The 144179-nt window shown below is 43.3% G+C and overlaps 1 protein-coding gene across 1 annotated transcript; it reads left to right on the plus strand.

The window, feature by feature from the left end:
- The first annotated feature begins 97375 nt into the window (after positions 1 to 97375).
- On the plus strand, positions 97376 to 98944 carry Foxi2 (forkhead box I2). The gene is made up of 2 exons (XM_036184591.1): positions 97376 to 97877; positions 98511 to 98944. The coding sequence occupies exons 1-2, from the start codon at positions 97376 to 97378 to the stop codon at positions 98942 to 98944; spliced, it is 936 nt and encodes a 311-aa protein (XP_036040484.1).
- The last annotated feature ends 45235 nt before the right edge of the window (positions 98945 to 144179 follow it).

Consider the following 144179-nt stretch of genomic DNA (forward strand, 5'->3'; position numbering starts at 1 on the left):
GTGCTGCCTGCCAGTAAGCCTGTCATAGAAGCTATGTCTGGGCCTCTAAGCCTGTCATGGTGGCTGTGTGGTCAAGCTGTTTTAGGCTTCCCACAGTGTGAAGATGCATGCTTATTTAGTTTTTGCAGCTGCTGTTTCGTCAGACAATTTGAGAGTGCCACACCAACCTTCTCAGCATGAGAATCTCCAGTGGAGGCTGTTCTGATGCAACTTTCACTGATGGGAAGACTGGGCCCAGCAAGAGCATGGAGAATCCACTGCTGTGGGGAGGATTGTTTTGAGCCTGTGCCTGATGCTTTCTGGTTGGCTATAGAAGTGAAGTCTCTTCCCGATCTATAATTGCATCTTCCTGTCCCTCTCATTCCCTGAAGACACCAGCAGCTCCCCATTACTAAGCTTCTGTCATTCTACCTTCCTTCCTGGATGATCAAAACCCTGCCTATCCTTCAGGGCCTTGCTGATGATGCTCCTCCATGGAGCTTCCCAGGTCTCTGCCTATAGGGGCACCTTCATCCTCCTGTTCCATGACAATCTGAACAGTTAGAAGAGCTGTTTCCCATCAGAGCCTCTCAGTGGGTAGCACACCTCTTCCTTCACCCCAGAAGCCTCCCTAGCACATTACATAAAGAATGGCGTATAGTACATGCTTAAAAGTGCTCACTGAGTTAGATTGTTGAAGATAGCCACACACTGCTCTGCAATCACTGCCAAGTTTAGATACTAGAAACTGTTCTTTGTGATTATTGGAAAGAAAAGTAATCTAACTAATTCACAGGTACAGCAGAGCACATCCGCAGCACTGGAATGGCATCTGCATATCAGGTAGACACTTAAAGACACAAGTTTTCATTTCTCCCAAATAGCATTGGCATGAAAGAGCTCATCTAGAACAAGGCCAGGAGACTTTTCAGTATCAGCAGGTACAAAGGGTCCATTTCTACTGCAGACCCTAAGCCACAGCGAGAAGAGGCTGTTACAAAGGAATATGTGATAGACTAAGGTAGGGAAGGAGGGCAAGGGGACTTTCTCTACAAGTGCCCAGAGCCTGAACAGAACTTAGGAAAAGGGACACTGCTAGCAACAGGTTTTCTGGAGAACAGAAATCTGAGCTACAGTTCAACAGTCATGGTATTATGTCCACCTACCAAAACTGTGGGAAAAGGCAGTAAATGAAGCAGTTGAGGCAGGCAGAGCCCATCTAGAAGAAGGAAAGCCACATAGTATTTCTACATTTCTGTAAGTATAGCTGTTGGGGGGTGGGGCGCAAACAGCTTGACCACGCAGCTGCTGTGACAGGCTTAGAGACCCAGACACAGCTTCTGTGACAGGCTACACCCAGACCCAGGAAAAGCCATAAGCTGACCCTACCCAGGGAGGGCCTACATCTAAAGGAAAATACCTGACACTCCCAACATTCCCTATACCCCTAGACAAATGTCAGCCAATCAGGAGCCTGAACCCTGAAAATCCCCTTACCTTAATCTCTGCTATGATAAAAAATCTACCCTGCTTGGGCTTGGGTCTCTCTGTTCTCATTGCTGCATCAGACAGAGAAACCAGGCTCAGAGCTTGAAAAATAAAGGCTCTTTGGTTTTACTTATAGAATTCGGTCTCCATAGTGGTCTTTTGGGGGTCCCCGAAATCTGGGCACAATATAGCAAAATCTTGTTTAAATTACAGTGTTGTTGTTTGTATGTATATGGCTTTAGGGCTGACCATATGTCTGTCTGTCTATCTATCTATCTATCTATCTATCTATCTATCTATCTAACTATCTATCTATCTGTCTATCTATCTATATCATCTATCTCTATCTATCTATCCCTATCTATCTCTATCTAGATCATCTCTCTATCTCTATGTATCTATGTATTTATGCATCTATCTATCTATACCTATTTAGATATAGGGCTGACCTACTTTGAGCAGATAGAGTAGGGCAGTCAACCCATAAGTGTCCATAGCTTGGGCAGAGCCCTGGCAGCAGGCAAGGCATGGGGCAGTTTTTCCCAGTGGTTAGTGTTACCACAATTCAGATGGAGTCCTCATGTCCCATCTATCTTCTTTGGAGACCTTAGGCTTCCTGGTAGGAGCTGGCATATCTATTACAAGAAGCTTTCTTATTAAACATTCTGAATGCCTTATTCAGTAGATCTCTGAAGAGTTTGAGGGCCATCTATTAAGTATACCTGAATTTAGCCTTAACCTTGAAAATACATAACTTGTATGTCTTAATTATCCTTTTTTTTTTCCTTTGAGACAAGGTTTCTTTGTGTAGCTTTGGAGCCAGTCCTGGAACTCACTCTGTATCCCAGGCTGTCCTCAAACTCACAGAGATCTGCCTGACTCTGCCTCCTGAGTGCTGGGATTAAAAGTGCACCATCACTGCCCAGCAGTTTTAATTGTCTTTAATAGTTTAAATTGATAGCTTTTGTAAGACTAAGATTTTACAGCTTTATTCCTGTTAAGTTTGAGCTTTAAAAATTTGAGTTGGAGTTTTAATTGAATTACCTTTAGCATCAAAATAAAACTTTAAACCATAAATACAGTCCATAGAGAGACTGGGAACTTTTCTGATTCTTTATAGTGTACCATTATAGAATATCAGGGTTATTTGGTTTTTTTTTTTTTACTTCATTATCAAAATAGCTAAAGCTTATGAAGTGAGCAAAGACAAAGAAGCAAGACAAATATTACTGTGAACCTGAGTAGATCTTAAGAATATTTAAATCTTATTTATCAAATATACCTAGAAGCCTGGTGTTGAGCAGTTACCAAAGACATAAGTAGTTAGACATACATCCCTAAATTAGGTTCTGTTAACCTGAGTATACCTTTATAACCTTAGGAATTTTTTATTGTACAAAAAGCCATATCAATCCAAAGTATTTTGGAGATCTGCTGCTGTTTCCTCAGTCTAGAAAGAGAATCAGAGGGCTCAGTGGGACTGAAAAGTTACATAGGTGTTGCCTTAGTTGGTTTAAACTATGTGGTCATAATAAGATGCTTAAGTCATAGGGTGTGCACCCTGTAATCTTAGTAAAGATGGCTGCCAGTCATGTAGCTGCTTCCATTTTGATGAAGTCATTAGCTAAGATGAAGAAGAGCCACATGGTTGTTATTTAAAAACATCTATTTTCCTAAACAAGAAATGAATTTAAGTGACGTATACAATATATTCTAAATAAGAGCTGAATCACATATATAGTATGTTGTAGCAAATTAAGACTACTAACATGTTGTGGAATATTAGTTTAAGATGTGTTACATTTGTTTATGCTATGGAATATTTAATGTTTAATGATGCAAAGATATGTTGTATTCTTTTATGTTGCATTTGCTTAATTCTGTGTTACTTTGCCTGTCTAAAACACCTGATTGGTCTAATAAAGAGCTGAACAGCCAATAACTAGGCAGGAGAGAGAAATAGGTGGTGCTACCAGGCAGAGAGAGTAAATAGGAGGAGAAATCTAGGGAAGAAGAGGGAGGAATGAGAAAAGGAGAAGGAGAGGAGGACACCAGGGGCCAGCCACCTAGCCACACAGCTAGCTATGGAGTGAGAAGTAAAGAAAGACATATAAAATTAAGAAAGGTAAAAAGCCCAGAGGCAAAACATAGAAGAAGAGAAACAGGTTAATTTAAGTAATGAAAGCTGGCTAGAAAAAAGCCAAGCTAAGGAGGGGCATTCATAAGTAAGAATAAGTCTCTATGTATTTATTTGGGAGCTGGGTGGTGGGCCCCCAGAGAGTAAAAACAAACAATTACACCCATCATATAGATTTTTAAATTATAAGCCTTTAGTTACAAATTTAACTCCAGATTTTATAGATTTTTAAAACCATATCCATTGAACTTACAAATCCTGAGACAGAGTCTACATCATAGTCCTGAGAGATGTTTTTGAGAGCAGAACACAGAGAAATTGTAGAGATGAAAGATTTTTAAGAATGGGAAGCAGAGGAAATGCAGAGCAGGAAATTTTGAGATCAATTTTTTTTTTTTCCAGTGGCAGTCGTTACGATTCGTGAGAATTTGGAAGTCAAGTGAGCCAATTTTTGTTCATTGAACTATACTGAGCCCAAGCTGTTTGTAGTCCAAGGAGGAGAGAGAGAGGGGGTCATAGAACGAAACTGTGCTAGAGGGAATTTCTATAAGCTCCTAGAGGGAGTGAGAAAGAGCACATTGTATCTCAGAGGGGCCCCAGGCTCAGAGGGGCTTTGGTAGGATGTCAGCCTGAGAGAGGAGAGGCCTAGGAAGGCTTAAGAAAAGAGACAGAGCAGGTAGCTCTGAGAAGGGAGAGGAAACTTCAGGAGGGAGCTCAGAGAAGAAGCTGTAGACCACAGGTGGAAGCCAAGAGATAGCACAGTAGTGCTGTGGGATGTCTTTCCGTATGCTGTGAGTATGGTTTGCTCTTATTGGGTGATAAATAAAGCTGTTTGGCCAGTAGTGAGGCAGAATAAGGTTAGGTGGTACATTCAAACTGAAGACAGAGATAAAGAAGGGTGGAATCAGGCTGAAGCTATGAGTCACTACCAGGAGAAGCAAGATGTGAGAGAACAAGTATTGCCATGAAGCCACGTGGCAAAACATAGTTTAATAGGAATGGGTTGAGTTAAGTTATAAACAATGGCCTGAGCCATAGGCCATACAGTTTGTAATTAATATAAGCTTCTGTGTGTTTACTTAGGACCAAGCAGCCACAGGACCAGATGGGACACTGGAAAACTTCTAGCTACATAATGGGACTGAAGGTGGGATTGCATTTCCTAGGGGAAGGTGAGAGAAAGCTAGAGCAAAAGGGAAAGGAAGCTAGTAAGTGTCTGTAGTAGAGACACCCAGGTGGCTAGCAGGCCAGAGGCCAGAGATGCCCAGGCGGTTTCTTAGGTGGGTATAGAAGGCTCTAGGATCCTGAGTGATTCTTATGGCATAGACAAGGAGAGGAATGGTTAGAGCCCGGACAGGGAGAAGTAGCTGAGAAGGCAGACTCTAGAATTTAGGGTTAAATTTGTGAATGGCAGAAGCCAGAAAAAACAACCTGTACATACCCTAGAAGAGTCAGACCAGCAGCTTGGTTTGGAGAGGCTATGTTCTTTGGAAGGGAACTTACATATGCCAATACCAGGTTTCAGCCCCAGATAAATGAATAAAAGAAATAGAAAAGGACATGACTACTCCTAGGTACAGTGGAGGAGGTTTATTATAGATAAAAGGGAAAGCATAGCCAGAGGCAGAGACATATGGGAGAATCTACAGTGAATATAACCCTGAGTCAGGCCATGTGAGGAGAGGGAGCCAGGAGACCAGGAGAGTAAAGGGTGGACGGACAAAAAGGCCGTGTAACCACCATAGCTGGTTTAGATAGGGAAGGGCAGCTTAGGGGACAGAAAGAGTGGAGAGAAGAGTCGGAGCAGAGGAAAGAAAAAGCTTGGATGTAGGGAAGCTCTTCTATTTTCCAAAACACTCACAGTAGTTGTAAAGGTCCCACATAATATTGGGAACTAAGATGCCATTAGGTAGCAGTTTGGAGATTATCTAAGGGCTACTGAGGCCAGATTTGACTGCAAGATGGATAAGTTTAGAGGCTCTTAAGTAGGGTGGAGGGGTCAGAGGTTCTTAAGAGGCATCCTAAAGAGAGCCAGAAGGTATGAACAAAGCCATTCCCATGGATGAGAGAGAGAGAGAGAGAGAGAGAGAGAGAGAGAGAGAGAGAGAGAGGAAGGTCCTAAGTCTGTAGTAGAGGGCATCCCCAGGACTCAGGGGGGACCAAGAGAAGACCAGGATACTCGATGTATTTTGTCACCACACTCAACAGGGGTTGGGGCAAATAGCCCAAAGAGACTCAGTGCCTGGTACCAGACCTTAAAACGAGCTCAGGGACGAAGTCTCACCCAAGGGAAAGGGTTGGGAACAGGGCCAGTGAAGAGGGCCAACCACAGCCTTAAAGATTATGGTTGGAGTACCTCTACCTCCAAGAGTACAAGAGTATTAGGGGGTGCCAGACTCACAACAATCATTTCCTCGAACTTAGGAATGCTTGTAAACCAACTGAGAGGGATCACTTACCAATTGCCAGCAATGGTAGGAGGGTTGAGCAATCGGTGGACTGAAAGGTGAGTTGGTTGGTGGTGAAGAGGACTGGGAGGGTCCCAGCATGGCTCAGATCCAGAGGGGAGCATGATGGCAGGCTTATGGGTGTGGGAGGTATGGAGGAAGTGTGTAGGGAAACATAGTGACTGTGAAAACATGTTGCATTGGCTGTTAGTGATGGCCAGGCTGTCAGAGCTGAATCATTGAAGGTGGGAGAAACCTGGTACCAGAATGTGGGCAAGGGACTTTTGGCAGTTCTTAGTATGCACAACAAAAACCCTATGAAATTCAGGATGTGTTTTTCATGGTATATTCCATTAACCTGACAAAAATGTTGGATGACTAGATGCAGCTTAAAAATGTTTTTATTTTATTTTGGGAGATTAATATAATTTGCAATGCTGTTTCCCACTTTACTTTACCCTCTCTAATCCTTCCCATATACCCCTCCTTGGTTCATGATCTCTATTGTCATTAATTATATATAATATATCAATTATTATAAATATTATACATTTTATATACTATATATAATTATATATTTTTTACATATATAAGTACAACCTGCTCAGTCTGTATAATCTTACTTGTATGTGTACTTTCAAGGCTGACCACTTGGTATGGGATAACCAATTGCTGTGCTCATCCCTGGAGAAGACTATTTCCCCCACACTCAATATTCTTCAGTTGCCTGTAGTTCTTTGTCTGGGATTGAGGCCTCCTGGTCTTTCCCCTATCTGCTTAAGCATATCTGTTGTTATTGTCCTTCTTCAGCTCATGTTTAGGCTGTCATGTTCCTAAGAGACACAACTTACAGCAACTCTAAATTTTGATTGGTTTTGTTTTTCTTCTTTGGTCTCTGTCTGTCTCAAAGAGAAGTTTCCTCAGTGTGGGATACGGCCTACAGTTTTTATTTAGGTAACCATTGGACTAGTGTTTAACTTTCATCCTGCTCTCAAGTGGCCCCAGCAAGAGGATAAACTGTAAAATAAATAAAGACAGAATTATGGAAGATCCAAGACAAGACATCTCTCAGGAGTAGAAGAAACTTCCAGAACATTCCTAGACAGGTGAGAGATCTGTACTTCAGGCTGGGGAGATTCAGAGGGCTGAGACAACTGAGACGGACATGAGGATGCTGGAGAGTAATCCAGGATTACTGCAAAGTCGAGTCAATATTTTATTGAAATCAGTAAATATTTAAACACAGTGCAACCAAATCATTTTTGGAGAAGTTCCCTCAAATATCATCTGTTATGCTTTTCTGTGTTGTGTATAATGTGTAAGTTCAGCTCTGAGGGGAAAACACTGCAATTGCTGTTTTCTGCTGACGAAGCCATTGGCATGGGCCTGGCACAGAGAGATACACAGAGTGTGGAAACTGGAGAGCCTGCCAGGTGCCAGGGGAACATCGAACCAACTCTTCTCCTTAAGAAGCCTTGAAGTGCAAAGTCTAAAAGCAAGATATGGGAAGGCCTCATTAATTCAGGTATTTCTAGTCTCAGTTTGTGACCACTTGAATTTTATCTGGGTAATGAAAAATTTGCAAAGCAAATTAAGAATGTAAATAAGATTAGACAGGGAATGCTTAAGCTACTCAGGAGAACAAAGTGTTTTCCATGCATTCATTTGCATGCAGAATTGATAGACTAATTAAAATACATCCTCATTATTAAAGTCACCTCCTGCATATTTAGCCTAATAAAGTAAGTTTACTTGAAAACAAGTAAATTTCATTTTTCACAAAATAGTGACTCTGGCATAAGTTAAAACATGTTGGCACTACCTACCCATTCAATATTAGAATTAATTTCCAAAGGACTCTAATGTTTTCTAGCTGATATTTTTATTAAGCTTTCTTGAACAAATTTGCAACAAAGTGTTTGGGGCTTTGTTTTTAGGTCAGTTTTGTTACCTTTGGACTACTGTGACAGGTGTCTCAGAGCTTTTCCACTAACAGCCTTGGGGAATCTTTTCTTTTCTTTTCTCACTAAACACACACCTAAGGGTGGCTTATCTTATTTTTAATAAAACTCCATCAAAGTGTTTTCTCCAGTTTTTGCACTACTTCATACCTTTGAGCAAAGCATAGCTTTTCATACCTTTGAGCAAAGCATAGCTTTTCATACCTTTGAGCAAAGCATAGCTTTCCGGTTGCTCCTCATCCTCACAAACACTTCTGTGCCTTCAGGCTCAGGAAGCTGATGTTACTCATCTAGACGTGTGGTCTCATCACTTCTGACTGTAGTCTGCATCCCTAAGTAACCAATGATGCAGGGTCTCTTTCTGTACTACCCCACACTTTGGACACCTTTCTCGCTGGTGTCCAAATTTTTGTGTGTTTGTTGAGGTTATGTATCCTTTTTATTTGTTTGTTTTCATCCACTTGTAAGGATTTCCTCCCAATCTAAAGCTTGGCCTTTTATCTCATTAAAGTGACCTTTGGAGAGCAAGTCATTTAAATTCCAGTCCAAAGTAGTAATTTTTTTTAACAGTAGGTTATTTCTGCATTAAACTTGTTAGAAATTTTTTTTAAAAAATGTTATAATTTACAGCACTTGAGCCTATTGTTCTTACTTTTGCAATGTATTATGAGATATGCCCTCCTTTGCATATTATGCAATCACTCTAGCAGCATATGTTCAAAACAAACTTTTCATTATTGATTGTTTTTTACATATTATATGTGTGTTTATTTTTTAGCTCTCGATTCTGTCCCTCCAGTTAATATGTCTGTCTGTATACTCTCCATACTGAACGAAAAATAAATAAATAAAAGGAGGAGGATAGGCCTACCCCTAAAGCATAGAGAAGATTTTGATTGTGGTATAAGGGAGAAAGCAGGCAGAGGGAAGAGTCCAGTCTTGAGTAGACTAAACCAGACTGTGAGAGGAGAGAGAGGGAAGCCAAAGAGGAGGCAAGGGGAGCAGCCTGGCCAAGAGGCCAGAAGACTGTCGTAGCCAAAATGGTAGTTATATAGGGATCAGGCTGAGGGAAAGGGAAGCCCAGTCCCTCAGAGGGAGAGGGTTAGGGTGGGGGCCCAGGGTGAGGAATGCTGGGAGGAGGCACAGGTACTGAGTGATGCTGGGAGATGCTGGGAGGAGGCACAGGTACTGAGTGATGCTGGGAGATGCTGGGAGGAGGCACAGGTACTGAGTGATGCTGGGAGATGCTGGGAGGAGGCACAGGTACTGAGTGAGATCTGTCTTGGGCTTGAGACTTAAGAAATATCAGAGTCTCAGTCACTGAAGTTTTAAAACAATTCTCAATATTGGAAATAGTAAATCTGTCAGTTTTGTTCATTTTTTACAAAGTCTGTTTTGGATATTCTTGGTGTCCACATTCTCAGTCTGTTTTAAGATGTTGCTTACGTTTTAGTTGGTAATGCATGGCATTGTACTTATAGGTCAACTTGAGAAGTATTGACAATATCGAGTCTTCTTGTCCATCAGCATGGGATACTGTTAATCCCACCAAAGAGATGAATAAAGACAGTTACCCAGCTTCTTTGGTCAAGTTACACAAGCTTTATTTTCTGTCAGACAGACATCTCCCTAAAGTGGTGTTTCAGAAAACACCAGCAAACAGAGGAGACAGTGGGATTTACATAGCCCTCAAAACTGTTAGAGTAAGAGGTTTTCAAGGGTTGGGGATTTCCTGAGGAATTTTGGTTACATAGAAACGTGGCTGACCATTTCAAAATTATTTGGCAGAACATCTTGTCAGGGTAGAGGTCAAGGTATAGGGTGTGGAACATGTCAAATTCCAAAAAATGGGTCAAGACCTAGTCAAATCTAAGTTTTACAGAAAACGGGAATGAACTTACTTTGACCTTGTAGTAAGATGGCTTCTTATCTTAAGAGGAAGTCAGGCTCCTCCATTATTCCTCCCTTGTCTTCTGTGTCCCTTTCAAATCCTTGATAGGGAACAGTCATTTTTATCTCTTGTATGGGCTGATAGCATTTTTTATTTTGCAAGAGACAAAATTCGTATCATGCCTGGGGGCTCTCTAATTCTGTCTGATTGACTAGAATAAAGTCTTCTAAAGCCATCCTCTTTGTTCTGGATAGAGCAGATTGAATGCCTTATTATATTGTAGAACTATTTTAGCTAATGAATGTACCTGTTGATCTTGGTCTGTTTGGTTTTAACAGGTACCTTTTGACAATGAGAGAGACTGATATGCCAATAAGCATTATATACAGCCATTTTGTTCCCTCTGCCAAGGAGTTTCCTTGGGATCAAACATTCCAGCCTTTGTTGAGGATAAGGGGTAATAGATTCTCTTCTATGACTGCTTCTCAGCTGAAATTAGGATGTGTTGTTAGGGCCTAGGAAGGCTAGAATGTTATTTAAAGGCAGGGAGGGGATTCAGGCAATGGGACATTCATCAGAAGCACCTGGTTAACTCACCCAGCTAAAGAGACAGGGAGCAATCATGTCAGCTAGACTGGTTCACATCAGCTTTTAGCAAGTCCACGGCTCATAACAATTTGGAGCAGTTTGTAGTCCACAACTGATTCCTGGATGGTATCTACCAGCTGAGTGGAAATCTGCAGAGACAGATCTAGACTAGGGACAGAAGTTAAAGTTAAGGAACTTAAAGGAAAAATCTTATACTTGGAACAGCTCCCTCAGGAATAGGCAGGGAAGCTTAGGTTGTTGATTGACATAACAGGCGTACTTATCTGGAGTCCATTTGACCTGTAATAGGTGGATTCAAGTTTCGATTTCCTGAAGTTTATATGAATCTTTAAGTTTACAAAAAGATTAAAGTTTTAGATACATAAGCATTACTGTTGTTTGTAATCTGTATTGAAATCCATATTGTAGGAAAAGCATCTAAAGGTGTCTGTCTGTAAAACAGCTAGAGTAGACATGCCTTTGAGTCATAGCAAAAGCTATGGCTTTGGATTAAAAAGCATGAATATTCTTTTCTCTATCCAGAGGACTGGATATATAGATTGGAAAGATATTTTTAGCATGATGAGAAGCACTTTTAAGTCTACTTTTAGAAGACAAGTAAAGGAAATGTCAAGTCTTTAGCTTGTGACTGATGATACTAGTCAGCATTTTACAGTTTATCAGAACTCCATTGATCAATGTTAAAACTCTGAACTTTTGAAATCTTATTATAACAAAAGCAAAGAAGGGCAAGGAATTCTGAAACAGTTTTTTCATTTTAAATCACTTTTAGACCCTTATAACTTATTTAAGTTTTCATATGCCCAGATGTTTATAACTTGCATCTACATATTTTAAATTACTTTTAGACTTTTAAACTCATAAACCACAGTTTTTTTAAATCCAATTATTTATTATTAGACACAAGTGGTTGGTTACTGAGAGCAGTCATTGCAAAGTAAGTTCTTTTAAATAAAGGAATAGTAAAAATTTGCATTTGAAACCTGTTTATCCTTTAATGTGAAGACTGTCAGTAAGGCAAACCTGTCTCTGAGTTTGCCTTTTTCATCCGAAGACCTACCTGATAGTTCTAGAAAAACAAGTGCTGATTTTTCATATGTGAAATCCATTAACCTGGCAGCTGTTGTTAAGTTGATAAAGCTACAGCTGGCCCATGGGATCCCCTTGTTCACTGTAGTCCATTGGCCACCAGTCCATAAGGACAAAGGGGTGGAAGTGACAACAGAGAGCCTCGGATGACCTGTGAACGTGGTGGAAATAGCTGTCCAGGATATGACTTCAGTAAGACAGCTCTACTTTATTCCAGAGTTCAGGGGACATTTAGGATCGGGGTGGTGGCTGGGGCAAACCCTAATCTTCATTAGATGGCATGCTTCTATCATATAGCTAGATTAGTGATAGCATGGCCCTATGAAAATAGCTAGAACATGTTACTTAATTACCACATGGACAGCAGGGGAAGAGTGTTTGCAGAGAAGTGTGTCAAGGGTCATCCTTGAGGTAACTCAGGCACCCAGGCCTAGATACATTCTCCAGAAAAGCGTAGGTAGAGAGCAGGAAGCCCCCACTAGGGTGGAGGAGGGAGTCCTCCATATTGTGCGGAGCTTAGGGAGGGCAGCTAAGCTATGGTAGATTGAAACATCTGACCTGTGGGGCCTCCCAACATTAGCCATCAAAATCATCAGAGATCTGAGAAGGATAAATTATAGCAGGAAATATAATCCAAATGGCCTCTATATCAATTAAAATGGCAGATTAATGTCCGCCATTACCTGGACAGTCACCCTAGACTCCAGTGGCAGTTTCACTGGGGGCAGAGGTCAGTTTTCAACTGCCACACAGGACAGCATTGCATCTTTGGCTGCTGCACAGAATAATATGGGCCTTTAGCTGAAGGTCCAGAAGGTCTGAGAGATTTTCCTGTGGAGGAGGAACTTGAGAAAATTGGCCTACCTTGACTTAAGCAGGGTAGGGGAGTCAATCCCAAAGTGTCCACAGTTTGTGCAGGGCCTTGGCAGCAGGTGAGGCATTGGACAGTTTTGCCCAGTAGTTATTGTCGTCACAATCCAAGTCTGTATCTTCTTTGAAGACCTTAGGGTCACTGTTAGGAAAAGGAATTTCTGTCTATCACGGGAAGCTTTTTCTCATTAAAGATTTTAAATATCCAGAAGATCTCTGAACAGTTTTGAGGGACAGCTATTAAGAATACCTGATTTTGTTGACTACCATGGGAGGCCTTATCCACTCTGAGGAGTGGATGGGGGTAGAGTGTGAGGGAGGTGAGGAGGCAGGAGAAGGGGAGGGAAGGGAACTGGGGTTGGTATGTAAAATGAAAAAACAGATACAGGAGGCTAAGTAAAGCTTATTCCTGTAAATAAATTCCATTTGTGTTTAACATGGTGACAGGCATATTTTTGAATATATTAAAAATTTGATCATTTATAAGATGACTAACTATTAACTTGCATGTCTTAATTTTTTATAACAAGTTAGTGGCTTTAATAAGATCAGGATTCAAATTTAGTTCTAAACTGATTAGCATTTTTATTTTTTATTTTTTATTTTGTTAGCATTTTTATTTAACACTAGCCCTTAGGAATATTGAACTTGTAGCGGAAGTTTTAGACAAGGTGTGCTGTAGGCCTAGAAAAGAATCTAACAGGACACACAGTCACCATTGATGCTCCAACTCCATCCAGCAAGTTAGAGCCAGTCCTTAGCTTTTGCATAACTGGCCACTAACCAGCAACCAAAAAGTAGCCAGATAGTATGTATGTGTACTTACAAGGAAAATGGTTTGAAGAGTTCTCCCCACCCTGGCTTTTCTTGTTTGGATATAATGGTAATTGTGATTCCATGGAATTTCATAGAGGCTTTTTCCTTCTTTAATGCTGGGTAGAAACCACCATGGCACTATGATGTGTGCCACAGAGCTACTTAGGATATCTAGTTTTCTTGAGAAAGTTCCATGTCTTTTAAAGACTCCCTCCATTTTACCTAAGTTACGTTGACTGATCTAAAATGGTTCACAGTATTCCCACTTTATGTTGGGAAGTCTGTAAGAGCTGTAGAAATGTCCTCTCATTTCTGATAATGGTATTCTGCACCGTTTTCATTTTTATTTCCATGCTCAATATATGTAGACTCTCACTGAGCTTCCCAAGCAACTGACTTATTTTTCCGTTATTGATCTCTGCTCTTGTATTTATTATTCCCTTTCCATGGATTATTCTTGTTCATTTTCTCTATTTTAATTTGGAAGACTGGGCTAGCAATTTCAGCCATCCGCATTTCCTGGTATTAAGTTCTGCATTCTGTAATATTAGTTATACTAAGTTGGTTTGACAGTGTTTTCAAATCTTTCTATCTTCTACTGATTGTTACACCTAACTCATTCCATTGATTGCTGAGAGATGGCTGCTGAGTTCTCCAGCTGCAAATGTATACTTTTTTCATCCTTCTCTACTCCTGCTAGTGTTTAACTCTGCTAATTTCAATCCTAGTTATTAAGTTTGTATACTCTTAGACTTATTCTGCTTCCTAAATGCTGCTATTTAAAGCTAGCGGCAAACAGATCAAATTAGTTTCATGCAAATTAACAGCCACCCCCAAAATGATACCCAAAGATATGTAAAAGGAATACAGCAAAACAATCTCCAATAATACAAACTCCTTAACGACTAGCAGCATCTAAGCAAACATTGCCATACATGCAAAGACTAAAGAAAGTGCAATCTATAAACTAAAAATAAAGACTTAATGAATGGCAACAAAGACAGAGTGATAGAGATGATGAAATTAGCAAACACAGATGCCAGTGTCTATTAAAAACTTGCTCTAATCATTCAGAAGGTAAGGTGAACATGTACATGATGGGAATTGAAGAAAATGGGGGAAAAAATAGACAAATAAAACAGAAAAAGACCCTAACTAAATTCTGGCAATTGAGCAACCATAACAAACATATGGGTTGAAAGCTGAGCTGAGTGAGATCACTGGCTTAGACAGCACTGGAGGAGAAAAAAATGAGTTCATGGACTCGAAGGTCAGTCAGGAAGCCAGGCTCCCCTTCAGCAGTTGACCCCCTAATCCATCACTCCAGCAGAGGGGATCTGTCCATCCAGCCCTTCCAGGAAGCAGCTCTCTGGGCTCCGGCACAGGGCTCTCCACAATTTCATTTGCCAGTTAGTCTCTTTCTTCAATATTCATTTTTCCTTCTTAATTATGGGTGGGTGGGATGCACATGTTAAGTGCATGTGCCTTCCAAGTCCAGGAGAGGATGGATGACCTGGAGTGAAGTTACAGGTGGTTGTGAGCCACGCAAAGTTGGTGCTTGGAACTGAACTCTGGTCCTCTGGAAGAGCAATATGTCCATTTGGTCATTGAACATCTCTAGCCCCCAGATGAGCTTTCTAATGTTTACTATTTGGTTTTGAACTATCATGCAAAGCAACAGCTTTCACCGAACATTTCCATACGCACACATTGTCATTGGGTCTTCTGTCTGCCCTCCCCCAGCCCCAGACCAGTGATTCCTCCTGCTCATCTTTCTTGTTCCCAGGTACCCCTTTCTGCTTTCATCACATGTTTTTTCCAGTACCCTCTTCGCTCTGCTGCCCTCTTCATGTTCTGCTTTCTGGGTTTATAGCCTATACCTCCATACACACACATAAAAATTAAAAACTAGAACTTGCATCTCATCCATTTCCCTTCTTAGCAAGGTGGACAGATTGCTCACTGTGTCGGCACCTCTCTCCGGTCCCTTCAGAGATACTGATCACATGATTGCAAGGGTCAGGTACTATGGTTGCATTCTGCCTTGTGTCCTAGGATCTCCTGACTGCCTGACCGGTGATTTCCAAATGCTCGTACATCATGCTATAAAATCCTATGGATTTTGACAGGTACATTATATCATGGCAAAGACCCCATGATACAGAACAGCTCCACTCCCCTGAAAACAAAAACAAACAAACAATAAACAACAACAACAATCCTTTCACTTCCATTCACATTCTGTTCCGGTCTCCTCAGTAAACCACTGGTCCTTTTTATTACTGCTGTACTTCTCATATTAGACACTGTCCTATAATCTAAACCACTCTTAGCCTTTGTGGGCTGGCTTCTTTCACTAAGTAAAATGCATTGTAAGATGCAAGCGTGGCAGCGAGGTCCTGTTATCCTAGCACTCAGAAGGAGGAGGCTGTGAGTCTGAAGCCAGCCTGAGCTACAGTGTGAGACTGTCTCAAAGCAGCAAAAAGAAAGTGAAATGATGCTGGGAAGACTCTCTGTTTTCTGATCTACATGCTAGATAGATAGTGGTGCTGTTTTATGAGACTGTAAGTTCAAAACCAGCCTGATGTACAGTGTAAGACTGTCTCAAAACAATGAAAGGAAGACAAAAAGGGAAAGAAAAATGCAAGGAAGAGAGGAAGGGAGGGAGGGAAGGAGAAAGGGAGGGAGGAAAGGAGGAAGAAAGGGAGGGAGGGAGGGAGAAAGGGAGGGAGGGAGGGAGAAAGGGAGGGAGGGAAGGAGGAAGAAAGGGAGGGAGGGAGGGAGGAAGAAAGGGAGGGAGGGAGGAAGAAAGGGAGGGAGGGAGGGAAAAAGGGAGGGAGGGAGGGAGGGAGGGAGGGAAAGAAAAGGTGTCCCTTTTCCAGAGTCCTCGGGATTGAAGAGGTGGCTCAGGGGTTAAGAGTGCTTGCTGCCCACATGGGATAGCCCACAACAACTTGCCCATGCATGTACAAATGAAAACTCTCACATACACACGTGGACACACACACAAACACAGACAATATTTTTTAAAGAGTCATCCACCTCATTCTGCTGTTTGTAACCTCATTTGTTTTTCTCTGTATCTTAAAAATACTACGTAATGGTTCTTTGCTCAGAAAACCACACCACCCTTCACTACCTACACAGAGCAGACAGCGAAGAGCCCTTCCTCATCACAGTGGACCCGGAGCTCCTTCCCCTGGGTCCCCTTTCCACACTCAGCTGGGAGTCCTTCAAGTCCCTCCATTCTTTTCCAAAGCCCCTTGCAGCCACCGTCCCACTGCATGAGAGGCTCTCCAACTGTCCTTCCTTCTTCCTTCCAACCATTTCTCTAGGCAGCAGTCCAAGGCATAAATTAGATGACGTTAAACCCTTGATCAATATCCTCTGAGATATTCCTAATTGCTTGAAATAAAATTTGAGCAAGCTAATACAGTTTTAGGCTCTCTCAAGCCTTGATCCATCTACACTCAGGGCTGCCTCCTTCCCTCTTGCCCGCAAACTCCCGATGAGGTGACTATTCAGTTGCCGGAGAAACCTGCTCAGAGGCCTCCACACAGGCCGCCCCTGGCAGGGTGCTCCTTTCCCACGGCTGCATGTCGGTTCTTCACTGCTCCCCAGAACTCACGGGGCATCCCCCTGGACTTCTTTTTGCTTTTAGTCTTCTCACAAATCGTGTGTGTGTGTGTGTGTGTGTGTGTGTGTGTGTGTGTGTGTGTGTGTAAATGTACACATATACATATATCTGTGTATATGTGTAAGTATGTATTGTACACGCACGCACGCACGCACGCACGCGCGCGCATTGCTCACAGCCAGTTGTCTTTCCCACTGTCTGTGTGAGCTGCTTAGCCAGTCCAGGTCAATCTTGTTTCCATAGCCCCCCAGCATCAAGAACTGTTGCTAGCTGTTACAGACACTGAAGAGCTATAGTTGGAACAAACAGAAGGATGAGCTACAGAAGCAGAAAAGGCCTGGGTCAGCTCTGCCAGCTTTGAGTTCTCAACCATTTTCACCGTGTTACTGAGCAAATTTTGAAGCACCCATACACATTGACATTTCATATATTGATTGTAATAATACTGTTTATCTGAAAAGGACAGGTGGAACAACAAACATAACGCAGATATCCTAACTACTGTACACAAACTCAAGTGTGCCGACACGGGGTATCTTTCTAGTAATTTATCTTTTAATGGCAAATGATGATGTAAGCTTTAATTTTGACATCTAAGACTTTATTTAATTTATTCATCTTACTATATAGTATCTGTTCCTAACATTTATAAATGTTTCCTAAATTATGATACAAATGACAAAGAGAGGAAGAAGGAAAGAGAGAGAGAGAAGTAAGGGGTGCTTACCAAAATCATTGGTAATTTCTTGAATGTATTTTTATTTGCATTAATATGGTTTATAAATTTTCCCTTGTGAATAACACCATTCGTCAATATTAAATTGCCCTTTCTCCTCCTTAATGGATTTTACAGCATTTTAGATGAATATGGCCACCCCTTCCTTTCATGGCACATACATTTCCTACCCTTAGGTTTTTAGCAGCTCACTGCAGTTGTTTACAGGTTGTTCCTTGAGGCAGCATGTCACAGGGTTTTCTTACATGAAGCCCCAAACTGGAAGATACACACTGCAAGGTCTCAGGCAGACATCATGGGGGGATTGGAGCTACACCAGCTCCTTATTCCACTCTTGAGGATCTTTCCTCTTCATAGGCACCAGGGGACCCAGGAGTCCTCACTGTCACTGAACCCAGCTTCTGGAATGCCCAAGGGCTCGCGGAACACTGGCATTGCTCACAGATCTTACCCTTTGACATGACTGGTAAGTTCCACTTTGTCTCTCTCGTCTTGCCTTACACACGGCCTCACTTTATGCTTGTTGGCTTTATTTTCTTTTACTACATGGGCTGTGTAATTAATTTTTTTTCTGTCTGATGTTTCTAAGTCCCACTGGAGTATGCCTTGAAGCATTTTAAAACTTGCACGTCTTTAATTATAAAAGTCAAGAAGGAGTTTATTTCTTCTCCTTCCTTGTTGTCCCAGATATATGAAGAATTGGGCATATTCTTGATTTAAGATCACTGTTTTTTATCAACATAGGAACTTTTTACAGTGTAACTCTCTGGCCTCAAGAACATCTACCTGTCTTTGCAACTTGCTGCACACCATGATCCTTCATGTGCCTAGGGGGCTCTCTCTTGATTAGTTAGCTTACCCTACGCACTGTCTGTAACAACGTCCCCACACAGAGAATTCAATGAAATCACAGATGTCTAATTGTGTGTCGCCTACATGTGGATCTCCTCCCACCCGCCCCGTGTGTGTGTGTGTGTGTGTGTGTGTGTGTGTGTGTGTGTGTGTGGCACACGCATATGTGTTCATATGTGCAGGTGTGTGTAGAGGCTAAAAGCTCACTTTCCACTTTTTTGAGATGGGGCAGCATTTCTCAACCTGTGCATCTAAACCATTTGGGAGTTGAAGGACCCTTTCACAGGGGTCACCAAAGATCATCAAAAATACCATATTATGATCCATAAAGATAGCAAAATTACAGTTATAAAGTAACAGCAAAATAATTTTATGGTTGGGGTCACCACAACATAAGGAACTGTATTAAAGGGTCACAGCATTAGGAAGGTTGAGAACCACTGAGATAGTCTACCCTGAACCTGATGTGCACCAATTCACCTATACTGCCTGTCCAGTGAGGCCCATGTATGCGTCTGTCTCTGCACTAGGATTACAGGCACTTGCCTCCACTCCCAGCTTTTTCCCAGGTGTTGAGAATCTGAACTTAGCCCCCCATGCATGCTTGCACAGAAAGACAGAAGCCATGTTCCCTGCTGAGCATCGCTACAGTGCCCCAGCCGGTGCATTAATTCTAACAAGGATCCCTTGGTCCTTCGATATTCAATGCATCTTTTACACATGGTCAGAATCTGACTGGGTGTAAAATCAGTCCTTAGTTCCCTATACACACTTTCCCTTGAGAATTCATGATAGGTCACACTCTCTTTTCTGGCCTGTGGCTTTTCAATGGAGTCTGAGGTCCACTGAGGTTTCTGTCCTTCTTGGCAACATCTTGTCTATATGTTTAGATATCATATAGATGAGTTTAGGATTTTTAAGAAATTAATATTCTCTTTAAAAGTCTAAACCAGGTGCAGGGGCATTCCCTCTCATCTCAGCACTCCAGAGACAGAGGCAGGGAAGACTGTGAGTTTGAGGCCAAGCTTGGGCTACACAGCAAAACCCTGTCCCAAAGGAGAACAACTGTGATTGTTTCCCTATCATTTCATTTGAAACACAGCCAGGCATTTCCCACTTACAAATACCTGGATTATTTTTGCTGTGCGTCTCCCAGTGTGCTTGCCTTTAACCAGAATTCTTTTCCAAACATGTGTCTCCCTCATTAGATACATTTCTAACCCGTAGACCTGTCCCCTTCCCGCTCACCACACATAGAGTTCTTCAGCTGAACAGCTAGTACAGAACCTCTAGTCAGATGCCCAGGGTTGACCCCACTCTCCCCAAAAGCACAGAAGCAGCCCAGCCCACACTGCCTCAAGCCTGCCATTCCCAAGTACAAAGGACAAGAAGGAAAGTTCCCTGTTAGCAGGAGACTGAGAACAGATTATGGAGGAGGATGGATTGAAGCTCCTGTAGAGACTTTGAAAGACAACTACCTTCTTTGTACATGTTATGCTGCTTTCTAATTTTAAAAATTGTGTTTACATATTTGGAAAGAAAATATCTCAAGAACCACAGCAGTAGCATTAAAAATGTCTTCTCTATTCACATGTATCTCAAGGGACCAAAGTGCTGTGTGATGATTGTGGAAGCCCATCACTCACTTGAAAATACTTTCGTAGTTTGACTCTAACATCTACTCTTCCCTGAATTGCTGTTGTTTCTCCCTTTCTGTCCAAACAGACTCTTATAAATGGAGAGTGGTTGCTCACCTCATTCTTTACAGTAAAAGAATATCTGAATTGAAATGTTTTAATGTTGTTGTTTTGTTCTGAAACCACGGGCTCTAGAGTTCTCTTCTGTCTCCATGTACAGTCACAAGCGGCGTTCATGCCTACATTTCCAAACACTTGTGCCTGTTTCAAACAGGTTTGAACTTGATTTACATAATTATTAAAGTGAAAGACATGATGTTGTTGGAAAAGTGTGTCCCAATTAAATCATGGCCTCTTTATCAAATTGCTTCAGATGTGAGTGACTTGAAACCAGACGAAGACAGAAAAAACTATGTCAAGTTTTTATACTCATGGGCACCAAGGGCACTTCTATGAGTATCTACTGATCCTAAACAGTGCTAAAATTCAAGCAATAACTAATTAATTATATGCTATACATCACAATGGATCAGCACAAAACACACTTTTAATAATAAATCAGTGATCATGTGCTTTAGATTTTCTCAGTTTTGTTGAAAACAAAGAAAACATTTGGGTGATCATAATTTGCCAAAAGATTGACTACTTCCTGAAGACTTGGAGAATACAGCCAAAATATGTAATAAAAACCTAGTCACTCCTGAACATCCCTTCCATCCCTTTGCTGAGAGGCAGCTTGCTTAACAAGATAAATCCAGAAGACAGGGAAAATTAAAACTCATTAATATGCCTTTGCCAGGATAACATTTTGGATAAAACATTACATTTCCTTCCCCATGTGTAAAGTATCCATAATCAAATGCAAGCTGCTGATTAAGCTCATTAAATTTTATAATGCAGCCCTCCACTCAGCCTAAGCAGCAAAGTCAACCCTCGCTGTCAAATAACTCGGCCAACTCAGGTTTACTTCCCATCATAAATAACTTGCTTCGTGGGTTAAATCGGTAGGATATTTCACACTTGTTTGTTTTCTTAGGCTGTCACAGCAAAGAGCCACAAATGAGTGGTTCTTAATGTATTGTTTACCCATGTTTTTATTACATCACTAATTAATTGTGTGTGTGTGTGCTACATGTGTGCATGCCATGACACTCAGAGACCAGGAGATAACCTGTGGAACCGGGTTCTCTCCTTCCATCACGTGGGTCCAGGGAACTGAACTCTGGTCATCAATCTCATTGCTGAGTGTCTTTACCCACTTAGCCAGCTCCCCCCCCCCATTATTGTTTAAAGCAGTCTAATTTATTGTTATTAGTTTTGGAGTCAGCACACTTTGGGGTATGGGTCAGGCTCCTTCTAGGCTCTGTAATGCATCTTTGACTCTTCCCAGTTTTGAGTGGTTGCCTGAGGGTCCTTGGAATTCCATAGCATTCACCTGCACAGCTAGTCTCTGTCCTCACAATGCTGTCCTAGGTTCCCCCTTACATAGCTTCCTGTAACGGGCAGCCGGTCCTCTCACTCATTTCTCTCCAGTGAAAACTCATCTTGGCCAATTACTCTGTAAGGACCACAGTTGTAAACACCACCATACTCTGGAATAATGGGGAGTTAACCTTCAACATATCACAATTCAACTCCAAATTGTGTATTAACTATTGCTTTATTTTACGTGTATGAGTATTTGTCTGCATGTATGGGTGTGCATCGAGTACATGAAGTACCCTCAGAAGCCAGAAGAGAGCATCTTATTCCCTTGAACTGGAGTGGTTTTGGACTGCATGTGGGTGCTGGAAACTGAACCCTAGTCTTCTGCAAGAATGGACCTATGTACCACTCCTGGTACCAACTTCTATCTTAGGGTTTTTATTGCTGTGAAGAGACACCATAATTGTGGCAACTCTTAAAAACATTTAATTTGGATGGCTCACTAACAGTGTCAGGGGTTCAGTCCATTATCATCATGATGGGGGGCATGGTGGCATGCAGGCAGATGTGGTGCTGGAGCTGAGAGTCCTACATCTTCCAGGCAACAGGAGGTTGACTGGGACATTGGTGGTATCCTAAGCATAGGAAACCTTAAAACCTGCTCCCACAGTAGCATACTTCCTCCAACAAGGCCACACCCACTCCAACACAGCCACACCTCCTAACAGTGCCACTCCCTTATTTTGGGGACTAATTACAAACTGCCACATGTAGTAAGTAAGTGCAGTTTGTTGGTTTGTTTGTTTTGGTTTTTGACGCAGGGTTTCTTTGTGTAGCCTTGGCTGTCCTGGAACTAGCTCCATAGATCAAGCTGGCCTCAAACTCACAGAGATCTGCCTGCCCTTGCCCTCCACATGCTGGGATTAAAGGCTTGCACCACCACTGTCTGCCAGAGTAAGTCCTTTTAACCTCTGAGGCACCTCTTTATCCCAATATTAAGTGTCTTTAAAATCACCACAAAATAAATTATAAATTGTATCTTACAGAATAGACAACTCTTGTTAAGTTTAAATGACACAGATCTGAAGACATTAACCCACATATTAATTTTAAAATAAAACAAACCAGCATGTCATGTCGTATCACTTAATTTTTATTAACACGATGATATGCAGCTAAAATGATAAGTAATTATAGTAATAATTAACTGGCATGTAACTGTAATTACACGTCAGATCCAGTTGAAGAGTAAAAGGCATGGCATCCTTCAGCAAATGTTTATGGACGTCTGAGTCTCCTTTCCTGTTGCTGTGACTGACATCCTGACAGAAGCGAATGGGGGAGAAAGGGATTATTTTAGCTCACAATTCCAGGTTACCACCTGTCATTGCTGGAAAGTCATAGCAGTGGGGACATGAAGCAACTGTCACATTCATCATCAAGGACAGGCAGAGAGAAAGAACCTTTGTGCTTTTAGCTTGCTTTCTCCTTTGCATGCAGTCAGGACCCATTCCATGAAATGGTTCAGGTCATATCCAGGGTGGGCTTCCCACTCAATTAATCCAATTAAGAGAATTCCTCACAGTGGGGGAAAGACGGCTTAGCAGTTAGAAAGCTTTCTGCTCTTGCAGAAGATTCAAGTTTCCTTCCCAGCACCCACATGGCAGCTCCTAATTATCTGTCACTCCAGTTCCAGGAGCACTGACACCCTCTTCTGGCCTCTGTGGGTACCACACGTACATGTGGCACACATATCAATATGCAGGTAAACACTCATACACAAATATAAAATAAATAAATCTTTAAAAAAGAAGAAAGAAAACTTTCAAAGGCATGTCCCAAGAGAGCCTGACCTACATGATTTATTTCATTGAGATTCTCACAGGGGATTCCAGACTGTGTCAACCATCAAAACTGACTGTCACAGATGCCTGTGTGCTCATTGTTTGCATTTGGCTTAAGAATATAATTAAGTAAAAATTATATACAAAATTAGCAATAGCACCATTAATCTCAGCATTATTTATAATTAAACTTTTCCTACATATTCTTGGTGAAAGTGATGAATTGCCCACACCTAATTTGCTCAATCACTAGCTTGTTGTGTTCTGTTTGTTGTTGTTGTCAAGAGATTGAAAATATAAAATATTTTGGGTTTCTAATGAGAATGTTTGAAAAAACAAAAAAAGCCATATACTTTGAATATTTGTGGAGGGCAGGGCTTACCTATCTGCCATCTGTGGTCAAAACAATGGTATTCCTTCCAAAACCCAAGCTGGAACAGGAGTGAGATATGGGCCTTTCACAAGCAAATTGAAGGTTTTGCACCTTTGTAAAAGGGCTGAAGGCTGGAGATAGTGTTCTCTGGTTCTTCCAACACAGCCTTCCTTTTCTTTAGAAGACCTTGCCCTGGAGCAGTAACCTGGCACCCATCTTCTGGGTGCTCAGAGTTTGGTTTTCCAGTCTCCAGATCCATGGGACCTAAATCTATTACTTATAAATCACCCAGCCTTGGGTATTTTGTTAAAGTAGCACATATAATCTAGGACACTGCCTTACTGACTGGAACCTACCAGCAAGTGAAATTTATTCTATGTTCTGAGAAACTGTAGCGGTCTAGGAGAATATTTTATTATCCAAAAGAATCATTATGCTCATTAGTGTAGCTCTGGGTGCAAGGGAGGCGCTGTTCCACATAGTTCTGATGGCATAAAATTGTAGAAAGCCTGTTAATAGGGACATTAGGCAATATCTCATAAAATCAGATATGTATTTACCTTTATGCCAACAATCTTTCTTCTGGAAGTTTACCTTGAAGACTTATGCCTGTAAGAATGAGACAACATATGCTAAACTTATCTGTCATGGCTCGGCTTGTAATAACAACAGACTCAAGTGTCTCTCAGCAAAAGACCACCACAGTACACACACCAAATGAAGCGCAAATCTAATTGGTCTTATCAATAAAAACCCAGAATCAGATATTGGGATAAAAGTTACCTCTTGCCTCTCTGACTCCTCAGACTGAAAAGAGCCAAGCTCTTGTCTCCTCTCACCTTATATTTCTCTCTCTACCCAATCACATCACTTCCTGTCTCCTGTCTGCACAGACCTCTATGGTTAACTAGTGGCTAGCTCCACCCTCTGATCTTCAGGCAAGCTTTATTTGTCAGAACACAAACAAAATATCACAACAACCAAAGAAGTACTATACAGCCATGCACATGCAAGAGAATGTCACCTGAGTACTCGTATAAAGCAGTCTCCAGGATCTTTGACTCGCAAGAATCAACCAGAGGGCTGTGTTTCATGCTAAATTTGTGAAAGAAAGGAGGGAGCTGAAAAGAATCTATAATGACAAAAAGAAAACCCCAAAGGACAATAAAGTTAAAGCTAATAAACTCATCACAAAATGGAGATGATGGAGGCCAAGAGGAAGCAAGATGCCTTTGAATTCATGAATATCCTGCATTCAAATACTAGAATTAAATCAACAGAGGCAAACCCTGAAGTTAGAAACAAGTGAGATCACATAAACCCAGCTGTGTATGAAATGAGTAACAATGAAGAGAGAATGTATTCTTTGAACTGATTTTACAGTTACGTCACTAGTCGACTGAGTTCCAAAGACCAAATACTGCTCTCCAGTAAAGAAAAACTAGTGTGACTGGATTGGAGGTTGAATCAGGAGTCTTTTCAGACTGGGGCAGGAAAATACAACTTGTCGCTGTGTCAACAAGTGAGCTGACATCTAAGCTGTGGTGGTGAGAGGGATACTCACAAAACACAGAAAAGAACAAAAATGATTTAAACACCATCCCATTTATGATGCCAGAAGTATTTGTCTTAGGGTAACTATTGCTGTGATGAAACACCATGACCAAAAAGCAAATTGGGGAGGGAAGGGTTTATTTGGCTTATATATCCCAAGTCACAGTCTCCTAAAGGAAGCCAAGGCTTTGAAGTAAGAAGGAACCTGGAGGCAACAGCTAATGCAAAGGCCATGGAGGAGTGCTGCTTACTGGCTTGCTCCCCAGGGCTTGTTCAGCCTGCTTTCTGGTAGAACCCAGGATCACCACACACAATGCACTGGACTTTTCCCCATGGATCACTGACTAAGAAAATGCCTTTCAGGTTTGCCTACAGACCAGTCTTATGAAGGCATTTTCTCAATTACAGCTCCCTCCTCTCAGATGACTCTGCCTTGTGTCAAGTTAACATAAAACTAGCCAGTACAGTATCAATTGGCTTAGTAGTCAATTAAACAGAATAGATGCAAGTCTGTATGTTAGAATATTCTGAATGCTGCTAAGAAACAGGAATGAATGAAGAGATGTATCTGGCCAGATTGGTAGATATAGAATTGGACAAAATTTTAAAAAAAGACAGGAAGGAAAGAAGGAAAGGAGAGAAAGATGGGAGGGAGGGAGCGAGGGAGGAAAGAAAGAGAGAAAGAGAGAGAGAGAGAAACCTTTTGAATTATAAAGGGAAAAGATTATATAAATTGCCATTTGTAAAAGTTTTTAAATGTTAACATTCAAAAGATATTTGTAAGAAAATAATTAGGCAAATCCCCTGGAGGAAAATATGATATACTGAACACTATAAAGTGAAGCAAGGGTGAGACTATGACCCCTTTGACATATATGCATTATTATATGCATTATGTGTAATAATGAAAGGCAAACAACTCAAATAAAATAAAAATGTGTTGACCAGATGCTTCATGGAAGAACAGAAGCAGCTGAAGTGATGGCCAGCTGATGTGGTCGCAAGGGAGGCCATTCCAGTGCACACCCTTCAGATGGTTGAAAGAAAATGAAAGAAAGGATGCTGCTTGTGGGAGTGGGAAACAGTGCTGCCACTTTGGATGGTTTCTGGGCAATGTCTTTCAAAGTTGTACGTATACTTACTGTATAATACAGCCATGTGAGAAGTGGGCATTTATCCAAGAGAAACAAAAAAAGAGAAAGAGATAGAAACAGAAAAATGGACAGATAAATTATTAATAGACAGATAAATGAGAATTAAAAGAGAACTGATTTATTTGTTGCTATGTACTGACATGTGTACATATGCACATATACATATATATGGTGTGTGTGTGTGTGTACTGTGGTATAGGTATATGTTTGATCACTTGTGTGTGCATGTGTAGAAGCCAGAAGCTGTCCTTGGGTATCTTTGTCTAATGCTTTCCAATGTATGCTTGGGACAAGTTCTCGATCTGAACCTGAGCTTGCTCTTTGAGCCAGGCTGGCTGCCCAGAGAAGCTCTGGGATTGACTTGGTCTGTACTCCCAGCAATGGGGTTGCTGGTGTGTGTTCACTGAGCCCAGCTTTGTGTGTGAGCACTGCAGATCCAAACTCAGGTCCTCAGGCTTGCACAGTGAGCACTTTATCCACAGAACCATCTCCTCAGCTCCTGTTAATCCTGATTTAAAATAAAAACCCTAAAATTTGTGGCAGGAAAGATGGCTCAATAGTTAACAGCACTGTCTGCTTTTCCAAAGGACCCAGGTTTGGCTCCCAGCACCTACAGTGATGCCTCTCAACTGTCTGTAACTTCAGTCCCAGGGGTTCAGACACCTTCTTCTGACCTCTGAGTGTGCACACAGGGTGCACAGACAAAACAAAACAAAACAAAATACACATAAGATAAAATGAAAAAAAATACTCTAACTTAAAATAATTTCAACAATGCAGCAATTTACAGTCTGGACATTTGCTATTAAAGATGCACTGGATTGTAAAGTGTTTGTTAAACATACTTTAACTTTTAAAGATAGGTACTATATTAGTTCCTCTTCTGTGAGTGTAGTAAAATACCTGGACAAAAGCAGCTCAAGTGAGACAGGGTTTATGTCAGCCTACAGTTCAGTAGTCCATTATCAGGGCAGGGAGGTCAAGAAGACAGGAGCCTGGGGCAGATTACCACATCATATCCACAATCTGGAAGCCGAGGGTGATGGATGCTTGCCACTGCTCAGTCCTCTTTCTCCATTTAAATAAACAGTGCAAGATCCCAGCCCAGGATGGACAGGTCTTCCCGCTCAGTTAACACAATCAAAATAATGAATGCCCTGTGGCATGTCCAGCAGCCCAGCCCTCGGGTGAGGTGAGTGATACTTACCATATATGCACCAAAGTGTTTATAAATAAATTACTTGTCTAAGATTTGTTCCATATGGGGTGTGTGTGTGTGTGTGTGTGTGTGTGTGTGTGTGTGTGTGTGTGTTGTGGTATATGCAGGTGGAAGTATAGTTTTATCAGTGCTGAACAGACAGTTACACATACCTGACCTCACTAATTCCTTACAGCACTTGGGAGGTGGCTATGACAGTTACTCCCTCTTACAGACTGGAAGCCTGAAAGAGGTTAAAGAACTGACCTGTGATCACCCACTGACTCCACTCTGACCATGACATGGAGATCCTGCCACAGTAAGGCATGCCCATTATGGTGATGCATTCCTCTTGAATGGAGAAACAGGTACAGAATAGTTTGAAGACCCACTGGCCTCCTACAAGATGGACCTGCACAACCACTTGACCTCCATAACCCTATTCTGGTGGATTGTCATCATACTGCATGTCTCCTGGGATGAAGAGCATTTCACAGCTCTTTTCCAGCAGTCCCCAAGAAGTCTTTACTTCTAGTTTCTCAGTGTACAGCTACCTTGGTGGAATTCTGTAGGTCCCTTTGAAGAGTCTGGGATGAAGATGAGCACAGTAAGTATCTGGCAACAGTGACTGGGCTCCTTGAGAGGGACTCAACCTCTTCTTCATTCAAGAGTTATGGATCACCTCAATGGGGCTCAAGATCTTCCTCATTTAAGATTTGTAGGTTCCCGTCTATAGGGATCCAGTGCCTCCTCACCCACAGGTTCTGGTCCCATCTCAAGGAGACCTAGTCTCTTCTTCATCCAAGGTTTATGGCTCTTCTCTGGTCCAGTCTTGGAATGATGGAAGATGCTGACTTTAAGTGACTCAGATCAGACTGTTTTCTCTTGACCTAGACCTTTTCTGCTCTATAGCAGAGAAGTATGAACGCAGTGCATTCCCATTTTCACTCTTAGAGAACCACATGCCATTTGGCTGTGGTAGTATAGTGTTCTCCAAAATATTGTGCACCCTAATAAACTTATCTGGGGTCAGAGACAGAACAATCACAATATTAAACATAGAGGTTAGGCAGTGGTAGCACACACCTTTAATCCTAGCATTCAAGAGGCAGAAATCCACCTGTTCAAGGATACAGCCAAGCATGGTGACTCACACCTTTAATCTCAGAAATCGAGCCTTTAATCCCAGGGAGTGATGGTAGAAAGCAGAAAGGTATGTAAGGCGTGAGAACTAGAAACTAGAAGCATTTGGCTGGTTAAGCATTTGGCTGGTTAAGCTTTTAGGCTTCTAGCAGCAGTTCAGCTGAGACCCATTCTGGATGAGGACTCAGAGGCTTCTAGTCTGAGGAAACAGAATCAGCTGAGGAACTGGCAAGGTGAGGAAGCTGTATCTTGTTCTGCTTCACCGATCTTCCAGCATTCACCCAAATACATGGCTCCAGGTTTGTTTTCATTATTAAGAACTTTTAAGATTCCTGCTACAATTGGCTGACACAAGTGCTCTGTGCAGGCCAGAGAGCTCCCACAGCACCGTTAGCTCTGTTGTGCATTCTGGTCACTACCCCTGGTTTCAATCCTTCCTCCCAGGATCCAGTCTCCCCCTTTGCATGTAAGCTTCCTGAAGAGAAATCACAGATCCCTTTGAAGATGCCAGGAGTCCTTCACTACTTATTTTCTTCACACTCATGGTTAAAAAGGTGTATTCCCTGGACCTTCCCAGTGTACATGAGGTCTTCCATGACAAACTCACTTGCCAAGCCTTTTACTCCTTCCTCTATAGTAAACTTGGACAGGTCTCATCATTCGGCTCCATGTATCAGCCATCCAATCAAAGAAACAAGCCCTTTTCTACCTCCTCAAATATCAACGTTAAGTGTGGAACCTCTACTTAGTGGGGCTGAATTGAATTTATATCAGTAAATTCAGCCTGGTCCAGCATCACATTCCTCCCATGTTTTTGCAACACTTTTCTCACCTTCTTTGACCAGGTCGACTGTGGGAAAACCTGGGAAAGAGCAAACTGTCCTCTAGGACCATGGGACTAGAGAAGGGAAGCAGGATCCTTCTACTCATGTCTGTGTGAGGTTACACTCGAACATGGCTTGGAGGGGGCTGCATCTGCTCACAGGTGGTCTTCATGTGACCAGCCAACTGCACTGTGGAGAACCCTTGTCTTCTCTTTTAAAAATATTCTTAGCCGGGCAGTGGTGGCACACGCCTTTAATCCCAGCACTTGGGAGGCAGAGGCAGGTGGATTTCTGTGAGTTCGAGGCCAGCCTGGTCTACAGAGTGAGTTCCAGGAAAGGTGCAAAGCTACTTGGAGAAACCCTATCTCGAAAAACAAACAAACAAAAATTCTTATGTGTATGTATGAGTGCCCATATGTGCATCACATGCATACCTGGTACCCATGGAGGCTAGAAGAGGGCATCAGATCCTCTGAAAGTGAATTTACAGCTGGCTGTGAACTGCCATCTTGGTGCTAGAAACCAAACCTAGGTCCTCTGCAAAAGTAGCAAGTACTCTCAACCTCTGAGTTAACTCCCCATCCTCCTCAAATGCCTTCTCTTTTACCATGGGTGTCCATACCCTTTCTCCCTCCTCCAAGGATGACGCTGCCCATTCTAGCAACTTTGGAGCAGAGGCAGCCTTGGGAGGGAAACTGAGTCAGGGCTCTCACTTGGAACTGGGATGGTGCTCAACAGGCTGTTTCAGGGAGAAGAGAGGCTGGATGTCAGGTAACATGCCCTGTACTCCAGAGACTTCCTGTCTCTACCACTAGCTAGCCCATCCCTCAAGAAGAACTGTGGGTCTTTCTCACTGTCTCCAGAAGTCAATGAACAAAAACAGGTACTAAATGAATGGCCTCATTACAGTAAAAGGCCATTTTAATTTTACTCTGCTGGTGAGAGTGAGTTGCCATGGACAGATCACACACAGTAGGTTGCAGCGTATAAGGGTTATTGCCTTTGGAATCAGTTGGGCAATGTATTAAGACTCTAACCTGTTTGTAGTCTTTGGTTTAATAATTAATTTCCCCCCTGGGATTTAGCCCAAGATAGCAATTCTAAATATGGATGGGAGCATGAAGAAGACCTGTCTTCATAAAGACACACAATACAGTGTTATTTACGACTTAGAAAAACTAAAACCAGTTTAAATGTTGACTAGATTTGGAAGGTTTGAATGAATGCTTATCCTATCTTAGAAATTTACAGTTGTGTGTGTGTGTGTGTGTGTGTGTGTGTGTGTGTGTGTGTGTGTATGTGTGTGTGTCTCTGTGTCTCTGTGTGTATGTGTGTGTGTGTGTGTGTGTGTGTGTGTGTGTGAGATGAAACAAGGGGAAGAAGTGAAGAAGTGAGAGATAAATGTCCTAAAGGGGATTGAGTATTGGGTTTTCTGTGTGGATCATGGGATTTGGGGTAGTTTTGTTTTTTATTTGCTACTCTAGTTGCTTATATTAAATTATACATATTTGGGCTGGGGAGATGACTCTGTGGTAAAAAGAACTGGATGCTCCTCCAGAGACCCCAAGTTGATTCCCAGCACCCATATAGCAGCAGCTCACACCATCTATAATTTCAGTTTTAGAGGATCTAATGCCTTCTTCTGGCTTCCACCAGTACTATGCATGCATGTAGAGCACACACACACACACACACACACACACACACACACACACACACACACGAAGGCAAAACACCCATACACATAAAATAAAAGTAAACTTAAAAATTGAAATGTATATAGTCTATTTAGGAATATTCATGGAAGGAGGAAGAGAAGGAAGGAGAGAAAGAAAAAGAGAGGAAGATGGAGGGAGGGAGAGAGAGAGAATTTACATTAAGCCAAAACCTATCACTTACTGTGGTATTTCAGAACACTGCAGGACACAATGTCAAATAAGAGGAAGGGGCCAGATGCATGGTCTACATGTCACATACTGAGAGGCACTTGTTTTACAGAACCTTTCCTCGGGGCAGAGAATGCTCATTCTATCAGAAAATGTCCCACTTCTTCCCAGGCCATTTTATTTATTGCCCACTGAACTGTGCCCAGTATTAAATGTTCACAAGACTGTAGTTTAGGACCCACTTAAAGGACTTTAACTAATCCTGTGTTTATTTCTCTTCCTTCCTCAAGTGCTATTTTATAATGTGTTTGAATTACGAGGTTGGGGGGCTTTGCGTATGAGAAACAATTATAACAGCCTGGGAAGTCTTGTGCAGGAAGCAGGGGCTGCAGCTGCCCCCTCAGTGGACATCCTGGGGTCCTCTTTATGAGCTGAGCACTAGGGCCCCGAAGAGATACTCCCCAATGCTTTGCCCATTCAAGGCCCAGAAACTGGAAGCCGAGAGTTCATGCTCTTGACATGAACATCCATGAATGTGACTAAATAATGTGTCCTTACTCAATGATACCCTTGGCACGAACATCCATGGATGTGACCAACAAACCAATGTACTCTTACACAGTTATGCTATTGGCATGAATGTCCATGGATGTGACTAACAACCCAATGTGCCCTTACACAATGTTTGCTGTGTTGATTTTGTTAGAAATAATTGGTGCTGTGTGTCATTTACAAATACACAAGATAAACATGTCCAGAATTTACTAGATAAAATGAAATTTATGGTCAGCTGTCAGACTCAAATTTTGATAAGCTGCTATTCATCTGAATTTTTACATACCTGGACAGTGAAGCTTAAATGCATAGTTCATCAGTTTTTAGCTTCCCAGCCTTCCCACTGTTACCACTTCCTTTGTTCATTGGTAGTATAGTGCTGGACTTCATCTTGGTATGTTTCTACAGCTGGTGGGGTTTGGTGCTGTTCTATTATAGTAGTTTGTCTTTCCTTTGTGTGGTCCTACAGATTGAATTTGAAAGGACTTTTTTGGGGGGACCAGTAAGGTAGCTCAGAGGGTAAAGACACTTATTGTTACCAAGCCTGATGACCTGGGCTTGATTCCTGGAACCCACATGAGCCGTGACACACATCCATCCATCACTGTCTGCTTCCTGATTATGGACATTGTGCAGCCAGCTGCTCCAAGCTCCTACCATTTGACCTCACTGCCATGATAATGGACTATTATTGAACTGTGGGCTGAAATAAACCCTCTCTCACTTAAGTTGCCTTTGCCAGGGTATTGTACCACACATTGCTTATGTGTTTTTAAAAACATGAGCATGTGGTACATGCACACCTGCACATGCACGTGTGCACACACATACTATAATATGTAAAATAATAAAAATAATTTAAAAATAAACTTCATCTTTAAACTATACCTTAAATAAATGAACTTGACAGACATCTAGAGAGTATTCATCAACATTGTCAATATCAACAGCTGTGGAATAGACACATTCTTAACAGGGAATGGAACTTTCTCTAAAATAGATCATATTATAGGCCATAAAGCAAATTCTTAACAAACATAAAAAGTGACTTCTTTTATCTTATTAGATCATGATGAAATAAAACTAGAAATCAATAGCAACAGAAACTACATCAATACATAGGAATTGAAGAATACACTCTTGAATGATTGGTGGTTCATCGACTAAATCAGGAAAAATATTCAAAAATTCCTAGAATTCTCACCTCATACGTGATGACCAGTTTGGTCTATACAGTGAGTTCCAGATAGAACATCCAGAGCAATGTGATGAGACCCTGTCTCAAGAAAAAATTACTATACAATAAAATAAAGCCAGGGAGGAGCCCACCCATCCCTGCCTGGCCTTGGGAACAACACACTGGTACACAGTCGACCAGTGCAGGAAGAGAAGCCCACTGATACAGCATCAGCAAGTATCATCGAACCCTGACAGACTTCCTGAGATGCCTCTCAACAAGGAAGGATTTGGATTTAATGAGTGGGAGGAGTTGGGGGAGGGTGTGTATGGGGAGTGTATTTGGGAGGAGTTGGGGGAGGGTGTGTATGGGGAGTGTATTTGGGAGGAGCTGGGGGAGGGTGGGTATGGGGGGAGTGTATTTGGGAGGAGTTGGGGGAGGTGTGTATGGGGGGAGTGTATTTGGGAGGAGTTGGGGGAGGTGTGTATGGTGGGAGTGTATTTGGGAGGAGTTGGGGGGAGGGTGGGGAGGGAGGGGAGTGTATTTGGGAGGAGTTGGGGAGGGTGTGTATGGGGGGAGTGTATTTGGGAGGAGTTGGGGGAAGGTGTGGGGGAGGGGAGTATATTTGGGAGGAGTTAGAGAAGAATGAATATGACCAAAACACACTGTACAAAATTCTCAAAGATCTAATTTTTAAAAAGAACTTTAAAAAGAGATCAGACTTGGATTAAGGGCAAGAAGATACTATTTTTTGTGAACAATTCTGAAAACCAATCATCTGACATTCATGTATACTAATCGTTGTAAAATCAAATCTCAACTCAGCCGAAGTGTTTTTGAAGTTTTTATCCTTTGGATTTTTGGTTCAGAAGGGTTTGCATATTCTCTTCTCATCCTTCATTCCTCTGTCCCAACTTTCTTTGGGGCTTCTTGGTTTGGAGGACTCTATTTTAATCAATTGACTTATCTACCAGCTAATTCATCTTGGTTTGAGTTACTTGTTGTGACATTTTAACCCCCTTGTGGGGAATATCCTCCAGTGGGGTTTTTGGAGATCTTTGTGAAACACGATTCTTGAGCCTCACGTCTGCACTGGCGGGTATTGCTTCCACATTGGTCTCATCCTGGAGCTAGCTGTGAATCATGTTCTAATTCCCTGACTGTTCTTAGGAGTGCAGAACACACTGATCCTCATTACCCTGTGAGTGGTCAGTCTTTCCTACTCCAAAGCACGCAGCATTCTATCTTTGTCTTTTAATCAAATTACAGGTGGTAGAGGTCTTTTCTTATTCACATAGTTAGGAGCCTATGAGATTTTGCAACCAGATGCTTAAATATTTTAGCTTCTTGGAAATTGCTTCTCTTTTTAAAGTGTGTAGGGTTTTTTTTTGGTTTTTGTTTTGTTTTGTAGTTTTGGTTTTGGAACATATACTATCCTTTACATTTATATGTTCTCGCATGTCCCTTGGGCTCTGGCATGTTCTCACACACATTATCCTTTACATCTCAACTTTTCCATTACAATTTTCATCTTTTTTTATCCCTTCCTGCTGCTGGAGGGGTTTCCCAATCTGAATTTCTGGGTCACTGATGCATTTTTGGCCTCACCTACTCTCTGCTTTATTCCTTCTGCTCTGCCCTTTGTTTGAAAACTTCAGGGCTTTGCAGGAAACATTTCCACTTGGCCATGTTTACTCTCCTTTGCATCCCATGCTCCCTGGGACTCTGCTGATCAGAGCCTTGCCCACTCTGTCCCAGTTCTTCCTGCTGGTCCAGGACAGTATTCTATTTAGCCTTCTCCACCTTTCATCCCTTTTCCTTTCACGTTGGATGTTCTGTTCTATTTAGTAGATGGATAACTTTTTTTTCTCTTTATATATTATTATTATTATTAATTATTATTATTGTGTTTTAATTTTACACATCAGCCATAGGTTCCCCTGTCCTCCCCCCTCGCACACCCAACCCCAACTTTCCCCCATCCCCTCTCCTCCATTCCCATCTCCTCCAGGGCCAAGACTCCCCTGGGGATTCATTTCAACCTGGTGGATTCAGTACAGGCAGGTCCAGTACCCTCCTTCCAGGCTGAGCAAAGTGTCCCTGTGTAAGCCCAAGGTTCCAAACAGCCAGCTCATGCACTAAGGACAGGCCCTGGTCCCAGAGCCTGGATGCCTCCCAAACAGTTCAAGCTATTCAATTGTCTCTCACTTATCCAGAGGGCCTGATCCAGCTGGGGGCTCCACAGCCTTTGGTTCATAATTCATATGCTTCCATTCGTTTGGCTATTTGTCCCTGTGCTTTTTGCAATCTTGGTCTCAACAATTCACACGCTTACAGTCCCTCCTATTTCTCAACAATTGGACTCCTGGAGCTCTGCCTGGGGCCTGGCTAAGGATCTCTGCATCCACTTCCATCAGTTATTGGATGAGAGTTCCAGCTTGACTGTTAGGGTGTTTGGCCATCTGATCACCAGACTAGGTCAGATCAGGCTTTCTCTCAACCATTGCCAGCAGTCTACAGAGGATTTATCATTGTAGATTTCTGGGGACCTCTCCAGCACTCTGCCTATTCCTGTTCTCATGTGGTCTTCATTAATCATGGTCTTTTATTCCTTGTCCTTTCTTTTCTTGATCCAGCTGGGATCTCCTGCTCCCCTAAGCTTTCTTTCCCTCAAATCTTGCCCTTCATTACACCCACTGTCATCCAGGTTGTTCATGTAGATCTCATCCATTTCTCTGCAATTGGGTGATCCCTGTGTCTTTCCTAGGGTCCTGTTTTCTAGGTAGCCTCCCTGGAGTTGTGTAGCAGTCTAGTCATCTTTGTTTTACATCTAGTATCCTACTATGAGTGAGTACATACCATGTTTGTCCTTCTGAGTCTGGGTTACCTCACTCAGGATGATTTTTTCTAGATCCATCCATTTGCCTGCAAACCTCATGATGTGATTGTTTTTCTCTGCTGAGTAGTACTTCATTGTGTATATGTACCATATTTTCTTTATCCATTCTTCAGTTGAAGGGCCTCTAGGTTGTTTCCAGGTTCTGGCTATTACAAACAATGCTGATATGAACATAGCTGAGCAAATGCCCTTGTGGTACGATTGAGCATTCCTTGGGTATATGCCCAAGAGTGCTACAGCTGGGTCTTGGGGGAGATGGATTCCCAATTTTCTAAGGAAGTGCCATATTGATTTCCAAAGTGGCTGTACAAGCTTGCATTCCCACCAGCAGTGGAGGAGAGTTTCCCTTGCTCCACATCCTCTCCAACATAAGCTGTCTTCTGTGTTTTTGATCTTAGCCACTCAGACAGGTGTAAGGTGGTATCTCAGAGTCATTTTGATTTGCATTTCCTGGATAATTAGGGATGTTGAGCAATTCCTTAAATGTCTTTCAGCCATTTGAACTTCCTCTGCTGAGAATTCTCTGTTTAGTTCTACAGCCCATTTCTTAATTGGACTGTTGGGCATTTTGATGTCTAATTTCTTGAGTTCTTTATATATTCTGGACATCAGCCCTCTGTCAGATGTGGGGTTTGTGAAGACCTTTTCCCATTCTGTACGCTGTCGCTTTGTCTTGTTGACCGTGCCCTTTGCTCTACAAAAGCTTCTCAGTTTCAAGAGGTCTCATTGATTGATTGTTTCTCTCAGTGTCTGTGCTACTGGTGTTATATTTAGAAAGTGATCTCTGGTGCCAATGCGTTCAAGAGTACTTCCTACTTTCTCTTCTATCAGGTTCAGAGTAACTGGATTTATGTTGAGGTCTTTGATCCACTTGGACCTAAGTTTTGTGCATGGTGACAGATATGGATCTATTTGCAGCCTTCTACACATTGACATCCAGTGATGCCAGCACCATTTGTTGAAGATGCTTTCTTTTTTCCATTGTACATTTTTGGCTTCTTTGTCAAAAATTATATGTTCATAGGTGTGCAGGTTAATGTCAGGGTCTTCAATTCGATTCCATTGGTCCACATGTTGGTTTTTATGCCAGTACCAAGCTGTTTTTATTATGGTAGCTCTGTAGTAGAGTTTGAGGTTGGGGATTGTGATGCCTCCAGAGGTTGTTTTATTGTACAGGATTCTTTTGGCTATCCTGGGTTTTTTGTTTTTCCATATGAAGTTGAGTATTATTCTTTCCAGATCTGTGAAGAATTGTGTCGGTAATTTGATGGGGATTGCACTGAATCTGTAGATTGCTTTTGGTAAGATCGCCATTTTTACTGTGTTAATCCTGCCTATCCATGAGCATGGGAGATCTTTCCATTTTCTGACATCTTCTTCAATTTCTTTTTTCAGGGACTTAAAGTTCTTGTCATATAGGCCCTTCACATGCTTAGTTAGAGTAACCCCAAGGTATTTTATATCATTTGTGGCTATTGAAAAGGGTGATGTATCTCTGATTTCCTTCTTAGACTGTGTATTGTATATAGGAGGGCTACTGATTTTTTTGAGTTGATCTTGTATACTGATATGTTGCTGAAGGTTTTTATTAACTGTATCAGTTCCTTGGTTGAATTTTTGGGGTCACTCATGTATACTATCATGTCATCTGCAAATAGGGAAAGCTTGACTTCTTTCTTTCCAATTTGTATCCCCTTAATCTCCTTATGTTGTCTTATAGCTCTGGCTAGAATTTCAAGTACTATATTGAATAAGTATGGGGAGAGGGGATAGCCTTGCCTTGTTCCTGATTTTAGTGGTATTGCTTTGAGTTTCTCTCCATTTAATTTGATGTTGGCTGTTGGCTTGCTGTAGATTTCCTTTATTATGTTTAGGTATGTTCCCTATATTCCTGATCACTCCAAAACCTTTATCATGAAGGGGTGTTGGATTTTGTCAAATGCCTTTTCTGCATCTAGTGAGATGATCATGTGGTTTTTTTCTTTGAGTTTGTTTATATGGTGTATTACATTGACGGACTTTCATATGTTGAACCACCCTTGCATCCCTGGGATGAAGCCTACTTGATCATGATGGATAATTGTTTTGATGTGTTCTTGGAGTCTGTTTGCCAGTATTTTATTGAGTATTTTTGCATCAATGTTCATGAGGGAGATCGGTCTGTAGTTCTCTTTCTTTGTTGCATCTTTGTTTGGTTTAGAAATCAGGGTAATTGTAGCCTCATAGAAGGAGTTTGGTAATATTCCGTTTGCTTCTATTGTGTGGAGCAATTTAAAGAGTATTGGTATTAAGTCTTCTTTGAAGATCTGGTAGAATTCTGCACTGAAACTGTCTGGTCCTGGGCTTTTTTTGTTTGGGAGACTTTAAATGACTGATTCTATTTCCTTAGGGGTTATACAGGATCAAGAGTAATTGAGGAAGATACCTGTCTCAGGGTTTCTATTGCTGTGAAGAGACACTATGGCCACAGTGACTCTTACAAAGGATATTGTTTAATTGTGGCGGCTAGCATACAGTTCAGAGGTATAGTCTATTATTATCATGGCAGGAAGCAAGGCAGCATGCAGGCAGACATAGTGCTAGAGAGGTAGCTGAGAGTTCTTATATCTTGACTCACAGGCAATAGGAAGTGGTCTGAGACACTGGGTGGTATCTTGAGCATATATGAGACCTCAAAGCCTGACTGCACAGTGACACACCTTGTCCATCAAGACCACACCTACTCCAATAGGGCCACTACCACAATGCCAACATCAACTTCTGGCTTCCGTGTGTGTGTGTGTGTGTGTGTGTGTGTGTGTGTGTGTGTGTGTGTGTTTGCATGCACATGGACATATGTTTGTGTGTGAGTGCTGACCACGGTCACATGCCTGTGCTAGGCTGTTATTTTCTCCTGACATTGGGCCACATCATCACCTGCAGTTCCCTGTTATCTCATCTCTACAGCCATACAATGCCTTCCTCCTTCCTCAGCATCTTCAGTTCTAGACTGGGAAGGGAGCCAGCAGCCTGTGCTATCCCTCTGTCTGTTCCTGCAAGGGAATAGTCATAGAATAATATTGGCCGAGTTTGTCTTTAAACTTTTATTCTTAAGACAAGCTATTAATTCAGGTGAAGCTTCCTGCATCGATTGTGCTTCCAGCCACTGAAAATCCTAATGTGCTTATTGGAAGTCGGCCCTGTTTCACTCGTTAAGGAATGGGCAGAACCGTTCACAGTTTATTCGCTCATTCAGCAAATATTTATTGAGTGCCTACTAAGTGTCCAGCTCTGTTTCATTGTCTGGGACATGTTAACAAACCCCACATTCAAAGTCTCCTGAATGTGTGGAACTTAATAAAATGTGAATTAATATACAAATTAATTGAGGCATATTAATATACCAACTGCTGCTTTAAAAAAAAAAAGCTAGAAAAGAAGGCAACTCTGGAGTGGTAGGAGGTCAGGACTCTGAACTTGAACTGGGATGAGGGGTCAGTGAGGTGACACTCGAGCTGGGAATAGATGTTTTTAGACATTAGGTCCAAGCATGAGGTCCTAGGTTCTGGAAAGTAAGAAATGAAGGAGGAAGGGAAGAAGGGAAAGAGAAAGGGAGGGAGGGAAGGAGGGAGAGAGGGAGGGAAGGAGGGAGGGAGGGAGGGAAGGGGAAGGAAGAAAGGAAGGAAGGAAGAAGAAATACTGACCTGGAGTTACTATTGAGATTCATTTCAACCTCAGACTTAAACTTATCCTTAATATCTGGGGTTGTGTGGATTGGTTTCAGGATTTTAAAAAATCCACAGATGTTCCCATCTCACCTGTAAAATGGCACAGTATTGCAAGCAACCTTTTTCATTGCCTGTACACTTCCAACCATCTCTAAATGATCGTAAGTAGGTAACACAATGTAAACACGCGGGCACTGTTGTGCTGGATTGTTTGGGGGTTGACAGCAGAACATCTGCACTTGATCCTGCAGACATGGCTGTGATAATGCTGAGAGCAGTTTCCCCCAACACTTCCTGTCTGGGCTTGGTGGATTCTACAAGCAGAGACCGTGGATCTGGTTAATGCAGAGAAAGAGAAAAGATAAACAAGTCAGAACAACTTGCAGCCATGGGAGGTGATGGTGGCCATGAAGGCCCCACACTGCTCTCGCTCCGTAGAGAGGAAGGCTCTTCAGAGTGGTAAGAGTGGATGGAAGTTGTCCCGTGGAAAGCAGAAGTCACCAGGGAAACAGAGCCTTTTGAAAAGTGAACACTGAGCAGCCACAGAAACGGACCCATACATCAACTGAGCGGAGTAGAGGACCAGATGTGAGTCTCTGTAGCTAGAGCGGCCTGATTTTTTGACAAAAGATGCCAAAAACACACTCTGGAGAAAAAACACTTTCTTCAGTAAGTGGGAAACCAAGTGTTCACACCCAGAGGATGAAGTGGCATCCCCATCTTTCTCTCTGTACAAAAATCAACTTCCAGGGGAACAAGGATATAAAACCCTGCAGCCCTGAGAGGAAAGAGTGAGAGGCTCCAAGACACGGGCACAGGCAAAGATTTCAACTGCCCTGGAAATAATGCCAGCTGCCAGCCTGGATTTCATGAAATCAAGAGCAGAGACTAACAGAAAAAGCTCAGCTACCTACGCATCCAACACGGATGTATAAAAACCTTAAAAACCAAATGCCTGGAAATCAAACAACCCAGTCTATAAATGAGACAATAAAATAAACAGTCCTCAAAAGGTGAAGAACAAACATCCTGCAGTTGGTTTTTGTTGTCGACATGACATGAGCCAGAGACATTTGGGAAGAGGGGACCTCAGTGAAGAAAATGTCTCCATCAGATTGGCCTAAAGGTCAATCTGTGGGGCATTTTCTTGATCAATGATTGATAAGGGAGACTCCTGTGAGCAGTGTCACCAAAAAAAAAAAAAAAAAAAAAAAAAAAAAACCTAAACAACTCACAAAACTAAAACCAGGTCCAGTTATACCCCCATGGAACTCCTCTGTCTCTTGGTTTATGTTAACAAGCTGTATATACAGAGCTTCACTGTTTTGGAATGAACTGTATCACATTTTTCCTGTGTCATGTCCATCCGCAGTCATGCATGGGCATATAAACAACTGTAGAAGTACTCATCCATTTTGAAAAAAAAAAAAAAAATTCCTCAATGAAATTTTATGTGAATTCAAGATTACTAATTAGAATTTATGTTAAGGCTGTATTGATCCACTGTATATTAGCAATGCTTTTTTTTTTTTTTTTTTTTTTTTTTTGGTTTTTCAAGACAGGGTTTCTCTGTAGCTTTGGAGCCTGTCCTGGACTAGCTCTGTAGACCAGGCTGGCCTCAAACTCACAGAGATCCACCTGCCTCGCCTCCCGAGTGCTGGGATTACAAGCATGCGCCACCACCGCCCAGCTTAGCAATGCTTTTTAAAATAAGCCTAACAGAGCCTTCTGACCACAGTCATTTGAAAACTGTTTGAAATGGTGGAGAAGTAAAGACTGCCGCATCCTCTCAATAACAGAATAAACGGCACAGAGACAATTCTAAGCCGCTGTGAAAACACGAGTTCTGTTGAGGAGAAACAGGGTTTGTAACGGCTCAAGAGCACTTTTTGTGTTTCTTTCATCTTGCTTTGTTGGCGTGTTAGCTGCATGTCTGTTTGCTTGAGATAAGGTCTCACCCTGTAGCTCAGATTGACCTTGAACCCTAGTAACTCAAGATGGCCACCAAATCCCAATGCTCCTGTCTCTGGCTTCCCAAGTGCTGGGGTGGCAGGTGTGTAACAGCACATCTAGTCTTACTTTGAGTAGGTTTAAATGGGTAATGGTGGCTCTCAAATTACTACAGTATCAGATACCATTACATACAGCAAGAATACTGTCGCTCTAGGATGTAAATATGTATAATAATACCTGGAAGTCTAGAGGTTGTACCTGTTTTGGTCTTTCACACATATAATCAAAGCATTTGGATGTTGAATTTAAAATGTTGGAGGGTTGATTGTTTTTCTAGTAATTATTCACATTATTATTATTCAGGGTAAAGTCAAACCAGTAGGATGGCAGTGTCCCAGGGTCTAGAACATCCACAGACTAAGGGACTTAGAGAACTCCCTTAATGATGCACAGCTAGGGGTGCTATATTAGGAAGCTGAAGGTGAACTCTCTAACTTCTGCTGGATGATGAATTCAGGAAGGATGAAAAAGGGTCCCAGAAAACAAACAAACAAAAAACAGGAAGCTTGAAGTCTTCAACTTAGAGTGCAAAGACAGGAACCAAGTTATATCAAACACAAAACTTCAAAGTTAGTATTATCTCAATGGAATTATGATAGTGTGCAAAGGAGATCAAGGAAAGAGTGAGTAGCTCACCTTGCATCAAAGACAGAAACAAACCAACACTGTACCATGTTTCGTTGAAATGAAGCAAACACGTTCTCATCAGGTTGTAGAAGAGGTTATCGTTAGACAAAAGGAAAACACGGATGTACTCTGAACGGCTCTAGCAGGCCTGAGCATGGCAAACATGGCACCCATAGGTTTTGCCTTTTACCCTTCTCTCCCTTGCCAAATTAGTATATTACCTTCCTGAAGCTAGCCACCAAGGTCTAGTCCCTTATTTGGCCACTGATTCATTCCTGAGACTGATCACCAAGGTCCAACTATCAAAACATCAAGGTCTGGCAATCAAAAACCCATTATTTTGACTAACCTAATTAAAATACCCAATCAGAACTTATTTACACATCCAAGTTCATTGTAACACAGATCTCTCCTTTATCCTTTTTAAAATAAACACTTGCCAAGCCGTTTGCTGCTGTTTCTGCCCAATACCCGTCAGCCACCTGTCTCTTTGTCTTACTTAATAAAGGATCTCTTGGCATTTGGTTGTACTTGGAAATTGATGCTTTGGTGTGGTCTGTGCCTAATCTAGGGTCCAGAGGGAAGCACCCCAGAGTACACAGGTACCTTCACATTCCTCTCTTCTTCCTTTTCCAGCCACTTCAGGTTATCTTTATATTGAAATGCCAAGGTCTAGATCTCGGGAAATGAGTTTTCTTGATTAAAAGAAATTTTTACCACAATTCCAAACTTTCAGTGATTTGTTTCTAACATAAGCAGCCAGTGAGAACGCTGTGGGAGCCATTTTATGACCTGTGTATAAATGGAAAGTGTGGCTATTCCAGAAGCGTCTACTTAATGCATATCAAACAGCAGTTACAGGTCTGGTGAGATGGGCGAGCTGCATGCAGAGGGCGGCTGTGTTTCTGTACCTGGATCCAACTTCACTCCTAGCCCAGCCAAGGAGACGTGATTTACTTACCTACAAACTTAGACAGCAGATGATCCAAAGCATCTGAGAGGTACATGTTTAAAAATATTAACTATACCTGCCATCACCAAATAGCTGACGTTCCTGCCCCTGATTTTTCAACTCATTGCTGTTTCCAAAAATTCATAAAGTGGATTCCAGTCAATCAATGCTTATAGTAGAAATCAAATATCTGTCTGAAATATATTCCTCTCGGTAAACTATGAATCCAGAAATTGGATGTTAACTTCCAGTACGCAGCTCCCAGGGGGGCATAAAAAGAGTAGTACCAAGTAACTCTCCCTGTCTGAATTTTATCTCAGAAATACTGGTGTTAGAACCAAATAACAGTTTAAGTCAGAGTAAAAATGGACAAGGACTGCCGAATCTGTCTTATGCTCTAAAACTCTTTGAATTCTCCTGGGTGTATTGTGTGTGCACATTTGTGTGTGTTTGCATGCATGCATGTGTGCATTGCATCTGTGTGCACATGTTTGTGCATGTATGTGTGTGTGCATGCATGCATGCATGCTTGTGGCGTGTGTCCACATGTCTGTGTGTCTATAAGCACATGCCCATTTGTAGTGGGTTTCAGAACAGATCTGTAAGCATTGACCTTACTTGACAAAACCTGACTGGGGATTTGAGATTCATAAAGTTCTTATCACTGACCCTTCCTTGACAGAAATCAAATCTGACTATTCTGTGGGTAAAATAATAAGTGTTTATTACATATGACAAAAAAATATAGTTTTCTGTGTGCACTATTTCAACGCAGGAAAATATACTTTGCTCCTGTTTTAAAGATAGATTTTTTTTTAACCCCAAAGTGGAAAGAAAAAGTAAAATGGTTTAGCTGAAAGTGTCAGAAAGTGTGAGCACTGGTCTCATATTGACCTGATCAAGACGTATGAGCAGAGGTGAAACTCAGTCCAGAAAACTGTTGGAGAAGAAATGCTCTCAGTTATTTCAGCCTTCCTTGGAAGTCATCACAGTCTCTGCTGACTGAAACCCGCTCTGGCATCATCTCAGAGGCTCCAGATTTCAAGGACTTTTGCTTCTTTGATGGAGCATCCAGATCTGAATGGCATCAGAAAAATGAAGTGAACTCACACCAGTCATGCTGGATTTGTGCAAAGACAAAGAGTCTTGTCCACCGTTGGGTGTTAATTGCTGGTTCCATTTATTCACTTGTGATTTCTTCTCTTGATATGTTTCCCAGCTCTGTCTGTGGAGTCTGGGCGATCTAGACTGAGTCAGTTAGCGTTCTGTGGCTGGAAGACTTCAGTGCTGACTTCCTAAGCACATTTTAAGTAGACAATGCTAGGTGGGTTTGCAAGTACAGAAGTCAGAGGAGTCAGCTGAGAGATGACTGATGAGACAAGGTATTTTAGTCAGCTTTCAGACCTGTGGCAGACACCTGAGAGAAGCAGTTTAGTTTTATGTTAGCTGAAGGTTTCAGTCCATGATAAGCTACTTCTACTGCCATGGGCCTGAGAGGAGGCTGACCATCACAGGGTGGAAGGTGATAGGCAAGAAGTGGGAGAAGGCAGCCTGAAAAGAGCTGGTGACAAGATATCCTATTTCCTTTCCTTTCTGCCAGTTCCCAAATGACTGACATGAAGACTCAATGTTAATTATAAATGTTTGGTCAGTAGCTCAGGCTTATCACTAACTAGCTCTTACAACTTAAATTAACCCATTTCTATTAATCTATGTGCTGCCATGGGGCTCATGGTTTTACCTGTCCTCTAGCATCCCCTGGTAACTCTTCTGATTCCACCCTTCTTCTTCCCCAAATCCTCCTAGTCTGGCTCTTCTGCCCAATGTCTCCTACTCGGCTATAGGCCAATCAGCTCTTTATTAACCAATGAGAGTAATACGTATTTACAGTGTCCAAAGAATGTTCCACAGCAATACCATTTGTGGATGTTTGAATGAGACTATCCTCCACAGACTCGGGCATCTGAACACTTGTCCCCCAATTGGTGGTGCTGTTTGGGGAAGTTCAACAGGTGTGGCCTTGGAGAAAGTGTGTCTTTGGAGGCAGGTTTTTGTGGGGCATTTACCCACCAATCCCACAACTCCCCAGAGTTTTCTTGAGTGTGAACAGCAGATGGAAGGAGTTGTAGTGTGCAGATAAACAGATAAAAGTAAAGGATAGCCTCAAGAGGGCCTGGAACCTTTACCAATACCCTGTCTCTGCCCAGGGTATTTATAGAGACGCCAAGGGGTGGAGCAAAAGATCTCCTCCCCCAGCACAGCCAAGTGCAGACTATTTCAGACACCTGCACTCAGGCCCGTGGCCCTAATCATCCTCTATGCAGATCTGCTGGGTAAAGCCACAAAGAACCCAAAAATGAGCTCCCACAGGTTTTTTAAGAGTTTAAAGGCTCATGACCTTTTCAATTGCTTCATGTTGGCTGTTCAAGATGTGAGTTCCCAACTTCCTGTTCCCACTGCCATGCCTGCTACCTGCCTTCATGCTTGCCACCTGCTGCCACACCTGCCACCTGCCACCTGCCACTATGCCTGCCACCTGCTGCCACACCTGCCACCTGCCTTCATGCCTGCCACCTGCTACCATGATGTTCCTGTCATTATGGACTCTTCCTCTGGAACCATAAGCTGAAATAAACTCTTTCTTCTGTATGTTGCTTTAATCATGATATCTTATCTCACCAGAAGAAAAGTAACTAATATAAAAGGTATTAGTTAAACAAAAGATGGTTTAGGGCTAGATGCTACTCTCTGTAGCCAGGCCAAGAGTAGCTCAGCAGGAATGCAGCCACAGGATTACCCAACAAAAATTGTCACCAGCTGGAGGACTAAACAATTAACACATGGCTCTGTCCAGGACATCTCATATGCAAACTATTCTGAAAGGCTGGCCAAATGTCTTTTTTTCTTTAATTATTATTCTCTCTTACATTCTTACATTACATCCCAACCACAGTCTCCCTCCCTCCTCTCCTTGCAGTCTCCTGATTTTTCTCTCTTCCCCATATCTACTACTCCTCCATTTCCCTTCCAAAAAAAAAGAGCAGGCCTCCCAGGAATATCAACTGAATATTAGCCAAGTGTTCTTAATAACTTGCTTTAACTACAGGTCCTTACTTATCAAACAGAGGTGGTAACCCCAATTCTGCATAAGTCAAAGGATTCCAGTGCCTCATTTGATAATATCTATAAATGTATATGTGTGTTGGATGTATGTGTCATATGGTCATGCACATATGTGCATGTGGATGATGTCAGTTGCCTGTCTTGATTGCTCTTCAACTTACATTTAAGGTAGGCTCTTATTGAACCCAGAGCTCACTATATTCCTGTCTTTGTCCTCCCCCAATGGTGGGGTTATAGTGGTATACCACCAGTGCTGAGGATCCAAACTCAGGTCATCAGGCTGGCATAGCAAACGCTTTACCATTTGAACCATCTCTCCTGACCCATAAAAGAACTTTAACTTTTAAAAGTGTAAAACACAGGCTGAAGAGATAAGAGTATTTGCTGCTCTTGCAGAGGACCTGGATTCAGTTCCCAGCAGCCACATGGAGTTTCACAGTTGCCTGTAACCCAGTTCCTTGTACCCTCTCTGAGCACTGTATGCATATGGTGCACATAACATATACCCAGGCAAAACGCTCATATACATTAAAAGTAAGTAAAATATTTTTAAAAATAAGCTCTAAAACATCACAGAAATGGCAGCTGTCAACATTTCCTTTTGGCCCCTTTATTTGTATGTTTCCATTTGGGAGAAGGTATGATTGAACATCAGGCAAATTGATCCTATAGTCAGCCCCTGGCTATTCATGGTTAAAGAACAAATGCCCCATACTGACTCTACCTCTCAGTCAATAAATTGCACCTGCCTCCTCCAGTGGCATCAAACTAATTGGAATCATGTATTTCATGAGGGATTACAAAGTTCCAGGAGGAAGAAGTGTTTAACCAAGACTTCTCTATGGCTGGAAACACTTCAGGAATCTGCAGGCTGTCGGGTGTCGTTCAAAAGCCTTTTTTTATTTATTTGTTTCTTCGTTCATTCATTAATTCATTCATTCATTCATTTTTGGTTTTTCGAGACAGGTTTTCTCTGTGTAGTTTTAGTGTCTATCCTGGATTTTTCTCTCTGTAGACCAGGCTGTCCTCAAACTCATTGAAATCCACCCGGCTCTGTCTTGAGTGCTGGAATTAAAGGCATGCACCACCACCACCCGGCTTCAAAATCCTTTTAATCTGAATTCCTTTTAAGTTCAAAGATTCACACAAAAAAATATGACCCCACCTTCCCGTCATTTATTTCATGTGTACAAGGGCTCCCTCCAAGCTGAGCTTTCCTGATTCATACATTCTTTGAAAAGCCACAAAAAAGTTTTTATTTTTATTTCTTTATTTTATATGTACAAGCATTGTGCCTGCATATATATACTATGTGCCATGTGCACACATTGCTGACAGAGGTCAGAAGAGGGCATTGGATTCCCTGAAACTAGAGCTACAGATAGTTGTGAGATGCCATGTGGGTGCTGAGAACCAAAACCAGATCCTCTGCAAGAGCATTAAGTGCTCTTAACTACTGAACCATATTTCCCAATTCATACTTTGAACATACAGCTAGAAACTAGCCTACTGAACTGCTAGAAATGTGTCTATCACCTTGAATCTTAGTCTTCCTACTGTATTCTGTCAACGCCAATCTCTCCTCTTGGGAGGATCCTGCTTGTGTGCAAATGCTTGTATGTGGGAGAGGCAGGGGGAATGTGTGTCTGCTTAAAACAAATGTTATGCCGTGGGAAGAAGTCAGGGGGAGATTAATAGGGTATAAAATTTCTAATAACAATAGGATATTAGAAGAAAATAGGAGAATAATTACTTGAGTACATAAATAATATGCTTCACACTTATTTCACATTGGCTGGGTTCATAATTTATTTCTTTAATAAACTTCAGCATTTTCTACAAGTGTATCCCAGTTGTCTTTATCATCTACATAATGGGGAGACTCATTATGAAATGTAATTTTATCATATAAACACATTTCTAATCACTGTTAAGAAATTATTTATGAGCATGGAACACTGAGTAGTTCCCATGAAGGTTAAGACCTGCGGATCATACAGCCTTATCCTTGTTCAGTCCTGTTTGATTCCATTTTTGTATGGAGCTTTGAAAAACACAACAAACAAAATGTTTTTTAATATGTTACTAAAATCTTGATAAATTTCAACATAGAGGATTAACCTTTTGTTCAAAATTTCAAATCCCATAGAGCACTGAAATTTTAACTAAGCATGTGATGATGACACTATCTGAGGTTATGGTTTTATTGGAAATTGAACAGATTTTTGTTCCTAAAGGTTCATTAAACATGTTCTGGATATTACTGCCAGGTGGTTTTAGTTTCATACAAGTCCAGTGTTGTAGCTGCAGCTCCTCTTCTCCTACACATGCAACTTCTTTATGGCTGTGAGAACAGGAAAAGCTAAAGGAGAAAGGTGTGCGGAGCAAGGCCGCAAGAAGGAGCGCTCCCAGCCATGAAGAAAGTGGAGATGCCTTAAAAGCAAATCTCTCCATACACCCTCCATGAACTTCACCCCACAGCAGGAAGAGAAAACAGACCCACAAGGCCCCAGGCATTCATTCTACAAAATTAAAATGGGCATTGAACACTCCAGGTTAGTAGGAAAGGTAAATGTCAAGATCCCACAGACTATCGCCTAAATCTCTCCCATCAACCTTCCCGTGAAGGATCAGCAGACGCTCTGGAAAGAACAGAAGGAACAGGTTAGGAAACAGGAAGTCAAGGTTAGGAAACAGGAAGTCGGGCTGGAGGGATAGCTCAGCTGTTAAAGGCTAGGCTAACAACCAAAAATATAGGACACAGGAAGTCATTGTGAGAAGTGACAAAGGCTCCCTGTAGACAGGGGCTATATATAACCTGAGGGAAGTAAGTGAAGACCAAGCCCGACCTGGAGAGAGACAGTGAGGTACAAAGAGGCCAGGAGAGCTGGGGATGGGGAGGAAGAAATACAGCAGTGGTTCTCAACACGACCCTTTAATACAGTTCCTCATGTTGTGGTGACCCCCAACCATAGAACTATTTCGTTGCTACTTTATAACTGTAACTTTGCTACTGTTATGAATCATAATGTAATATCTGGTATATAGGATATATGATATGTGATCCCCCAACCTTAAAGTTAAAGCATACAAGTTTCTCTTCCCCCAAATAACCATAAAGCAGAAAAGTAAGAAAAAGTCCTAGAAGCTGGAAAGAAGACTCAGCAGTTAAGAGCAATTACTGCTCTTTTGGAGGGCCAGAGTTTGGTTCCTAGCACCCACAATAGTTAACTCACAGCCTCCTATAACTCCAGCTTCAGGAGATTGCTTGACCTCCAAAGGTACCTGCACTCAGATGTGTGAATGCTCTCTCTCTCTCTCTCTCTCTCTCTCTCTCTCTCTCTCTCTCTCTCACACACACACACACACACACATACACAAATAAAGTCAATCTTTTAAAAAGAGAAAAGAAAAACCCTAAACTAAATTAAATGCAATTAATTAAGTATTTGGGAACTAAAAAACAAAAAACTATATTTTAATTAAAGGAATAAATAAAACAATGGTTACATTTAGAAAAACAAAAATAATTGAAAGAGAAATAAAGAAATTTCATAACAGAAATAACTGGTAGTGATCAGGCATGGTGGCCCACACCTGCAATCCAGCATTTGGGAGATCACATACCGAGTACTGGGCCCACCTGGACTGTACTGTGGACAGTCTGAAAAAAAGAAAAAGAAAAGAAATTATAGTGGCTAAGAAAAAAAATGGTGAAAATCAAACAGAGGCATATAGGAAAATAAAAGAAGAAGATCCAAAGGGAAAAATAAGACATACAGAGAGGAAAGAGGGTAGGAGAAATGCTCACCAGGAAAGTAGTTGGCAGGCAGATAAGTAGGATCCAACACAGATATAAATGGAATCCTTGCAGTTGGAAATCAAATAACGAAAGAAAACTACAATTTATATTTAGAATCCAGTTTAGACTTTTAGAAAGAAATATTGACTCAGCACAATGGGAATACCTCTCCCCAGCACCTTATAGAACAGACACAAAATGATTAATTCTGAGACATACATAAGAAAAGGAATTAGGCTGCAAAGGTGAAAAAAAAAAACACTCAGAGAGTGTTAAAATATAAAGATCTAATTATTTATAAGGAGGACAGAGTCCAGCTAAGGTCAGGTTTCTAAGAGCAGTATAGAAACCACAACAGTGAAAAAACAGAGCAATATTGCTGTGTGTAGACAGTGGCAGGATGCCTGCCTGGGGTGGGCACGTCCCTGGGTTTGAGTTTCACAGAAATAATAACTAATTAACTAACTGTCAATAAGTGATCGAGATTGCATTAAAAGAAAAAAATCAATTCAAAGGAAATAATAAGCCCAAGACTTGATTTTTCAGTCCAGCTGATCTTTGAATACTAAGCCACAAAGAACAATGGGAATTCTGTGCTCAACATTCTTGGAAAACTTTACTAGAAAATGAGTCTTTTCCTTGTATGGCTGCTCCTCTTATCAACAGGATTGGGTCAAGAAATGCCCAGGAGATTAGTGAAACACACCTCTGGATGGGGACACACACACACTCACACACACACACTCATCTCCTATGATCAGGTTCCACCTCCTACCATTCTACCATCTCCCAATAGTCTATTCAAAATTTGATCCATCCACTGATTCAGCCACAGATGAATCCTTGTGATCTGTCTTTAGAAACTGTGTGTGTGTGTGTGTGTGTCTGTGTGTGTGTGTCTTGCCCTCCTCATGATGGACTAAAACCTTTGAAATTGTGATGACATGAATCTAATGCAGTCCTAGCCAGTAAATATTGCAAAAACAACAGAAGGAATTAATTGTATTTAACTATAGATGAAAATTAAAACAAAGAGAGGAAATCACCATCCAGATGGCGTATCATCTGATGGAGTAGAAATAACCCCACTGAAATAAGGGCTCTGAGAAGAATGACAGATAAGAGGGTTCGCTCATCTGACTGTATGGATATGAAGCAGAAGTCAGGGACACCAAAGGGAATATCCATCCAATGACAAACACATGACCAGGCACAGGATTGAATCTATAACACAAGTACTCAAACCAAAAGCTAGATTTTCTTAAATACCAAGAACACACCACATACAGATCACAACAGAGACAGATGTTTACATACACAATGTGGATAGATAGAAGTCTCACATGACACATTAGAGACCAAAGGCATCAGTTATAAACATACACAACGTGCATGGATAGAAGTCTCACATGACACATTAGAGACCAAAGCCCTTTGGTCGTCAGTTATGTTGGTGAATGTGAATGAGTTGAACCCACTGCCCCAAACAAAAGGTTTCCTAATTTTATTCACAAAGCAAGTCCCAGTTAGACTGTTTATATAAAGGACCTATTTACAAGCACACCCAGGGCCCATGATTTAGGAGGGTTAAAATGAAGGGGCAGACAAAAACAAACAAACAAACAAAAACACTAAACAAATGAAAGAAATGAGGAACTGGGGATAATTGCTCATAATTGAAAAAAAAAGCCAAAAACAATAAAAGTTCATTGTTGCAAAGAAGAATAGTGTTAAAACCCACAATTAATGATAAAAACATTGAAACGTCAATACCTGAGCCACAATCACTTCATCTTTTATACAGTGTAAATTGTGAAAGTTGTTAAGACATGCAGAAAGAGACAGACCAACAACAGGAGAATTCAAAATACTATTCACAGTATAAGTCAGAGCAAGGGGGTAACGTTGAATAAATAAGGACATAAAAAATAAGCAACGAGAGCATGTGAGGTGCATCCTATTAACATGTGTGTGTGGGGGTATATTTTATGTAATGAAATAGAAAATACCTCAGTGGAGAACCTGTGTATTGTAGACTGTTTGCACCTCCTACCACCATACACCTGCTCACCCCATGAGCTCCAAGAGATTACTGACTGGCTGTCTCTGGAGCTACAGACCTTGTGGGTGTAGTATGAAAGGAGATCTTAAGGCTGAGTTCCAAGCCCTGTATTTAGTGTCCCCTTAAGAAGTGACACTGAAACTGAGGATGAAGCCCAGGGATGAGGCACTCACCTAGCACATCCACGACCCTGGATTGTATTCCAGGCACTGTAAACGGACAGACAAACACTAAAGCCAAGCATGAGGATTCACGCCTACATAGCCACCACTCACATGGCTGAGGACATAGCCAGAAGATCTGAAAAGCCTGACAGCTTGACCCAACTGGCCTTCACAGATTCTAGAGGAATTATTACCACAAAAGAAGCTGACCAAACACTCACCATGGAAACAGCCACAGAAGCTTCCAGAACTAGAAATTCAGCAGTGGCCTTCTTGGATACCCAATGATCATGGCTAAGTTATCAGGATAATTAAGGATATTTTTAACTTAATTACACCCCAAACACAACAGATTGAAAGTGGAAGGGATAAAGCTGAAACTACTGAGTGGAAAATGTGCCACTGTAAATTCACACGGCAGAAAAGGAAAAGATGAAAGACCAAGCAGAGAGCCTTCCTCCTAAGGATCTGGACAAAGAACAGTGGGCAGAGCCCAAGTGAGGCGGGCGGGAAGGAGATTGGGAAATAAATCAATGAAATGGAGATCAAATACAAGTGGAGATCATTGACGGAGCTGAGCTGGATTTTTTTAAAAGATTCATAAAATGTATTAATGAAGGTCAAAAAAAGAGAAAACCTCATTTTTCAATATCAGAATTGAAAGAGATGTCCCTGCAGATGCCAAATGCATTTAAGTGATAATAAGAAGGTATTATAAATAATCTCATGCCAACAAATTTTGTGGGCTTATGAAATATGCTAATGTAATTTTAAAAATATTAAAACTGACAAAAGTTAACTGAGATCCGAGCAACCCTACATACAATAAAGAAATTGGATTCACATTTTGAAATCTTCACCAGAAAAAAACATTTGAGGCTGGATAGCTTTCACCCACAGACTTACAGAGAAAAAGATTAATTTCACAGAAATCCTTTTAACATACTGTAGATTCAAACCCTCAAATGGCATTTTGAGGGTCGTGTTGGCACAGGAACTGCCTGAACAGAGTCGAGAGACAGAACTACACCCCTGGGCTTACATGTCCCACACAAGGAAGGTCTCTTGGTAATTCTGCAGGGGAAGCAGTCCTCTCAATAAATGGTGTTTTGTCAACTGAGTAGCCATTACTTTAGTTCATCTGTGCCACTGTAACAAAATGCTTGAGACAGGGCAATGTGTAAAAGAAGAATTTTTTTTTCTTCATAGTTCTTGACATAGAGGACTCCAAGATTAAGGTGCCAGCACTGTAGTCTGCTGAGGGCTGCCTTCTGCTGAGGTGATGGCACCCTGGTGCTGGATGAATCCTCTTAGAGAAAAGGGTTGATGATCTCATTCACTAGAGCTTGGTCTTCATGACTTTAGTACATTCTGTCAGCCCAGCCTCTTAATACCATCACATGGGCAACTGTGAACACACAGATTTGGGAAGGGACCTAAGCAGTAAAGCCATGGTATCCTCACCGACAATGAGATGTGTCTCATGCTACATGTAAAGAGCATTAGAGGTGAGTCACAAGACTGGGAATGTAGCTGTGGTAGAGCATTTGACACACAGCATATGCAAGGCCTTAGGTTTTAGTCCCCAGTCCTGTGAGCACACTGTGCCAGGAACATGGACACATGTGTCTTTCCACAGAGCCAGAATTTACTGAATAACAATTAGTTCGTAAGCTATATAGTTCCCATTGGCTGCATCTTGGCAAGTGTCCCAATTTGTTTTGATATCTGACTTTTGGCAAACATGAATTCTTTTATCCCAATCTTAACTGCAAATATTAACTCACAGATCACACATTACACATCACCTGGCAATAACATCCATATGTATGTGTGTAAGTTACAGAAAGTCTGGCTATAAAGGGTTAAAGGATCTGCAGGGTTCAGAAGCCATACTGGAGGCAGAGAGTTAATTCCAGTGTTAAGAGTCACTGCAGGTGGTCCGATATCTACAAACCCAGCTGGACAGCTGCTGGAGGCAGAGCTGAGCCTTGAGGTCCCAGAGTCTCACTGAACTGCAGAAACATGGGACTGTGGATGTGAGGCACAGAACATACAAGCAAAGGGCAGGACCAGGTCCAGATGAACAAATTCAACAGGAGGGCAGATGGGTAGAAGTTCAAGAGTACCACCTCTAGCATTGGGAACTCTGCTGAGCTGAAGCTCTGGGGACAATTGGGATTTCTCTGCCTGCTGATCCTTTGATAACACACACTAGACAGTCAGATTGTGGGGGTTCAGAGTCCTTCTCTCTTTGGGGTCCAAAATGAGGGTGTGTGGTGTGTCTGATAAGCTCTCAGGTCTGTTTTATGATGTGCCCATAGGTTCCCAATCTATTTTGCTGTTACCGGTCTGTACCTCCTGCAAGCTGGGCAGGTGGTGCACACACAAGATATCAAGTCATTCTGTTTCTACATAAATTCTCGATACGAAGCCAAATTGTAGTTATTTTTAAATAATCACCCTTTGATCTTGTGAATTTCTGAAACTTGATAAGCCAATGTCATTATAGTCTCTGCAATTAACAGGTAAAGAATGTTCTGATCTCCACAGGCTTTGCTTCTGTGTAACTCTAGGTATGTTAAGGACTGGTTGGCATTTCTCTTGGCTGGCTTCTCTGGGCCTGATTCTGCCTGGAGTCTCACTCTCTGGCACACCCAGGAATGCAGGTTGTGCTAGCTCATGCCAGCATTCAAGGGAATTATCACCCATGGATAGTGAAATTCCTCCCTACCCTTGGCCCCCAAAATACGACTGTATAATATCATTCCAAAGCGGTTCCAAATTTGATAGAGAGCGTAGACAGGCTGGCCCTGTGCCTGAGCGTCCCCCCTCTCAGACACAGTGGTCAGTTATGTTCGGAAAGCAAAGAAGCATGTAGTCTTGATGATTCTTAGCTGGAAGCTGACAGAGAGCCGGAATGCAAGAGGAACGGGAATTGACTATGTGTGCCTCATCGGTATTTAGGAGATTGTGGAGGTCGGGGAAGGAGCCAATCTTGAGGGCTGGCTAGGGGGCTGGAGAGATGACTCAACAGTTACGAGCACTGGCTGCTCTTGTTAGAGGAGCGACGTTCAGTTCCCAACCCCAGATGGACACTCACAACCATCTACAACTCCAATTCCAGAGGATCCGGTTCCTGCTTCTGAGCTCCCAGACCCTGTGTGTATATGGTGCACAGATAAACATGCAGGCAAAACAGCCATACATATAAAATAAAAACAAATGAACCTTTTGTAAGGGGGTGACCTGGAGCTGTGGCTCATACAACATTGCTTTAAATCAGCCTGTGTTTCCCAATGCTGATGGGTTGGCAGCATATGGCCCTTCAGGTGCCCCCAGGGACTCCTTTCCCCTTCCATTTAGAAATGTCTGTTTTAGTTGTGATAACCCCAATAACTCCAGCCAAACACCTGCCCACATAACAACACTTCACAAGCGGCTGCTTCCCAGGTTCCTGAGAACCTGGCCCTGAGTGATTTCTTAGGGTTCCAGGGATCCTGGAATGGTTCCTGGGGTGAAGGTAGCAGGCATATGGAAGTGAAAAGATGTGACTTGTCACCACGTAACACAGCTATATATTTTCTGTTGGCCTGGGCCTAAGGGGCTTGGACAAAGTCCTCAGCCCCTCCCGTGTCAGAGTCCTTTTCTGTAAAAGGATGATATGACATACAGCCAATTTATGCTATGAGTTGATGTGTGGAGACCTATCGAAATGACGTAATGAAATGACTACTCTTTGTAAAATTTAAAACACTTTGGAAAGATGACATTGATCACTTTAACGAGCACACCATCCATCACTTCAGTGGTGATTCAAACTGTGTAAGCCAATTTACTGAGTATAATTCATTATATACATCCTCTGATATAGTTTTAAAATTAAAGCTACGTAGCAACACCCAAATAACATTACAACTTAGTTTAGTGATATTAAGTAACTTGATTTTGATTTTCTTTTCTATTGTATTCCACAGTATGGACTGTGTCCTGATAGGTTAAGCAGACTATTTTTGTAGACAGGGAAGGACTGAGGAGAACAGAAACAAAAGACAAGGAGGATGGTCGGATTAAGTTTCCTTTCTTTATAAGGTAAAGAGGAAAGAGATAGGATCCCTAAAACAATCAAATTGGGGTACACTGTTATCTTTCCATGCAAGAATGAAGGCAAAGACAACTTTTTCTGGATGCCAGCTAGAACTGGCCTGTATGGCTCTTGTCTCTCCTCACTTCTCTGGAGGCCACATGACCATTTAACTTAGTTTAGTGACATGGTGCTTTAGTGTGGGTGAGTTGATTTTGATTCTTAGTCTGGTCTCTTGGGACCCAGTCCAGGAGCTTTACCCACAGCAATAGCCCTCAGAATATGTAGCTAACACTGTCCACGTTAAAAGTTGTCCATATTTGTCCTAGAACGAACTCATCTTTTGGGGGAGGGGGCTCAAGACAGGCTTTCTCTTTATAACAGCTCTGGCTGTCCTGGAACTGGCTCTGTAGACCAGGCTGGCCTCAAACTCACAGAGATCTGCTTGCCTCTGCCTCCCGAGTGCTGGGATTCAAGGTGTACACCACCACTGCCCAGCTAGACTAATCTTTTTTTTTTTAAAAAAAAAGTGTAGACACTTGGGAAGAACTCCTCAGTTGATTTGTTAAACATCCTCAAAGATAACTGAAAGGTAGACACTCAGTGGGTGTGTGAATGAGCATGGCACCCTACAAAAACATGTCACCATCTCTGAACTCAGGCGGATCTTCCTGGAACCCACGGCAAGAAGGAAGTTCTGAGTTGTCCTAAGTTGGTTTGTTTAAAGCTCCTGGGGAAAATAAGGGCTCTCATGGTAAAATGCTTGTTGTGCAAGTATGAGGACCTGAATATGATCCCAGCATCTACATTAAAAAGGAACAGTAGTATTTGCCTGTAATCCCAGCACTGGAGAAGCCAGCCTGGGCTACTTGGAATGTTCCAGGTCAGTGAGATACTCCATCTTAAAAAAAAAAAAAAAAGAAAGAAAGAAAAGAAAAAGAAAAAAAAAGTGGACAGTGCCTGAGAATCAATGCCAACATCATTTTCTATTCTTTCTGTCGGCACACTCATGCATGTATGCATGCAAACATACACACACACACACACACACACACACACACACACACACACACACACACACACACACACACACACACACACACACACACACACACACACAGGACCATGTAAAACGATCACAGATCTCCCTTCTGCTCACATAGATCCAGAAACAGCAGCTGCTTTTTCCTATGTACCAGAAGCTACCTCTGGTTTGCTCAGTCCTGCTCCTCTCTTCTGTGGACAATGAAGGTGCCTCCAAGGCAACACAGGCTTGCCTCCTCCAAACTTGCATAAATAAAAGGCTCTAGCTCAGGTCATGCAGATGTAGTTCCCACTGCTGTGTTGCTTGCAGCTGCTGGTTGTGCAGCCAGAGCCCTGCTCTAATATCTGGTCTTTTGTCTGGACTGTGCCTGGAACAGCTCAGGCAAACCTGTTTATTTCAAAGATTCCCCAAGCATGACAAAAATTCATTCCCTAAATGTAACTGATCACATTTGACTCTTAGTGGTATTGTGAAATGAAGAAGAAAGAGGAAGAAAGAAGGAAGGAAGGAGACATGGGGATGGGATAATGGGGTTGTCCATTTACCAGAGAGTGTTGCTAATTTGTTAAAAATAAAGCTGGTTCATGAGAAACCCTGTCTCAAAATTCAGTATGGACTAAACCTGAGGAACAATACCTCAGGTTGATCCCTGGCCTCCACATTTGCATCTGTACACACACACACACACACACACACACACACACACACACACACGCACATATGCACACCATTAAACATAGCTCCACTTTGGAGCATCAAAGAGAAGCAGTGATTGCCCCTAATGACTGAGGCATGCACCTCTGGAAGAGGACATTCCTTCTAAACATACAGTTTGGGTTTTCCAGGATCCTGGCTTTGTATTTTATTTTTTAAATGTAATTTGCTTATTTTTCAGACATAATCCAACTATGTATCCCGTGCTGATCTAGAACTGGAGAGTCTTAGGGTTCAGTCCCCTGGCTGCTAGGATTACAGGTGTGCCCCATTACCTAGGCCTGATCTTGACATTTAAGGATCTTTCCAAATGCAGAATTGTTCTTTTATCACCTGGCAATCAGAATACAAAGCATGTTCTAGAATGATCCGTAAGAAACCTTGACAGCAAAGAGCTCTATCCTTGCTTTAAATAAAAGAGACCATGGTCTCTCACTCCCTCCACTCTGGGGTCCTCACAGAGCAGTTCAATAAGCAGGCATCAGAACATGAGTGATTGGCACCTCCCAGCTCCATCACACCATCCATCACCAAAGCAAGTTGTTCTCCTAGTGATATATTAGTGTGATAATCTCGCAGGATACACCATTGATGTATTACTCAAAGGATGGCCCCACTTACTGAAACAGGATTCCAGGAAGCTCTTGGGCACCTCTGGAGGCAACTGGAAGGCTTCCACAGAATCTATAGTCAGCCAACAGGCATCACACAACGGAAGTCACTTTCTTAGCAACAGAGGAAGATTTTGGCTATACATTAAATATCCTGTCTTCTTTGTAATAAATCCACAGCCTGGTTTGACCTTGGTGTCTTGGATAATTCTAATTTAAGGTTCCATCTTGGTAAGCAGAGAGGGATATGAAGTCTTGCTCTGGGCTTCTCCTTGATCAGAAACCAGGAAAGACCTCTTCTGTGTGTCTGTTTCTTAGGGGACTTATGGTGCAAAATACCTTAGAGATTTTCAATTATTTGGAATAATTGAAGTCACCTATAATTATAATCTCATTGGAGACATACTTGTTCTTCCAAGAGCAATTTCATTGCTTCTCTGGATCTATAAAAATAGATTTATGTCTTTCCCTGTCCCTCTTTCCTCGCAATGTTTCATGTTATTAAAAACAGAAGATTGCTTGTCAAATGTTTTATTCGCCACATGTGTGGGGCCATCCATCATCTCTTTCCTTCTTCCCATGCTTGTGTGCTTCCTCCTTAGCTGAGCTCGCCTCATCAAGCTCTGTAGAAATGCTGCTAATTGGATGAATACACCCATAAAAACTAATTAGAATGTAGCATTTACATCATAGTAACTGCACTTGCTGAAGAATAATAGAAGCATCAAGGTAAGTATAAAAGTCCACTCTACTAATTGTTCTCTATAGATGTAATTGCTCATTGGCAGAGGTGGGTTCCTCTGGGCAGCAGTCACAAGGGTGAAGGCATTTGTCATTGTTTGGCAATGAATTAGATCCACTCTGAAGGAAGCCTAATGCAAGTAGTTGAGTTATAAAGGAGGCCAGCGTGTTAATCCAACAGTCCTCATTCTTCCATGAATGAGGGTGGTCTGTACACATCTCTCCATCCAAGGCACAGCATCCTCCACCAAGAACATATGGAGCAGAACCTTCTGAAAATGGACACTCAGTGGGCCAGGCTGGGGTCCACCTGACATAGGCTGTGTGCTGAACTCTTAGGAAAGTAGTCCAAGATAGCTGATCAGAAAGATTTGGCTTTAGGCTGATGCTGTGGTTTGAATGTTTGAGTTCCAATAAAATTCACATAGGTATTAACAAGTAGGGCCTTTGGGATGTGATTAGGTCATGAGCCATCCATCCCCATGGATTGATTAGTGTCCTAATAAGGAGACTCATGGGCAACAGCCATGTCCCGTCTTCTGCCTTTTTACCTCTTCCAGCAAGGAGCCACCTCAAAAGCAGTCTCCATTCATCATCCAGTCTGCAGCACTGACCTTGGACTTCCAGCCTCCTGAGCTGTAGAAAATATATTTCTGGAACTTACAAATTACCCTGTCTTGGGTATTTTGTTGTATCAGTACAGATTTAAGACCAGCTAGTAATCACAGATAATGTATGAGTGAGAACCCATGGAATGGCCAGGTCATGCTTCAGTTACCCTGGAGGGGGCACCCTACTGATCAGAAGCACAGCATCCAGGTAGCCATACCCATCAGGGAAGCTTCATGCTTCCAGCCTGCCTTCTTTCCATTGTCTACCTCAGTTTCTCCTTTTTCTTCTCTGCTTGCAACAGATATCACAGGTACCTGTGTGGCCAACTTAGCCCCAGGCTCCTAGACATACTAAACCATTGGCTAACCCAGAAACGGGGGAGAGACACAGGCCCCAGAACCTCGGAGCTCTCCTCTCCACCTGCTTCAGACTGAGTGAGTCTCAGCTCTCCAGGGAACAAGTGGTGGCGGCGACGCGACTGTGATGTTGAAGTGCTTATGGCTTAAATTACAAGAAGTGAGCCTTGTACCACTCTGATAAAGGAAATTAAGCCATACACGCAAAGACTAATTCATCTTGATGAAGCAAGATTTAACCCAGGAAACTGAAGACAGCTCAGAGCAGGAAACGCAAATAGATTTTAAAACCTAATAGGAAAAGATCTACTTACACAGTGCTACCGTGTGGCAAAATAAATTGGCACAATCCTCGGGGAAAGTAATTTTTGATTCATGTTAAGAAGCCTAAGAATATACACAGGCTGCACCCACTAATCTCACTTCCAAGAATTCCCCTTTAGGGACACATTCTAGGGAGACACTGCACTCTCCTCTCTTGCCACATTCTCCTTCCCAGTGCTTATTATCCACATACAGTAGCTTCAGTTTTAGCCTAAAGCTGCTCAGCTGTGGAGCAGATGCTTCCTGTCTGTGCCTGGAAGACATGCTCAAAACTTACAACCAACTCAGAACTGTCCATACAGATGGGTACCCCACCCCCACCCACGAAGCACACACAAATCAAGATTTCTAAAATGAAGCCCTAGCAACCCCTTCTTGTTGACCAGGTTTAGCCCTCAAAGACCTACCTTGGGGGCTTTGCCTTTGCTGGGAGAGGTGTTGTAGAGACAGGTGGGTACCTAGCTAGGATTTGCTGGTCACCTGCCTAGCTCTAGATTCACTGAGAGACCCAGTCTCAAATGAATTGGCTAGCTGTAGATTCAGTGAGAGATCCTGTCTCAAATGAATGGGCTTTGCTGTCTTACCTCCAGCATCTTCAAGCCCATCAACAAGGCTCCTGTCCTGCTGCCCATCCTGCCTCTGCACAGGGCCTTCCTCTCCTGCATGATCCATACATCTTCATCCCTTTCAATCTCACATCCCTCCATGGTAGTGGATGTCTCCATGGCATTCTGAAGTACAACATGCACAAAGCCCTTTTTTATCTGATCACTAGACCCACCTCTGGTTGGTACCACATAAAACATTCCAATTCTTTCAATGGCCCCAAGTTACCTTTTTTAGTCACTTCCCTGTACTTATTTGCCAGGGCAGACACAAGCCAATTTCTTAACAACAGTAACTCATGGGCTCAGGATTATGAAGCCTGAAAATCCAAGATCAGAATGTTAGCAGGTCCAGCCTACTCAGAAGGAAGATTCTGTTTTGGACCTCTCTCCCTGGACCATAGGTGGCTTTCTTCAAAGTCATCTTCATGTTTAGGAGGATACCAGTTCACATGTTCAAGGAGCCCACATCACTGCAATATTGCCTTGTCCCAGCTGATCACATCTGCTGTAATCCTATTTCTAAATATGGTCATATTCTAAGGTAATACATATTGAGATGTTGGGGTAGAAAACTTGTTCAACATATATAATATTCAACTTGTATAATATTAGTGGGACCAGCCTTAATATTATACATCCCAGGGGCTCAGGAGAGAGAACTACTAATGGCGAGAACTATTTTCGGGAAATAGAATCTCAGCACACCAAGCTTCATAGTCCACTTGCTTTAATTCCTCTGGCATAACATCCTTTATACACAGCTTCAGTTCTGTTCTCATGCCTAATTTCTCTCTATACTTATCTATTGTTCCCTCTAAGTTCTATCTTAATTCGCTCATCTTAATTCTGCCTCATGTAGGTCCTTTTCAGCATGTTCTTACCCAGCTAGTACTTCCCCATCTGGTTCTTCCTCATCTTCCATCTCATTCCTCTAGTACCCTCTTCTAGTCCTTCAATCTAGTTCTTCCCCATCTCGGTTTGTTCCTCCCAAGTTCTTACCCATCTAGTTCTTCCATTCTCTTTTCTCTTCTCTGTCCTCCTGTGCCCTGGAAGTCCAGGTATATATACACTTACAAACAGTGTTCCCTTAGCAGTGCAAAGCCAGGCTTCCAGGGTCAAATGGAGGGGTGATAAGAATCACAGAGAGGCAGTAACCATTAATTATCATTTGCACCCCAAAGGGAAGTGACCAATGGGGAATGAATTAACTAAAGGTAATACTGGGTAATATCTAAGAAGAGGGATATTATGTGCTCAACTATAACCTCAAATGTGATTGGTAGAAAATGTTAAGAATCTATAAGTTGCGTTGCTAGGTCAATGGGAGAAAGTAAAACTCTCTTCTTTTTTCCTGTGACTCCTATCTGTCCAAGCTATCTGCCATTTTTTCTGCAGGGTGGGGAAAAGTGTGCTCAGTCGCTAGGCAACCTGTGTACAGATAGATGCCTCTAGTGATAGTTAAAGGGGAGATCTGGAACTAGAGGTAAGGTTTGGGAAAGAAGGAAGTAAAGCTTTATTGGCACATCCACCAGGCCTTCTCAAACAGGTAGCCTGGATGCTGAAGTCTGTTGTTAGAGAGTACAGAGGTATCTCTGATAAGGTGCCATCTGGGCATGGACCTGGCCAGATGTTGCCAATGACGATAATTACAGGGAGGCTTGAACTGGGGTTCTGGCTGAGCATATCTGTCAGCACAGAAGGTTATCTAAATATTCCTAGAAGTGGTTAGGTAAGGAGTTAAGGGTCTATAAAATTAGTAAGGCTGTAAGAAAGAAGGGTCTGAGCTAAATTGTGTAAAGCTATTACTTAAGGTCCACTGACATAAGCAGTGTCTCCTTGTAGAATTCACCTTAAATCAGGAGACTTTCATGTGGACTGTTATTACTGCTAGTCCTTGAAAGTAACTATGGAAGATATCTGATTCCAAAGAAAGCCTTTTGTGAGGCTGTTCTCCAAATACCTGGAATGTGTATGTCCAGAGAGTGGTCAGTCCACACTGTTGGCCCTTCTTAGGGAAAAGTCAATTGGGAAAACTAGGAAGGCACACATGATTTTCATAACAGAAGACAGCTGATATACAAAAAGCCAAGTAACAAAAAAAAGCTCCTTGGAATTTGGCTTCCTCTAAAGGAATTCCTTGATCCCTTCAGGTAGTGACTTAGCCATAATCAGCTGAGTTCTTATGATATATTCCTGCAGTCTGCAGCATGTAACACCTCGTCAAGCCATTTTATTTGAAAATCCTGTGGAATCTGGGATTATAACTTTCAGTAGAGCACTTGTCCAGTTTAATCCCTAGCATTACATAAATAAATAAACAAATAAACAAAACTGTACTGAGACCTGGCATATTGGCACATAGAACCTCTACTTCCTACCCTTAGGAATCTGAGGCTGCATGGCCATGATTTCAAAGCCAGTCTGTACTATAGACCAAGATCTTGTCTTTAAAAAATATAATAATAATGATTTAATACACTATTAAATTGAACAACATCCATGAGTAGAATAAACTTTATTGTCTGAAAAATATGTCCCCATCTTGCTCTAACTGATAGATCTGATTTGCTGTATCAAGTAAATAAGGAAATACCCCTTCCTCTGTGGAACTCTAGAGTAAAACACAGCACCACGTCATTGGAAAGGCTTTGGAAGAAGTTACCTTGTCTCACAAATGAGAAGTCATCAATATCCCATCCAAGGACTATATAAGCTAAGTAATCTAAGATTTCCATGAGCTAGAATGTTCAAGACACTTCCCAGATCTCTCCAAATCAAGTTCTACCCTCTTCTTTGCCATAGCAGCTCTCACCCAACAAGTGACCTGAGATTATCTAGTGGTCCTTAGAACAGTTTTGTATGAGAACAGTGCTACATTTTCAGAATGCTTTGATGGCCCAGCTCACTCAAATACTATCTGTAATTGGCACAAATCTTATCAGAGGGAATTGGGATATGGGCAACATCCCAAAAATCATTAGCTGAGGAAACAAAAAGAACAGTCTTATTTTACCTTCTGGTAACTTTCTGACTTAGAGGAGGCAAGCATGATGGCTAATTGTCACCATTAACTTGACTCGGTTTGGAATCACCTAGGAGACACACCTCTGGGCAAATCCCTGAGGGTGTTTCCAGAGAGATCTAACTGAAGAGGAAAATCCCATCCTGAGTATGGGTGGCACCACCCCTGGGGGGCTGAACTGAGTAAAAAAGGAACAAAGAAGAAGTCAAGCTGAGTGTCATCACCATAGCCCTGCTTTCTGACTGTGGCTATAACATGGTCAGCTCTCTCATGCTTATATCAGCACACTTTCCTACCATGATAGACTGTACCCTTAAACTGTGAGACAGAATAAACCCTTGCTTCCTTGAATTGATTTTGTCAGGCATTTGGTCACAGCTATAAGCCAGTGACTAATGCATCACCACCCTCCCTCACACCAGTACAGAACCTGTAAAATTTAAACTGTCTGAAGTTGGAATTTCTGCCTCTCTCCTATGTTTGGTATTTATTAAAATCTTGTCATTAATAGAGAGCTGGCCTGGCCCAACAGCAACAGAAGACTGCCGTGTTGACAATCAAGATCCTTCCCTGGGCTTCATCACCAACCACCACAGGGCAGGCTCCATGTGCACAGTCAATTTCCCTTGCCTGTCAGGAAGATCTTCCACAGACTGGCAGGTCTTATAAAGAGGCCAGAGAGTCAGTGGGCTTGAAAATTAAGCTTTATTCTTTTTCTTGGAATTTATCTTCTGTGCTCAGGTCCAAGGCAGTGTGACAAAGAGGACATGTGACATCTTTGCATGCAGATCCCTGCATCTGGCATTGCAGTCTCTCACTAGGGTGGCCAGTCCCCTGAGGACAATCAATGGCCACCCACAGCTCTGGTAATCAACCAGGGCACTAGGGAAGGCAGGGAGAAGGAAGGAGACACAGCTCTTACAGAAGTCATTCAGGGGAATTGCTGCTGAGAAGGAAGTTTCATAGATATGTTCTGCTTCGTGGAAAAACATTATTTCTGGCAGGTGCTGTCCTTGGCTCTTTTTCCTTAAAAAAAAAAAAAAATACCCAAGAAGACAAAAGCCCAGTTATGCAGTTATAGATTGTGAGCAAGAAGGCATAACTTCAAAGGGCACAGCAGAGTAGATGTTCTTTCTTTTGAATGAAATTATTTGATCATTGCCTAGCTCATATCTACTTGAAATGACTCTGTATTCCACAGTTCTGACAAAGAATTGAAAATGAGTGGAGAAATGCATCCCACTAAGTGTTCCCCAGCCAATGAAGAGCATGTTTATTTCTCTACCAAAAACCTAATGAGTGGGTAGCTAGCTTTGGATTTTTTAGACATTTAATTTTTGACCTAGATTACTACTGACCACTGTGATAAACAATAGAAACAAGCCTACTGTTTAATTTATTTATCTGCCCTGAAGAATCACTTTGAGTAACGGTAGACAAGACAATTGTTTTTAAGTACAAAAAATTGAGTTTTAAAATATTGGCTTCAACTTCTGCAACTATTAGATCAGCATTTTCCCACCGATATCAGCTCTGCTGCATCTTCACTGCAAATAAAAATGTTCATACTATAAATTTTATCTCCTGAAGTTATCAGTAACATTTGGGGCTACAAATGATTTATTTCCCTTTTGCCTCTTCAGATCTGCTGGCTCTGCTTTTGTTATATATCTGCCTTCTACAAATTCTGGGGCTTCAGGATAAGAAGTGTATAGCTGCTTCTGGGGGAAAAACAACAAAAACAAAAACACCTTCCCCAAATGGTGCAAATATCTATCCTGACATTTTTTGTCACATCAGAGAACAGCTATCCCAGGGCCTTTGTGCTGAAGGGAAAGAAACAGGTTTGAACTCAGGATGTGAGCTGAGTGAAATGGAATCCAGGTGCCTCCTGGGTTTCACCATCTCTAACCCACTGTTACCTGATGCAAATGAGGATGGATTGCCTCCAGGCAGAGGAGCTCTGTGGGAAAGAGGTGGTGAGTGTGCATGTGGGGAGGGACAAAGGCAGGTCTGTGCTACCACTCTGGGCGCTGACATGCCTGGGCCCTCGACCTTCTATCTTTCAGTCTGAACTTAGGGGACATCTGTCCTTCACTTCAACTGAGTTTCCTGGAGATTATAAAATACAAAATATGAAGGATTTTTTAATGTTATGTATTTGAACTAAACTTTGGGAGATGTCTTAGTCATTGCTCTATTTCTGTGAAGAGACACCATGACCAAGGGAACTCTTACAAAAGAAAACATTAGAGGTTTGCATATAGTTTCAGAAGTTTAGTCTGTTATTACCATGGCAGGAAGTATTGTGGCACCCTGTCGGACGTGGTGTCTGAGAAGCTAAGAATTCTATATCCTGATCTGGAGAGAGAGAGAGAGAGAGAGAGAGAGAGAGAGAGAGAGAGAGAGAGAGAGAGACTTTGGACTTGGCATGGACTTTTGAAACCTCAAAGGCCACTCCCCAGGGACACACTTCCTCCAGCAAGGCCTCACACCTCCTAATCCCTTCAATCCTTTCAAATGCTGCCACTCCCTGACCACTAAGCATTTGAATGTATGAGCCTACACAAACAAGCCGCTGCTTGCTTTGTTGAACCAAATGTTTGTTGTAGAGTCTGGGACAAAAGGTGGCTTTTGCTTCTGGGACACAGGCACTGGTTTTCTGTCTGGAGCAGCCCATGGAGGTGGACTGTAATTGCCAGAGGGATGGACATGACCTTTCTGAGTCATCTAGTTATTTTCAGGGTTTTTTAAATGATATTTATTTATTTAGTGTACGTGTGTACATGCATGTGCCATAGCACAAGTGTAGAGGTCAAAGGACAACTTAGTACAGTTCTCTCTTACTATATACTGGTCCTAGAGGGCAAACTCAGGTCATCAGCTTTGGCCTTTACCCACTGAGCCATCTTGTGGGTCCATGATTGACTTTTTGTAATGGATATGGATCTATCAGTTACTTTCCCTATTTCTGTGATTAAAAAGTACCTGACTAAAGCAGTTTAAGGAAGGAAGAGTTTATTGTGGTGCACAGTTTTAGAAGTCGATCATGGCAGGGAAGGTGCAGCAGCAGGTGTATGAGGCAGCTGGTCATGTGCAGTCAGGAAGCAGAGAGAAATGAATGCTAGTGATTGCTCAGCTTGCTTTCTGCTTTTTAGTTCATCTAGAGCCTCAACCTATAGCATGGTACTGCCTGGACTTAGGGTAGGTCTTCCCAACTCAATAAACCTAACCTAGAAACTCCTTCACAAACACACCTAGAGGTGTGTGTGTATTCAGGGTGACTTCGATCATGTCAAGCTGCCCATCAGTATCAGTGATAGCACCGAGTTTCTACACTGTTAGCAAACAGACAAATCTACGTCATGTTAGCATTCAGGCATTACGCTGGCCTGTGCCTTGGGGACCTGGCAATGCATCTTTTGGCTTCGGTTAACTGCATCACTTGAAGATAAACCAGTGAAGCGCATGGTGAGCGCTGACATTTGAGGGATCAGAGTATCACGGTTAACCTCCAGAAACAAAGTCTTAAAACCCATCTGTGGAGAGCATTGCTCTCTCTCAGGTTCTGAAAACAGTAGTGCATGGCAAACTCCATTGTCAAACTCAATGTCAACAGCACCTTGAGGGTCTCTGAGTGTTAGAATGCCGAGGCCTTCTAAGATAGATGTTATGTTTTAGGTCTAATAATAACAGTAATAATTATTCATGGTGGATAGAGGTAATCAGAAACCAGCTGATTGCCCCTGATGTCAGGAAGGGACTTATTAAGGCTGTGGCTTAAAGCTATAGTCTTGGTGGAAATGGACAGCAGAATCCAGGGACCTTGACAAGACTCCAAGAAGGGACAGAGTGTGTAGAGTCCACCAGGAGAGGGAAGCTATCCAAAGGGAGGCCTGGAGACCCACCAGTAGTAATTACTTTCATGTTCCTGTGATAAAATATCACATCCAAAGGCAACTCCAAAGAGAGTTTAATTTGACTTATGGCTCCACAGGGCTAGATGTCGGTAATGGAGGAGAAGGCATGGCAGCTGGAGCAGGAAGCCCAGAGATAACATCTCAACCATACCCCTGAAGAAGAAAGAACTAGACATGAGTTAAGGCTACAAACCCTCAAAGCCCATCTCTGGTGATGTACTTCCTTCAGCAAGCCTCCACCTCCTAAAGGTTCCATAGCCTCCCCACACCACACCACCAGTGGGGGACCAATGTGAGCTTATGGGAGACATTGCTCATTAAACCACACCACCCCTGTCTGTGCTGCAGGAAGCCCGGGGCCCCTGAGTCTGGGCCAGAACTCTGAGTCCCTGAGAAAGCTGTCTCTCCACTTTTTATTCTTAAATGTTTAACTGACTGGTTCATTTGTTCAGTTGTTCATTGGCTACATACGCTGGCCCAGACTGCTTGGGAGCTGTGTGAAAAACAGAACAAATCTGGTCCCCAACCTAGCTAGGAGCATACAGTGTCCCCAAAGAAGCTGTGTCTAGTAACCACACAAATAAAAACACAGTTACAGGCTGCAATGAAGTTTATAGAGATAGGGGCAGGTATCCTGGTGCCAGCAGAGAGTCTGTATTCTGAGCAGGGGTCAGGGTCGCCTACTCTGAGGACTGACTGTTAAACTGAAGTCTGAAGAATGAGTTGGAATAGGAAGAAACTCCAGGGGAGAATGTTCTGGAAGGTGACTTCAAGGTGCGGAGTTTCAAAGGGTTTCTAAGAAGCTGGCGCTTGGCCAGCACAGCTAGGACCAGAGAGGATCAGAAGGAGAGGAGCTGCTGTGGACATCACCAAGGTGACTAGTGCCCACCAGGGTGAGTCAATGGATATGGCTGAGTTGATGTTCACAGAGGCAATTAAAAGTCTCATGATGGTCTAGGGAGATAACTCCATGGTTTGGGTGCTTGCAGTGCAGGCGTGAGGAGCTGAGTTTGGATCCCAGCACCCATGAAAAAAGCTGGGCATGGTAGTGCATGTCTAACTCCAGCACAGCGGCTATAGGCAGGAGGATCCCCAGGGTTCTGGTGGCAAGCCAGTTTAGCTGAAACAGTGAGTTTCCGGTTCACTAAGAGACCCTGTCTCAAAAAAGTGAACAGTGATAGAGGACACCTGATGTCAACCTCTGGCCTCTGTGTGCACAGCTGTGGGCTCATACATGTGCACACATAAAAATACATGGAGTCAGGCTGGAGAGATGGCTCAGCAGTTGGGAACACTGGCTGCTCTTCCAGAGGAGCCAGGTTCAATTCCCAGCACCCACATGGCAGCTCACAACTGTCTATAACTCCAGTTGCAAGGGATCCGACACCCTCATACCAATGAACATTAAAAACAAAACAAAACATGGAGTCTTGAGAAAGTGGAGTGATCAGAACTGCATTTAGCAAAAATCCTTGTATGGGATATGTCAAAGGTAAGAATGCCACAGCAGCCAAGCAAAGAGGGTGATGAGGTGGGTGCCAGCAGAATCGGAAATCATCAGTTAGTATTTAATCTCTTAATCCAACTCCAAAAGAGAGTAGAGGGACCATGAAAGGGGCATCAAGATGACCCACTACCGGGGAGAAGCCCAGATCTTACTCTGCCCAGCTGAGAACCCCTCTCCACTCCACCCCAGTTCCCCTCCAAACAGAAGACCCCGATGAATCCAGAGATGTCACACAATCTTTTGGGATGCACCATCTCTCCTCAACTCCCAGCATCACATCCTAGGGTTCCTTCCCTACCTGTTGACTAAGGAAGACATCTGTCTCTCTTTCTAAAATGTGGGAAGTAGACAGAAGATTCAGATGAAAACAGGCTACTCTGTTATCCAGAAGGCCTGTTGAGAGCAATGACTGCAGTTACAGAAGATTTTCCTACGAAGAACTATTATCTGGCTACTATAGGAAGGGAAAGACATAGAGTGGAAAAAATGGGGTGGTGGGGGTCATGAGGAAATAATGAGAATTATTAGGATTAGGTAACTCCGAGGAGGGTCACAATGGAGCTGGGACCTGGATTTTTAAGAAGGTCATTGCTTAGCTAGCAGGCCAAGTGACCCTGTGGGGACATAAGGAGACCAGCTCTCCTAGGAACAGAAAACAGTCCTGTCTCCATCTCCCAGCTTTCTGGGCTTCTGCTACCACTCCCGTTGGTTGTTCCCAGACAAGAGAAAATATAAAAGGAATCTGGGCTTTGTAGAGTCTGAGCTTGGGCAAGGAAAGAAAGGTGGGTGTATTTAACAAACAAGGGCTTGGTTACCAGCAGAGTCTCAAATGTTCACAGTACAAATAGTAATCACCAAGTTCAAATTGTAAACGTTTGCCATTGTTTTGTAGAGGAATATATACACACACAAAATAGCACGTACATTTTCAGACAGACGATAGATGCTCAGAAAGTGTTACCATTCCCCGTTATCCAGCTGATAATGTCTTCCTCCAGAAGAATATTGAGTATGTAAAGTACATAATGAATGCTCACAACTCAATAAAAAGTCAAGTAACACAGCTACGAAGGTGGGCGAAGTTCTCCCAAGAAGGTATACGAATGGCCAAAGGGCATGTGGGAAGGAGCCAATGTACAGTCCTCAGGGAGATGTGTAAGACCATCCCATCCGCTACCATGTGGCAGGGCCACAACAATAACACATGCCAAGGAGGACTTAGGAAAATGAATAGCAAGTGTGTAAAATGCTAACACTGCTTTGGAGAAGTCTGGAATTTCTTATAATGCTTAAGCATAGTTACCGCCTGCCTCAGATGTGCAACACTGACATCGAAGAAGAATGAAAATTGTGTGCACACCCAAGTTTGTACACGTATGTGCTATCCACTTCCAGTACTTTATGTGTGTTCTGTCTCAGTGTATTGAGATGACTGTAGCCTGGGCTGGCCTGCAGCTCACAATCCTAAGTGCTGGAGTAACACGCCCCACCACGCCCAGCCCTCTATTCTGTGATTTTCCAGGTGATATTTCCCTGAACTCTGCAGAACTTCCTCTCACCTTCCTTCATTGTAGCTGTGGATAAGAAGTTTTTTGTGTCCTCATGCATTTGAAAATGCTTTCATTCTGGGTTTGTTTGTTTTGTTTATAATGTTTTCATGGAGTGTAGGATTTTGTGCTGGAATGTTTTCTTTTGATGCTCTGAAAACATCATCTAGTTATCTTTTATCCCCAATGAAGGTGGTGAACAGCCTGACAGTTATGCACTGGCTTGCCTGCATATGATCCATCTTTTATCTCCGGGTGTGTTCGAGGTCTTCTCTTTCTCTTGGGTTTTCTCGAATCCACCAGTCGCATGCTTAGATTGTTTCTTAATATGTGTTCTGCTGATCTGATCCTGAGATGTAAGTTTAAGATTTTATCATGAGTGGTGGCACACACCATGACAGAGGCATTGGAGAGAACCTGGCTCCAAAGGAAGAGGGAAGAGGAAGGGGGTGGAGAGGGAAGGGGGGAAAAGGGAAGGAGGGAAGAAAGAGGAAGGGAGAGAGGGAGACAGAGGAGGAGGGGGAGGAAAGACATCAGTGTTAGAAAATTTTAGTATTTATTCTCTGCTTCCCCCCCCCAATTCTCTTTCTTCTTTGAAATGATAATCAACTGCTTATGTCATAAGACCATGAAGGATTCTTTCATTTTCACTAGTGATCTATTATTATTATTATTATTATTATTATTATTATTTTATTTTTATTATTATCATTATTATTATTTCAGCTTGTATAATTCCTCATGTTTATCTACTATGTTTGTGCTGTCAAGCCCATCTTAAAACATTACTTTATATTTATTTCACCTCTAGAGTGATCACTTCATCATTTCCTCCCTTTCTGGTTCCCCCTCTCTCCTAGGAGTCCCACCAGTTTACTCACAATGAAACATTTTTTTTTTTTTACATCCTGGAGCATGTTTATATCAATGGCCTTGAAATCCTTATGAGCTAATATCTGGGTCATTTGGAAGAGTCAGGTTCTAGTGCTCTTCTTTCTTCCTTCCTCTGGTCTGTATTTTTCTGTTCCATCCTTTGCCTGTCAATTTCTTGTTGTACGCTGAGCGACATGGGTGATGTATTGTAGAGACTCTGGGTTATGTTTTTCCTTTTTCCTTTTTAATACTGTATATTTCTCTATGCAACGGACTTGGCTGAATTAATCTCCAGACTGACTTCCCTGGGAAGCTAATAACAGAAGCTAGTATCTCTGTCCCTCCATCATTCATTCATTCATGCGTTGCTTCCTCCTGTGTATTGCTTCCTTCTAGGTCTCTGCAGCCTTTTCCTGTTTGTGCATTTCAAAGATAAGCCGGGAATGAAAAGTGTTCAAAATCAGATTTCAGGTCACCTTTCTGACAGACCCCTCTTTTTTTAGAACACCCCCTTTTTCTTTACTATCCAGCCACACTGACCTTTGACTAGCACAGGCAGTGAGTCTATGGAGGGTGGTTCCATTTCCAGTTCATCCACACTATTGTTAGCTTCTTCAAGCAAACCGCTGCCTGGGTATAATCCTCACTGTCAACATTCTGCCTTCTTTCTAGATACTCCTACAGTTGGTTAAAAAATACTTTGTAGAGTCTGAGGATGAAACCCAATTGTAGAAAACTTATGGAAGGTCTTGGATTCAGTTTTCATCACAATAAATAAATAAATTTTTTAAATTTTGTTTTTGTTTTTATTTTATGTATATGGGTGTTTGGCCTGCAGGTAGGTCTGTGTACCATGTATAAGCAGCAGTTCCCACAGAGGGCATCAGACCTCCTGGAACTCAGTTATGCATGGTTGTGAGCTGCGACGTGGATGCTGGAAATCAAAGGAGCTCCAGACCTCTGGAAGAGCAGCCCTTGCTCTTAACCACTGAGTCACTTCTCCAGGCACTTCTGTGTCTCTCTTGTATGGATGGATTTATCTGGAACAAGCTCATGATTTTTTTAAAACCTTAAGATAACAGAATACAGCTTTCTAAAACTTGCCCTGGTTTCTGACGAGCAGTGGGAATGATTTCGGATGTCATAGATTATTAGGGTATTGTTTAATTTTTAACTACCAGGGAAACTAAGAAAATTGGCTGCCTTCACATTTATTTGTGTTTTTTAAATTATGCATATGGTTTTCTTAGACTAATTAGAAAGCTTCCTATGCCAGGGAAGTCATGGTCCTTCATGCCGCTTGCTTTCTTGCGGCTGTTTGTCTTTCTTCATTTACTTTCTGTGGTTTCACAGGTGAAGGAAGTGGGCTTTTATCTTGCCATTTTGGGTCACAGACACTTCTTACAGGTGCGCCTGTTGCCTTTGATTTGACTTTGGATATTTTTTCTTACAGAAAATTTTAATTTTATAAATAATAAGCCCTCTCCGTTTTCTTTTATGTTTTTGGTGCTGTGTTGAAGGTTCTCAGACTAGAAATTCATTCTCAGGCAGGTTGTTTTGCTGTGCTTTGAGGCAGAGTTCTTTTCATTATAGTCTGCTGCCTCCCTCAATCCATCTAGAATTCCGACAAAAGCAAGCATCAGTGCCCTGCTCTCCCTCTTACTGTCTTCCTCTAAAGCTCCATCTAAAATGGTGTGTTTTAGAAAACAGCCTTCTCTCTGCTGTTTATTTGAAGTGTGCATCTGTTATATTATAAACTATCCTTTGGTCTGACCCTTGCACTAACCTGATGCTCCGATCCACATGTTGCTCACATCACTGGCACCAAAAGTGCCTTTAGGATTGGGGCTTTAACATGTGGATGTCTGCTGGGACCCAGTCCAGGGAGCAATGGCTTTAAATGCATGAGATTAACACAGAGACAAAAGGCCAAGTATTAAAGCTAAATCCTCACACTTGAGTGATCAGATCTGACCATCCAGAGCCCGACCCCTGGTGACCCATGGCAACTTACACAAACAGCCAGCTTCAGGAAGAGCAACTGATGCTGTAAAGTTTATTACTCAACCAGATAAAGATGCCTCCTGTCTACCCTGATTTGAGTCCACCTAGGAGTCTCGCAATAAGACTAAGCACTGTCTCTCTGTCGCTATCAAAACCCCGCCACCTGCTGTCAGTGACGCAGTTCTCTCTGGGAACTCACTCGCTTCTCTCTTACGTGTCTGCCAATAAATTCTCTGCCTGATGTGTGTCTTAGTATAAGTTCTTTTTGACCAGCCTTCTGTATGCCATTCCACGAAGAAGTTAATGGTCTACTTCTGGGAATATCTTCTCCATGGTTTGTACTTAGTACAGACACAAAGGCTGTATAGCTACAGCATGCCAGGTCACTGCTGTCCTTGTTCCTATGAAAGCTTATACTGCAGTGGTTCTCAGCTGCCCTCATGCTGTATGCCACCCTTTAATACAGTTCCTCGTGGTGTGCTGACCCCTCCAACCATAATATTATTTTCATTGCAACATCATAACTGTAATTTTGCTACTGTTATAAATTGCAATGTAAATATTTTTGAAGAGAGAGGGTTACGAAAGGGTTATGACCCATAGGTTGAGAACCGCTGCTATACTGCCCCATCCTTCCTCATGTCATGGGCATCAGACAGTCCGCAGAGCTGCCTGCCTGGTGTGTGAATGTTGGGGGGGGGGTAGTTTAAGATAGAAGAGCACTTTTGTGGGGTGCTATCAATCCCTACCTTCTCTCTGTCTTCAATCACATTTTCTAAGCCCATACCTTAAGTATAATGAAATGATTGTAATACAAAATAAATAGACCTGAGGGAAATATTTTAATTATAATAAGTATTCATTACCAAAATCCCTTGGAAAATAATTTACAGCTGTACATTTGCTAAGCAAATGGCAAATGTCCTGCCAAGCTGCCAATCAAACTAAAAGGTGCTAGGAACTAGATTGCAGACATCCACAAGACACTGAGCTGTGTCTGCCCCTGGTGGAGGCTGCACGTCACTCAACATAGGGTGCTTGTTAACTGACATTTCTGGAGAAGCAACAGTAACTGCAGTAGACAGTTATGACGTTTTGTGCTAATGTCAACTTAACAGATCTAGAATCTCCTAGCAGAGGGGCTGTGGGATGGCCTTTTGGGGGTCACATTGATTATGTTAGTTGACTTGGGAAGACCCATCTCTATCATTACCATCATCACAATGTATGTGTGCATGCATGATGTTGTGGTGTATGCCACAGCATGTATGTATGAAAGTTAGAGAACAACTTTGGGGAGTCTGTTCTCCCCTTCTGGCTTTATAAGGATTCCAGTGATTGTACTCATATCACTGGCTTGCACAGGACAAGCACCTTTATCCACTGTGCCACCTTGCCAGCCCCAGAAAGATTCAGCTTAATTGTGGGCAGGGCCATTTCCTGAGAGCTGGATCCTGGACTACGGAAATGGGGAAATGGAGAAATGGAACTGAGCATGTATTCGTCACTCTCTGCCTCAAGACTGACTGCAGGAGGGATGTGACCAGCTATCTGAAGCTCCGACTGCTGTGACTTCCCTGCTATGATGGACAGGAGTGTGGACCGGTGAGCCAGAATAAACCGTTTCTCCATCAAGTTGCTTTTGTCTGAGCATTTTATCCACAGCAACAGGAAGAACAATGAAGCTAATACAGTCTGGAAGTGGGAAGGATCCAGCTCGATTAGAAACACCCACAACTCAGTTACAAGCATTCACAGAAGTTTTATTTTTAAATGAAATCCACTTTGTGGCAGGATGAGCTAAACCACAGAAGTTAAAGGAATTAGAAATCAAACAAAATAAAAAGTATATATTTAATGTATGGAGGATAGGAGCCACTTTTTCCTGTTGATACATAAGTTTTTTCATTTACTTTCAAATAGGGCCTCAAAAGAAAATGAATCAGACTTTCAGCATGAGCAATCAGAAGGTAGCAAGCCAATCCTAGTGCAAAATGACATGTTTGTGATACCATGCATCTAAAAATGAAATCTCATGCAAAAGGCAAAATGTATAAAACCATGTGTATGTATGTGTTTATGTATATGCAAACGTATGCATAAGTATATGGGTTTACATGTTTGAACTACTGGTTACAAATAGATGCATACATTGTTTTTACCAAATAGAATATTTTTAAGTGGTAGTTCATATCTTATTTTATTTTACTCACCCCAATGCTGAGATGGGTGGAGACGAAGTCAGGAGGAGGCTGAGGCTTGATGGCCACCAGTCTAGCTCCAGGTTTAGTGAGAGATAACCCCCAAGGTAAGGTGGAGCAGAGACACCCCTTCAGGGTAAGGCAGGACAGAGACAACGCCTTCAGGGTAAGGTGGGGCAAGATAAAGCAGAATACCCAGGGTCCTCTACACACCTACACACACACACACACACACACACACACACACACACACACAAAAGTACACCACACACATTTACCACACTCACATGCAATGCACACAGAGAGCCAGAAAGAGAATATAAAAATAAAAAAATAAATAAGATGCAATGCCAAAGCTGCCAAGGGCTCCAGGTTGAATAAAAGGTAGATTAAGCTATAAGATCATATAGTATAAAGAATGTGTCACCCCAGGGGGCCAGTCACAAACATGGTGGAAAGTATAGCAAGTGGAGGAGGAGAGAGAAAGACAACATGAATACTGGGTAACAGGTGAAAAGATGTCAAGTGCAACCTCCAGGCTATCAGAAAGACCCATCAAGAAGTTGGAGCTCTGCTGGCAGATGCTGGAAAATCAAAGGAAAAGAGTAGCTTCCCATCACAGGTGTGTGTGTACCTACCCAGCCCAGGCTTGACGGAACTCCCTCAAGGAAGTGGGGAGACATTCTGCAATAGACAGTATCCAGGTTGTAGGAAGACATCTTCCTGGATTCCCTTAGAAGTCAACACTGTTTGCACTGTTCTGTGCTGAGGGATAATCCTTTTGTGTGCTGTGATTATGTATTACTCTCATAGGTTAATACAAAGCTGTTTGGCCTATTGCAAGGCAGGATAAATTAAGCAGGACAATCAGACTAAAGGCTGGGATGAAGACAGGAGAGATGCCAGCAAGCTGCCCAAGAAGTAAGATGCTAGAGGACAGGTAGAGCCATGAGCTACATGGCAATACATGGATAAATAAAAGGGTTAATTTAAATGTAAGAGTTAGTAAACAAGAAGCCTGAGCTGATATTTCTCCATCAGAGAAAGGTAGTTGTTAGTGTGATATTTTCGCAAAACAAAGTCCAGCTGGGTGGGATGGGCAGAAGTAAGGGGAAGATGCTCTTAATGAAGTATAAAGTCACTTTCTGAAAACCATGTGGTTAAACTGACCATCAGCAACCCAGCCAGCCCCGCTGCCTGTCTGCTGGGCTCCAACACTGGATCCCACCCTCTGTGATGTACCTAGGCCTGTATATTTTAATTCTTGCCTGTGATTAAACATTGATCATCTGGCATCTCCTCGTGATGGTTCATGAAATGAGAATTCTGCAGTTACCGCTGAAAATGTTTATGGCCATCCTTTGCAGAGGAATTGATCATACAACGGTTTACTAGCTAGGAAGACAGATGAATTGTGGTACCCAAGCTTCAGCATCAGGAACTCAGGGAGGCTGCAATTTAATGCGGTGCTATTGGATGCCATCCAGCTATACAGTGTCCTTCTCAATCCAGAAGATAAAATCTACAGCTTACCTGGTTAGAAGCTGTCTTTCCCTTTTAATGTTGTTCATGACTATCGAACACTGGGTCCCATTCAGTTCCTACCAAGTTCTCATTCACACTTAAGATGACCAGTCTTAACCTAGAAGGGAGAGCAATGACCGGTACTCATGTTATTGAAATGTATAGTGATCTTTAAATAAACAAACAAATGCAAGGGCTGTCTCAACCAGCGAAGAATTGTAGAGGAAGATGTTACATGCCTTTATTTATTTATCACTCATCATTTAACCAGCACCAAAGGAAGGCAAACACCTGAGTCACAGTGTTAGAGCAACAATAAAACCCCATTAAAGGTAAACTCCTGCTCAAGAGAGTAGAATTTCTGGCCTAGGTAGAGAGACCCAATATTCCAGCTAAACAAGATCAATGGCCTGGCTGAGGGGCCGCCCCTAGGAAGGTAGGTGCACCTTAAGCCATGCTAAAGAGACGAGTAGAATGACTATTCCTTGTATAAGATACTATACTATTCCTTCCCAGAATTCCCATGACCCCATCCCACCCACAGCACAGCCTCTAGGAGCTGAGACTACCTTAAGGTTCAGCTGGGTCTGCCCACCCACCCTTATGAGTTCTGAGTGAAGACTCAAAAAGGTGCAATGTTTGTTTGTTTTTTCTATCTCTTTCAGATAATGGCCAGAGTCTATTTTTTTCCCCTAGTGCTTTGGGCTTCTTTACTCTTTCTATAGCTTCTGTCCCCAAAATATGGTTACCTGCAGCCATGTCGTGAACCTCCACACTGATAAACACCATGGCTTTTTCCTTCTCTCTGGCATTTTTTCCTCCAGTGGGCAGCTGCTGAGAGTTACAACTTGCCTACTCTGTATTCTTTAAACATTAATAAAATTGTCCTGAAGCTTCTGTTTGAGTCCATTCATAAATTCTTTTATTAATGAGAATAAGAACCTCAGGAGGGGACCCCGATTTCCCCCATAACAACAGACAAGTCCAAGGATGTCTGTGTGGGAGATATCTTCAGCCTCATCTGCAAATTCACACTGCTCATTTGGTGTGCTCAGTATACATGGCTTCCGTTTTGCACTTTTATTAAAATTGTAGATTTCTAGAATCAGAGCATAATGAATGAATTACAAATCTATGCACCTCTCAGGCAATTTTAGCAGTGATCTGACTTCTAAATGGTGAGTTCTTTACTTCTCCTTCCTCTATTTGCATATCTGTTCAAATCCAAGTGATTAAAAGGAGCTGTCAAGGTGGATGGGCCTAAAATTAGCCCTGACTGCTCATCTTCAATGTACACATTAACATAAATGGCTCTGCTTCCTATTCCTCTCTGAGCCTTCAGGGAAAGAGACTGAAACACATCAACAAAGTGAGGTATTTTATTCTTAAAAACAAAAAAAAGAGGAAGAAAAAGAGATTAACATTGTGTAAATCAATCTGCAATGGAAAACCACTTTGTGGTGGTATTGTGTTCCCTGAAATACTGTGCATGCTAATAAACTTATCTGATGTCACAGAATAGAACAGCCACAATATTAAACATAGTGGATAGGTAGTGGTAGCACACACCTTTAATCCTAGCATTCCAGAGGCAGAGATCTATCTGGATCTCTGTGAGTTCAAAGATAGAGCCAAGCATAGTGACAAACACCTTTTATCCCAAAAAGTGAGCCTTTAATCCCAGAAAGTAATGGCAGGAGACAGAAAGGTATTTAAGGCGTGAAGACCAGAGCTTTTGGCTGGTTAAGCTTCTAGGTTTTTAGCTGCAGTTCAGCTAAGATCCATTTGGATGAGGATTCAGAGGTTTCCAGTCTGATCAGCTGAGGAACTGGCGAGGTGAGGTAGATGTGACTTGTTTTGCTTCTCTGATCTTCCAGCATTCACCCCAATACCTGGCTTGGGTTTGTTTTTATTAATAAGAACTTTTAAGATTCCTGCTACACCACTTCACTTAAGGGCAGGCAAGCAGCCATATTTAAATTCAGCAGGTAAACAAACAAACAAACAAACAATAACAGATAAAAGTAGAAGCACGGCTTGCAAGGATTGTATAGGAAGCTGGTAAAACAAAAATACCAAAATTCAAAATATGAAATTATCAAATTCTTATTTAAAAATTTTAAGTGCAGGTAAATTTGTACTAACTCAACTTAAATTGCCCTCCAATAACTTCAGTACCGGAGACGACAACAGCAATCGATCACACCAAGAAAGAATAGGCTGGTGAGAGGCTCAGCAGGCAAAGGTTACCACCAAGCCCAAAGATCCACGTCCATCCCAGGGTCTCATATGGTTGAAGTAGAGAACTGATTCCTGGAAGTTGTCCTCTGAGCTGGGCACCCATGTGCCACCCTTCAATATAAATGGAACAAAAAAAATTAAAGAAATACTATAGATGGGTTTTTAATCATTTTACTCACTATGACTAATTTTTGAAATAATTAGTATATCCTTGGGTGTGTCTTTAAATATACAAAAGATGGTAGAGTGCCATTGTCTTCAAACAATTCCACACACATTTAGTCACCAGACAAATGATTATAAAACATGCTTTTAAAATTCTATTATTCTATTTGAAAAAATGTAACCCTGTATTTAAAGGAATTATACATTTATGTATTCCTCTTTTTAAAGTCCTGTGCATAAATAACACTGTATAATTTAAAAAATTAAAAACTAATGTTCTGGTACAGTGACAGAGCAACAGAGATGAAGCAGAGGTGTGAACTGCTCAGCTGCAGGGCTGCTGTGCTGCCCAGCACACAGCTGAATGGTGCAGGAACCCTGGCCATACATGTGTGCTGTTCAGTTCTGCCTCTGATAGAAATCAAAGCCAGAAGGATCCAGTTGGGGCTGTGACAGCCATTTAATCAGCAACTGTATGAGAAGCATGACATGCCTATTGACTTTTCCCAGAAGGCCCTGGTTTTGTAAAGAGCCCAGTAAGGCATATCCACCTCACTGTGAACAAAGGTTAAGCCAGCGACCTTCTCTCTGAGAACCCAGGCTGTTACTGACTCAAGCATCCTTGATGCTCTTTCAGAAGCTGGAGGCTCAGTGGCATTCACCACAGGCAACAGGAAAGCCCTTCACACTATCAACGCTAGAAGGTAATACAGCCAGGGTTGAAAGCTTTGGGTTGTTAGTTCTAAGCTGCTCAAATGTCCTTTGTAATTAGCAATTAGATCACCTTTGGTCTCAAAAGAATGTGCCTAGGGGGAAAAAAAAGCCAGGACACCCTCCAGGCAGATTCTAGACCCCAGGAAACTTCTTAGAAGAAATTTGAAACTGTCTTGCTTTGATTCATGAGTCTTGATTCCTTTTTTCCTCCTTTGGAGTGATGAATTGTTTTTAAAAAGGGTCCTGATGTCATGGACACTAGCTCACCAGCAAAGTGTGAGTTTGGTTTCTGGGTGGGAACCATTAAATTGTGCCCAGGGCTTGGGGACTATCAGTTAAGGTGTCTTGGCAATTAAGTTATCTGTGGCTTTGTGAAGGGTCTGTCCATTAAAGACAGATGCTGTAAGGACTCCCCACAGTCTCCAATCTGGGCTGTTAAGCACTTGCAAGGTGCTGTCCTGTTCTTCCCTGAGACAAGATATCTATCCATGGTCCCACATCTCTGACGGGTGTGCAGATGAACCAGACAGATTCTCTCTTAAATCACAAGGAGACTGAATCAGTTCAGTCTCTCCTCAGAGACACTTAGTATCTGGGAATTATAAATTATACTACCGCTTGACAGGAAGTACACACACTCACACAACATAACTAGGTCCCCCACAGACCTCTCTCCTCTTGTTGTATGGCAAAACAATGTGCTTAAACACTCAACTCAGGGAGGTCAAGGCTGATTATTTAGACCCACTGTTGGACCTGTCTGCTTCAGTGAATGCTTTATAATACCCCAACCGCTCTCAGGGCTGGAAGCTTAAATGCTCAGGCACGAAGGAGCTGGTGGAGAAGGTGAGGGTGGAGATGCAGAAAATGCTGAGAATAGGGTCCTGAATACTAAATATTTTTAATGTTATGGCACTTACAGAACTTTCTGTGCAACATGTCACTAAGGCATGCTAATACATTCTGAAAACTGGAAGCCCCGATTACACAGCCAAGTGGTGATGTGGGAAGGCTCTAGAATCAGGGATGCCTTGGAAGTCCACAAAGGAGCAGTTGTAGCAATCCCCACCCCTAATTAATGTTTTCAAATCAGTAACCCATTGAGGGAACTGTGGGAGTCCGGCTCCCACCTTTCCCAATTTTCTAGGGTTCTTAGGAGGAGGAGAGGGGGATAAGAAATTATTGGATAGAAAGAGAGACCTAGCTGATGAGAAGAAAGACAGAAACACAGGATAGCTTCGGGAGGGCCTGGATCAATACCCAACAGCCTCGTCCTTCATTGAAAAGGGCTTTTAATAACATGCCAAGGGAAGAGGCAAAAACCTCCCCCTTTCAAGATCAAAGCACACCGCACAGCCAAGTGTAGACCTTTCCAAACACCTGGTAACCATGCCCGTGGTCAAATCATCTTATACAGCCCTGCTGGGTAAAGCAAGCTCAGATTCTCTGATCCTGAGTAAGTTCTCACTGGATAGCCTCTGTGGGCCGCCACACCCCATCCCACAGCAACCAGGAAATAACTACTAGAGTAAGTAACTCACAGAGTCTGGCTGATGAGCAAGAGGAAGGGAGAGAGGCAGTCAAGACACTCCCTGCAGATAGGGGGTTGATTAAACTTGGACAGTGGGGCCTGAGTCTGTTTTCCCCTATGTCCTAATTACATGTCTGTTGCTGTGACAAAAACACCCTGATCAAAAACAATTTAGAGAAGGAAGTGTCAGTTTGGTTTACAATTCCATGTTAAAATTCATTACCGAGGAGACGCCAAGGCAGAAACTCAAAGCATCACACCTGAAGTCAAGAACAGAGAGAATAAACTCATGAGTGCTTGCTTGCTTGCTCTCAGCTGGCTTGCCCCTCTCTCTTACTTCTCAGGACCTCCTGCCTAGGGAATGGTGCTGCCCACAGTGGTCTGGGTCTTCCTACATCCATTAATAATCATTACAATCCCCACAGACAGGTCTGCAGGTTCACCTAATCTAGATCATCCCATCATCAGCAAAACTCTCTTCCCAGGCAATGCTAGATTGTGTCAAGTTCACAAAGTTAGCCATCACAGCCCTCCTCTTCCTCCTTCCCCCATGTGGCAAACAGGCTCTCCTTCCAAACAGAAAGATGAAACTTCCTTCTTTGAAATTTGTGTACATAGTTCTCTGAGTTGAAATTCAAAGATCAATTCAAAAGGTGTCCTGCTTTCTACATATGTGCACACATACACACATACTCACATACATATGCGTACAAGCACATATTCTTAGGCATGTTCCCTATGCATAACTTAGGCTCATTTAAAAAAAAAAACTTCTGAATTTCGCACAATCACAGCGCTTTCTTTTATTTTTAACTATTTTTGTTGTTGTTTTTTACTATTATTATTATTAGTGAATGGAGAGGAGTCTCCCATGGCATGCATGTGGAAGTCAGAGGACAACTTTGGGAAGTTAATAATTTCCTTCTACCAGGGCATCTAGGGATCAAATTCAAGTCATGAGGCTTCTTCTACCCACTGAGCCAATGGCTTCCTGGCCCATGAATTGCTACTTTTACAGCAAGTGCTCTCTAAACAAACCCAAGGCTTTGTGTCTTTTATTATTGTTATTTTTATTTTATTGTATGGATGTTTTGCCTGCATGTATATCTGTGTACTACTTGCAGAGGTCAGAAGAGGGCATCGGATCCCTGGAACTGGAGTCACAGATGGTTGTGAGCTGCTATGTGGGTGCTGAGAATCCAACCCAGGTCCTTGGGAAAAGCAGCCATTGCTCTTAACCACTGACCTACCACTTCAGCCCCCAAGCCCATAACATCCACTCTCTGTTGTGAACCAATAGGATATCTTGTCCTCTGTTCTGCCTGCAACACCCTCAGATGCTTGCCTTAGCTCTTCACAGCCTTGCTGGCTTCCAGACAGCTGTCTGCCTCCCAGCCCCTCCCACAGAAGCTTGTGTGATTTCAAGTGTTGAGTATATTCTGTTGGTGTCAAATTAGCATGTTTCAGCATGGCAATCTGTGAGAACTGGGATGTGTAGCTATGAAGATCCCAGGAACTGGTCAAGCCCAAATCCACACATGGATACACTGAAACTTGTTAAACAATGACAGTGACATGCTTTGAAGAAAGAGAAATGGTCCCCAAGGTGCTGTGCAGTCGGGGATGAAGGAGCCTGTCACAAGGACAAAAAAGAGCAGCTTCTTTCTCCCAGAAATTGCTTCTGGAGTTCACATGCATGGGCCTTGTGAACTGACCACTCCCATAGTGCCTGGCGGGGCAGCCTGAAGTGGAGGAGAGGAAGTGTTCATAGTGTAGAGATTTACTGAGTCCTGTGGTCTCAGTTAAAGTGACAATAATATGGACTCTACCTGTGTGCAAACTGTGGGAAACCTCTGTGGCAGCAGACACCAGGACAGGTGTTCACATATCCCAAGCATATGTGGAAATGTGTGTTGTGCTTTTCAGTCCTTAGTGATAATGTGGGGTCTGGTCTTGAGGACCATCAAGACAGCAGCAGTGAGCTACCCAGAGCTAACACCTACTGGGTCCCTGGACACATCCGTTGGTGTCCCATTGGGAAGACGGAGACTGCTTCAGAGGTCACAAGTAGGGAAGTCTGACAGACATTAAGTTATGAAACTATATTAAGAGCTGGAGGAGCAAAGGATGATGATGATGATGATGATGATGATGATGATGATGATAGGCGTTACTGGAGCCAGTTTGCCCGGGACCCTGCAGTACGCAAGTCCTGTTTTCCTGTGCAGAGCAGGCTGCCACCCATGCAAGATGTCCACTTTCACCTGCCAACCCTACAGGAGTGGTTGCAGAATCTGCTGTCTTGAATTGGAGCCCAGTTGCCCTGCCAGGCTGGAGCATGACCAGAAACAAGAGTGTTCTCACCATCTCCTGCCTGGTGTGAGACCTCAGCTGGAAAAACTTTTGTGGGAGCCCAGCTTCCTCTGAAGGTTTCCACCCTAGCAGAATAAGAACATGTGGAAAGGCCCGACAAGGGCAAGTGGAGACGTGAGTACTGTGGACAGAGCCTGGCACAATTCTTGGCATCTGTTGTTAAGAGGTACCCAGCTCTGATCAATGTGTCAGACCACATCAGTGTCTGCAGAGGCAGACCCAAGCTGGGGAAGGCTGAGTTTTCAGCAGACTTCTGTCGAGGAGAGGAGAAGTTTATTTATTAGTTTATTTTAGTTTGGATGATGGAGATGCTCAGAGGCATTTGTCTGTCTTGCAGAGGACCAAGGTTGAGTTCCCAGCACTACATCCAGCACTCACAACCACCTTGACCTCCAGCCCCAGGATACCTGATTCCTCTAGCTTCCTCAGATCCTGCACATGCACATGGACATGTCTACACACAGACACACATAAAATCAAATCTTTAAAATGTTTTAGTTTTACAAAAACTGAATTGAATAACATTTATACACATTACTCAATAAAATGTCTTTCACAGAAGAAAACCCTCAGACCCTTGCAAAACCTGTATTATTCCACAGAGGATTCCCATAACATCTTTTCTAAGCTTCTAACAGATATAACTTGAGGTGTGGTGCATTTTATGGATAGAAAACTAAGACTTGAGAAAGTTCAAGGACTTGGGTATAGCTCAATGGCAGAGCACCTGCCTGGCCTGTAAAAGATCTGGAATTTCATCCCCCGCACTACAGAAAAGCCTGATTTTCTGGCAATGGTGGCACATGACTGGCACACGCTGTAATGCCAGCACTGGGCAAGAGGATCTTGAATTTAAGGCCAGCCTGGACTTTAGGACGTGTGTGTGTGTGTGTGTGTGTGTGTGTGTGTGTGTGTGTGTGTGTGTGTGTGTGTAGAGGAGGGGGAGGTGTAGCATGAATCTTAAAGAGTCTTGTTAATAAAAATAAACCCAGAGCCAGGTTTTGGGGTGAATGCTGGAAGATAAGAGAAGCAGAGCAAGCCACAGCTTCCTCACCTTGCCAATTCCTCAGCTGATCCTGTTTCCTCAGACTGGAAGCCTCTGAGTCCTCATCCAAAGGAATCTCAGCCAAACTGTGCTGCTCAAAGGCCTAAAAGCTTAACCAGCTCTAGTTCCTGGTCCTCATGCCTTATATACCTTTCTGCTTCCTGCCATCACTTCCTGGGATTAAAGGTGTGAGTCACCATGCCTCACTGTTTCCACTGTGGCCTTGAACTCACAGAGATCCAGCTGGATCTCTGCCTTTGGAATGCTAAGATTAAAGGTGTGTGTGTGCCACAATTTTCTGGCCTCTAAATCTAGTGGCTGTTCTGTTCTCTGACCCCAGATAAGTTTATTAGGGTGCACAATATGTTGGGGAACACAATATCACCACATTGAGGGAGGGAGGGGGAGACACGTACATTTAAAGTACATGCCTGAGGTGAACGAGCAATAAAGTGGCAGTGGCAGAATTTTAAGGTGGCCCACGCTCTCTGGTCACAGTTCTTACCTTCATGAGTGTCTCGGAGGTCCTCAGCGTATCTGCAAACAGAAGCAGCAGCAAGTGGGGAAGGGTGCGGTGGCCATCAGCCCTCAGGTGCTAAGAAGGGTGAACGGAGCCTCACGTCCCAACACTGCCTTGTGTGAACTGGCCAACACTGAACCCTATGATCAACTGCCGTTGCTACACTGTGTTAAAAATATCCATACACGTCACGAAAATTAACTTTCAAATTTTAAGAAAAAAATACCAAAGAAGACATCATAACTAAGGAGCCTGTTCTCTCTGTGGGAAATTCTTTACTTTTTATTAGCTAAATCCGGAGAAGAAAGGTTGTATCTTTAAGATAAATTTCACTCGAAGTTCTCTTTATTGGTGACTATGGATTTTGCATGCAGCTTTAATAAGGGAGGCATGGAATTTCGCCAATCACTTCCTGTATCTAAGGAGGCTCCTTGAGGAAACACTCTGTTCCTTACCACTAGATGGCGCCACAACCACATAATCACGGGCAGGCGTCTCCCTGGAGGAAAGGATTTACCCCCCATGGGCTGAATCGCCTGTGGTTCTGGAAGGTAAGGAATGTAGCCTCTCTCCTTCCAAGGCTAGGACTTGGTTGCTCACTCTTTGCTATGAACAAAGCACGTACATCATACATCATTACTTATGAAAGCTCATGCTTAATTGTATTATGATAACACTAGCCCCCTGTCCAGCTCCCGGAAGCAAATTCACACCAATTGCTTTACTGCTTCACTGAAGAGGGGAGTGAGGTGGAGGGCTGTGAGCTGACTCCTCTTGCTAGGGGAAAGAGGAAGAAACTGAGGGCCCAAGCTAACCCATCCCAGATCACAGAGGCAGTAGTTAACACAACCTAGATCCCACTTGAGTGAATTGGATCTTTTGACCACCATCCCTGTTTCCAATCTACTCAGCTGCTGGGAAAGCCTGCCACCTGCCCAGACACAAGATGGCCCTGGTCACCTGGGGGCTGTCAGTGTCCTTTGCTGATTCCTAGGCTTGTCATAGCTCTAAACATCTAAGTAAGTCCATCACACCTAGTTAGTAAGTATACACAGGAAAGAAAAATGTGTGCAGGTGACTTACCAACCATATATTCTGACTTCCAAGCAAATTTAAGGCTTTGAACATAAATGAAATGACACACAGTACACCTACCCATGAGCCACTGCTGTAGAAATGCAGAGAAATGAAGCCACCCATAAAAGAAGCCACAGTTTCCAGGCATGGTTTTAGCCCTGCATCACTACTGGGGTATGGTTTAACATATATGTATATGTGTATGTGTATATATAGCTACAAAAGAATCCTAAGCCTCATTCAGTATCCTGTTAATGTTAACATTAGTCTGGTTATTTAATAAAACAAAAATGAGCTATGATGACCTTATTAGGAACCAATATTTGTAGCTTCAAGTATAGAGTAAAAGTTGATTTTTATTTTTATAGAACTCTAAATGTTTTATTTAATCAAAAGAATATTAATTTTAGATTTTTAAAAATAGACTTCTAGCCGGGCAGAGGTAATGCACACCTTTAATCCCAGCACTCGGGAGGCAGAGTCAGGTATCTATGAGTTCGAGGCCAGCCTGGTCTACAGAGCAAGATCCAGGATAGGCACCAGAACTACACAGAGAAACCCTGTCTTGAAAAACAAAAAACAAACAAACAAAAATTGATTTCTTAGCTCTGCCTGCGGAAACATTTAGAAGCACCTGTTATATCTTCCAAGAAAAATAAACAACCCCATCCCTATACTTTAGTTTCCTATTACTGCCTCAGGACCACTGGAGAATAGACGGCCAGATGGTCAGACGGTCAGATGGTCAGGGTCAGGAAAGTATATAGCAAGGCTGGAACAGCTTGTGCCCCAAACTGAGATGTCCACGGCTGGCAGAGCCCTTCGAAAGGACACATGACCAATATAAAAACCACATAACTGCGATTTATTGAAACATTAAGTTCATAAATTCATAATTCACTAATGTTATTGACAGGAGGAAAGAGGTAGAGCCAATAAATTCATATTTAATTATTTGATTAAATGGATACATTGCTCTTGAGAATTGGTCAGCTGGGCATGGTGATGCATACCTTTCATTCCAATCCTTGGGAGGCAGAGGCAGTTGAATCTCTGTGAGTTCTAGTCCAGTCTGTTCCATATAGCAAGTTCCAGGTCAGCCAATACTACATAGTGAAACCCTGTCTAAATCATCATTATCATCATCATCCAATAAAAAGAGTTGAACAATAAAAGCTACTTAGAGACGGAAATATTGCCAAATTCAAAGCCAGCCTGGGCTACATAGTAAATCTGAGGCCAGCCTGGGCTCCTTAAAAAGATTCTGCCTCAAAAAAATATATAATAAAACCAGTCAATAAAGGAAAAGAAGCATGTGAATAGTCGCCTTTAAGGATAGAAATACAGGAACTGTAGTTCAGATGAGTCGAGTGAGACCAGCCGATGGAAAAATCTGCAGAAATTTGTCATGTTTGCTTCACTGATTTTACTTTTTAGACAGAATTGTCAGTTAATGAATGTTGAAAAAATGACAGAATTAAAATTTCTACTTTATAATTCCCAGTGGGATATCTGATTTGGGCTGAGACCATCACTCAGATACAAAACCAGCAGCAGATCATGTGGGAAGACCTCCTGAGGCCTGGATTGTACAAGGCCATGCACCATCTCAGGACCAGCTCCCACCACCCCTTCACCTCCATGACCAAGCTCCATGTCAGGAGCAGTGGCCTGGTCTCACCGCTTCATGTCCCTCCTTAGGACAATGAGTAAAAACATTTAACCTTAATCTAAAAAGAGCTCTGGATCCAGTCAGAAAGGCAAAAACAGACCAGACACTCCACCACCAAATCAAGCCCACCTACAGCTGCACCCTCACCATCAGCTGCACTCACACACATACAGCTGCACCCACACCTGCAGCTGCACCCACACCTGCAGCTGCACCCTCACCATCAGCTGCACTCACACACATACAGCTGCACCCACACCTGCAGCTGCACCCACACCTGCAGCTGCACCCTCACCATCAGCTGCACTCACGCACATACAGCTGCACCCACACCTGCAGCTGCACCCAGCTGCACCCTCACCATCAGCTGCACTCACACACATACAGCTGCACTCACACACATACAGCTGCACCCACACCTGCAGCTGCACCCACACCTGCAGCTGCACCCTCACCATCAGCTGCACTCACACACATACAGCTGCACCCACACCTGCAGCTGCACCCACACCTGCAGCTGCACCCACACCTGCAGCTGCACCCTCACTTATAGCTGCACCCACACCAGCAGCTGCATTCACACCTACAGCTGCACCCATACCAAACCCCACTCACCACGGCCCCTTAGTTGAACCTACATCCACTGGTTTCCCGCAAACACTAGTTCTCACCACAAGTGAAATAAGAAGCGCTAACCACAGGTCCTTGTTGATGCGAATTAGTAAAATTTAACTATAGAAAATCAGCTGAACAGTTTTCCTTAATTTAAGAGAAGTTAATATACAGCCACCAATCTCGCAGCAGATTGACATACCCACCCCCTATGGTTCATGAGGTGCGCTGTGACTGTTGTGAAAGGAACCTCCTCACACTAGGTTCCCAGCCTCTTCAACTGTGGCCTGGGCCTTTCTGTGTGACAGTGGACCTCAGCAGCTTCCCGGCTGCCTCTCAGGCTGGCTTTGACTGCCCTGACTTCCAGCATTTGTGTGAGGCAGGAGACTCAGTAACGCGTGAGAGTGTCACAAGGAAAAGTACCATGGGTTTGGGTGTGGAACTCTCTCCACACTCAGTGTACAGCACACCCCCCAGTATGTGTCCATTTATGTAAAACGCCTGCAGTGGGAGGCAGGGACTGTTCTAGAATAAAAGAAACCAAGGCACAAGTCAAAAACTGGAGCAGGCTCATGCCTACACTGGCTTCTGATCTGAAAACATAAAAGTTACACGTTATTTAGCGATAATTTGAGAATTTTTAAATATTTACTGTTTTATATGATGTTAAGGGTTGCAGTTAATTGCCTAGCAGTAATAGTAAGGTTGGGGGTATACAGAACAATATCATTTTGTTTGTTTTATTTTTGATGGACACTGAATGTTAAAGAATAAAAAATAAAAATAATGAACAATAATTATGAGTTTGAATTTACTGTTTGGAACTTTTAGAATAAAAGTTAACCTATACAAAATGTGAAACAGTCTTGAAATTAGTTAAATGAGATATACTTAAATCCTGGCCAGTGTCTTCCTGGTGAGAGGACATCGGGAGAAAAAACATACCAGAGGCAAAGTCATTCTTTAGTTTTATATCAAGAATGTATGTGGTAGGGTTAGAGATATAGAGTGCTTCCTTAGCACAAGCAAGGCCCTGAGTTCAGTCTCTAGTGATAGATGATAGATATAGATAGACAGATGATAGGTAGATAGGTAGATAGGTAGATAGATAGATAGATAGATAGATAGATAGATAGATAGACAGATAGACAGACAGACAGAGATTAATTGGATAAGAAATGCTCTCCATAGGATAATGCATTTAAACTCTTGGTTCTCAGTTGGTGGAGCTGTTTGAGGAGGTTGTGGAACCTTTAGGAGGTGCAGCCTTGCTGGAAGAAGTGCCTCAGTGGGGATGGCTTTGAGAGTTCATAGCCTCAGCTATTTCTGATTCTTGCTGCTTCTTCCTGTGTGTAGTTGAGAGGTTGAGGTGGTCTCTTAGTTTCTTGCTTGAGCCTCCTGCCACCTTGCCTTTCCCACCATTATGGACACACAGTCTTCAAAACCATAAGCCAAAATGAACTACTTATAAGTTGCTTTGGGTTATGACATTTTATCATAACAACAGACTAGCAACTAAGATAGACAACTAAGAGACAAATAGCTTGACATATGACAGGTATGTAGAGGGATTATAGATAGAGATAGGTAGATAGATAGATAGATAGATAGATAGATAGATAGATAGATAGATAGATGATAACGTATTTCAATGAGAGTTTAACATGTATGGAAAGCCAAATTTTTAACTGAGTGTACTACTTTTGTATCATCATCAATCAATACCTAGGGGAAAGACTTATCTTGGTTTACAGTGTCAGAGGGTTTAATCTACTTTTGCTTGGCCCCACAAGCTCAGGCAAAATGTTATACATAATGGTGTCAGGAGCATGTGGAGGAAGAACCTGTTCATCTGCTGGTGGACAGGAAACAGTGAAGACAAAGCGAGGGACCCCTCCCCAAGGACATGCCTCCAGTGATTTAGTTCCTCCAACTGAATCCCTAATGGCTAAGAAGCCACATAAAAAGGCAGCTGGGGAACAGGGTTTTTGAGTGGGCCCTGTGGTGAGCTCCCTAAGAGCCACTCCCAAGTGTCTATACTGCATCCCAACTCTACCCATAGGAGAGGCTAGCCTGGTGAGAGAGGAGGTACACTTGCAGGTGCAGGTGTGTGCGCAGCTGCAGGTGTGTGTGCAGCTGCAGGTATGGGTGCAGCTGCAGGTATGGGTACAGCTGCAGGTATGTGTGCAGCTGCAGGTGTGGGTGCAGCTGCAGGTATGGGTACAGCTGCAGGATGTGTGCAGCTGCAGGTGAGGGTGCAGCTGTAGGTGTGGGTGCAGCTGCAGGTGAGGGTGCAGCTGTAGGTGTGGGTGCAGCTATGGGTGTGGGTGCAGATGTGGGTGTAGTACAGGTGTGGGTGCAGGTGTGGGTGCAGCTGTAGGTGTGGGTACAACTGTAGGTGTGGGTACAACTGTAGGTGTGGGTGCAGCTATAGGTGTGGGTCCAGCTGTAGGTGTGGGTGCAGCTATAGGTGTGGGTCCAGCACAGGTATGGGTGCAGCTGTAGGTGTGAATGCAGTTGCTGGTGTGGGTGCAGCTATAAGTGAGGGTTCAGCTGTAGGTGTGGGTGCAGCTGCAGGTGTGGGTGCAGCTACAGGTGTGAGTGCAGCTGTATGTGTGTGAGTGCAGCTGATGGTGAGGGTGCAGCTGTAGGTGGGCTTGATTTGGTGGTGGATGTCTGGAAGACTGTCCACAAGGTGGGAAGCAGGTCATTTCAAAAGGGTCAGAGATTGGAAAGGGGCCCAGGGCTGTTGTTCTGCTTAGAGACCCAGCAGAGCATGAACTCAGCCTTGTGAGTTTTCTCTTAGACATATTTTTCTCTTAAAAAAAAAAAAATCTCATCAGAGTTCCATCAAAGATGATTCAGGTGTTAAAACATTTTCCCCTAAATAACTGTACTCCATCTACTGACAGTCATTTTGGGGTCCAGGCTGTTGAAATCTCAGAAAGCTATTACAGTAAAGACAGGCTCAGACCTCAGTGAAGAGGGATAGAAATACGACACAAATTGTAATGAATTTTATACAGGAAAATTACAGGAAGGTTCACTTGATCTGGGGGTCCTAGAGTCCACAGTGTCAAAGCCTCAACAGAAAGACTATGTGCAAGAACCTGGAGACAGTTTTGCTCTTCTTTATTCATTTGCATTGCAAGAGACGGTTCGATGCGCTCTTAAAATTCACTATTGAGTTGATTCTCAGAACTGTGTGCGTTGTTTTTGTCCTGGAGAATGATTTTAATTTTATTTTTAACTTATGCACAAACCAAAATTGTACATATTACAGGGAACCCATGGGATGTTTGAATACATGGATACATTCATTTCAACATGAGATTCTTCAATATTCACCATGGTCTCTTCTGATGATGATGATGATAAAGAAGGAGGAGGAGGAGGAGGAGGAGGAGGAGGAGGAGGAGGAGGAGGAGGAGGAGGAGGAGAAAGAGAAGAAGAAATTCCAAATCCCTGGAAATAGACAGTACACAACTTCTATCTGCGGTCACCTTACTTATCATGTCCTTGCACAGTCTTCCTACCCCCATCTACCTGTAATTTCATTTCCATGCTAGACTCCCTACCTCTGGTTAAGCGTCATTCTTCTCTCAACTTCTACAAGGCCAAGAATTCTATCTCCTATACATGATATAACATTATATGGTAATTGTCTTTCCATGCTCGGCTCATTTTATTTAACTTAATTACTTCCAGTTCTATCCATGTTCTCATAAATAGCATGAATTCCTTCTTTTATGCCTGTATAGTGTTCCATTGTGTATACATACCACATCTTATTTGTGGTTGGTTAGACACTTGTATTGTTTCCATTTCTTGGCTATTATGAATGGAGCCACAATAAATATGGGGCGGGGGGAGTATTTCTTCAGCATCCTGACTTTACTTCTTTTGAGCACGTAGTGGGAAGATGGCTGGACCATCCCACTTTTTTTTTTTTTTTTTTTGAAGAACACCTAGACTGTTTTCCAGAATGGCTGTGTTGATGTACACTTTCACCAAGAGTGTGTAGGGTTCCTTTTTTTTCTAATGTCTCACAACATTAGTTATCTCATTGTGCTTTGATTTACATTACTCTGGTGGTTGATAATGTTGGGTATCTTTTCATATACCTATTGTCTTTTTGTGAGCTATCCTTTGAAGGAAGAATTTAGGCATTTGAGTTTATTGTCTATTTTGGCACCAGGTTATTGTTACTTGCTGTTACATTTGGAGTTCCATGCCTATTGTGGATATCACCCCCTTTCAGATACATAGATCACAAACACTTTCTCCAGTTCTGTAGCTCATGATGTCATGCTGCAGAAGCTTTTCAGTTCAACGCAATCCTGTTTGCCTGTCTTTGATTTTTGTTTACTAGGCCTTAAGGGAAAACAAAAACAAAAGCCTCCTTCCTGAAGTATTTTGTGTTTTCTTCTACAGTTTCTTTGTTCCAGGCCTCACATTCTGATCTTTTTAAAGTTGAGTTTTGTAACTGATGAGAGAGGAGGGTCAAGTTTGTGTGTGGATATAAATTTTTCCTAGCATCATTTGCTGGAAGCATGGCCTTTTTTTCTGATGTATGCTTTTCGGGTCCTTGTGGAAAGCCGGCTGGCTGTAGGACACAGGTGTGCTCCACTCTCCATTCCACTCCCCTGGTCTGTTTACCCATCTTTACACCAGTGGCATGTTGTCTGGGTGGCTACAACTTTTTAAACAATATTACAGCCAACTATGGATAAAATAAAATTTCCCTCTGTGAGGCAAATGTCTTCTTCATTTAATGCCTTGGGTCATCAAAACCGCCTTAAAGAGCAGCCATGTTCTTGCCAGGCACCTCACAACAGCAAGGGCAGAGAAGGCAGGAGAATTCTTAGAGAGTCATATGACCCACTGGCTGGCTGCAGCTCTCTCTCTCTCTCTCTCTCTCTCTCTCTCTCTCTCTCTCTCTTTCTCTCATCACATGGATGAAGCAGAGCTGCAGACTCTAAGGTGCTTCATCTTGTGTCAATCAGGCTATTAGAAGATGCTTCCTGCTGGGCAGTAATGGCCTTAAATCTCAGCACTTGAGAGGCAGAGGCAGGTGGATCTTTGTGAGTTGAGGCCAACCTGGTCTACAGAGTGAGTTCTAGGACAGCCTAGAGAAACCCTATCTTGGAGAAAATATGTAGAAGATGCTTCCTTTTTTATAGCAAGATTCCTGAGGGTGGGGAAAAGGTCCCAAATCAGTGACAAGCTCAGGACAGTAAGTGCCCTTTGCTGGCACCATGAGGAACACCATCACATTTGCCAATGGAAAGAAGCTCCCCTCAGAAGGTGGTTACTAAAAGCTCATTGAACCCACAGAGAACATTTTGATAATTTGAGCACTTCTTGGAAGTGGCTCAATAAAGAGGCTGGTGCCACTGGCTGCTGTTTAGGGAAATGCAATAAATAGATACACCGTGAGAGGCTAGGGAAGAGAAGAAGTTCAGAAAACTTCCCAGCATTGAACCTGTCTCTGCAGGTTGTGTGTGTGTGTGTGTGTGTGTGTGTGTGTGTGTGTGTGTGTGTGTACATGAGCGTGTGTGAGTTTGGGGGTCTGAGTACTATTTAAGAGTACTTGCTCCCCCACCAGCCCTCTGCGGAATGGGGAATGGAGGCAGGGCCACAGTCTGGCTAGAGAGCCCACATCATGAGTCAGTTCCAGGCTGCCCCTTCCTAAAGGCTCCAGAGTGCTGAAGTCAAATTTGCCCTGGATGGGGTCTCACTGCCTCCTGCTCAGGCCACATTGCCCACTGATTGGTTGTGTCACACGGTGTCTGTTTGTTATTACTGCACAGACTTCCTTCATTCTAAGACGAGGTTAGACCACTGGCCCAACCCTCAGCCAAAAGCCAGGGCTGATTAAACCTTTCCTTTCATTAACCAATGTAATATTAAGTTGCTGTAGTAATCAGGAAGGGTGCCTAGGTCACTAGCCCAATTTCAACAAATTTGTCTCTAACGCTGGAGACAATGATTTGGTGGGGGGATGGAGCCCACCCCCTTATTTCTTCTAGGCCAGAAATTTTGACTCTCCAGTCAGTTGACCTCAGTAAACGATTCTGAGACACCGCAGCCAGAACTATATCACTCTGTGCCACAGCCATGAACTATTTGTTGCTAAGTCCCCATGGTGCCTCAGGCAAATGCATCTGGAAAACTAGGTATGCTGCTGGTTAGCCAACATCTGGAGCAGACAGGGAAGCCCAGAGCCTGACAGCTAGGAAAGCTGTAGTGTCCTTCAGCAGCAAAACGGAGGGAGGGGTGACATCAGGGGTTGCTGTTGTTGTTGTTGTTGTTGTTGTTGTTTTAGGTTCTTTGGGGAGTGCCCAGGAAGGCCTTCACTGCTGCCTCTTGCACTAGGTACCCCAGTCTTCCTGGCACACAAGTCAAGCAGGGCTCCAGACTCTTCCAACATCTGAAAAGCAAGCTTCCTGGGGCAGACTTCTAAGATTTCCAGCTCAGCATACAGATCCACACAAGCTTCTGGTGACTTTCAAGCATAGCAGCCCGCTGCCTTCTGGCGTTCATTGTCCCGGTCTCCAGACAACTTTCTTTCCAATATCCACACCTTTTCTGAAAGCCCTGTCCTTATCACACCTGAGATCCTCACTGGGAACTTATGCGCATGACAATTGCTCTCAATTCCCGGCCTGAGATAAGGCTGAGTTAAGGCCCCAGACACACAAAAGGACCTATGCCTGGAGCAGAATGCTTCCTGTCCTAATCTTAGGAGCTGGAATCTGAAAAACCCTGGGTCCTCGTCCTCGGGACCACTGCAGGCCACGAAAGACTCTGAACCCAAAAGGACCTAGGTACCCTGGGAGAGTTACTGGGACTGCACGTCTAGGTGTTCCAGGGAGGGGCGGAAAACTGACCCGAGGGCGGGGACATGGGTTTCACTCCTCCAAGGCCAGCAGGGGAGGAGACTCACCACCTTTGATACTCTCCTCCAGTGCTCCCCACGCCCCAATGGCATTTAAAGGGCCCAGGGTAGGAGGGTGGGGGCAGCCTCGCTGGATGAATGGGGCGCCCATGAGCTTCGGTGCGGAGCCACCTGCACCGGCCCAGGCCGGAGAACTGGACATGGCTGGGTTCTGTGATGGCCTGGCTTCCTGCTCGGTCCCGCACGGCCTGACTCGGGCAGTCGCTCATCCCCCGGGCTACGGCCGCCCAGATCTGGGCTCTGGTCGGCGCCTGTGGGTGAACTCGGCTTCTTTCAGCCCCGCGTCCTACACGGCGGGACCGGGACCCGCTCCATCCTACGCTGCAGCAGCCCTCGCTGCCCCGGGCTCGCTCCTCGGCGCTGCAGGCGGCCTGGCGGGCACCGATCTCGCGTGGCTGAGCCTGTCGGGTCAGCAGGAGCTGCTGAGGCTGGTACGGCCACCCTATTCCTACTCTGCGCTCATCGCCATGGCCATCCAGAGCGCGCCGCTGCGCAAGCTGACGCTCAGCCAGATTTACCAGTACGTGGCCAGCAACTTCCCCTTCTACAAGCGCAGCAAGGCGGGCTGGCAGAACTCCATCCGCCACAACCTGTCGCTCAATGACTGCTTCAAGAAGGTGCCCCGAGATGAGAACGACCCAGGTAACCAGCAGCACGCGCGCCCCGTCCAGGACCCGTGATCCAGGCGTCTGGTGGGATGGCTGGGGTGGAAGCGACCCTGGGGGACCCACCAACGCCCTACACAGATGAGGAACTTTGACTAGGTGAACTGGGGAGAGATGTCTTAGGCCTTAGCTTTCAGTCCAGCGTCTCCAGGGCTCTGCACATCTGCTTGAAGCCTAGAAAACTAGCCAACTGGGTGACCTGGGGAGTTTAACATCTCTGGGCCTCGACACACCTCCCTGTAAAATGAGAGAAATAGTGCCTACATTTTAAAACCCTGGGGTGGGTTGGAGGCGGGTGGTGGTGCGCTTCTGGAAAGCGTTTGACCCTTCATAGAGGTCAGGTGTGGTCAGCTCTGCTCCACCGGCTGAGCCCAGACCGTTCAGATTCTCTTGGGCCGTCTCTCCAACCTCCATCTTGATGCACTTGGGTATTCCCTCAAGGGTCCATGACTGGGTCTCTCTGGAGCACCTAAATTCTTGCAGTAATGACTGTGGAGGCCCATTCCCGACACAAAGTGCCACCTCAAGGCTTGGGATGAGGAGGGTTCAGGACTATCTTCAGGGGTCAATGGGGTCAACACCGGGCTTTCTGAACCGCCCTTCTCCACAGGTAAAGGCAATTACTGGACGCTGGACCCAAACTGTGAGAAGATGTTCGACAATGGGAACTTCCGAAGAAAGAGGAGGAGGAGAGGAGAGACCAGTGTAGCCGCTGTGCCTGGAGCTAGCAGCTCAGAGGGAGCCACACTGGATCCCCGTGGCGCAGCTTCCCAAGACACTCAGACCTCGCGATCCCCGCCTACGCCTGAGGCTGCCCCCTGCCTCTCAGGCTTCTCCACCGCCGTGGGTGCCCTGACTGGCGGCTTAGGCACCCTCCCTGAGGGCCTGGTCCGTGACTTTTCTTCCCGAAGGCCACCAACCGCGGCTGCCCACAGTCCTCAGATCCCTAACACCGCCCCGGGCTTTGCCCCTGGCCATCAGACGATGGCTCCCGGCCTTAGAGTGGGTCATCTTGTCTACAGTAGGGAAGGCACTGAAATTTAAAGGAACGCTGGAGACTGGCCAGGAGCTCTGTTCCAACACAGAGCTGAGTCCCTGAACCCATCTTTCCTGGGGGCGCCATGGGTGCTGCACAGAAAAAGGCAGAGCTCCTGTGTGGGGCAGAACTGAGGCAGGTGCCGCTTGCTGTGAGGCCCTCACCTAGGGGAATATCCACTCTTGGGCTTCCGGAGCTCTGCCGGTAGATCCGGTCCTGGGCTCTAAGACAGGGCGCCCCAGAGAGAGGTCTGGAAACCTTAAAGGGGTAACAGGTTGGCACTCTGCTCCAGCCTTTCATAATGAAGCCAGAGCTGGTCAGAGGAGGGGAGGAAGCTAGGGTGCAAGCTCACTGAGGTTGGTGGGTGGCCACATCTGTTTTGGTTCCTCTCTGCTCCTGCCTCCTCCCCTCCTGGGGCTGTCCCCAGGCAAGCAGGATCCTGAGAACTACCTCCCTTGTGAACTGAACTCCCTGGCCTCAGTCCTACTTATATTTACAGTGACTGGGCAAGGTGCTCAGAATCATTAAGAAATGGAATTTGGACCTCTGTGCTTTCTGGAGATCCCTGTGGTCCCAGCTAGTCGTCATGAGTCTTTGTGCTATCTGGCATTCTCTGGGGACATGGATGGACATGGGAGGCAGGGGGTACACACACACACACACACACACACACACCACTCCAGGACTGTTAGGAGAGGTACTTTCCCTGGACGACAGCAGGAGGGAACTCTCAACCCAGATCAAGCTAGGCCTTTAGTGTGTCCAGCACCAACGTAATAGCTTGCCTGGGTTCACCTCAAATCTGCCTGCTGGGCCAAGGCTGCTACTGCTTTGCAAATGAAAGCAGTGGTCTTCTGAACCTGCAGAGAGCCTGGTAGGGATGGAGTGGGAGCAGGAGCCCTGGCTCTTGGCTGCTGGGTTCTCTCTCTTCCTATCTGTGTGCTAGCTGGGTGGCCATGATGTTGCTCAACCAAGCTTAGAGCCAACCCATACTCTCCAAATGTAATGCAATTTTTAAAATTCAGGGAAAAATAAATTATTATTTAGATTATAAATAAAAGGGTCATGGGTCTTTGGGCCTATTTAATAGAATAACATGCTAAAAAAAAAAAGTGTGTATCATTCAATATAAGAACCCCAACCAGCCTATCACCAGCAGCGCCCCACTAGGTTTGCAAGAAAATTGGGAAGAAAAAATTTTAACTAGCTGTGATAACAAGAAGTACTCTGCTGCAACTCGACAATCACCGGGACTTCCACAAGATTGTGTGCCATATCCACGCTGCCGAGGGGCATCACGGCTGTATGTCAGCTGCTCGTCATGGGAAGTTGTGTTTATTTTTTGCTTCTGATACTGGATTTTCTACTAAAACTGAGAAAGGGAAAACTAATTTTCAATGTTGTGTTTGCCTGAAAGTCAGTTGTGGTTGTTTAAAGACCGTGTGGCCATTTGAAGCTATATAGGCACTAATAAGTAATGAATGTACATCAAACAGATGAGCTCTCTTTGATGAAAACATAATTAAAAATATTCCAGTAGGATGTGGTTGCAATGAATGTAATTCCAGCATTTAGGAGGCAGAGACAGAAAATCAAGTTTCAAGGCCAGCCTTAGCTACATAGTGAGTCTGAGGTAAGCCAGGGCCACATCAGACCCTGTGACAAAAGACTCTCTCTCTCTCTCTCTCTCTCTCTCTCTCTCTCTCTCTCTCTCACACACACACACACACACACACACACACACACACACACACACACACATCCAACCATGCATGATATTTGGAAAGTAATAATGTCAAAATTCCAACAGCACCTATCCTTTCTCCAAGGCAGTCCATGTGTCTGGGTGAATATTTGGCGGGGGAGGCATACCAAAATGCAGTTGACAGCTGTTGGTGCAGCCAGCTTCAGAGACATCACACTAGAGTGTCTTCATAAAAGGAAGACTCTGTTGATGGCAAAACAAGTCACCAAACAAGGCAGACTGGGTGAACTTGACCTTCTCTCTCAAACCACATGTGGATAGATCAGGGTGTCACTGGCAAGGTGAAGAAGATGCTGCTAAGGACCCCCTCATGGTACTTCTGCCCCAGTTCCCTCCCATTCCCTCTCTTTATTGCTTTTGAAGTTGTGAAACTTACAGAAAATGCCAAATGATTAAGGTAACTGTGAGCCTACAGCATAGACGCCATGAGCTCTCAGTGGTGTCCTGGGGACACTCAGCTCCTCATCTGAGTAGACAACTCAGTGGAGCTGAGAATTTCAGATATGGAAACAAGTTCCAAACATCAGAGGGATATGCCAATTCAGAATGCCCATACATTGGGTAATTCAGAGTTGAGATCATTGTCAATTAAGTCATAATAATCTATGGGTTTTCAAACCCAAAGAGCATATTGATAGCATGAGTCATAATCTCCCTGGATATGAACTGGTCACTGAGTCAGGAAGAATCCCCAGGATAGAAAGGATATTTCCAGTGAAGACCCTGATGTTCCTTCAACATGATTGTGAAAATGTAGAAGTATTTGAAACATGAATCCTGGACTTGAAGGCATGAGCTCTAATTTCATGTGTTGACTAAACACTGAGTATGTTTATGATGATCATAATCTTTTGTCTTGGGTCTTTCTGTCTTCCTTTCTTTTTTGAAACAAGGTCTTTCTGCATAGCCCAGACTGTGCTGGAAAAAAAATTTTTTTTTTTTTTTTTTTTTTTGAGCTGAGGATTGAACCCAGGGCCTTGCACTTGCTTGGCAAGTGCTCTATCACTGAGCTAAATCCCCACCCCAACTGTGCTGGAATTTTCCATCCTCTTGCCTGAATGCTGGAATTACAGCCATGCATCACCTTGTCCAGTTCTTCCAATCTTTCATTTCTTAAAATGTGTCCTCTGCAGTTGGTGTCATCTGTCACTCATTGCTGTGGATGATTGATTGATAAATGAAACACTGATTGGCCAGTAGCCAGGCAGGAAGTATAGGCAGGACTAGCAGAGAGGAGAATTGAGAGCACAAGGAGGCAGAGAGGAGGAGATGCCAACCTGCCGTCCAGGGAGCATCATGTAAAGGCAGCAGGTAAAGCCATGGAACACGAGGTGACATATAGATTAACAGAAATGGGTTGAGTATAAGAGTAAGAGCTAGACAATGGTAGGCCTGAGCTAATGGCCGAGCAGTTTAAAAAATATAAGCGTCTGTATGTTTGTTTTATAAGTGGGCAATGGGACTGCCAGGGTTTGGTGGGACCCAGAGAGAAAATCTCTAGCTATAACTCATGGATTCAGCAACACAATGATTAGCAGAACTCCTCAACAAGACAGAATCAGGAGTTTTCCCTTAACTAGAGAACTTGCACCTGTACATACACACACACACACACACACACACATACACACACACACACACATATACACACACCACATAGCACTTGCCCCAGCCAGAATCATCAAGGGAGAATTCAGACATTACAGTAATTCTGATGATGATGATGAAGGTATGATATCTTCAAATACTACTCTGAGAAGATCATGTTTGCATTCAGGACTGGGCCAGGTGGGTGAAAATACAGAAATGTTATAGAATATAACAGAAGTTGAGCCTAATAAAATGTGATTCAGTCAGTAAATCTTTTTGGAGAACCAGTTATGAATCCATCTTTATCAATCCAGCAGAAAATGGTGCGTGTTGGTTGTTGTCTACAAGAGCTCCTCCTCTTGGTTGGAACAAAGATGAAGATCAGCCACAGGACAGGCTGAATGGAGGCTATTTGGCTCCAAATTGGTTACTTTAAATACACAAGCCCACATACCATATTGCCATGTTGCACCCGTTAAATGGACCTGGATGTGTTCCACACCCTGCTTGCCCTCCCTATCCTCTGTGTGGTTTACATATGGGCACTTGTGTACCCCAGCTGGAGTGGGTCTAGTTCGTTCCCCACTCCACAGAAGCATGTGGGAAGTTCAACCTAAGGCCTGTCCTCATGTCAGGCCCCTGTTACTGGTAGGGACTGGAGATGAGCTTTCTAGGGCTTCTGGGTAGCACTCCACTGAGTGTCTCTGCATCCATAAGCTGAAATGCTGAGAACCCATTGAGTCCTGACATGCTGAGCAGCATCACTCAGGGCTATGCCCTCTGTCTTTTAAGAATCTACTTTTATTGGCCTGCTTTATTAGTGCTGAACACAGACAACTGGAATATCTTTGCTCTTTCTCTCCAGGAATGCTATACTAAATCACACCTTCACACAGAGAGACTCGTATCCTTACCTCAACACTGAACAAATGAAGTCTATGCATTTACCCTCAAGAGTTGAGAGTCCCCATTCGTCTATCAGACACACTGACATCAAGGTGTTGAGAGTGTTCCTGGTGTTTAAAGTACATTGTTTCCATACATTCTCACATCTCAGCCAGGCAGTATGTTTGTTCCCATTATCCTGAATCAGCAACTTGAGGAGAGGTGACTGGTTTCTTGGGATCACAGCTAATACTAAGCTAAGTCAGAAGGAACCTAGCTTCTCTGCACCCAAATTCTCTGTCTCTACTTTATCCCTCCCTTCTCTTTTTTTAGAGTCTTTTCCCCTGAGTCCAAGTCCGGTAATATTTTATTTGTGCTTTAATAAATAAAGCTTTCCTGAAGATCAGAGGAAAAAGGCCAATCATTATAAGTAAACAACGAAGTCAGGCAGTGGTAGCACACACCCTTAATCCTATCATGTAGCAGGCAGGATCTCTGTGTGTTCAAGGCCACACTAGGGAACAGAGGCAATCATGGTGACACATGCCTTTAATTCAAGTACCAACCATAGAGGTCTGGAGGTCTGTACAGACAGAAAGTGACAGAGCTGTGTAGGAAGAGGAAGTGATGTAGCTGGGCTAAGAGAGCCAATGAGAGAACAGAACAGAAAAGGCATATAAATGTGAGTATACAGGAAGAAGGTCTTTGGAAGCTGCAGAGTTGGTGAGGTAAGATTGGCTGGTGACTTTCCCTATTTCCCTGATCTCTCTAAGACTTTCAACCCTATATTTGGCACTGTGTTTTTTATTTAATATGACCATTTAGAAATTCATCTCCATCCAAGTCAGCAATATCTCCAGTGCTCCAGCAGCTGAGGCAGTTGGTGATTGTAGAATGAATGAATGGTGAGCACCCCTGTTCCCTATACTTTCCATACACTGTTCTATCCCAAACTCAGCCCCTCCAAGTATTCTGTGACAGGGTGGAGTCTCCTCACAGAGGATTATCCTTCTACTGGACTTCAGTGACAGAGATGTGAGTGAGACATGACCTCAGAATGCCCTGCAGCTGAACACCATATGTTAGGGCTTGGGTGCCACTCTCGGGCACAGGTCTGGGATGGGATATAGAGCTGGGGCATATGAAATTCAAAGCTGAAGTTGACAATAAGGCCAATACAGTTTGGTCAGCTTTCGTGTGCTCCACTGCAAACATAAAAGCAGCTATCCACAAGGGTGTCTGTTCTGTCATGGGGTACTCAGGCTTTCACCCCTGCGGTCCCACCTTGGTGAGTGGCTAGATGTGCATCCCTTCCCTTGAGGCATTTTCCAGGCCACCACCTCCTCCTCATGCCTCTGATCCTACTCTCCTCACCCAAGACTACAGGACCAGCCTTAGCTTCCAAGCAAGCCTTAAGAATTTGAAGACACTACTGGATCCCACTGCTGACCTCCTTTCACAGGCTCTGGGCTTGACTCCAATACAGGATGAGACACACATGGGATGCATGTGTGAAAGCTCTTTTGTATGCCCTCTGGAAGTGCTGGGCAGTTTACTTGTCCCCAAGCCTTTAATGGTTCCCTAATCCATCACCCACACCTAGCCCCTCACTCCTGCATGCACCAGTGGCTGGGAGCTGCCCGAGGCACTTATTAGTGTCAACACCTGAGCCAAGCCTCCTGGACCTTTGACTGAAACTCACCTGCCCAGGCTGAGACCACTTTACTACAAGGAGCCTTCAGGCAGGTCACAAGGGAAGATGGACTCAGGAGTCAGTAAGATGAATACTTTAATGAGAGGTTTTAGTTTCAGGAGTCCTAAAAATCACACACTTAGATGCTTCATTCCTTTGTATACATTCTTTTATCTGATTCCTTAACTTTTAAGTTTAGGATGAAAAGAAGGTGTCTTACGAATTGTGTATTTTTAACTGGAGGAAATAAAAAGCTATTTGGCCTGTTTTAACAATAACACAAAGAAAATCTCAAAAGAAAGACAAAAAAGAAAGAGAGAGAAAGATAGAAAAATTTTGGCTGCTCTTTTTGCTCATTTGCTTTAATTTTTTCCCTTTAGTGTTCTGGCTAATATGTTTAGTACATGAGAAAGAACTTGAACCAATGTTATGTTTTCCTGACAAAATGAGTTTTCTCTTGCTTGCAGGAGCATTTCCATTGTTGGGCTTCGAATGCGTGAGTCTGTTAGCACGTAAAACACTCTGTGTGCCTTCTTCTCAGGAAGCAAATGAGAATGTGATTTATAACAGGAGAGAACCACAGTTTTTCAGGTAACAAGGACTATGGGTACTTCCACATTCTTACCTGTTGTGAGGGAGCCCACTCCCGAGCTCCGATTTCACAAGCGCTCAACCACACAGCAAACTCAGCCCCTCTTTGACAGCCTAATGGAGAGTCTACAGTGCAAATGGCTTTTTCATACACCTGAGGTCAATGATGAGTCCTGGCTGAGTTGTCCCACCCTGTTCCCCCACCTAGCAGGCCAGTCATGACACTGTGGACTTTAAAAAGGGAGGTGCCCGGGGCAATGCTGAGTGTGTCACCTGCTTTGTAGACATTCTTGTGAAAAAAAAAAACTGAGAACAGTCCTCCCAAGCCTTCCTGCCTATTCAGAGGCACAGTTTAGAGCTAGGACTTGGACCAGGCACATAGATCATGGTACCGGGAAGCGTTAGCCAGGACTGTGTGACATCAGAGAGACAAACTCCACACAGTGTGTGTAAGAGCAGTGGCTTCATGATAACTGTGCACCATAGTAATGAGTGAGTGCTACCAGCTCGGCCTTGAAAATGGCAAAGCTGTGGTTCACAGAAATTTGGTCCTTTGCCTGAGGACAGAGGTACCAAAAATTTTAAAAATAATTTATTTTTTATTTTATGTGTATTGGTGTTTTGCCTGCATGTATGTCTGTGTGGGAATGCCAGATATCCCAGAACTGGAGTTGCAGGCAGTTGTGAGCTGCCATGTGGGTGCTAGAGATTGAACCTGGGTCCTCTGGAAGGGCAGCCAGTGCTTTTAACCACTGAACCATCTCTCCAGCCCCCGAGGGTACCAAAATTTAAAGCCACTTTTGTCTTGCCCAAAGTCCATTGCCTCACCCCCTTCGCTGTCTGCATCACCTTTCTGTTATCATAAGTGGAAGTAGTCAGGAAAAACTATATGCTTGGATCTACTAAAACTTTACTGAAGAGAATTTAGTCTATTGTGAGGATTCGTACAAAGACCAGCTATGAGATGAGACTATGAGTACTTTATACTTGAGTAAACACAGTACAATCTAGTAAGTTTGAATTGAAATATAAATATGGTTAAATTTGTTTTTTATTATATTACTTTAATTTAGGGGCTGGAGAGATGGCTCAGCAGTTAAGAGTACTTGTTACTCTCGTAGAGGACCCAGTTCATTTCCTAGCATCAGAAGAAGCCAATGTCAATGCCCTCTTCCGAATGGATACCAGACACATGAAGAGTTCACATATATACATGCAGGCAAAACACTTATACATATAAGATAAATAAATCCTTTAAAAGTTGTCTAATTTAGTAAGCAGAATTTTAGAATTGAAACAAGACCATTACATAAAAACAGTCTATAGTTTCCAAACAGAATTGAAATAAAAAACAAAAATGAAAAAAATGCATCTGGAGATAATCTAAGATCATTTCTCCAGTTTAACACTGGCTGATGTATGGCTCATGAACTAAGGGCTATTTTCATGTTGCTTAACAGCTGGGGAAACCAAAATGAGGAAGACTATTTCGTGACATAAAATTAAAATTTAGTACCCATAATTCAGTACCCATGTAGTTTACTGAGAGTCAACTTGCTCTATTATTGAGCAATTCATTCAATACACTCAACAGAGTGGAGGAGCTGGACCAAACCAATATGGCTTTTCCATGGCTACATGTGGTGATATATTGTATATCAAATAAATCTTGCCTGAAGATCAGAGGACAGAATAAGCCACTAGATTAAACATAGAAGCCAGGCAATGGTAGCACACACCTTTAATCTTAGCACTGGGGAGGCAGAGATTGGTCTTGATCTCTATGAGTTCAAAGCCACCCTAGACTACATGAGATTGACTTAGTCTAGGAGAGAAACAGAGCCAGACAGTGGTGGTACACACACGCCTTTAAATACTGCGGTATTTGAGATCTCACGCCTTTGCTCGGGAAGTCACATGCCTTTAATCCCAGCACTAAGAAGGAAGTGATATGGTGGACGGGGAAAGGTATATATGGTGTGAGGAGACAGGAACTAAAGCCTTTTCAGCTGAGGAAGCTCATTCAGCAAGGGGCCTATCAGCTGAGCTCTTTCAGGCTGAGGAGTTGGTGAGGTGAGAGGTGGTGGCTGTGGCTTACTCTGCTTCTCTGATATTTCAGTTTTCACCCCAGGATCTGGTTCCAGGTTTTTTATTAAAAGACTTTTAGAAACTGGAGCAACAGCTCAACGCTGCAAAATGGGAAGGGAGTTGGGCCCGTATGTTCCAGCATCAGCAGGACCACATGCACAGATGTGTCATATCTGTTTTTATATAGCCCAAATAAATCCCACATTTCAAAGAGAAGAAGGAAAACTAAACTTCAATTATGTAATTCACAGACCATTTTCATTGTGTATATTAACTGTAGAAAATAATGGGTTGCATTCTGGCACATCCAGGTAAGGATATAATGTGCTTTTTTCATATTTAGCTCGTTGCTTTCTCTTGTACATTTTTAAGACATAGTAGCTTACGCATCATGGAAGCCATGATGGAGAAAAGACACTCAGCACAACAGAGTGACTCCACAAGAGCACAAAACTGAAAACAAAGCTGTTTTCCAAGTTATTTCCAAGCGGATCCCTTGTTAGCAAAGGCCATTTACTAATTAAGTCAGGTATGACTGCAGTAGTCAAAGAATTGTTGCCAGAATGAATGGGCCCAGAGAAAACAAACTTCTTTAAGATAATAAATTTCTTGTCCTCACTTTTGTTCTTACAATTACATGTGATTAGTTGCTATTTCCTTTTTAAACAGGCTCTCACTACATAGCCCAGGCTGGCCTTGAGCTTATGGCATGCCCTCTGCCTCAGACTCCCAAGTGCTGAGATTAGAAGTGTGTACCACCATCCCAAGTTATTTCGTGTTACAATTTTAACATCATCAACAACAAAAACAAATGAGGAAAAATCTGCTGAGAAAATTTGTCTCTCTGTTGCCAATTGGGCAGCACAAGACACTACTGCTTTTGTGTTTTGGTTCCCAAAGCCTTACATGTTCACCAGACACTACCAAATGTTATCAGAATAAAATTATCGATCTCTGACCTGGTGGGTGATAGAGAAGGAGAGGGACGGAGAGTGTTTCAGAGAAACCACAGAGTAAAACAGAGATAGAAACCCTAACATACAGCAGTAATGATAATAAATGGGAACAGATAGACCTTTTTTAAAAGCCAAAGGATATGATACATGTATTTTTCATCTAGTAAGCTGCCAACAAGAAACATGCATGGAATAAAACCTCAAAGAAAATTGAAAGGCACAGAAAAAGACCTAGCAGGCACATTTTAACCATTTGGAAAGCTATAGCAATATTAACTTGAAAATAGAACTCAATATAGGACATGTTAATGTGGTGAAGAGAGAGGCCAACAATGATAAAATATGGATGACTATCAGGAAAACACAACAGTTCCCAAAGAATGTGAAAAGGCTGAGAGAAGTAAATGAAGTTAGCAAATCCATGGAGCAGGCAATTTGAACCCGTATTTATCTATCTAGTGGATCAAACACATGAAAAGAAGAAAGATTGATAAGGTATCTTCTTGTAAAAAAAAATGACTTTTTAATTCTGTGTATGAGTTCTTTTTGGGAGGGGGGTTGGATTTTCACCCCAGCATGTGTGATGCTACAGAAAACAGAGGAAGATGTTGGATCTCCTGAAATAGGAACTATAGACAGTTGTGAGCCTCCATAGAGGAGCTAAGAACTGATGCCAGGTCCTCTGTAAAAGTAGCCAGTGCTCTTAACCTCTGAGCCATCTCTTCAGCTCCATAAGATTCCAGACTAAGGAGAAGCTGGGTATGGAGGGACACACTTTTAATCCCCACCCTGGGGAAGCTGAGGTAGGAGAAACCTGACTTTGAGGACAACGTGGACTATACAAAAACTTTATCTCAAAGAAAGGAAGGAAGGAAAGAGAAAGGAGAAAGGGAGGGAGGGAGAAGGAAAAGAACGGCAAGGAAGAAAAAACATAGGAAGAGACTAATAAAACAGAGATTGATAGAGATGATCCACAAAGCCAAGCGCTGGCTCTGACAAATGAAGAGGACAGGAGGATCAGCAGCACAGATGGGAAAGGCAAAAGACATCAGCAGATGGTGGTAGGAATGATGGGCGCCCTCAGCCATTCCTCCATGGCACCTTCTCTTTGTCCACTTATCTCTCAGTAAACACCCAGGGAGAACCAGGCAGTTTTAACAGATGGGAGGTGAGGTGTGTCGTGGGGCTAGAGGATAGAAGAAGAAGAAGAGAAGGAGGAGAAGGTCAAAGTCAGTTTTCACTTTTGCTTGGTGTTTTGTAGGATGGTGCTGAGATGCAAGGCAAAGTCACAACAGGGGACAAGAGAGGAGATAGAGAAAGTCCCTAAGAGGGCAGCAGGCTGCTCAGTGCAGGGCAAAGGCATTGACCTAAAAGAGGAGGCCTCCCTCTCCTTTCAGACTAGAGAGAAGGTGCCAAGAATGGCTGTGGTTGCTCCCTTAAGAGAGAGTGGAGGGGTCCTCACACCAATCTCTGCTTTCTCTAAGAAGCAGAAGGTGAAGCTAGGACTGAGAGATTGCTCAGTGAGCAAGAGAACTGACTGTAGAAACAAGAAGACCTGAGTTCAAATCTTCAACACCCACACAGAGTCAGGCATAACTATGTGTGCCCATCATCTAAATGTAGTGGAGCCAAAACAGGTAGATCCCAGGAGTTCAATAGCCAGCCTAGCCAAAACAGTGAGCTCTAGGTTTGTGGCAAGATCCTGTCTCAAAAAATAAGGTGGGAAGTGATGAAAGGGGACACATATGTGCATACACCACACACTAAAAACAACTAATCAGTAAATTAATTAATTTTAAAAAGCTAAGTTATCTTTTGAGAAGTAGAAAGGAGTAATGAAGAAATTAGGTAACAAGAAAAGCCTTGAGGATGGTTCACATAAGTGGCAGAGAGCAAAGGAGGAACTGAATGTCCCTGAAAGCATTAGTTCTACTGTCAAGAGTCCAGAGGAGGGTGAAGACAGTCTCATTATTTTGGTTGAAATCCCATATCAAGCTGAGGAAAAGTAGCATTAAGGCTTGGCCTAAAGCCTAAAATCTATGTTGAATGTGTTCAAATATTTGCTCCCAACTATAAGTTATAGCAGACATTGTTTTGGTTTAAAGCAACTTAAAATTTCAAGCATCTTAGAGCTAGAAAGACTTTTTGAGGCATGATTCCATTCAAATGCATTGCATTTATGTGCCCACTTTGACTCCTGTGCAGACATTAATAATCAATCACCAGATTGTTGCCTATTCTATCTTCACTCAACTTCAGAACCTTCCTCGTTATTGCCCTTAAAGGAACTATTACATATTTACCAGAGTTGTAAGATTAAGTCTGTTTTCAGCCACAACAGTATAACTGAAAACCAAAAGAAGTCAGGTTGGACCACTAGTTATGGCCAAAGGCATGCACAGAGTCCAGATCTCAGGACTCAGCCCTCCATTTGCCACATCCATGTGGAATAGGAAGCAGCCTTTTCTGTGTTTCAGTCATTGAGAACTAGTGACAGAGCCCATGCTTTTGACTATTATGGTTCCAGCATTTTTGTGCAAAGCAAGGAAGTATTTTTAAATCTTCTGAAATGGGATGGAGAGGTAGCTCAGCAGTTAAGAGCCCTTTTTGCCTTTTCAGAGGACTTGAGTTAAGTTCCCAGAACCCATATCAGGTTGTTCACAACAGGCTGTAACTTCAGCTTCTGAGGATCCAATGACCTCTTCTGGCCTCCACAGGCCCCTGCATGCGCATGAGGTACACACACACACACACACACACACACACACACACACACACATCCTCTCAAAAGAGAAATGCCATTTTTTTCTGAGTCAAGATTGGTTTTACATGGCTGCCCAGTCCTGAATCTTAGTCACTGGGTCACATGTGTGCCTCCAAAACTTTATAAACCATGTGGCTTTTCTTTCAAGTTCAATTCCCAATAGCTGACATTTATCTATTTATATTTGCATCTTAAATACACACCATTCTCCCAACAACCCTGAAAACAGGGAGATAGGATATTCTTTGAAGATGGAGAAATTGAGTCAAAAGGCTTGCAGGGAAGTCACATAACAGGAAGGTAGCTGACCCACTAGTCAAGTGCAGCCACCTGATGCAGGGCTGTGCCCTTCACTCCCTGCTGCCCTCCCCCTGCACTCCTTGCTGCCCTCCCCTCCTCCTCCAAGCGGAATCCATAAACCACTGCCAACAACGTCTTCTATTTTAAAGAACATCTGGATAGGAAAAATAGAACAGCCAGACCAGCTGAAATCTTGTACCGACTCTTGTCTTCCCCCTGGCCTGGAGGCTGCCAGGCTCATTCCTAGGCTTGCCCTGCCCCCAGCCAGTACCAGAGTTGGCAAGGGGAGAAAACTCTTAGCACATCCTCATGGGAAATGCACAAAGTCAACAGCCAAATGTTTTATTAACTAGTAATGTAACTCTGAAAAAATGAACATGAATCTTTAAACATTTGCCTTGTGTTATATATTCATTTCTTTAGTGAATTATATGGTGTTCTAGCTTGCTTTTTGTTGCTGTGGTGAACATCATGATCAAAAGCAACTTGAGGAAAAAAGGGGGTTATTTCAGCTTACAGTTGTAGTCTATCAGGATGGTGAGTCAGGCAGGAACCTGGAAATAGGAGCTGATGCAGAAGTCATGGAGGAACCCATGCTTACTCTCCACTGCTTGCTCAGCCTGTTTTCTTATGCAATCCAGAATCTCCTTCCCAGGGGTGGCACTACCCACAATGGCAGGAACCTCCCACATTAATAACCAATTAGGAGAATGCCCTATGGACTTGCCAATCCGGTGGACGCATTTTCTCAGTTGAGATCCCCTCTTCCCAGATGACTCTAGCTTGTGTCAAACTGACAAAAAACCTGACCAACATGTATGGCTTAAACATAAAGACCCAGCATGGAGAAAGTCATTTATTCACTAAGGAAGATAAGGGAAGGATAGACACTTGATTATGGCTTTTTAAGATGGACTCAGACACACATGGTAGCACCCTGGACAGCAACTTATGGCTCATTAAGCTGGGGTTACATTTGTTTAACGAGTTGACAAGGGGAAGAAAACAAGGAGATCCACAACTTCTTGACTAAAGTGGTGCTGTGTCTTAGAAGCTTCCATAAAACAACAGACTTCTGTGCAAGTCTGTGCACTCACTCACCCAGCAAACATTGATTTTTTTTTGGAAACTAAAACAAAGTTTTCAGGTGAGTCAGAGTGTCATCAGGTGATGAGGGAAATCTGATGGCAAAAGAGGGCGACCTCTGTTTTCATCTTAGGTAGCATGCTGCCTCAAGGAGATTTCGGCTGAGGAGGCTCTGCTCACCAGTCCTGGAAGACAAAGCAGCCATCACTCGAGAGGGCTGAGTGAAAGGCACTTTGGGTAGCAGCAACTGGATGAGCCAAGACTTAGTTGCATGAAGTGGGAACCTGTTAGAGTCAGGGTGGCTGACGGGACATGTAGGCAAGTATTATTGAAGTCTGTTGGCTCATAGAAGGGTGGGACATTAATTAGTTTCTTAAGGATGAAGGGCTTAATTCTGGCTCACAGTTTGAGGATGCAGTTCATCATGGTGAGGATGTCATGGCAGCAGGAGGGTGAGGCAGCTGGTCACATTGTACCCACAGTCTAGAAGCAGAGAGAGAGAGAGAGAGAGAGAGAGAGAGAGAGAGAGAGAGAGAGAGTAGTGCTCAGCTCACTCTTGCTCTTTTTGATTCAGTTCAGATCTCAGCTGGGAATGGTACTGCCAAAAGTTACAGTGGGTCTTCACACCATGATTAACCTAATCTAGAAACTCCATCAAAGACATATCCAGAGGCTTGTCTCCTAAGTGATTTTAGATCCTGTCAAATTAACAATATGAACCACCACAAGGACTTTAGTCACAAGTCTATATCCACAAGTAAAAGAAATTGAGTCAAAATAGTATAAATTCCTGAAGAAGAATCTATATTAACCATTCAGGAACTCCCTGAATGTATACATCAGTGGTCCATTACATACATCAAACTTGACTAGACTAGATTGTCCAAGTATCTGGTCTGACTTTTATCTGGATATTTCTGGATGAGACTAACCCTTGAATTGGTAGCTTAAGCAGATTTCCCTTTCTCATTTGGTTGGTCAGCACCAAATCTGAAGGTCTGGATGAAACAAAAGTACCACCACTTCCTCAGAAGGGAGCTCCCTTGTTCGACCCTCCAAACAGCTTGTTCCTGCATTGATCTTGAACTACACACTTCAGCCTTTCAGCACCTCAGATCTGCCAGCATTTTACCAGAATTACACCTCCAGCTTTCCTGACTTCCTGCCATTTGAAGCTGGACTGAGACTAACCTATCAGCAATCCTGGAGTCTAGCTTGAGGCTCCCCCTGAGCATATTGGGATTTGTGAGTTTCTGTAACCATGTGAGCCAATTCCTTATTGTAATTCTCTTTGTCTATCATCTGTCCATCCATCCACCCATCTATTCATGTACTCATCCATCCATCCATCCATACACACACCTATACACTCACACACTATAGTTTTGTGTTTTTCTGAAGAATCTTCACTAATTTGTTTATGAGACTGGAGTTTTAGCCCGTGTGGTGGTTGCACATGGTCCCTTAGTGGCTTGACAAGAAGCACTCCCAGTTCCTCCTTTTTAGAAATATTCCCTGCCTGATCTTAGCTGAAGTTTCAAATGTGCTGCCCAATCCTCCTACCTCTACTAGTCACATGGTCACAGAGCTCAGCTTTCTACAAGCAGTTTTGTCTTCTTTGTTTTGAAATATCTTATTTGGTTTCCAAAATAATATCCCATTACATTCATCACCCACTGAAAAATGCCTGGATGTGTTGGCCATGGTCTCTGCAAAGTGGACTCAAGTTCAAGATTTGTGAATACAAGATATGATAAGCAAGCCTGTGGTCCCTGAAGTACACAGGAGACAGTGGACAACCTCAAGGTCACAAGGAGGCAATGTCTTCACACTTTGTTTTTATGTTCTGACTAGTCAACTCCACCAGATTCCTTCTGGGAATTTTCCCCTTAGGGAGACTCATCTATGCATATTGCTGTTGCTTCCTTCTTGACAAGTACTCCTGCCTCCAGCATGACATCCCATTACTGGGGACTGAGCTGCTTATATATCTGGGTCCACAATATGTCACAGCTTCTTGTGTGAAGAACTTGAGCCTTTATCTGCAACCCCAGTCTACCTCATCATCCCTGCAACCCCAGCCTACAGCATCATCCCTGCAACCCCAGCCTACAGCATCATCCCTGCAAAGTCCAGAAGACTTTCCCTATGGCTTGTTTTGAACTGACATTCCCTTTCCTCACCAAGCCATCCAGGCCTACCATCACCTTGTATACCCCATAAGTGATCATCAACTCTATGCCAGGTCCACTGCTAGAGAAGCCTGTGTCCAGTGAGACAAAGCCTTCTTGGAGAAGACTGTCCAACTGAAGTCTGTGGAGAGATGGGAGGGGAAATTAGTGTGGTGTATGAGTATTATGGATGTGAGTACACATGCCTGTTGTCTAAGTTGGGGTTACTGTTGCTGTGATGAAACACCATGACCAACGCAACTTGATGAGGAAAGGGTTTACTCAGCTTATGCTTCCACATTATGGTTCATTACCAAAGGAAGTCAGGACAGGAACTCAGTCATGGCAAGGACCTGGAGGCAGAAGCTGATGCAAAATTCATGAAGGAGTACTGCTTACTGGCTTGCTCCTCATGTCTTGCTCAGCCTGCTTTCTTATAGAGCTCAGGAACACTAGCCCAGAGATGGCATTACTCACAACTCCCCCATTAATCACTAAGAAAATGCCCTACAGGCCTGTCTACAGTCTGATCTTACAGAGTGATTTTCTTTATTGAGATCCTCTCTTCTCAGATGACTCTAGCTTGTGTCTTGTTGACATAAAACTAGCCACTACACCTGTGCAACATGTGAAGAAGTTAGAGGATACCCACTCTCCACGCTATTACCTTGAGACACAGTCTAGGCTGATGGCCAGCAAGCCCCAGCCATCCTGATGTCTTCACTCCAAATAGCACTTAGGTTCCAGGAGCGTGTGTGGCCACAGCTGGCTTTTTATGTGGGTGCTGAGGATTTGACCTCAGGCTCTCTGGTTTCTACAGCAGGCACCCCTGCTCAGTGAGCCATCTCTCTATGTTATTGCTTTTTCTCCAGTTTCAGGTGGACCTGGTCAGATTTTAACAGCTGAGTCTATTCTGTCCGTGGACTTGATGCTCCCATTTCAGATGAATGATGAACTGACATCAGATAGCAAAGAAGTCCTGCCCTGCTTCTTGTAAGATGCACTTCAGCACTGACCTGGCTCTGGCCTCTGAAGTGTTGAATGCCAGCAGACATATTGGAAGCTATAGCACAGCCTTGCAGCTCACATTGGTCAGACAGATTCCTTCCCTGTGTGCACCCCACTGGCTTTCAATGCTTAACTACAAATAACCATAATATCAGACTTAAAGCTTCTTCAGGTTTACAGTGGGAAGTCTGATCAGGTTACCAATGTGATCAAGTTTTATTGTTCTCATAAAACTGGGAGAGATAAAAATGAAAATATTAAAAATAACATTTCCTTGACACCATCCCTCTGAAAGGTAGCTTCAGTGTTTACTTACAAGTTGGTTGATAAACAGCGGAAATAAAAAAGTCTACCACTATCAAAATTTCTTTTAATCTGAATTTATATGAAAGACTCAAGGTGGCCATCTGCAGTCATGTTGGCTGAAAACTGATATTCTAACCATCCTTCATGTCTAAAAAGTAGCTATATGTCCCCAGAGGGCCTGTGAGACTATGACAATGTGCTAGGGATGGGACTGAACTCAAATGGCTGGGACTGAATTTCACTTCTCTCCAGTCTCACTCCCTTTCATCAAAAAGACCTCCTCAAAACCCATGGCTAGGGAGGTCACAGACATAGGCAGGGACATGCTACTATTGTTTTTATTAAATCGATATGCCAAACTGCCTTATAAATATTTGTTTTTACCCATGTTGATACTGGTTTAGGTGTTGGTCTGAGAAACTCCCATTTACAGTAGGTAATGAGTAGTGCAGACTCATTAGCTGGCGGTAAAAGTGCTGAGAATAAACGGCCAATGAATTCTCAGTCTTGAAAGGAGCATTTGTATCAAATCCCTCACCCCAGAGGCCTTTGGAGAAAAGGGGGCAGAAAGAATGTAAGAACAAAGGATGAGAGGGAGGAATGTGATGAATCACTGTCCTAGACAGGATGTGGCCATTTCATGACTGAACTCAAAACAGCTGTAGTTGTCTACACAAGACCTGAGCAAGATGGGGCCTGTCAACACTCAGTCATATGAGGGAGGGCCTCAGGAGGCTCCACCCCTCTCTGACAAGCTACTGGCAGTTAATAATTGCTGAAGGAGGAGCAATCATATTCTTCAGTGGCGTAGCCATGGGTAAGTTATCCAAGCTCCAGTAAATAGTTCCCACTCACACGTGCTCATGACCTGATTGAATTCGGTGTATTAAAACAAAAAGACAGAGTAGAAAGTTAAGAAAGACTTATTTAGAAAAAAAAAAGGGGAGGGGGTTTACAAGGAGTAGGAGCGGGAGGAGAGAGCTAAAGAAGATGGAAATGATCAAAATATATTATATACATGTAAAAAGGACAAATACAATTCCAAAATAAATAAAAGTAAAATAAGGGATGGAGAGATGGCTTACTGGTTAAGAGCACTGGCTACTCTTCCAAAGGATCCAAGTTCAGTCCCCAGCATCCACATCAGGTGGCTCACAGCTGCCCATGGCTTTAGCACAGGAGATCTGACATCCTCTTCTGGTCTCTGTGGCTACTTACACAGTTGTGGACACAGGTACACACAAACACAAAAGTAAGAATAAAGTAAATCTTCAAGTAAATAAAGTGAATTTTAAAAAAAAAATTTAAAAGGCCACACAAGAACTAGTTTGCAGTATCAGTCTGTGCCCCCTTCCTATATCTAAAGACTTTGTAGCTGGGATCTCACTATTTCTAGCTAGCTGTGGTTTGGGAAATCATTTTATTCCATCTTGTATTAGTCAGGTTTTTTTTTTTCATTATGATGATATGCCTGAGGCATGTTATTGAACTTGTAAAAGTGGCAGAATGATTTGAACATAAAGTTCTGAAGGCTTACTTCAAGAGTAGGTGATCCCATGGCTTTGGGCCTCTGGGAAGAATGACGTATCTTGGAAAGAATGTGTGGTGGAGAAAATGCTTACCTCATGATCTAATAAGTAGAGAGGAAGAGGCAGGGCTTTTCAGTCTCCTTTGGTCACATGCCCTCAATGACCTAAGGGCTTCCCCAGAGCACCAGTGCAGAGACCATGCCTCTAGCATATAGTCCTTCAGAAGTGTTCAGCACCCAGGCCACAGCAGCTCCCTAGAGAACTCAAGCTGCCCTCTGTGGAATGCCAAATCACATGGAGGTGGGGAAGGCTCCACCTGTTTGTGCTCATCAGTCAAGCCTTAACTATTGTTTTCCCAGGAATGTCACAGAAATGGACCTCCTATTCCTCCAACCTAAAAGTGAACATAGACTGGACACAGCATTGAACTTATCCTTCATCTACAACATGATCAACACACAACCCATGGGCCCCATGTGGCCTGGGATAGCTACCAACGCAGGCCAACCATCTTAGTTAGGGTTTCTACTGCTGTGATAAAATACCATAGCCAAAAGCAACTTGGGGAGGAAAGAGTTTATTTCATTCTACATTTTATACATCCATCATCCAGGGAAACCAGAGCAGGAACTCAAGGCAGGAACCTCGAAGCAGGAATTGAAACAGAGATCATGGAAAAAGACTGCTTACTGGCTTGTTCTCCGTTGGCTGCTCAGCCTGCTTTCTTTATATAAGGACCACACCACCAGCCCAGAGGTGGTACCACTCACAATGGGTTGGCCCTCCCATATCAATTATGAATCAAGAAAATGCACCACAGGCTTGTCCACAGGCCAATCTCATGGAGACATTTTCTCAATCAATGTCCTCTCTTTTCAAATAACTCTAGCCTGTGTCTAGTTGGCATAAATACTAGCCAGAATGCAACACCAAATTGAAAACTTATATAAAATATTGAGGGCTCCCCCACCAAAAAACTAACAAATAAAAATTGTACCTTGACTGCACAGTTCTCCAATGTGAAACTGGCAGACCACAAACCTGTGTTGCAATGTCAAGAATCTGCCTCAAGTTCTCCACCACACTGCTGACCCTGGAATTCTGGAGGGAACAGGTGTGGGGGTCACAGTCAGGTCAAAGTGAATCATCTATGCAGCTCTTCACATTCTGTGCACACGTGTGAGATGACTTTTGCTAGCCCCCCGAATCTGCAGGCTTGTATTTACCACCATCAAACTCTTCAGAAGTTTTCTATGTGAGGACACACAGTTGGGAGAGGCTTTCTAATGACTTCTTACAGTTCTTCGCATGTCATCAACAAGAAGTTTGGCACCAAGTCCCTGTTGGAAGGAATGGGCTCTGTCATTAGTTTCACTTGAGGCCCTGCTGTCAGTGGGTAATGAATGTGGGTCATTATCACAGTGGCTCCTGGCTGGCTGGCCTGTCTGCTAATGACTTGCTCTGCTCTCAAAGAGAAAGTTGGATGGGCATGGATCAGGCAGGCTGGCACAGGGGGCGGGGGAGAGGAGAGGTGGTGGGAGGGGACTGAGATGGGACTTTTGCACATAGAGGCCTAACATTGCAGGCAGGTCCCTCCAGATGAGTCAGAGCTGGCTGCAATTCAGTGAGTTCTCTATCCATAACTCCTCTCCTCAGCCTGGAGTCTGTACTGTAGCCAGGGTGGTTCCCCAAACAGAGGTGACCTCCTTTACCTCCGGGTATCTGAAACTCACCCTAACTGAAATTCTTTACCTAGGACTCTGGACTTGTCAGAGGAGGCAATGACCGACCTTTCTTTTTTGTTGTCGCTGAGAAAGGACCTTATCTTAGTCAGTGTTCTATTGCTGTGGAGAGACACCATGGCCACAGCAACTCTCATGAAGAAAGCATTTAATTGGGGCTTGCTTAGAGTTTCAGAAGTTTAGTTCATTATCATGGTGGGGAGCATGGCAGCATGCAGGCAGATGTGATGCTGGAGAAGGAACTGAGAGTTCTACACCTGGGTCTGCAGGCAGCAGGCAGAGGGAGACATTGAGCCTGGCTTGGACTTTTGAAATCTCAAGGCCCACCCCCCGGTGACACATTTCCCCCAACAAGGCCACACTTCTACTCCTTTCAAATAGCCACCCCCTGAAGACATAGTCAAATCTATGAGCCTTATGGTTACCATTCTTATTCAAACACCACAGGCCTCAGATAGCACTGGCTGGCCTCAAACTCCCTTCATTCTCTACCTCTACGCCCCAGGTGCTGAGATCACAACCATACGCCACCATGATGCCCGACAGTAATCTGTCTTTTGAGCCAAGCACTGAGCATGGGAAGCTGCCTTCACCCATTAATTCACCATTCAGTTCTTCCCCATGCTACTTCCTTCCTAGTGCTGAATAGGATTCTCTCATGTTTTCCATGCATTGTCTACCCAGCTCCTCAACAAGACTGCCAGCTTCCTATAGGGAAAGCAGGAAGACTAGGTCTCTTCTTCACAGTCCCATGCATGAGGCACATGGGCAGACTCTCTAGAATCCTAGGACAAGGACCTGGGTAAAGATATGATCAGACTGTGTGATGTTAAAGCTGAGAGCTGTGAGTGACCTGAGAAGACACATGGCTCATACATCTGTATGAACAAGAACCTATTTCCCAGCTCCAAGGCAGACAGGAAATGAGTATTCCATTCACCTTTGAAAGGTCCTCAGGGCCATTGAACTGTCCAAGCTAACCCCAAGTCCTTCCTGTTTCCTAAGCAATCTCTAGAATGAGCAAGCATTGTACTGTCTCCAGGATGACTCCATTTACCCCCATCCTTCTGTCATCTACTTGTTTGTCTATCTGTCTACCTAACCATCCCATGCCCTGCCCCCAACTTGATAAAACTCAGTAGAGAAGTTGGAGCCTCTTTTCCCTCTCTTCATCCCTCCATCACTTCCCTCCAGAGAAGCTCCACCTTCTTGATCCATCCTACCCACTCCTTACCAGCCCTAGGTAGAACAAGATTATGCTTAGCATCTTTCAGGAAACCCCAACAGCCTTTAAAACCAAATCTCTGACCCCTCCCATGAGCCTCTGAAAGGACAGGCTCTGCTTTCCCTCAAGCCATGCCCATTGCCTCAAACTGTAGAGTGGACACTTAGGACTGAAGGCTCATCCTCCTGAGCCCTCCTAGACTCCTCCTTTCCTCCCCCGACTCTCATTCCTCCATCAATCCCCACCAGTGGACTTTCACATTCAAAACCCCTTATTCTCCACAGAGAAAACCGCTGACTCTTCCTTATCTCCAAAAACAGGGGCCATTTGGGGGTTTTCATCGCAGGGTCTCCTGGAAATAATAAGGTAAATTCAGTGTGTGCCTGCCTGAGTATGGCCCTGGGCTAAGAATGGCTTTTATGTTGCTATGGGGAGCTCACCAGAGAAGATCACTCAGACACAGTTTATAGCCCTTTTTTTAATTCCAGCTGGGTAGGACTGACAACACACAGATATTTGGGACCCAAGTATAGCTCTGAGCTTTTAGAGCAAGGGACTTAAAAAAAAAAAAAAAAAAACACAACTGACTGAATCAATTTATTAAAATAGTTGACTTAGGCATCTGTAACAATTACTTCAACCTCCACTCCTGGCTCAATACTGATGGAAGTAATCTGTTTAACAATCTCATAAGGAGTCAATGACTCACTCGTGGATTCTCATATTGGACACCATCCCATGTTTTGGAACCTTCACAAAGTGTTTTTCTTGTAGTGATTCTCAGTGTCTTGGTAGGCATGCGCACCTGTCCTTTCAGATTCTTTTCCTTTGATCCTCTGATCAAGTCAGCACACACCTTCTCCAGCGACTTCATGTGAATGTGATTCAATGAATTGCCATCTCGAGTTCCACAGACATCTTTCTGGTATCTTAAAAAGCTATGGCTGTGGCGTGGCTTCCTGATAGACTTGTTCCTCAGCAGGAGTAAGCAGGGGTGAGTCAGGACCTGAACAGACTAAACAGAGGTCCGCTCCATGTACCACTAGTTTCAGAAAAGTGAGTAAGTGACTTTCAAAGACAAAAACTGTATCCTGTTATCTCACTTAAGAGCTACAGGGGGAGGCTTTGTGCAAGCAAGCAGTTTAACAGAAGCTAAGTGGTTAGATGGAAAGGCGAGGTTTGCACAAGCAGGCAGTTTAACAAAAGCCAAGATAAGCTGGCTGGGGCATCTTAACCTCAGGTTCCTAGAATAGAGTTGAGTAATTTTTTACAGGGCTTCCCATCAAGGAGACCAAATTCTAGTCAAATCTAAAATGGCCTCAACATGAATGTAAGATGAAGAAACATTATCTTACCCCATCACAATGTTCCAAAGCTTTTGTGTTCCAAAACCTAAAGCAAAGCAGAATTTAAGAGGGAGAGAGGGAAGTGAGAAGGGGGGCTTGGAAAAACCTAAAATATCTACTCCCTAGCTCTTTGCAGAAGCTTTGTTGACCTCTGACCCAGAGGCAGCCTGTTGTCTTAGTCAGCGTTACTATTGCTGTGATGAAACACATGGCCAAAGCTCCTTGGGGAGGGAATGTTTGTTTGGCTTACTCTTCCACATTACAGTTCAACATCACAGTCAGGAGCTCAAGCAGGGCATGAACCTGGAGGCAAGAGCTGATAGAGAGGCCATGGAGGAATGATGCTTACTGGCTTGCTCCCCAGGCTTGGTTAGCCTGCTTCCTTATAGAATCTAGGACCACCAGCCAGGGATGGCACCACTAGCAATGGGCTGGGCCCCCCTCCATCAATCACTAATTAAGAAAATGCCCTACAGGCCTGCCACACAGGTGTTTTCTCAGTGGAGGCTCCCTCCTCTCCAATGACTCTAGCTTGTGTCAAGTTGACATAAAGACATCAGCATGCTTAACAAGTAACAGGTGCTCAGCAAACACTGTCAGGGAAAACCCTCCCAGTTGTCAGGAGGAGAAGGTTGTCCTTCCTGGTGAGAAGTGTTTTTTAGTTCTGATGTGATCTGGTGTGTTCAGAGCAATTTGGCCACAGGGCTCTTGAATGGTTTCTGATTCTGGGAAGGATGACTGAAGTTTCTGAAAGCTGACCCTGAAGCAATCTGCTAGTATTAAGAGAAGGGACACAAAAGAGTACATTTCAGGTATAAACATTAAAATTTGCATTAAAAATTGCCAGAGGTTTAATATTAAATCTTATGTCTGGGGGGAGATGTATGTTTTCTCCTTTCCAGAGAGTTCCCAGGATATAGCCATTCTTTCATGGGCACAAAGACAAAGGGGAGAGCTAATGAATTTCTGTACCATTTAATCCAGTAATAGCAGGTCTCCTTTATGAAGTATGTTATATATATCCCATTATCCTGTAATAAACCTTTATGAACTCAAACTGTTTTCCAAAACACATGTATCACCAACTCCAGAGCTAACGTAAGCCTTGTGTTGAAAGGTTATATTCCTGAGAAATTAAAGTGAGTCCCGGAGTGAAATAATTTGGCATTTCAGGAACCATTTCTTCTGCACATTGAATGTCAAGGAAAGCAGGAGATGGTCTCTAATTAATGCTCAAGAGCCAGGAACAGAACAGACTCATTCTCACCTAAGTCCAGTGCTTGAGGCTGATTAGTCAGATAAACAGGTCCACCGAGTAATAAATATTCTGTTGCCTTGTCTATTTTCTCTTCCTAGAGAAAGGCAATCTCCAGTACTGCCTCTAACAAAATAGATGGAAGTGCTTAGGCTTATTTCCTGAGCCTTTTGGCCATGCTGTGTGATCTATGGTTTGACTCAGATGAAAAGCTAAACAAGAACTGTGAGTATTCCAGGTCATGGAGACATACAAAAGCTTGGAGTCAAGAGGAAGGAGCACAAGCTGCAGGGTCAGGGCTGAAGTAGGAGGAGGCTGACAGATCAGCAGGGGAAGGTCGTGTGTGTGTGTGTGTGTGTGTGTGTGTGTGTGTGTGTGTGTGTGTCGGGGGAGGGCATGAGAACACCTTCAGGGCAAATTAGCAAGCAAAGAATAGACACTTGTGCTGTCCAAGTAGCTGGCCTCAGAAAGAGAGGATTGCTTGGAAATGTTTGTGGACACTTGTGTTCAGAAATGTGGGTGTGAGAGATGACCCTGTGGTAGGGGACATGGTTTCCTTTGTAAGCTTCCTGAGCTCTTTGCCCACATAAAGGCAGGCACTTACTTTTCAGGGATTCTGTAAGCATGGAGAGAGGATCTACACACACTAGATAATGCCCACCACTTTTTTGGGATGCTGTACCCATTAGTGATTTATTCTGCAACATCTGACATCTCCAAACATCTTTTCCCACTTGTAACCATAGCAACTACTCTGTGGGCTTTATCATAACTAGCTAAGTTGTAAAGCCCTTATTCCTTATGAAGTAGGGCTTACTATTACCTTTACCTTATGGATGGGGAAACTGAGGTTCAGACAGGATAGCCTAACTTACTTAAATTGACACGCCACCATGGAGCTGAGAGGTAGACCCAAAGAGTTTGCTTTAATAGTCTCATATCTGCCAGAAGCCATCCCTGGCAGTGAATGGGTCCTGAGGAGGGTGTAAGGAGTCGATCAGAGAGGAAGTGAGCCAGGCCACGGTGGTCGGGAGAATCTTGCAGCCTGACTGACTAGCAGCCAGAGTGTTTATTTATACAGAATTTAATTAGCAAGGATATATTCATGATGTTCCAAAACATAGATTATATTATTTTTGTTTTTGGACATGTGTTTCACTTCCTTTTGTTCATCTTTTAGTCATCATTAATAAACTATGACAGAGCAGAGTTATCATTTCCAATCATTTTCTCTCAAGTTTTGACATCATTAATAAACAGAGTTATTCTTACTCATAAACCTCATAACCCAATTTTTGAGAATCTCGGGGCTTATGACAGCCTGTGCTCAGGCTGGTTGCTTTGGTTGCTTCAAGGACACTAGACCAAAACCAAATCTTCAACCACCTTGGGTATTTTGCCATTTCCCAAGCCAGTGTATTATTAACTCTTAGTGGTCAGAATGCCCAGGAAAGATCCTCAGGCTAAAGCTGTTATAGTTATTATTTAAATTCTTGCATAATACAATCAATGTTCACATTTATATCCTTATAGAATTTGTCTATAGGTCTAATCCTGGCATTCTGTTGTTCCTTGGTCATATGACATTATAGTGGTTCTACATGAGCTAACTTCTAAGAGAGGGAGGTCCTAACATCTCATACTTTCATCGTCTTCCCACTCCATACTTTGCTCATCAATATGTCTCTATGTAGGGCAGAGTTGTATGCCACAAAATTGTTTGAGTGTATGGTGGGAAGAGGCTTGTAATCTCAACTGTGGACAATTTCTCTAGCTCACTGAATCTTGTTGACCTTTTTGAATTTACTTTGTTTTGAATATCTTGTTCCAGTGTAAGTACAGGGACAGATGTTTCAAGAATATCTCATAGCCTCATAAAGAGACTGGCTTCTTATGTGTCACAACCTCCAAGGCATTAGGAAGACCTTCAAGTACATAAGGATGTCTCCCTCAAAGTTGGGGGAGGGGAAAATAATATGTTTAGGACTTTCCTGGGTAAGCTTAGAAGCAGCATTCCTGGGAGAAGGCATAAATGATTCATAAGGAATTTTCCATCAATCCAATAACCTCAAATTGTACAAATATTAAAAGTGCCCCAAGTATGTAACAGGTGGAGATGAAAACCAAAGGTGACATGGCAGCTATCATGTGGCTCAGCTCTGCTGGATCTTTGTCAAGCAGCTGTGCTGGCTTCATGACTTCTGCCACTCCATTCAGATATGGTTGTGCCACATATCCACAAAACCAATTTTCTTATTACATACAAATCAGCTACTTGAGTCTTAAAAAACAATTGCTAGAGCACATGCCCCATTGTCAACATGAATGTCCATAAGGGGCTGTTGAAGGCAGAGTCTGAATGGATTGTCCTTGGCTAGTTAGCCACAAAGACTCCAAGCCAGGGCCAATATAACTTCAGCTTGTGTGCCCTTTTAATTAACTGCAGGTCTGCTCAAAGAGTGTGACCCATAGATATTGCATCAACATCCCTCTCCTCCCAGCTTTGTGCCTGATACATATCAAAACTACCTGAAGAAAAGGCTCTTGGCATCAAGATCCTCCCAGAGGCCAGCAGGTTCCATTCACTAGAGTGGTTTTTACAGATTTTTATTTATACTCACATCATATATGCATACATATTCACACTTAATATTTACATACAATGTTTAATAATAACCAGATATCTAAAATCTTAAGAGTCAGAAACAAGAGATGGCAGATGAAATGTACATATGTGTTGGCAGGCAGGTACTGCACCTGCCAAGTGAGCTCTCTGACAAGATGGAATTATTAACTACTCTAGTCCCTGTAAACTGAGAAACTTACCCAGGATCTCATTTGTGCCACTCACCAATCACAGCTATGACAACCCAGCATGGACACCTCCTTGGAGTTGAGTGTATGAAGATTCCTGATTGCCTCTCCATCACAGTGTGAACTCACCTGCTTCATGTTCAGGGCTGGGTCAGTCACACAGCACCACATACACTCTAGCTGGACAGTGAGAAGAAACACTCTGAGTGTCACTAATAGACTAAAGGACCACTGTGACCTTAGGTGTGCTGGAAAACTATGATTGCAGCTTCTTTGTCCAGAAATGGCCTACCCTCACACCTTTCACTAGTGGCCCCCTGCTGGCTTTAAAGTGACCCCACCCCCAGACAGCTGAAAGAGGCCAGAGCTGCTGGCACTTGTGAAATCCCCAGCCCTTTGATCACAAGAAGAGAACTCTTTGAAGAGATGTTGCTTGTAGATGTAAAACTTCCTGTTGATTGTTGACAGTGAAGTGCATAAGAAAATACCAATGAAAACACAAACATTGTGACTGCCCAACTGTCAGGAAGATCATACATATTTTGAAGCAAAATTTTCTAATGACTGTATTTTTTTAAAAATGGATCATAAATGTACATGTAAATAAAATCCCTGAAACCTTACAAGTTCAAAAACAAAGCATGATTGATTGTCAAAAATAGCAAATAACAGAAGCTTGAAAGCCAGGAGCAAAAATGAAAAGGTGATAAAGAGAATCCACACAAGAAAGTAGTTTTCTCCCAGCAAAGAAAAAGGAAGAGGAAAGCTGTATTGTCTTTATGTACGATCTATTCCTTTTTGTAGTAGTGTTCTTACCCCAGTTCTGTGTTGTATGATGTTCACATGGCTGCTCCTACTCAGTTCTCACTGTGTTTCTTTAATCTCCAACTTTCACTGTTTTGGGGAATCAAAATAATTATCTTACAATATGCTATAGCTGGTCCTTAAACTGTTTCAAATATTTATTTTATTTTTAAGTGTGTGTGTATGTGTATCTGTGTGTGAGTACATACATTTGAATGCAGATGCCCATAGAGTTCAGAACGGGGTGCCAAATCCCCTGGAACTGGAGTTAGAGGTGGTTGTGAGCCTCTCAAATTAGGTACTGGAACTTAAATTTAGTTCCACTACAAAAGCAGTAAGTACACAGTCTTTACCAATTTGTTATCTCTTCAGCCCCTGGTTCTTGAATTCTAAACTTTTTTGGTTTTGTTTTGTTGTTCTTTGTTAGTTTGTTTTGTGCTGTGGTTCGAATTCAAGGTCTTAAACATGCTAGGCCAGTGCTACTATTTAATTATCTGCTCAGTCCTGTATTATCTTTTTGGTTTTGTTTTTGTTGTTGTTTTAGACAGGGTCTCATGTATCTCAGGATACCCTGAAACTCTTTATGTAGTTGAGACTGACCTTGAATTTCTGGTCCTTATATCTCTGTTTCCCAAGTGTTGAGGTTCCAGGTATGTGACACCATGGCTGATTTATGAAGAACTGGAAGCTGAACCTGGAACTTCCTGTATCCTAGGCAAACATTCTGCCAGCTGAGCCTTATCCTAAGCCCCCAGGTTGTCTTTTAACAGGATTTTCAGTTTATCTGCTTTTTATGATTATATTGACTATTAAAAAATTTTTTTTCAAGGCTGGATAGATGACTCAGAAGTTATGAGCATTTATAGCACATTTATGGGGACCAGAATTCAGACCCCAGCACCCATGTCATGTCAGGGGTTCTCAGATGCCTATAATTCCAGGTCCAAGAGTCCAACACCCTCTTTTGGCTTCTGAGGGTACCTGTACACATGTGTACATATACTTACACTGACACACACACACACACACACACACACACACACACACGTGCATATAAATTAAAAATGTTTTTTTAAGTTTAGGAGATTGTTATTTTATTATTTTAAATATTTGTCTAAAAATTTAGTTAAAAAACAAAGCTTGTCATAACTGTTAATTTTTCATATTTTTACTTTTTACTCTACTCTCTCTGTCTCTTTATCTCTGTCTTGCTCTCTCTCTCTCTCTCTCTCTCTCTCTCTCTCTCTCTCTCTCTCTCTGTGTGTGTGTGTGTGTGTGTGTGTGTGTGTGTGTGTGTGTGTATTCTAATACCCCATTTTATTTCTCTTGGTATCTTTGAAGCCACACTGACAGTGTTTTGGTTGGCATCACTGTCTGCAGCCTTCTACAATTGTTTTTCCATGGTTACTTTAAGGGTGGCAACATGTACCTCAAATTCACATCAAGCTGTTAATTTGAGTAAATACTGAATGACTTCAGGTGAAATGCAAGAAGCTGGTGCAGTACAGTTTTCTTTGCCCCCACATGTCTCTTGTGATGTTGCTATCTTGCAAATCTTGCCCATGGATATGAAAAACCCATCATCACAGTGCTGTGATATTAACTTTACTAAATCATATGCTTTTAAAATTGTTTTTGACTTACTTATTTTGTGCATGAGTGTTTTACCTGCATGTATGCATGTATGTACATGCACCTCATGCCTGCCCCATGCCTTCAGAGATCATCATAACAAGACATTGGATTTCCTAGAACTGGAATTGAGGATGGTCGTGAGCCAGCACATGGGTGCTGGGAACTAACCCTGGATCCTGTGTAAAAGCAGCAAGTGGTCTCAACCACTGAGCCAACTCTCCAAACCCAAAGTCATGTGCTTCTTAGGTAAAGAGAAACCATAAAAAACGTCATTTCAAATGTACCAACATGTCTAACATTTCTGGTCACCGTGAACAGCCTGAGGTGTCTACCCTGGTCCCTTTAGCCTGGAGGGCTGGCCTCATCATTGCTTTGCTGAATGTCTGCTGGGCTGTGCTGGGCAGTAACTTCTCCCAGGTTCTACTTATCTGAATAAGTTCAATCTTGCCTTCATTTGTGGAAGAGAGTGCCATTGTGATTAGACTGCTGAACTAACTCACAGGGTTCAGAGGGTGTTTTTGTTGTTGTTATTTGCTTTGTTTTATTGAACCACTTTAAGTTGTTAAGAAGTCAGCCATTAATGCCAGCATAAAGCGGTTTGTGTTTTCAGGATTGTCGCCCTTATATTTTTTAATTACATTTATTTGTTTATAGGATGTAGCTAGAGTTTTCCTGCCTGGCCCAGTCAGGACAAATCTCTCTTACCCGCCAGTCCCACAGTCGCTCAGACCCAACCAAGAAAGCACACAGAGACTTACATTGTTTACAAACTGTATGGCTGTGGCAGGCTGCTTGTTATCTACTTTTTCTATCTTAAATTAACCCATTTCTGCTTATCTATACTTTGCCACATGGCTTGTGGCTTACCAGTGTCTTTACATGTTGCTTCTCATGGCGGCGGCTGGCAGTGTCCCTCCCCAGTCTTCTACTTCCCAGAATTCTCTTCTCTCTTGTCCCGCCTATACTTCCTGCCTGGCCACTGGCCAATCAGAACTTTATTTACACAGAGCGATATCCACAGCAATAGGATGGCATGTGCCAGATTTTGTTTGGAGGCCAGAGAACAACCTCAGAGTTGGGGGGGGGGGAGTTCTCTCCTTCTACTATCCTGATCCCAGGGATCAAAAATCATGTCATCAGGCCTGAGGGCAAGCCACCTTTACCTGCTGAGCCACCTCATCGGCATAAGATTATCAGTTTATCTTTGGTTTTCAACCACCTGACTATGATGTGCTTGAGAGACATTTTCTTTAGACCACTGAAGTTTGTTGAGGTCTTCGAGTCGCTAACATTTCCCCCACATTTAAATCATTTCTTCTAATATTTTCCCTGCCTCTTCCTACCTTCCCAGGAATTCCAGTGCACATAGTTAGGCCACTTCATGTGGTCCACAGGACTCCAAAACTTTATTTTTCTTCAATATTTTTTTTCTCTCTTTCTCAGAGAAGGGCTTGCTTATTGATCTGTTGTCACATCTACTGAGGATTCTGATGTTTCTAAAGTGCAGCTGTACCCAGTTAGGTGATTTTTATTCTAGTATTGAGCTGTTTACACCAAAATTTTTATATCGTTTGCATTTCTCTGTCACACTCTACATTCACGTGAGGTATATTTTACCCATTATTTAGATGTGTTTTCTTTGGACTCTTTCAACATATTTATCACTGTAGCATTGAAAGACTAGTCTGCTGAGGCCAACAGATGGCCCAACTCAGTAAGGCTCTGTTAGCTTCTTTTCTTCTGGAATATGGGCATGATGCCCTGTTTCTTTGCAAGTTCAGTGATAATTGATGATGCTGTAAACCATATGTATGTGTGTGGTCATGAACTGGATCCTGCCGTGTTCTTCTGAGGTCTATTGAGCATGTCTAGATTCCAACTGCATGTTCTGTCTCCCCATTGGAGTCAGCTCTGAGACCCATTCTTCTTGTAGCAGACAGCTGTGAGAACTACTCTCCCCATGCCAGGCAGTTGTGAGAACCACACAGATGCCTTCTCTGCTTTGGATGTTGGTCCCACTGGCCTCCTCTGTACTCACAGAGTTGGTGGTCAGATAAGGCTCTGAGCAGAGGTGAGATTCCCACTCTTGTTTTCTCTGACCACTGAGACTCAGCTCCTCTGTGAGTGCTGGGCTGGCTTTGAGCTCTGTGATCTGGCATTTGGGGCCCATTCAAATTCAGATTTCTCCTCCCACTCCTGATGCAGGGAATGTTGATCTCTATCCACACAGTTTGTCCATGAAGAGCTCCTTTCTCTCTGCCCTCTGACTGCTTTTTGTGGGTCCCAGATGGGTCTCCCCCTTACCTATGCTCTGGGTTGTTGTCAGAGGTTGGGACTTCCTCCCTGGATTTCATGCTCGCCTTCCTGGGGTGCTCATAAAGCCATGATTTTTTGCTTCCTTATGAACCTCTGAGTTCTGAGGGCTCATCTCTAAGAGGGAAATCACCACTGTTCCAACAGCTACTACATCTAATGGCGGGGACCTTAGTGCCAGTCTGCATCCCACGCTGAAGGGCCAGAGGCTCACGATGCTATCCTTTCCCTTGCAGGGATGAAGTTGAGTGCCTCTGCCTCCTGTGTGCTCTCTGGTGAATTCAGAGTCAGTTGTTTTATTGCAACCAAACTTTGCAGTTGCTTCTACATGGACTCACATGACCTCTGCCTATTACAGAGTGTTTGCATACCCTCCCACATTCACACATTGCAGTCCCCATGTTGGGATGAAGAGCTGGGTCTTGGGAAGCAGTTAGTAATGAGGGCAGCTGCCTTGATGGTCTTATCACTCGTGTTCAGCTTTCTGTCACTGACGATCTACCTTACCTAAGCAACCTGAGGGAAGGATTTACTTTGCTCACCATGTCAGAGGTTGAAGTCCCTCAAAGTGGGGAAGGCTCAGCAGAGCTGAGCATCTGGAATAATGGCTGCAAAGAAGGAGAGGGGATTTCTCCTTTGACTCTCTTTATTACACTGGGACTATAGAGATGGTGCCACTCACATGAAGGGCAGGTCTTCCCCCCCACCACTTAGCCCTCCTGGGAATACCTACATGGACATACCCAGAGATGTCCATTACTAATTTCTTAGGCACTTCTCAAACCAGAGAAGTGGCAATCAAAATTAGCTGTCACAGGCTCTTATTGAGGAAAAGAAAGCCTCATTTTCACCTCTTTTCGCCTCTGAGGACACTGCAGAGACACAGCCATCTGTGACTCAGGAGGAGGGCTCTCACCAGAACCCAATCTCGGAATTCCAGCCTCTGGAACTGGAGAATTAAGTCCTATTGTTTAGTTCCCTTGGTATATGCTTTATGGTGTGTATGTGTGCTCCTAAGTACATAAATGCAACCTGCTCAGTCTGTATAATGTCACTTTTACATATGTGTGGGATTAAGAATGAGGGGACTGGAGAGATAGCTCAACAGATAAGAGTGCTGTCTGCTCCTCCAGAAGACCTGAGTTCAGCTCCCAGCACCCATATCAGGCCACTCACAACCACCTGTAACTCCAGTTACAGGGGATCCAACGCCCTCTTCTGGCCCCCACAAGCACTACATATGGTGTATAGATGTATTCAGGCAAAAACGCTCATACACACAACATAGAAATAAATAAGTATTTTTTAAATTATGAGTCTATTGCATTATATAAGAGAGTCTACCCTCTTCTTCACATACTGGAAGGAAGTGACGGGATGTTATTCATGCAAACACACAGTCAGTGATGGTTAACAAGGTGCCAGAGGAGATAAAGAAGGAGATGGATTTACAGTCACCTAGACTAGACTAAAGTTAAATATATCTGGTAAGTAACTTGATCAAATACACATGTAAGAATATTCATTGACTTCTTGTTGTGTTTGACTCTATGTGAATGATACGGTGTTAGCAGTCACTGAAAACCCCTGGTGTTATTATTCTCCTGTCTACATTTCCCTCATATTTCCTGAAATTTACATTTTATGCATGTTGAGGTTAATGTATATTTTATGCACAATAGTACTAGTATTTGTTTGTATTATTTGATATATAAAGGCCTGTGACAGTTATGGCCTCATCTTTCAATGAACCTTCATTGTTGTAAAAGATTCCTTAGTCACTCTTTTCAATGATAAACTTTTTATTAGATTTTTCTGACCTTTAACCTGATTTCAATTGTTTAAAACTAGTTTCTGTGTTCCTTTCCCGGCACAAAAGTATCAAGAAGTTGAGAGTTTTGTTGTAAGTTTTCAAAGGCTTATAGCAGGATGGCCATCACTCATGTCCTCCTCAGCTCCTTTTTTCCAAGGCTGGAATGCATGCCCTGCTCAGCACAGACCCAGCACATGGGTATCCCAGCATCACTGCACATCTTAGGCTCACGTGGCCACTCTCTTTTTTTTCCCCATAGACATTCATATTTAAGACTTGGGCCTTTCCATGAGCCAAGTATAGATTCATGATAAGATGCCACAAAAGTCTCCAACAATTCTGTGAGGAAAATTGTCGTCATCAACAATGGTCCCAATAAAGGACTAGGACTTGGGAACCAATTTTCCCAAGGACATAGATGCTTTTAAGTTATTTTATATGCTATAGGCCAGTGAGGCCATGCATTGTACCAGGAAAAGTTAGAGTCAGAAGTGAGAGATGACTATGAACTTCAGTCTTTTCCCCCATCTACCTACATTTGAAATAGCTCCCCACCTCTCTCTCATGCAGTTTTCTAAATCATAGCTTTGACTGCAATAGAGGTCTGGCAGGAAATCTCCCCATTGGAGCATTGAATGCTTGTGAACTAATTCTGGTTCCATCAGTTTTGACCACAGTATCAGGATGTGTGAGCATCAAGCCACTGAGTAGGCCACAAGAATCCCTTGGCACTCTGTGAGTTCCTGGATTACAATTCCTAGAATTGCTTATGGAACATTCCTGCAAGTATCCTGCTGTCCATCTTGTGTAGCTCCTCAATGTTTGGTGGCCTTCCCTGTGCTCTTTAGAGCAAGGTCAAACTGTGTTCCCCATTGCATCTCCAGCAACTGGCTCAGCCTCGACTCTTGGCATCTGCTGGCTCAGTTCTCAAATACACTGTTATGCCCAGATTTCAGGGACCCCCAAAAGACCACCACAGAGACCAAATCCCATATGTAAAAGCAAAAAGCCTTTATTTTCAAGCTTGGAGCTTGGACTCTCTGTCTCAGACAACAGCGAGAACAGAGAGCCAGGAGCCCGGGCAAGGTGGGGTTTTTTTTTATCATAGCAGAGGTTGGGGTGAGGGGATTTCCAGGGTTGAGGACCCTGATAGGCTGACATTTGTCTAGGGGTATCGGGAATGTTTGGAATGCCATGTATTTCCTCTTAGATGCAGGCCACCCTGGGTGGGGTCAGCTTATGGCTTTTCCTGGGTCCAGGTGTTGCCTGCCAGAATCTGTGTCTGGGCTTCTAAGCCTGTCATTGCAGCTATGTGGCCAAGCTGTTTTCACACACACACACACACACACACACACACACACACACACACACACACACACACACACACTCCATAGCAGCAGACCCACAGCTGCATTTTATGTACAAGAAAACATCACATGGCCTGGGTGGGAGTGGAGGTGGAGCAAGTGTGAATACTTTCAAACCTGTAATCTTCCAGATCACCTGTCCATCCTAAATCTAAACAACAGCCAATAGTCAGAGAGAGAACAGACCTTGAGTCTTTTTAAATGTACAGACGAGGAGTGAAGAGCTGCTTCAGCAGTTAAGAGTGTTTTTCTGCTCTTCCAAAGGGACCCTAACAGGTTCCCAGCACCCTCACAATCACTTGTAACTCCAGCTCTGAGGATTCAATGCCCTCCTCTGGCCTCCATGGGCACCCACACTCATCTCTCTCTTCACTCACCTCTCCCTCTCCCTCTCTTCTCTTCTCTCTCTCTCTCTCTCTCTCTCTCTCTCTCTCTCTCTCTCTCTCTCCACACACACACACACACACACACATACAATCAGAGAGAGAGAGAGAGAGAGAGAGATCATATTGTACAAACAGAAATATCAACAACCACATTTTTTTTAAACAAGAAGGGTGCTGTTGGCAGGTCTAAGTATGAAGATTTCTCTTCTTTAAAGAGCTAAATGTACCTCTCATCTCCATGTCACTCCATCTTTGGGTTGAAGTTTCAAGTTGATATTATTTATTGATCATTTTGGCTATTAGCTTTCTACAATAGGGTTCATTTCTTCAGCAAATTCTCTAACAAAAGATCATCTGGGATGTACCAAATCTTAAACGTGAGACCAGTATTATGTGTTTTAAGAACATTTAACATTCAACTTCCCCCCTAAGATATTCTCTTTTCTAAGTGATCCAGCAACATTATCTGATAGGTTTAAACCTGATAGGAAGTCCACAGATTCTCATCCTGTGGGTCACAACCCATTTCACTAATCTCTATCTCCAAAAACATTTGCATTACAACTCATTACAGCAGCAAAATCACAGTTATGAAGTAACTACAAAAATAATTTTATGATTGGAGGTCACCACAACACGAGGAGCTGTATTAAAGGGTTATAGCATTAGGAAGGTTGGGAACTGCTGATTTAAACTGACTTTTGTTCAATTGATTTCTCCCCATTTTGCTATGGCTGCCCATTTTCTTGAACTAGAAAGGAACGCACACACAGCTGTGGCTTGCCTGTACTGTGTCGGTCACTCTGTCACTTCTATGGCCTGAAGATTCCTTTGGAGGCACATGAGACAGCCTTAAAGACTGCCAGAGCGTTCCTTTATGAGGCTGGGGGAACCAAGACCCTGTCTAAAGGGCAGGCCAGAACCCAAATCTTCAGTCATGCTCTACTGCTTCATGGGTGGGTTCCATGGTCCTTAAGCACTCCACAGGAGGAGGCCCAAGCTGGCATCAGCAAGTCTAACTCATGGTGTGTGCTGCTCTCAGGACTCACCCTGAACCCAGCACTCCAGTGCTCTCTTATGGAAAAAGGCAAAAGAAGCAGTGGGGCCCTCAGATTACAAACAGACCTTCCTCTAATGCCAGCACTACGCCTCTGGACTTCTCAGCCTCCACAACTGGAAGAGAGAAAATTTTCTCTTCCTAAATTGTCCAGTCTTGGGTGTTGTGTTATAGCAACAGAAACAAAGAGACATAAAACTCAGCAAAGGATACTGTTGTGTCAGAGACAGAGCCTGAGTTCTGTAGACAGCGGGAGAGCCTTAAGGGCACAGCTTTTCCTGTTATTGAGAATTCCCAGTGGGAAATGACCTAACCTCAACAGGACACATTCCTCTCAAGCCTGCTTGTTCCCAGCTTCGAAGGAGTCAGGGTTCTAGGAACTCCTTTCTCTTACTTCTTCAGTTAGAGACATGGAACCTCACTGGCTTTTCTCCAGGTGAGAGGCATGAAGCATGAAGTCAGAACCATCCTGTCTGCAGAACTACAGCAGGAGTATGTCTACCCACCAAGCAGGCTTTGCCCTGTCTTCAAAGCCCAGGGGAATTAGGTTGGGAATTCACACTGATACTGGTCAGTGGGTCTTCCAACTCTCAGGATCCAGGAAATAGGACTCGAATGGACAGCTCTGTCTGCACACGACACTGGTCCCCTCGGTCTTTATTCTCCTGGTTCATCAGTCAGAGGATTCACTGGAAGTGAAGACCATTGGTAATTGTCCCAGATGGTTTTCCTATGTTGTGATAAATCCCCGAAGCCACTCAGAGAGGAACGGATTTCCTGACATCATGGAGGGAAGCCAGGAGCTCAAGCCAGAACCTGGAGGGAGAAACTGAGGCAGAGATGATGAGGAATGCTGTTTACTGGCTTGCTCTTCAAAGCCTGCTCAGCTACCTTTCTTACACAACCCAGACCCCTGCCTAGGGATGTCATTGTTCACAGCGGGCTGTGGCCTACCCCCATATCAATCAACAAAATGTCCCACTGACTTGCCTATAGGCCAATCTGATAGAGGCAATTCTTCAGTTGAGGTTTCCTGTCTTCCAGATGTGCCAAGGTAACAACCAACACTAGCCATCACGATCACCTTGGTAATAGCTACTCGCCTCTCTATCCTCGTCTATAAGATCAGTGTATGGGCTAGCAGTGTGCCTGATTTAAAAACAACAACAACAAAACACAGAAATCTGCCTATTTTGTCACCCTGTATAAGCATAGTGACCTTATGTGAGAAATGATTTTTTTTTCTGTCAAAAGTGATTAGCTTGACAAGGGCCCATGTTTCCTGAACGTTCTCCTTCCCGCTCCCCTTTGCACCAATTAGCCAATAGTGACAGATTATGCAGCCAAGCTCCCACCAATGGGATGAGATGTGGCCACCACCTAAGTCAGGGATAAAATAAGACAGTGACCATCTTGGCTACATGTGCTTACTTGACTGGCTGGGGTTCTGGCACACACACTCCTTTTGCAAAAAGAAATTGCCTTGCTCTGTGTGTTCCTTTGTGCAACACCAAAATTTTTCCCCAATACTGTGACTAAGTTCTGGTCAATGAACTATGATTTGAAGTTTTCTGATAAGGCTCTAACACAAAACTGGAAAGGATGGGTACATTCAGGTTGTTTGTGGCTTTGCCTTTATGTACCCTTGGTTTGTTGTCTTCCTGCTTTCTGAAAAGTAGATACAATGGCTGGAACTCTTGAGTCATTTTTGACAGCTTGAGGATGAGAACAACCCTCCGAGAATGGCAGAACATGAAAGTGGAAGGAAACTGGGACGCTGAAGGTCCGAGGAACCTTCATACCAGATCCCTTGGCATCTTCTAGACTTTTGGAGACAGCAATGTTCGACTTAGGCAACTCTAGCACACAGACCCTGGTACTGTTGCGTCAAAGAAAAGGTGCCCCTCTCTACTTCATGTTAGTATCAAGGTGGCTCACTGTTTACAGAACAATGAAGTGTGTCACACTTGTGGAACTGTGTGCTAGGATGCAGGAGGTTCAGTGCTGAGCAGTGACTGTCTGCTGACATGTGGGTTGGGCTTGCACCCGGACTTGTGTAGGCAGAGAGCGAAGGTGATGATGCCACTGCACTAAGCCTAACCTGGAGAGATGCTCCTTAGATGTGGGGTATGAAGGGGTGCAAGAAGAAGGGAAAGAAAGTCATGTAACTGTGAAGGAAAGCTCCCCCAAAGCATCTGCACCTCAAACTGAGACCTTCTTCAAGGCTGATTGGCTGATTAGAACTTAAATAACTTTGGGGAATTTGGGGTGTTTCAGGGACAGAGTCTAATCACAAAGTCTTGGGCCATCTTTAGACCCCTAAATAGCCATTTTTTGTCCACCTCTTTGTCAGACTAAACATCCTGTGATGAGTGAGTAAAAACCTTTTGGAGTGTATTAACACAACTGTATGTAATTTCTACCAACCAAAGGCTAAGAGTGGTCAGATACCATGTGAGGCCCACAGTCATGCTATAACTGCCTACTTAATACTTTACGTGTCCTGTTACTTTAAAAGCTTCATGAAACTACTTCCACGTGGAATTTAGGGCAACAGATGTGTTCTCAGGCCATAGTCATTTGTATTTGGTTCCATCTTATTAAGCTCTCTTATTCCCTTTGAGGTGAGAGTTGTGTTTGTGTGAGGACCAAAGGGAGGTTGAGGGGAAAGGCTGTCCTTATCCACAAGGTACATGGTTCGAATCCTGCCTATGTACTGTACAGCTGTTCCTATGAACTGATGTATGCCCTTGTTGGGGCAGGGGAGGCTCACAAAAAGCACAAGAAATTCACAAGATGAATAAGCCCTTCCTTGACATTGTGTAAACAGTGTACATTGCTAGGGGAGAGATTCTGTCCTGAAGCTTACTGTAAGTTTCAGGAGCCATCCAGTCCCTTCAGTGATACCCCCATACTCAGTCACCCATACTCCTAGAAGTAACCCCAATAAATTCATTGGCTCAAAATAGAATTAGATACATCATTTCCCACTCTCTGCCTGATGTGAACAGAAGTGGATCCCCCAGGAAAAGTGTCACCCACATGACACCAACCACACATGGGAGGCTGGGGGAAAGAGTCTGGCCATTTAGAATTCTTGGTAGACAGTCTAACTAGCAATTTGCACACAACCAGAGTAAAGTACTTGTTGCCCGTTAGGCTCCTGCCCCAGTGTTTACCTACAAAGCAGACAGTATTTACTGATACTTTCAGCTGAAACTTGATGCTCGTGGGCTTTACTTGTCTTTGAAGTACTCCAGCTTTCTGTTTTTCAAATTTATTGACTTGCTTTTGCAGCTTAGCCTTTTCTACCGGATCTGGAAGGTGCAGAGGAAACACTTGCTCTCAGGGAGAAACTCCAGTGTCTCCATAAGTCATTTGGACAGCTTCGTTCCCAGGAGCACTGGATACCCAGTGAAAGACATTGGCTTTTCCTAGGAGTCTCATTCCAGATCAATAGTGTGAGAAAGATGACAGGAAGCCAAAGAATGTTCATCATTTACATTCTTGCCCTAAAAAGATTTGAACTTCAGAGCTCAGTAGATGGCCTACTAAGAGCACTTGTTGTGAAAGCACAGGGCTGTGAGTTCGAATCTCCAGGTACTTGTACATGTGTCTGTAACACTAGCATGGGAAACAGAGATAGGTGGATCCCAAGAAGTCTCTGGGTAGTCAGCCTATCCCAAGCAGCAAGTTCAGGTTCAATGAGAGACTCTGCTTCCCTGCTTCAAAGAAATAAGGCAGAAGATAGTAGAGCAAACACCCAATGCTGGACAGAGAGAGACAGTGAGAGAGAGCGCTGAGTTCTGGAACTACTCAGGTCTGTGTTAAAGACAGAAGTGTGAAAATGTAGAAGGGGTGAGGTGAGAGGGGGCTTCTCAAAGGAGTCAGGTGGCTCTGTCTTTGAGAGTGCAACAGGAGAACTGGAGAGGTGGCTCAAGGGTTAAGAGTGCTGGCTGCTCTTCCAGAGGACCCAGCTCCCAATCTCAACACCCCCATTATGTTTCATGACCATCTATACATAACTCAAGTTCCAGGGAATCCACTCTCCAAGGGCTCCAGGCACACACACATGTGGTACACAGACATATGTGTGAGCAAAGCACCGATACACCGAAAATAAAAATAAAAAGAATGCTGTGGAGCCTCTCCATTGAGAATCGTACCCAGGATGCCACTGTGGTCCCTTCCACTCTGCTTCAGGGTGGGAGATGTAGGGAGCACAGGCCCCTTGCCTGCAGCTGGCAATCTACAACCTCATCCACCCTGCTGTCTCCAGTCCTGGGATGAAGGATGCCAGCTCTTTCCTAGAGTCCTTCTGCAGCTTCTGTGGCCTGGAGTGAGGCAGCCTGGACAGATGCTACTGCCCTATCTTGTTTCGTTTTGTTCAAAGTTGATCGTGGCAGGAAAATCGGTGCCATTCCTCAGAAAACAAACATAGCCTGGGGAAATTTGTGACTTTGGGGCTTTATCCCAAAAGCCAGAGTCAAACTCCAATGGCTGAGAGGAATTGTTTGTTCTAGATACTTGGCAACCACCCCAGAAATGGGGGGAGTTTACGAACACAATAGGAAACTGACTTGGAAACCGACGCTCCATCCATTAGGTAATGTGTCCTGAATCCAAATTCAAACAGTAAGAGTTTGCTGTTGCCTCTTTCCTCAGAGAGGCAGGGGAAGATGCAAGAGGAAGAAAAACACATAAGCCATATTCTAGGGCTGAAAATACCACCCTACCTGGATCCACCCAGGCTACTTACTTGGGCCACTGGGGTAGTGTCTCAGTCCAGCAAAGCACCGCTTCCCCTTCTGCATATGGAACATCAAGGAGATGGAAGTACCTGAACTGGCCATCCTATAGGCCCACACTTTGGCCCCTGCTTTTGTTGCACACAGGCACTGTGGACTTGAAGGCACAGTAAAGGGTTTCCAGTCTCATCCAATCAAACAAGCATTAAGGTCTTAAGTATTATTTGATCACTTGGTGTAGAAATCATCCTTGACAGGACAGGGAACAGACAACTTCATATGAACACTCTACCTGCTCCTGAAATGTAGAAGAAACTTCCCCTGTCACATCTGACTACCAGGCACAACAAGCCATGCGGTTGATTTGCCTGGAGAATGTCATACTGAAAAAGAAGTAGTGCCCAACAGCCAACTCCAACACTGGCATTCAATTCTTACTGCTACACATTTTAAATCAGGCCTTCGAGATTGTGGACACCTGATTCTCGGAACCATCAGAAAGGCTTCTTGAGTCAATGGCTTGTGGAAACACAACCAAGGTCCATGTCTGAGCTGAGGCCACCCCCACCCACCAGGAAGTGATGAGGACATTCTAAAGTTGACCTAGATGTGGCAGCACAGCTTCACAAGCATCCTGACAACCACCGAACTGTAGTATTTATATTAAAATGAGTTTTCCTTTGTTTTTGTTTTATTAGCTTGGGTGTTGTTGTTTTGTTTTGAGGTAGTGTTTTAGATGAGGCCCAGACTTTAAATAGGTTACAGGTTACATGGATTAGATCCCAATATGAAACTCCTTCCTTCCTTCCTTTCTTTCTTTCCTTCCTCCCTTCCTTCCTTCCTTCCTTCCTTCTTTCTTTCTTCCTTCCTTCCTTTCCTTCTTTCTTTCTTTCTCTTTCTTTCTTTCTTTCTTTCTTTCTTTCTTTCTTTCTTTCTTTCTTCTTTCTTCTTCCTTCCTTCCTTTCTTTTTTGTTTTTGTTTTTTCTTTTGTCACATAGCCTAGACTATCCTTAAACTCATTATGTAGCTAAAAATGACTTTGAACTTTTGAGCCTCCTGAGTGCTGGGACAACAGGTGTATGCCACCAAACTGTTTGCACAGGACCATGGACCAGACCCAGTGTTTCATGCATGACAGGCACTCTGTGTACCAGCTCAGCTGCATTTCTACCAGGCTCCCCAATGAAACTGTGATCTGAAAAAGCCAATGGTTTGTGCATGTCAACTTTGTTTAACAAGCTAAACTCTGTGTCAGTGCAGCTATGATTCCCTAAGCCAAGCAGCCCCTCCAAACCCACGCAGACACCAGGGTCTGGGAACTGTCCAGGAAGTCTCGGTGCTGAACTGCTGGGATCCTGGCTCCTAGGCCAGAAACTGCAGCACACCAGGGTGGCAGCTTGCCCCAACACCTGGGCCCCTTAGTGCTCCAGGCTCTAAACCTCTGCACTACCGCTAGTCTGATAAGGGGCACCACTCACATACTTCTCCATGTGGAACCACCAGCACTTCTTGTAAGGCGTGGCTTAGCAGCTGCCTCCTCTGGGACCCTGCCTGAATTCCAGTTGAAAGTCCTTGGTGCTCAGGTTGGTCATGTAGCATCTTCCTATTAGGCCCCCATCTCCTCTAGGTATGAATTAAGACATGTCTATAACCTTGCAAGGAGTGAAGCCACCAAGCACTTTCTGTGTCACAACACATCATGACATCATGCTCCTGGTGTCACATACCATGAGGTCATACTCTGTGTAGTAGTTCATCTTCACAAAAGCGTATAGGAGCTAAAATTCTGAATTGCACTTTTCTAGTATGGAAAAGGGATCCAGTGACTTTCTCAAGGTCACAAGAACCCAGGAGAACCTATATTCGAGCTTAGACTGTACCCAGCTGCTGGCCACAGCCTCTTGTGAATGACTACAAAGGTCTTCTCAGACTAGAATTTATTTACCCAAAGCAACCTCCTTTGTCCCCTGGCTGCTTCCTCATGTCCTCTACCTCTGCATCCTCAGGCAGAGGACTTGTGTCAGGCCCTGGTTTTTCTAAAGGCTGACTTCATCTAAGATGTGTGTCAAATGGCTCCTTGTTTTCTTGGACCAAATGCATACCTCTTGAAGGGAGAATGCCCTGACTTAGTGAATCTGCCTAGCTGCCAAGCCAGCCTCAGCGTAGGCTTTGGACTAACTAATGCTTTTTTTTTTTTTTTTTTTTTTTTGCCAAAATGTCCAAGTGAGCCCTTGTGAATCTAAGGTCCGTGCTTGCTGTGAGTTCCTGGCTGGGATTCACAGCTACCATCAGTGAGAGTGTTCTAGTTTGCTTTCCTGATGCTGTGATATAACAATGACTGAAAGCAACTTGGGGGAACTAAGGGTTTATTTGACTTCCAGGTCATAGCCCATCTTTAGGGAAGCCATGGCGTGCACTCAAGGCAGAAACTTAAGCAGAGACCACAGAGGAATACTGCTTTCTGGCTTATTCCTCTAGCCTGCTCAGCTAGCTAACTCTCTTATACAGCCTGGGCCCACCTGCCTAGGGACAGCATCACCTACAGTGGACTGGGCCCTCCTACATAATTAGCAATCAGTAATGCCCTACAGACATGCCCATCACCAGTCTGATGGAGGAAATTCCTCAGTTAAGATCTCCTCTTCCAGGTAGGTCTAGGTTTGTGTCAAATTGACAAAAGCTAACCATGGCACTGGTGCAACAGTCTCCAGACGCTGTGGGGGGGGGAGGATTCCAGCAAAACAAAGGTTTTATCGCAAGCAGGACAGAGCATCTCATTGCCATGGTAACAGCTGCTGAGCTTCCAACACAGCCTGTAGCCCTGGTAAACACCAGTATGTCATCTCATTTTTAATGAAAAATAGTAGCATCCCACTAGTTCTGTGTGGAGAGTTCTGACCTGACACAAAGACAGGTCAGCAGGATGTCATCAATTCAGCGCAGGGTTTCTCTGGAAATCAGACCGTTAAGCTATGCAAAATCATAGATTGCCTTGAATATTGCTGGAGTTGGAGTTTCTGTAAACATCTCCCTTTCTGCCCCTGATTCTGAGCACTCCTAGGATGGAGCTAAGTGGTCTACATAGTCACAAGGACATGATCTGGAAATCAAACATAGACGGAGTTTCTTTCTTGTGAGTTTAAAGGCATGTTGTGTTTACAGTAAATACTGCCTATACATAGGTAAGAATAACACAGGACACCTGTCTCCTCCGACATTCTCAACAGCTGGGACAACTGTCACTGTTGACTGTCAATAGAGTGGATCAAAACAAGGGGGAGCTTTGCAAGGTCACCTCAGGTAGATGTCACCAGGACTTCAGTTTCCAGGTATTGCCAGCTCTCATGTCTTCTCGTCTTCTGTCAACCACAAAGACTGAGTCTCCACCTATCTGTGCAGCCAGGTGTGCAGTCAATCCCTCTGTGGACAGTCTCTTCCCCATCGCTCACCACCTAACCAACCCTGAGCATCAGCATGCTCTTACTGTTTCTGTGTATTGAAAGGTCACCCTAGAAAAAGCCTATTCTCCTTCCGGTAAGAATGCCATCTTCTCTATCTATTTTAATCTAAGCAACAATGCCATGTGCTGCCCTTGATAACTTTTCTGCAGTTGATGGATTGCTGGAGACATTTCTAGCATGGCACCCATTTGGTCTCCATCTGTGCCTCCCTCTTCTGCACACACTTCTATTAAGCAGTGCTCACTCCCTTGAGCCCACGTTCGGGGGTCTGAGATTGTTCATCCTGAGTGTGCCTCCTTTCAAAATGGGACCTTAGGTTTTTCACAAGATCCTGTGATTTACGATGGATGCTGTAGGAGAGCTGAGAGCTCACCGGTTGTAATCTGAAACTAGGAGCACAGTCGGGATTCCAGATGCTCTTGGAGAGGGTGCAAACAAATGGAATCCTTATGCACCGCTAATGAAAATGTCAATCCATGTAATCACTATAGAAATCACTGTGGAGGATTTTCAGAAGAAAAACTAACATTAGATCTCCCATGTGA

Source organism: Onychomys torridus, chromosome 1 (assembly GCF_903995425.1).
Source record: "Onychomys torridus chromosome 1, mOncTor1.1, whole genome shotgun sequence".
NCBI lineage: Eukaryota > Metazoa > Chordata > Mammalia > Rodentia > Cricetidae > Onychomys > Onychomys torridus.

Bases quoted from the DNA above. Each gene is read 5' to 3' on its own strand.
- Foxi2 (XM_036184591.1), top strand. From the start codon at position 97,376: ATGGCTGGGTTCTGTGATGGCCTGGCTTCCTGCTCGGTCCCGCACGGC. The intron at 97,878-98,510 runs GTAACCAGCAGC...CCTTCTCCACAG, and splicing joins CCGAGATGAGAACGACCCAG to GTAAAGGCAATTACTGGACG.